This window comes from Chamaea fasciata, unplaced genomic scaffold, assembly GCF_029207755.1.
Source record: "Chamaea fasciata isolate MVZ Bird 193981 ecotype frontalis unplaced genomic scaffold, bChaFas1.0.hap1 SCAF_1, whole genome shotgun sequence".
Classification (NCBI taxonomy): Eukaryota; Metazoa; Chordata; class Aves; order Passeriformes; family Sylviidae; genus Chamaea; species Chamaea fasciata.
The window spans coordinates 12,328,109-12,472,287 of record NW_027094086.1 but is presented as its reverse complement, the minus strand read 5'-3'; the positions used below and the strand labels follow the sequence as shown (position 1 = coordinate 12,472,287).

General features: G+C 43.5%; 1 protein-coding gene across 6 annotated transcripts; it reads left to right on the top strand.

Moving 5' to 3' along the window:
* Positions 1 to 68,461: 68,461 nt before the first annotated feature.
* On the top strand, positions 68,462 to 142,715 carry ZHX2 (zinc fingers and homeoboxes 2). 6 transcript variants are annotated; one of them, XM_066176657.1, is made up of 5 exons: positions 68,462 to 68,595; positions 99,504 to 99,563; positions 100,000 to 100,057; positions 133,646 to 136,331; positions 141,335 to 142,715. In XM_066176657.1, the coding sequence occupies exon 4, from the start codon at positions 133,829 to 133,831 to the stop codon at positions 136,325 to 136,327; it is 2,499 nt and encodes an 832-aa protein (XP_066032754.1). In that variant the 5' UTR covers positions 68,462 to 68,595; positions 99,504 to 99,563; positions 100,000 to 100,057; positions 133,646 to 133,828; the 3' UTR covers positions 136,328 to 136,331; positions 141,335 to 142,715. The 6 variants fall into 6 exon arrangements, with proteins under 6 accessions (XP_066032754.1, XP_066032721.1, XP_066032764.1 ...); XM_066176624.1 differs by having other exon boundaries at positions 100,000 to 100,061; XM_066176641.1 differs by lacking the exon at positions 68,462 to 68,595 and adding an exon at positions 71,367 to 71,514 and having other exon boundaries at positions 100,000 to 100,061.
* Positions 142,716 to 144,179: the final 1,464 nt, after the last annotated feature.

Below are 144,179 nucleotides of genomic sequence, written 5' to 3'. Positions count from 1 at the left end.
TTAAAAAATACAGTCAAAATTCAGTCATTTACACATCTCAGTCAATAGCAAGATTATCATTTAGGGGCTTAGTTCATCCCAACTCAGATGTTAATGCCTAGCCAGAAGTATAGCAGTGGTCACAAGTAATTTTTATTTGGATTACTCAATCTTTAGCACCATACACGTAGTGAAGAAATTTTCTTTAAAAGACAAAATATTTAGAAAGTATAATTAGGTTTAGAAAATTGAGTTCCTTTGGTACTTTTAAGTACCGATTTTAGCAAAGGTACAATCCATTTTAATTAATCCAGGCTGGGAATATTCCAGTCTTTCCAGGTACATCACAGCAGAGGGAAAACAAAAACAAAACCCCAAGCAAACAAAATGAACCCAAAACACAACAAAACACCTCAGCCATTACATCAAATTGCTGACATTGAAAGGAAAAAGGGAAACATTGCAGAATCAGGAAGTTGAAAGCACAGTTTTAAGTTTGCCTCCCAGTGCTACATCTAATAAAATAGCTTTTGTTTTTAGACCATTCTAAAGTCAACATCAATTCAGGCAGGATAGAATTACTTTTAAAACTTTACATACTGTAAATTTAATTTTAAAAACACTAGCAAATAACAACAACTTCTAATTCAGCTTTTATGGTTAGACTAGGCTATTTTTAATTTTTTTTCAACCATGTCAATCAAAAATTTTTCCAGGATTTTGTATATTGCTCTGTTGAAATCAATGGACTTTTTCACCATAGGCAGAGGTTCCTGTGTGGCATTTTCATGGAACGGTTTTGTGAATTGCTCTGACATTTTTGTGGGGAACACACAAGAATATTCTTATTAGCATGTGGAAGGGACATTTCACAATTAGTTGAAGTAGTTCATTGAAGTGCTCCAAAAAACATCCCATTTGGCCAACCTTTGGTATGTATTCCCATTGCAACGCTGCTAGAAAGTCACAAGCTATTCAAGGTAGAATAAGCCCTTGCCAAGATCCCTGCAAGAGGATGAAATGGTATTTTACTTTCCTTGGTTGTCTTTCTAGGGACCTAAATCTGTGGTGGAGAAAGAGCAATGAGTTTGAGGCACAAGTATTAGCCATCTGTCTTCTTCCTCTTGGGACATCAAAGTTGCACAAATATCTCCGGGTCTAAATTCTCCTTTCAGGCAACTTTTTAAAATTAGTCTAATGTCTGTAAGAAAAAGTGGTTGTTCTGCATCATATGGGTTATACCCATCTGGGGTAAATGGGAGGGGCAATTCACTCCTCAGCCCTGCCTTCCCTCTCTTTACTCTCTTTTTCCCAGGTTCTGCCTGGAGCTCCCATTGAGCTCTCCTGACCCAGAGATGCCTCGTTTCTTCCATCTGTGATTTTGTGCAGCAGCTCTGGAGGCATGGAGGTTATCCAGAGGTTTTCTGTGGGTGCAGGTTATGTGATCACTTCTTTAGAATTGTAGGCCCTTTAGAACAGGGTGAATTATCTGAAAGCTGGGTCATTTACAATATCTGATCCACACCCTGGTGAAGTCAAGGACCTTTGGTTTCCCATCTGACAGCTGCAGCTCTCCAAAATACTTTTATCTTCCTCCTTGTTAGTTCAGTTTAGTTCATGCCAATGCTGCATCTTTGATACATGCCTAGTCACTGTCTCCAGGTCAGAAAACATGGGATTTGGGAACTAAAGCCATGACTGTACAAGGGATATGAGCATAGGAAAAAAAGTGGTCCCTGCTCCACTTGCTTCCTCGGCTCTTTTTCAGAGCCAATGAAGTACCCACTAGACAGGGCAGTGGCAGTGCACAAGGCAGCCCCTTGGTGCAGCCCTGCAGGCCAGGGTAAGCTGCCATTAAAATGAGTCTTAAAACCTATACGGAGCTCTTCGACATCTGCCAAGGACTAAGTGAGCAACCACGTCAGAATCTGAGAAGCAGAAACCTTCCTCTTCAAGGGGCTTAATTTAGCTTCTGGCTACTCTAAAAGTCACAGAAGGAGGAGTCTCCCTCTCAAATGGGAAGATATCATTACTAAACAGCCTCCAAAATAATGTTGTTTCTTCTTTCTTGTGATGGCCAACTCAGATGCCTGGTTGAGTTCTCTTCCCTTCAGCTTAGATTTCTAAAGAAAACAAGGCAACTCTCTTTGAACAAAGAAGGCCAGGATCGACACGGTTGTCATTTAATCATGACTGGAAAGAGGCATTCCAGCTGTAGTTTAGATGCATAAATAAATATAGAGAGAAAGCGAGAAAGAACAACCGTGTTTGTTGGTTCTGCCTGTACCTAGACTCATCCTTGACAACTGTCTCCACCAGTCTAGCGATGGATGGGGGTGCTTCATGCAGGACTGCTGTGGGGTCCCACCAAGAGCTTTCTCACACAGATTTGTATGGCACTTGTCAGCCATCTGACAATCCATTTGCAAAGGAGCGCTCTCCCTCCCTCCATCCCTCCCTCCCTCTGCCTTCTCACCCCAAGGACCTCCCATCACTGGTCACCTCTATGCATTGTCTGAAGGCCCCTCGCCATCTGGACCACCTAGGAGCAAATGTTTTCTTAAAGAGGGGAAGATTAAGGAACAGGGATTTACACCTCTGTCCCCAAGGTAATTACCAGATGGCAAAAGGCTTGTTTTCACTTGATGAATCAGAGCAACTGAACCAGGCCTACCGAAGTGGCTTGGATTTCATTTCCAACCAATCCTTTTGCTTTACAGGCTGAAGAGGTTTTTTCTCACCCTTTAGAAAATGATTTTAAGGTAAAGCTAACATTAAAGCAAAAGCCTGCCATTAGAGGGGTGGATTTCAGTGCGCTGGGACTTCAGCCATACCGTTTCTCACAACATTTTAACCCTTTGCTTACCACTGCTGGGTCTTGCCAAGAGCTTATGGCAAGGGTTTATTCACCTGAGTAAGCAAAACAAAATAAAGCCATGTCTCCCAGGGCTCCAGAAAGAGACTATAAACTTGAGGACTGTCAGCAGCCTTTTGCTTCAAGCATTCTACTCTGGTAAGAAAGATGAAATTAAAGCCATTGCCTTTTGAGGAATTAAATCTTTGCTTTTTATTTTCACCTTTTCAAAAACAGCTGTAGAAATAAGCAGTGTTTGAACTAAGTATTAACAATAAAAAAAAGTAACAGAAGAAACATACTCAATGGAAATTTATAGTCTGCCTTTTGCTTTGTTTTGTTTCCTTCAAAAAATAGAGAGCAGGAAATTTAAACAAACCTAAAATGAATGCTCTGTTTAAGGTCTTCTTGTAAATATATGCTCCCACTCCTGAATTGAAGTAATATGACATTTAAATGTTGTCTTCAAAACAGTAAAGACAACTAAACTACGAATCTAATGTCTTACTTGGCATTCATATTGTTCCTAAATCTTCTGCTGACTTTCTATATATTAGCTGGAATTAAAAGCAGTGTTTGCTTTGTTTGTTTGGATTTTTTTGATTTTTGTTCCAAGAGTTTTTTGAAGTTAACAACAAATGCAGGCAATCAGCAAACAGAAGGCCAAGTAGGGACCCTCTTCAGTTTCATGTTGCAGTTTCCTTATGAATTTGTTGTAGCAATTGTCCTAGCCATTTACTCAATTTTCCTATGGCCTTTTCTCATTCACTGTCCTGCCTCGTAACTATGGAAAAATTGGATTATATTATGTGGTTTTTTACTTTGCTCTGGTTTACAGCGCTCATTTTCTCTCTTTGATGGATTTTATTTCTATCAAGGATTTAGATGTTTCTGTTTTAATTTCAAGATTTCAGAGTGCCTTCTTCCATGTGCTGGAAAGTTCCTGTTATCCTATCTTCTCCATGGAAGCTTATGAATGAAAATACTGCCTTTTCTTTTATATCCATTTCTAAGCACAACTATGCTTATGGAATGATATTTTTAATCAACAGTAGTCTCTAAATCCGAGGACTAATAGAGAACAACCTTTCTAATTAGAAAGACCTTTTCAGTGTTGGCCCAAAAAGAAGTTTTTGTTTTCATTGTATGGTCTAACGCCCCACAGCTGTTTGCAGCAGAACAGAAGGCATGGAAAACCCTTTAACAAGAAAATTACTTAACAGTGGTATGTGATCCAGACAGAATCCACCAATCTGTACGCATTTCTTTTGCTTGCAAAAATTTAGAGTGAGGTAGACAAGCAAAAGGACCCAACCCACCTAACCCTAAACCAGGCAACACTAGGAGGACAAAATGATAATTCCTTGTAAAGGAGGGCTCCCTGCTGGGGGAGGCAGAGAGTAAGACAAAGACATGTAAGATAAGTAGAATCAAAGATGAAAAAGAAATATCTGGGCTTGTGACAGGGAAAAATATATATAAAGCACTGATAAAAGAGCAAGTAAATGATGAATAAATTATTCCTGGGTGACAGCAACCCAAAAAGCTGGTATCTGGGTTCAGCAGAGCACAATACGTCTGCCCTGCCTCTCTGAGCATGGCATGAATCAGCCTCTAGAGGTGATAACTGGACTGGAAAGTTGGAATGAGCACCTACTATTTAGGTGAGAAAATTTACATGAGATTCATCTTACCCCCTATGCAAATGTACTGGAAATTGTAGTTCTAGCTTGCATCGTTATTAAGCTATGACTTGTTACACTTGCCAGTCAGATGCTGGACTGATGCAAATCAGACAACTCTCCCATTCCATTTATCTCCTCAGGAGACCAATGTGAAAGAGTATGACAGTGATAGTTTAATCTTAACTATCACAAGACAAGTAGGCAGCACAATACTAATTATGCTGGTCTGTTAGTAAAACACAGATCATATGCTATTACTGATGGAGTTCTGCTTTAGGTACAAGTTTGATTATATCAGATTGCTCATTGCATGTGGGGTTCTGCTGGCAACAGAAATTATTCCAGGTTTGTTTGACAAAAAATGCGGTATTCCATTTAGTTTCATTTAGTACCACATAATACGGGATTGAAGAAATCAAAAAAGAGCCTGGCCCATGCTCCACAGATTGCAACTGTCTGCCTCTTAGGCATCAAAAGCTACATCTAAACAAATTTAAAAAATGCTCAAGGGCTGTTTTCTGGCATTGCATGCAGTAGTATAACACAGTTTGCATCCATATGGCTACAGTGTTCTCCCCCCTGCCCCCCACCCCTCCCAAAAAAAAAAAAAAAAAAAAAAAAGAAAGAAAAAAAAAAAAAAAGAAGAGAGATAGAGAGAAATTAATCCAAATTTCTTATTACAAACAGTGCCTGCCTGACCTGTTCCTGAACCACACCAGGGTTCTGTCTGGATGAATATTATCTTGCATGGGCCAACGCCATACCAACAAGCATGCCAACAAATACACAATATGGGCTATTGACAGACAGTCCTCATCCTATGCCCCAGCCTTGTTTAGTTTAGTTACTAGTATAGACACAGACAAAATAGCCAGAATATAAAGCAATGATTTTCCCTAAACTCAAAAGCTGAAAAATCCAACTCAGCCTTTGTTTGTAGACCACATTATTTACAGGATCTTTAACTACCCCTAGCAACAGACACTTGGAAGACTGGTTGAAACTTAGAAGTGACAGGAACAGCATGTACTGGGAGGGAGAAAGTCGGCAATGATAGAGTGTGTCTCTCTGTCCTGGTCCTACGTGTCAAGAGCTGCCCAGCCCTGAAGTTAATGCCCTCCATAGCATGAGCTCTAGGCAGGCATAGCAGACTTGTCAGCCTCTGAAGAGCACCCCTGGGGCTCCTCAGGGCCCACACAAAACTATGATTTTTTTTTTTTTTCACTCTGTCCTTGTCAAAAAACATGTCCCCACGTATGCTGTGTGGCCACGGCTACACAGGATGCTGCACAACTACATCTCATGATGTCTAATATGCCAAACACTGAATGATGTTAATGGGACACCCAAAATGAAAAAATTACCTCTGGGACAGAACCACTGACAGCAGAAAGCTCCTTGCTTAGGCAGAAAAGATATGGTGAGACCTGATATTTGGCAGAAGTCAGGACTAGAAAACATTATGACACTACAGACAATGATAATGTAAAGGACATGCAAGTCCTTCCTTTGTCTCCATACTTCAGGAAGAAGGGTGGGTTGATAATGTCTAATATAGGTTTAATTGTTCCTATGCCTTTTAGGAATACCTGTCATTATACGTACATTATTTATTTAGATATAAAAATTAACTCCCCCAATCCCACTAGACCAAGGGAGACAATTGTGGCAGAAACTGGAGCCCTGAAGGCTGGCTGTATCTCCATTTGGCAAAGGAAAACAGCAATATTAATTCTGGATTTGAAGAATGACCTCTAATGAATGTTATGTTTGCTAATGACAGACACTTTGGAGGCCTTCAAGTGTCAGGGATTACTCAGCTAGCCAAAACAAATAATCAAAAATCAGATTTCTTGAAAATAATGCTAATAATAAACAGAAAGGAGTAATTTCTCAAGTCCTGCATACGTGGATGGTTTCTTCCTCCAGTTCAGAGGAAAGCTGAAATTCAGAACATGAAGTTTACCTTCTTCTTCTTCTTACAAATCTGCTTACTTTTCTGTCACAGTTCTCATTGGAAATCAAACCTTCACAAATTGACTATTGCAACATTGTTCATTGTAGCTAATCTACTTTAGGCAATGGTTATTTTAAACTGATTTATACTATGATATTACCATCTATTCTCCTTAATAACTTATGAGTCTAAAAGCCAAATTGCACAGAAGGAAGGAAATCTCAAAACTGTTCCATTCCAACAATATTTGTGTGACTAGACAAGCCTGCCCCCACAGTGTTGTCACTTGACCCACTGCCACCAGATGACCACAGGGAGCAGCCTGTGCTTAATATTACTGTGTCAGGTGACACTAATAGGTATTTGACTATGGAGTTTAGAGCACAGGATGTTATCTTTATTACAGTCTGTTGTATAGCAGGCCACGTCCCCATCCTGTGAATTCCTTCTGACCACCTGCCATCTCCTTAAAAATTCCCATTGCTGTTTATTAGACCTCAGCCTTCTTCACAAGGTAGATGAGCAACTCTGTGAAAACACAAGAGGAGTTGAATGAGATCTGCTTGGTTCCCTGGCAGTCTAGAGCTCAGCTGAGATGCTTGCGTGATACCTTCACAGCTGGATTTGATTTCTTCCAAATCTCTAAGGACAGCTGGTCTTCACAGCTTATCTCTTTCATTTTGAAAAATAGCTTGGTCAAGTTTTGTCTCCTTATAAAGTACTAAATACAATTTTTTAAAGGTCCAGTCATATTCTAGCTTTTCATGTCTCAAATGGCATTTCTGTATTTATGGACCTTTGGACTAAAGTTCACCGCCATTAAACAGGAACAGGCTGCCTGGGACACTGAGGTGCTGCTGCTGCATCCTACAATCACTGGAGCATTTTCAGATTGTGGTTATTAGTTGCTTGAGACAGAAAAAATTGCCAAACACAGTGGTGAAAATAATTATATTTCCTATTGATCTTGATTCATATTCACTGTTCATCATGAATCTAAAATAATTTTGTATTTCTGGACCAATATGCCACTCACATCCCTACCAGTAGGGCTCAGTCAGGAGCAGCGCAGGCCTTGTTTCAGGCTAAATAACACCACTGCCTCCAGCAAAAAACACTTCATGACTGGGATGCAGAAGTCAAAGGCAAAGATGCATTTCAAGCTTTATTCCTGTAGTTATTACTTACAGAACCAGACCTCTGGACCAATAATATACCAAATATCTTTGGTAGACTTTGTCTTTATGCTTCATTAGAAAACTTAGAATAGCTGGAGAGAGACTTGAAATTCACAGAGGATTCAGTCCATGAACAATCTAACTATATATATTATGTTAAAAGCACTTTGTATACACAGAGAAAGCTGAATCCAGCCCCAGACTACTTTTGTTTAAAATACAGTGCAGCTTATATCCTAATAAACAATTTACAGTGCAGTTACTATGATTTGAGTTTTGGATATCTGAAACACCTTTTTTTCAGATGGAACTGGATCATGTTCAGGATTGCCTGTTAATTGCTTCAAAGTATCTCAGCCTTTTTAAAATACCTAATTGTCTGAATTTATATCAGCTTCTCTTAGAGATTTGGTTAATCTGATTTGCACCACATACTAGTTATTATCAGTGTGTATACTGAAAATGCAGAGCAAGATAATGATGATAATGAATCTCAGGCAAGTTTTGTGTTTGCCATTTCTTCTCCCCAGCTGGTTCACCCAGCTCAAAACCTTACAAATACATAACACCATTCCTTAGAGTAAACATACTGTAACTCAATTTTCTTCCCCCAAGCAAGCAACCAGATGAATGGCCTTGGTGGATTATTCTGTAACAGAAACACTCATAAGGGGTCTGTGATAAGCAAGTGAATGGAAATGGAGAAGTATCCTGTTTAAAATCATCTAAACATTTTCTCTTAACATGAAACATTTGAAAATGTGTAGCTCAGTGTTTGACGAAACACAGTACCCTGTTGTCTGTAGCTCAGTTCTAGTCCCTTCTTTAAATGTAATCTTTTATCCAAATCACATGTGTTTTCAATAACTTCACATGTGGATGTAGTTACACCAGAAAACTGATTCACAAGTACTTTAGAGGCTCCTCTATCTTTCAGACCCACCTAAAGTTTCTTTCCATTTTTCAAAGTATTTTTTTAGAAAGCATATGAAGGGGAATAATCAGTTTTGCTTGCTTACGACACAACTGCCCTGGTCTGAATCATAAATACAGCATTGTTCAAAGGAACAGCTGGTACCAACGCCAGAAGTTTAAGCACTCCCCTCCAAACAAAAAACTCTGTTGGGTCTGTTAGTCATCATCTCCCACAGGTATAGATTCAAGGCTACACTTCTTCCTACTCCTGCAATGGCTGAAAAGATTTGTTACAAGGTTTTCAGAAAGGAGCATTTTCATGTACAAGCAAACATACAACTATTTCTTTCTTGTCTGCTAATCTCCATGATTATTGTGCCTTCTTGAAACATTTTTAACCACATAAAGGGCAATCACATTTTAATGATAACAAGAGAGCACTAAAAAGTTGTTTCTGCAGAAAAGCACATACATACATTTTTGCCCTCAGACACTGCAACTATATAAACAGACAACTTTGCTATAAATCTGAATCAATTCTGCCAGCTTTTTCTATCAGGAAACACAATTTTAGGGATAGGATCTGTTTGAAATGTATTCTCAGGAACTGGACTCCTATTGCACCTTATTTTCAAAGCAAGCTTAACACAGGTCACCTCCTTATTTCCAGGAGTATAGTTTTACTGCTTCTTCTAAGCTATGCCCAGAGGTGGGAGCTCTGAAAAGCACTTTAACCACTTTGGGAACTGTACTTACATTGTGCTTTCAAGAAAATTCTGCTAACAAGCAAATGGTAAACTCTGAACTTCCTTGACAGTTTTCTAGAACATCTTGACAGTCAGTTTTCAAAGAGTTTGTGTTCAGTTATGGTACTTATTGCCTTCATTCATATCATAGCCCATTTTGTCCTGGAATACACAGGTATTCAAAAACAGAAGTTTGCATATAAATCCCTCCATAGCCTGTGGACTGGTGGTTTGAGCCTAGATACCAAAGTAATGTAACTCCTTCAGTTTCATGGGAACCTCTAACGCCATGGAGAAATCAAGCAGGACATGAGGATTTAGATGTCATGCTTACGTGGCCTGGGTTTGGTGTGACCAGAATATTTCATCTGCAATGAATCAAAAGCTGTGAGGGATGAGGAGCTTTAGGATTTTGAGTTCCAGCCACCTTACTACAATCAGGGACGTTACCTAGAGAAAGCAAAAGGAGTTATTGTTGGTACAGGAAAGTTGAGGTTGTCCAAATCTTTTCAGTCAGAGAGCTGTATTTGCAGATTTATTGGACTTTTTAAAAAGGTATTCTTAGATCTTTGTCTGGCCTTTCTACCATAAAATAACAGGCAAATATATACCAAGATGTTTCAAATACGCGTTTATCACATGTCAGTCTCAGGATCACCCAGACCTTTTTCCCCCAGTAAGAGCACTCCTTCATTCCCACAGGATCCAATGCCAAGTGAAGGGCTGTCTCACACACTGTGGATTGGGATTTACCTGGCTGTGCCTCTGGGGAGCTCTGGGAATGGCAGCAGTACACCACATCATTCAACACAACACCGGGGCAGAGATGGGTGAATTTCAACCCTAACCAATGCATTTTTCTGACTCTTCTGCTGCCTGTGTAAAACCTGTGTGTGGTCTCAAAAATTATCAGTATGGTACAGGCAGAGGAGTGAAGTGTCTGTCCTTTCAGGGGATTAAGTTTCCAAAGTCCACATTATTCTCTCTGACCTCTCCTCAGTGACTAATGCCAGAAGCTGAGGTTCATCACAGCTAAAGATAAATGGTGATTCATTCAACATTCATTCAACATTCAATAATATGTATGGTGATTCACTAATGATAAAATATGTTCAGACTTTCAAAGTCTGAGCATTGTGGGCAGGATCCACAAAAATGCTTAAATGCATGTTTACATGTTATTCGTGTAGAATCTATGGGACAAAAAATGTTGTGCAATTAAATGTTGTGCATGTACCTCATCAAGGGCAGGGTGTTTGTGCTTTGGAAGACCAGGCTTTACATAGCACAGCCTTGTTCCCAAAGCTACAGGCATATCTCACAGTAAAAAACAGAAAGTACAGCATGCTGGCAGTGTCAAGGTCAAAACCTGGGGACAAAGTCTTCAGAATAAGACCAAGGGACACAGAAACCATGCTCCTCACAGAGGGCTGGCATCAAAGAGGGCGGTCAGCCCATCATCTTTACCAGAAATCATTTGTGGTGTCTTAGACTGTTAATTAGACTTAGAGTGTTTATTCTGTCCTCCAAGGCTTTTTTCACATTTTTGAGAGAATTATAAAATTTTAAAGTATAGGTGTTACCTTAAAATATGCCTGCCTGAATTAGTCTAGCTTAGCCTTTTGCTAAGTGCATTTATCTGAAGAATTATTGGAGGAAAATTTTATAAAATTAAAAAGTTAATCAGAAGTCAACCGCAGTTTTCTCTCATACAGTTTTGTTGGACATTTCAGGCAGGTTTAAATATTTGATTGGATAATTTTATCTTTTGAGGACTGGCAGTGGTAGAAACTATCTGAATGCCCTTGCCTTTCATTGCATGTAACCTATGCTTCCTCTTAGCCAAAAGCCCCACTATGTTCAAATGTAAAGTTTATATACAGTTGCATTTATGACATAAAACTCAGAAGACACAAATTAAGTCTGCCTATTACAGTCAAGGAAAAATGAGCAAAATCTACATAACAGTAACCCTGAGGTCTATTAGAAAACAGCTTCCAGATCTTGTGCCTTAAAATATCAGCATCAGAATATAAATTCATTTAACCTGAGTTTTAAAAGATTTATAACCACTGTGGTTATTCACTGTGGTGAAATAAATCTACACAATAAATTTCTTTACAGTTATATTTAACTTATCCAGTGCAAATCCAAAATACTTCAAGTGAATCACAAATTTCATAGATGTGGGTGGAGATATAAAATATTAGGGTTTCAGAGCAAGTGCTGTGGTTTTAAACTGAAATAACAAAACGGGATCTGGTCTGGAGAACACAAGTCCCATGGAAATCTTTATGACAAATTCAGGAGGAGTATAGGTTACATGTCAAGTATAGGTTGATCAGAAATTGTATAAACGCTGAAGTAGTAGTGGTAAGCAAGATCTTGAGTTAATTTATCCCCCAGTGACTACAAAAAAAAAGCAGGTACTGTATGTGATGAGCAACACAAAGTAGAAACTAAAATGAGAAATTAAGATAAAGTAAGCCAGTCTGCTCTCTTGGTTGAAATTCCCCTTACTCTTCAGAGATGAGGAGATACTGACTTCATTACAGAGACTGAGCCTTTTCTCATTCCATGCTATTCAGTAGTCATGGTGGTATGAAAAGAGAAACTGCTGCCTTACACAGTAAAAACAACTTCATTGTCTCAGTGTCCTATTACTCTTCACACACTAGAAGCAATGAGATGGTAGAACTTTCTGGCAAGGGAGTTCAGCGGCAAGAACAACTCATCCTCTGGGGAGAAAAATGAAAGAATCTTATGTAAACCTTTATCAAGAGAAATACTTCCAAAAACAGGGGAGACTATCAAAATGTGAGCATGTCTATTTGTAAAGGGAGGTCAGAAGTACGTAAAATTAGAAAAATATCATGTGGTCTCACCAGTAATTTAGTTTCTATGGGGAAAGTTTGCTGAACTCTTCCTCTTCCCTTCTCAGCCTCAACCATGTCCGGTTCTCCGGTTTAAAATTCAGTTCAGTACCTCCCAGACAGGGAACATAATTTCCTCCCTTCTTTATAGATTTCTCTGGTTTACATTACCATTCAATAAATATATTACAAAATGTTATTTGCATCTGTCCACAGCTTCTGAGTAGTTGCAGTGATCTAAAAGATATCACAAATTAAATTGCTGTATCCCACTCCAAATTCATCAGAGCACATTGAGGAAGAGAAAAATCAAGCAACATTATTGCATCTGGAGCTCAGTGTTTATGCATTTCAGCAACATACATTCCATTGTGCTAATACCCTTCTTGAAAAGAATCAGTGAGAAAGAAACTGTCCAGTTAAGTGCATGGACTAGTGCCATTCTCCCAGCCAGCCTGGCAGTCAACACTGTGCTTGAGGGATTTTAATGTACATAAGCGTGGTTTTGATTTCATGACCTTCACTTTTAGCAGGAACTTCTGAAGTTGGTCCATGTAAATGACCAGAATCTGGAATGAAATCTAAGAACTGTATGCATGTGTCCAGGATCACTAGTGAATTCAAACAAGGGCTCTCCAGAGGCGTAACAAGCTCTTTAATTGGTCAACCGAGCTGTCAACATCTGCTATAACTTCCTTAGGAAATAAAACCTCACCTCCGTGCTAAACTACCACACTGCAGAAAAGGGATAGTCTTATATAGGAATGTATTTTTAAGGTTAAATATATTCTGCAGAAGCAAATAAAGAAAATCAGTTCTGTATTTATTGTCAGCAGATACTTTAGAGCAGCATTAACTGCACAAAGACAGTGCAACTGCTGAGTTAATTTTACTGAGACCCTTCAGGCATCAAATCACCCCCAAAATTACACCCTCGCAAAAAAAAATTTAAAAAAATAATTTTTTTAAAAAAAAGTGTCCACTGTAGCAACATTCCCTTACTGCATTTGCGTTTCTATCACAGGGCAGATACTCGAGGGCCGGGACCATGTGAGCCATTCCTGGAATGTTCCTGACTTGGATGATGTTGGGTCTGAAAGCAGCACAAGCACTTCAGAGGTGAAACTTCCCAAGCAATTGGTCAAAATTGCTAAAAATAAACAGATATTGAAGTAGGGTCAGAAGCAAATCCACTGTTACAACCACCTGGGTCTCTTCAAGGGAGTTTAGGCATCTATTTAGACCCAATCTTTTCACCCAGCTTTCCCATGATCCATCCCAAAGCTGGGGTGGGAACGTGAAATATGAAAACTGTTATTGGAAAGTAGTCTGAAATATTTCAAAACTAAAATTTTTTATTTGAATGGGATTTCTTGTGAGATCAGTGCTGGTACACTCACTGACTTTGCCAAAAAGTCACCCACAGCAGTAAAAATACAAGCTGCATAAGTTAAAAGGAGGCCAATAGTATTCTGTTACATTTGTTTAGTTCTGTGAGTCCCTTTAAAACAATAGGCATTTCTCTTGTTCATCCTATTGTTCTAGTACAAATCTTCATCTGTATTCCTTATTTCCTGATCAAGCACAAGCTTTGTCTCTTTGCTTTGAGAGTCCTCCAAAGCACTGTCCTGTCCTACAAGCCAAATCCATTACTGCAAGATCAGCTAAAATCCATGCTTTGCCAATTGCAACAGCCCCATCCCATTTTCTCCAGGAAGCCCTTTAGTGCACCAGTACATTGAGATGTTCAGAACCACTACCCCTAATGGTGCTATTTCTGTGCAGGGCATTAAAATAACTCTGTGGCCACTTGGACCATAGATTCCCTGTGTTGTATACTCTCCCACCCTGCCATTAACAAGCAATAAAAATGTGCAGTATAACCCCCAGCCATCCCTCCAACATGCACCCCGCAGCCTTTAACCAAGTAAGCAGGTGTGCAGAGCTGTGGAACAGAACTGCTATTAAAGCAGTGAGAGTTCTGTGCATCCTCTTCGGCTTACCTAATGATTTGTGTCCCAAACCCCAGGCCAGATAATCTGCTTGATCCAGCTGTTGCAACTAATCTTTTATCTGGGAAAACCTCTGTGGAGGGCATTTGAGAACACCAGCACAAATAAACTTGCTTAACTGAAATCTTAATACACCATCAAAGTACATTTGACTTAGACTTCTAGGAGAAGTCATGTTGGAAGGCACTTTCCTAGATTTCTAGCCCAAATTCCTGCTCAAAGCAGGGACACTCATAAGACCAGACCACATTGCTCAGTGTTTTATCCAGTTTGGAAATGGCACAACCTCTCTGGGAAACCTGCTCCCATGTCTGATTGTCTTCATGCTGAAAATATTTTTGTCTTATTCAAGTCAAAACCTCAGTGTTTCAACTTCAGAGTTTATTTAATAAAAATGTATATAATTACTATTTTTAAGTATTAATATTATATAATGATGCAGGGCTTTTCACTCAGCTTTGCCCTTAAAACTTAAAGGCTAGATAAATATGTTAGCCCATCTTAAAAGTACACCAGCTGTTGCTTGTTTAATGTCTTGGGGAACAACTAAGAGACATTCAGAGCCATTCTATAACCAGATAGGACATCTTGCATTTAAATGCTCCTTACAGGAGAATAGATCCCCCATGCACTTAAACATATATCAAATAACCCTGCCTTAACCAGTGGTTGTTTCTTTGGTAAAGCCTGGCAGCTGTTTAAGCACAAGCAGAAAATAAGGAAAAAGTAGTTCAGGATAAGACATGAGAAGTTCTGCAGGAATGTGGCTTGTCCTTATGCATTGATATTTCACTAGGAAGAGTCATCATCAGCGTTTCTGTCAGAAAAGGTTGCTTGGAAAGAAACTCCTAATTCATTCCAGTACACCTAAATGGCACAGCTCAGCAACTTCAAGTGATGTTACTAGAAACTCTTGGTTTCTCAATGTGATTGGGAAGCAGAAAAATTACTGTTAGTTAATGAAATCTGTATTTAGAGACTTCATAGAAAGTTCCTGTAATTCAAAATATTTTTTATTCTATTTAAAGTTCTGATCTATGACACATCACTTCACTAAACTAAACAGGGGCTACACGACAAATCAAACCACAATGAAGCACAGCCTGCTTCTTGAACTGGGGTCTGACATGATATCCCTTGCAATATGCCTCAGGATATCTTCATTGGCCAGGAGTGATGAAGAGAACAGCTCTGCACCACTTCAAAAGCAGTCACACTCCCTGAACATGGTCAGGGCTAAAATGTTTTAACCTGCTAACGACCCATCAGCAGCGAGGGTTGCTCTTTGCTCCAGAGGGTGTTCAAGTTCTTGTCTTGCAAACATGACTTTCCAGCACTTGCTAAGTTATCTCAGCCTCTGCTAAAGGAAAACACTAGGTACAGCAAACGGTAAACCAACCTCAAGCTCTGTTTTACCTTCATATTATCTGAATGAGTTACAACAACAAGAAGGTATTTTTTCCCCCCTAGGATTGTTTAAGTCCACAGATTATAACTATTATTTTCTGGCAAGGTATTCAGCTGCTATTAAGCACTTTGACAAGAAACACTGTTCTACAACTCATCTGTACCTTTACCATCCCTAGATAGTGTGTTGGGAGAGGAAATCGGTGTAACAGATTTGGATGTGTTTTTTGCTTTTATGGACAATTTATTACAATGAGGTAGAGCAAGAAATGGAAACAATGAACATCAACCTACATAAATAGCATAGAGAATCAGCCTGGTGACAGGATGAGCAGAGAGGCTTCAATGATTGTGCTTTGACATTTCAGGTTAATTTCTCTCCAAGGGTAGAAGAGACAATTTTGTCTTCAGAGCAATTTGCAGCACTCACTAAATAATGTCAGCACATCGCCAATATCTTTCAGGAGTGAACCCATTTTCCCCACCAAACTCACACCACATTGACTGTGAGACACAATCTCCATAATCCATGGCCAAAGGAATGCTCTGGCCAACCTTCAGAAGGCTGGGCCACTGATTAAAGCAACAGAGTGGCACAAAAGTCAGGCCCCTCAAAACTCCTGTGACTGGGAGATGAGACCTACCCACACTTATTCAAGATGCTTTGACCCTCCTGCCATGACTGAAGTGGTGTGAAATGTTCACAAAAATCTTTGCCAAAATTATTCACATTCGTCAAGAATAAAGATCCACGTGGTATCTGCCAGAAATTCCACCTTACCCTCATAAATAGCAGTCATTTGACAATTTTCCCTTCCTTGAACAAAGCAAAACTGCAAACATAGACTTTTGTGCCCAGACAAAAAGAGTAATTATAATAATAATAATAAATGGATACACTATATTGAACACAGAAGGAAAAGTGTTTCTTTCTTGTGTGACTAATACACCAATCCATCAGTGACCTCCAGACAATGATTTCAGGGAAGCTCCCTGCTGCACAGCATCCCAGACCTATGAAAAAAAAACCTGCAAAGAGATGAACTCAGTAGCAGGGAGACCATAAAATGTCAGCAGCCTTTATAGCGACATTTAGGGGTGATTCCAAACATTCATTGCAAAGCGTTCAAATAGCAGATTTACATCTTCAGTTTAAAAGCTTGCAATTCTTCCCTGTCTCCTGTAAGTGATTTTTTCTTCTTCTCTGCTTGATACAGATTAGTGTTTCACAAATAAAAGAGTTCCTTATAACCAAAGTTAAGTCATATAAAATCAGGGCCACAGAAAATATTTCAGTAAGCAAAAAACTAATTCTGCTAATGCCCCATGAATAAAATGTTATCTGTCAATTAAAGAAGAAATACTTCCTCTTCCTTTTAATGCCAGAGAGCAGAGTTAATACCACAGCCCAATTTCTATCATATAATGTAATAACACAATTATGAAGCTGAGAAAGTCCTGAAACTTATTTGGCTTGGCTTCTAGCCTGACAATTTTCAGAACTGTATGCAATGCACAGATTTGTTTCCCATTAAAAAATTATTTGTTAAGCCCCATTCATTCAAGATGCAGGAAGAGACAACTCAAAGCCTTATAAATTAAATCTGAATGTCACTTGACTTTTCTGCTTGGCCTGCACTCACATTACAGTTTCCCTAAGTAGTTTCAATGGCCCATACTGAAATAGAGTTTTGTGCCAGACAACAATAAATTACAGGCCCGCCAAGTCTCTGGTGCCAAGCACGGTACTCCCACACCCTCCCCTCCACAGCTGGGCTGTTCCCTTGGACATTTCCTGTGCAGCATCATACCAAGGTGATCCAGTCTGTGCCCTGAGAATCCATGTCATCTAGTGTAGGAGAAGGGAATACAGGTGACTTCACCCCTGATAAGTAACAGCTGTGTTTATTACCCAGTACAGCCTTGCCTCTGATGAGTAACAGCTATATCCAAGAAGGATGAATGATATTTAAGAGGGGGTTAGTAGATAAGGAGAGGATCATCATGAAGAAGAAACCTTAAGGAGCATGAAGGAGAGAATCATGAAGAAGGATTCTGAGGAGGGAGAATCACTGCTGTGAGGTCAGTCTGGGTCTGCAGTTAGAGCCTGTTGTTGGAACTTGCAGTCATAGTCTAGCCAGGTTAAAGCCTGCATTCAGAGTCTGCAAACTAATAGCTGCAGTCATAGTTAAGCAGGAAAGAACGAGCAGTCAGAAGCTGCAAGGGAAACCTACACTAGGAGCTTGCTGCAGCCAGAGTCAGTGAATAGTTGGAGTAAAGATGAAAAAGTTGTGAACAGGAATAAACCAGGACCCTTTTTATGCTGTATTTAACAAGAAGTCTTTGCCTTGGCTCATTTTTACCCTCTAATAAGAGGGCTGCTGCAACAATCTAGCGCAAAGGAGATTCAGCTCCAAACTGGCATACCTAAAGATAAGTGTCCCCATCTGGTTACGTGCACACTAGGCATCTTCAGTCAGGAATGATCTAGGGCTGACTTTGTTGCCACCAGAAATGCCCTAGGAGATCCCACTTGACCTTCAGACACCACTGCACAACAGCCTGAGTCTCTCCTAAGACCATATTTTGCAGATCTATCCAAAAACCTTGAGTATTTAAAAGTATCTCACATGTTATGAACCCAAGCCTTGCCCTTCACCTTGACTTAATCCCATGCAGAAGTATGGAGGATCAGAGGTTTTCAGCTAGAGAAGGAATCCAAACTGCACCTGGCAATGCCCATTTTCCTTGCAGCAAAGTGTTAGATTTATTACACCTCATAGGACTGTGATCATACACACACACATGAGAGAGAAAAGGAAGGACTTATGCTGTAAGTTAGTCACATTCAGAGCTGCCTCAACATTTGGAACTCTTCAAGACTGAAGTCTGGCTCTGGAATGCTGCCTCACTCCCATGGAAAGGTGGGGTCTTTTGGAAAACCAGAAATTAGATGTAGATTCATAATATTGCTTAAATTGTGGGAATGTTGGAATATAAGGATTGGACGAGGCTTGTTTCCCAGTATTATAAAAATATTAAAGACAGAATTCATAAACAGAAAAATCTGTTCAATGAAGTGCATAGAAAATGAGTAATAATAAATCAGCTGCTGTATTTGAGATGGCTAAAATTTTTTTCCAAAGTTGCTCAGTTTATCTCCGTTTTGGCTGCTGTGTTGCCCCACTGAGTGTCATTTGTGATTAAAGCTGCTTGTGGTACTTGTCTTCAGGCCAATGCTTTTGGTGTGGCCATTTATAGGATAGCTTATTTTCATTGACAAATGGACCCCAACACTGGCTTAAACCAAACAGCAAAGACTTGAACTGGGGGAGCAGAGTGGGTCCAGGCCACACTGGGATCTCAGGGCAAGTCTGGGATGAGGACAGAAGCAGGACCAGCAAGGCAAACCAGGTTTGGCACGGCTCTAGAATGGCTGGACAGGGTCATAGGTATGGGGTCCGTGGTTGGGCAGGGGAGGGCAGGGCTGCTGCAGAGGTGGAGAGTAGCATCCTCCAGCACTGATGTAGGATCAGTCCCTATCTGGACCTCAGTTCAGCTGCATGTACACAGGGATCTTGGATAAGGGAGTTGCCATGGAACACGTGAGATATCTGCAAACTGCTAGCAGGTGTGATAGAGGACCAACAGTGAAAAGGCAGATGAAGACCAGGAGCAATTCTCTGAAGTATCAGGTGCCTCTCAGGAGCTGTGTATGGGCTCCTGAAGGGAGATCCTGACAACATACTCAGTTGAGTGACTCAGTTCAACAGATAGAGGATGCCTAATTTAAAGAATACAGAATCATTAGTTCTTGGAGAAGGAATGACCCCGGGAGCCACAATGTGGTGACACCTGAGCACAGCTGAACAAGCAGGGTCAGAGGAAGAAGTGCTCAGCAAAAGAAAATGCATGGCCATTCTGTTTAAGGGGGCCTGATGTATAACAGACATGGGTGGAGGTCAGAAGAGAGGCAGCATGAAGGCAGGAGTAGGACATGGTGAAACCAATAGGTGCAACACCCATAATGCTGAGATGATCAGGAAGAAACATCAGGAGATATCCAAATAATTTTACCAGTGGCGGCAAAAAATCTCCTGGAGCTGATATAAAGGCATAGAAGCTCTAGCAGCAGAAGTCTAAGTTGCTCTTTCTTTTTTCCTTTCTCCATGACTCTTATGGATTTTCCTCAGTAAATCAGAGTGAGGGCTTGCTGACTGCTCAGTATACATCCACAGTCATGAATGGTGTCTTGGTGTCTTTCATTAACTCTTTTGAGACAGAAATGCACTCCAAATGTCATATCCAACCACTGCCTGGTGGATGATCCTTACTAGCAGTTCTTTTTTTGTTTCCCTTCTGGTTTGCATTTATTTGGCCTAATTAATATTCAATCTGAGGAGTTCACTTTCCACTTACTCAGAAAAAATGAAGCAGAAATCAGAGAAAATAAGGCTTTTCTTACATATTCAATGATGGATCTTCAAATGTGCAAGTCCTGCTATCCCAGGTGAGAGATGGCTCGCCTATCAATAGTTAAAAGAGGAGGTAAAGTACCAGCACTTCTGGGCCCATTGCATGGTGTTGCATGGACACGGACCACAAATCTTTTTTTTAATTAAGGATTCACTGTCCAAGCATAGGCATAGGAGAATCTGGCTTCTATTCCCAGCTCTGATGCACCATGGTGGGATTGAGTTTCTCTTCTAAAGTTTTCCAGCATTATCTTCACCTGCACATGTTCATAGGCTAAAGCGCCTAGCAAAAATGTGGCCAGGTTTGGGCATCACAACATTGCTATTTAAACACTCCTCTGGATGTTTTAGTCTTTACCTGATGCAGGGCCAGCAGCATAGATGCTCTCTGGATCCACAGCACTGACCCAAACAGACTCTTCCCTTACACTTTGAACAACACCAGAAAGTGGTCCCAGTGCTCCCTTGTTCCCTCCTGCATGCCATCATCCTGGATCAGAGAAACAGAGTTTTCAGTTTTCTAAAGCAGAAGGAAGACCTGATCACCAGGATCCCTGCCCCTGGCAAACCATCAGCCATCTCTGGCAGCAGCAGCAGGGCCACCTCCCTCCACTGCAGAAAGCGCAGCTCGGTGCTACATATGCCTGGATGCTGGGAAAGGGTCCAAATCTTCAGGATGGTATTTGTGTGCATTGAACACTTTCTGTCTCTGAAATCCCTTCGTTTTCTCTCTCCATACCTTCCAAATTTTGCAGCTAATGAGGCTGGGGACCCTATACACAATAACCTTAGTCCCACACTATCTCAATATTTTTCAACATACATACTGCATAGACCAAGGACTCTATGAAAGAAAATTAATATACAACAGGGTATAATATTTTTCTGCTAACTATCCCTATTCAAAGATGGATTAGTTCTCCTTTGTTATTGGTCCTTTGTCAGCTAGCCCAGCGAACGATAGCTGTATTACTGTGAGTTCAAATAATTATGTATGTCTATCCTAATAAGAGAAAACATGATTTGTATTTTGTAATAGATGACCTTGTGGACTTCAAGCCTGCTATGTCACTGCAGTTGGCCATAATTCTCAAACTGACTAGTTTTATTATAAATTTAAATTACTAGAATGTCATTAAGTTCTGAGCTTTCACTGTGCCACATGCATTTTACAGATCTTATTTGTTAGTCACATTTCTGTGGCCTAATCATGAGAATATCCTCCTGATCAAAGTACATGTTGTTATTCCAGGTAACAAAGCATTGCAATGCCCAGTGCCAAACAAAACTTTATCAGTCCAAACCTATTTCGGAGAAGAATGCCTCCTGCATTGTCCAAAGGCTGGCAATATTAGCACTGAGCTGGTACTTCCTACAAATTTAAGAGGTTGGCTCTCTCAAAGAGGAGATTAGACTGTTCTTATGATACCAAAATATGGAAAATGCCTCTGGCAATATGAAGTGGTTTGAAAGCAAAACCAGTGAGAGACTCCAAGTCAGAAATACAATTTAATAGGAATAAAACAAAAGTAAAATAAAATAAATGAAATAATACAGAAGATGACTGAAAGAGTCAGAATACAACCTGAGCAGAGTGGTGGAAGCAGTCCAGATGGGGTGGTCTTCCTGAAGCAGTGATCCCATAGGAAGATCTGGTAGCCCTTGTCCTCTGGGAATCCAGTAGATAGGGGCTGCTTGTGCAGTCCCAAATCCCAGTTTATATCCAGGTGGGAATTCTTGGCTCCTCCCCCTGGGCGGAGCATCTCACAATGGGATGATATCTTTCTATGAGTCATGCAGGGGGTCCTTGATGGCCCATTAAACCGAGGTAGCTCCTGGGGGGAGTTACCAATGAGTCATGTGGCAAGGCATTGATGGGCCATTAACAGAAGATGGCCCAGAGGGAGGGGGCCTGGGAAAACACTGTCCCACCTGGTTTCAACAGCTCATGAAGATGGTGATAGAATAAATACTTTGTGCACATCCTACACTGAAACCCAGGACACAATGTCTGAGTTGGAAGGCTAGTACTTTTAAAGTTATTTAATGACTACGGTTTAATCTATGGAAATTTCTGGACAAATAAGCAATGTATGTATAATGCTTAATTGATCTAAGCACACAGACTTAAGCATTTGGGTTAAGCCAACTGTTTTTAGCCTCACCATTTTCAGGGGAAAAGTAATAGATGTGTGGATGTGAAAACTGTGATACTTTCAGAACTTTGGAGGTACTTATGAACTAAGTCCTGGACTATTGTTGAATCTCATTTCTCTTTGGTACCTTGTAATTGAGTGATTGAAAAGGTTTACAGTAACCAACATATTCTAGCACAATACAAGACTATAAAATTGCTTTATTTTCCTGCCAATTATGTGGTGAGAAATATATGGCTGACATGTCTTGCCACATAGGGGGAAAAATCATTTCCCAATTATCTTTGTATATTTTTGGCTAAGAAGTCTTCTCATGAGTCACAAATCATTTTCTCATGGCACCAGTAGCCTTATTACATATGATAGTAATTTCATTCTGTAATCTAAAGCAGCAACAAAATGAAAATTCCTGATATCTCTCCTGGCATTCAGTTATGAGGAGCTGCAATGATTTTCTTTGTCTATGAATAGCAATAGGTAAAAAGGATCTCAAAATCAGGAATACCATTGTGCTTTTGGTTGACAATAAGGAATATAACGAACAGCATATACAGTGGTCCTGGCCTCAGCACATCAGTCACCATTGACTGTTTTCTGTCAGAGCTTCAAAACAATGCCAGCTCAAAAACCATTTTCAAAGAACTCTTCCTCTACTTATTTATCACATGGAATTAATATTGGCCTCACCCTATTCTCAGTAAGATCAAGAGAAAGTTCTAAATTGATTTCAGCAAAGGAGAAATTAAAGATTCCTTTTTCATTTGCTGACCCTTGAAAAAGAGACAATCCTAGTAACCACATTAAATAAAAGCCAACATAACTACTTGGCAATCAACAACATGATAAATATGTTTCATTTTGACAAACATTAGAAAATCAAAACAGAACAATTCTTGCTTGCTTCCTTTGAGTTTGTCTATCTCCCCCAAGAAGTGATCTCGCTGTTCTCTGTGAGAGATCATCCATTGTGAAAAGAGTGATGTTCATCATTGGATAAACAGTTTTAGAAATAAAACCACTTGACAACAGGGCTTATGTTATTAACTGGCTGTTTTAATGTTGAAGTTTTTGTCATGAATCTTGAGTTCCTGCTCATTCCATGGTCTGATTGTTTTGAATCTTTCCTGCCATAAGGAAAGTATTAGCCATGGCAAAAGTACTTCATAGTGACAAACCAGTCACAGGTATGTTTCAGTTACTGTACTAAACCTTCAAAGATCTTGAGTTTTGAGACAAAGGCAAATTACCCTAAAGTCTTGGAAAACCTCTCACTGCAGCCTGCAAATGAAAAAGCAGCACGACTATTTCACCATGCAAATTGCTCCAAAGATTTAACTTGTGGCATGAACCTACTTAGGAATAACTCATCTCAAGCCTTTCAAGTGTTTAAACATCTCAATACACTCTTCTTTCAGCAGAAGCCTTGGAATGGATCAGTGATAAATATTTACAGCTCCCCTTCTGAGATGCTACAGAAGGCTAGAAACTTAGTGCCTCAGATGTTATGTCTAAGGTGGAGGGTAGGCCCCGGGAAAGTGAGAGAGCCCTGCCTTGCCAAATTACAGTACATTGCATAGAAGACCACAACCTCAGCTTTCACCCTGTACACCCAGTGCCTCAGCCTAAAACTACGCTTTCATGTATAAGAACTGACCCACAGGGCACACCAAACGAGTTATTCATATTGTCTTTCTTGCATGTCTGTCAGCTGTTTTAGCATGGATCAGTGATGGCTGATACATTAATTAGGTGCAGACTCTTTCCACAATCCTCCTTGAGTTTCTGCCAACCCAGCAAGGGAAGAGGTGCACATAGATGTAGATGAACATGTGTTCATCTATCTGAAACCAAGGCTTCAGGATGGCCATGGCTCTTGAGAAGGCCCTGATTTTAACAATTTTTCTTCTTCTAAAATGGATATTTTTTTAACCCTTCCATTTTGGAGACTGCAAGTCACAGCATCTAAAAAGACTCCGCAGACAGAGACAGTCACCAGGACCATCAGTTCTTTCACCCTCTCCTGCCCGGGTCAGCAAAGCCAGTAGCAGGGACCTACCAGTGAGGACAGAAGTGAGACAGCCCAACTGCAAGAGAAGTGTTTTGCTGTAAAATCAGGCAAGACCAGTCCTAGCACACTAGCTAGGACTGTGCCAGTACCAACGCCAAAAGGCTCTGCAGATCTGGGGGGTTGCTAGGATTACAAGCCCCATCCCAAAACCACTAATGACTTGCTTGTTTTTACTGGTGAAGAATCAGTCCATCTGTATATCTGTGACTGCTAAGTCCAAATTCTTCTGCAAACCAGCACACTTCCAGAAAAAAAAAGAAAAAAAAAAAAAAAAAAAAAAAGAAAAAAAAAGGGAAAAAGGAAAACTGAACAGAGACAGGAACCAGTTTTAAGGCAAGCATGCCTCAAAAGGAGAGTTCACTCTTGTTTCTTGAAAGTATTTTAGCTCTGACAGTTTTTTGCAAAGTCCTGGCTGCTAAAGATTCTCCAAGCTCACCTGGCTTCCAGACACTGGTGAATTTCAAGCAAGAATATGTTGCAATTCAGGGGGTTTTCTTATCGAGCATCCACCCAAATCCACATCATAGCACTTACAGTCACTAATGGCTCAGTCCCAAGCAGTGACAGAGCTGAGGGCCTGTTTCATCTTAACCAACTCACACTGACTAGATTTAACTACCTCTTATGGATTGACCTCACAGCTCTCCAACTGCACTTCTTCTGCCAAGTTCGTTCGTTTCAATGTTTTTCTTTCAAGTGTCTCAAGAGCACAGTTCATAAAACTCCATATAAATCTCAAAATTTATAGCATGTCTAAGTTATACACAAGATGGTCAGGAAATTTTGTCTAATAGAAAACTGTCAGCAGCAGATTATGAGAGAAGTGTGTGGGACAGGTAATGATAAGGCAGAAGAGAAATACAAAGACCTGCAGGAAAACAAAAGAAGAAGCAGTGAGTCTGGGTACTGAGGCCTGGCATTTTTGCCAGATTAATCACATAATTGGATATCACACTTTTACAGCACTTTTCTTTTGGCAAAAGCAATCTTACTGGCATCAAAAAATATATTTCTTTTCCCCAGAAACTTAGAAAAACTGCACAAACCCTAAATTCCTATTTTGTTGATTAAATCTGCCTCTAAATCCAGAGTACACTAAATAAGCTGCCCCACCAGTCCTTTCCTGATGCAGTGATGGGGTCAGAATGTCAGCAGGGAGAAGACCAGAAACTGTGTGAAGTCACTGCCCAAAATTCTTCCCTCGGAATGCTCCAGCATTTTCAGTCTGGGTTTGTCTGTGGGTGAGGACATGGCAGGTGAAAATGGGTGTGGTGGATCTATGCCTGACCATAGAGTAGATGTGCTTGAGCCTCCCTCTCTCACTTTACAGCCTCTGTGCCACTGACCAGAGCACCGTCCTCTTTTTCAGTTGTAGTTCCCAGCTGAGATAATTTCTCTGACTTGCCAAGATGGACAGAAAGGAGGTTTGGTTTCAGTAACATGGCAGACAGGAAGGACATTGCCCAGAGGATGTATTTCTAGCAACCTTTAACACCCTCCCCTTTTAACCTGGATAAGAGGGAGAAGAGGAGTAAGTGGCTGGGTAGAGAAGCCTTTGCTAGAGGAGTGCAGGAGGAAACCTGCTAGTGACAGAGGAGTGAGAAAGGGACAGATACGATCCTGGCAATTCAGAAAAGCACATCAAGAGGGACACAACAAAACACCAGTGCAAACAGCTGCTGCTTCAAAGTCCAGCTGCCTGATCCCCTCCCATCCTGCTTGCTCAGGTGGCTGGTCATTAAACCCAGAGTGTTTTGTTCCTAGACTCCTCCAGTGAAATTGTTTCCAAGCATTATCATGTGCTAAGGGAAAACCCTGAGCAGTCCTGCAGGACCAGGACAAATGGTCACAGCTTTCTGCAGCCAAACTGGTTGTGCAGCCCACAGTGATAAAACTTTGTTCCTCTACTAAACATATGTGTAGTTAGAAGTTCAGGGCTGGGTTTTAGTAGAGCCAGTGGGTGCGTAAAGTAAAACCACACAAATGTGTTTAGCTTTTTTTTTTTTTTTTCCAAGTGAGGAGAAAAAAAAAAAAAAGAGAGAGAAATGCAGCTTTTCAGTATAGGTTTTGTCTCATCCTTCCTTAGTACGTAGTTCTCCAGGAAGAAAATCTATTCAGCAGACTCGAAGCTAATCAGCAGTGTTTTGAAGTTAAAGCAGCCTTTGTTAATCAATCTTGTTGGGGGGGGGGGGGGGGGGAAGGAAGAGTTAATTTTCCACTATGAGACCAGAAAACATCAGATACTGCCTTTTTCCCTTCAGCATTTTTTTCCCATTGCTTTTTTTTTTCCAAAGGGCTGGGATAGAATATCCATATCCCCATCCCTCTGAGCTTTTTTCTAATATGTTGCAAACACTCAGTGAAGAGCAGTGATTTTTTTATTCCTGTCCCCTCAGTCAGCTGAATCAGAAACCCTGTTCTGCCGTCATCTGGCAGAAAGGAGCACTGTCAGGGAGCCACAGCAGAGAGGTCACTGATAAAACAAACCTGTAAAATGAAATATGCACTGCCCAGAAAAGGACACACTCTGAGTAATGGCCAAGACCTTTTTTTGGCTTGCAGCTACTTTAGCTATTCATTTTCAGATATTCAAGCCTTAAAAACCAGTTCTGGAATGGGATCCCAGGTGTTAGCTGGAATTCTCTGAGCATTTCCAGCTCTGACACAATGAATGGTGACTCAAGTCCTTAATACAAATACTAGCAAGGAGAAAATACCGCTTTTCATTCAATGCTGGTATACTTGACCCCAGACACTTTTCTCCAGCTGATAAATTAGAGCTTTTATTTGCATTTGGGTCCCTCTAGTGGAAAAAAGAAGAAGCCCGAGGACGGCTGCAAAACTTAGACAGGACGTGCTGCATTACAGAACCTCAAGATCTGCAACCAGCAGCGTTTCTGCACCTTTGCTACACCCTTTTAATACAAGGTCACACCGAGCCTTCGTGCAGATTGTGGTGATAGAAGCCAAATATCAGCCCTCTGTGCTCTGGGGGTGTTACTGCTCTCAGCCTCCAGAACATACAGGATATTTATTCCACTTCTCTTACTTACTCCATCCAGGTGTCCTGGGATGGAGCAGCTCCACACAGCTGTACAGACTGGGGATCAACTGGTTTGGGAGCAGCTCTGGAGAAAAGGATCCTGGTGAGCACCAAGAGAACCTGAATCAGCAGTGCACCCTTCCCAACTTCATTCAGAGCTGCTGCAAGGCTGAAGCCTGCAGGTTAAGGGAGAGATCCTTCCCCTCTCTTCAGCACTGATATAGTCACAGCTAGAAAGCAGTGGCCAGCTCTGGGCTTCCAAACACAATGCAGATGTTAACAGACCAGACAGAGTTTCATAGTGGGTCACCAAGATGGCTGGGAACTACAGCACACCACCCTTCCTCACAGGAGGAGAAACTGAGTGACACAGCCTTGCTCAGCCAGAAGCAGCTCAGGGAAAATGTTACTGCTGTCCACAACTATCTAATGAACAGAAGGTGAAGTCCATCTCTCCACAGAGGTGGACAGTGAAGAGACATGAGGCAACAAGGGACACAAGACTCGAGCCAAAACAAGGGGAATTCTAAAGCGACACAAGGAAAAAATTATTTCACTGTGAGCACAGTTCAACAGTGGAGAAAGTATCCAGAGGGAGTGGGGAATCTCCAGCACTGAAGATATTCAAGACTTGGTTGGACAAGGCTCTGAGCAACATGCTCTGATTTCAAATTCAACTCTGCTTGGAAGAAGAGTTTCAGCCAGGTGAAGTCTAGAGGTTTCTCCTAAACCAAATTACTCTGATTTGTATTTCTCACCCACTGAATAACTCATCTGGACCCTGGCTTTGGTGAAGATGATTTTGAAAAGGAGTGGTGACTATAAGAGAAAAAAAACAGAGTAACCCAACATATGAGATTGTGGAACAGAACTGGTATCTGAAAGACAAGTATCACTCTGCATTTGTCCTACCTAGCTTCAGATACTTGCATCAGGAGTATGGTCATCCAGTCTCAACCCATTCTGCATCAACCTTCTGTCTCTCCATCACTGAAGAAAGAAGCTGAAGTACAGAAGAATTCAGTGACACATTTTCATCAGCAATTCAGTAGCTCTGGAGAACAATTCTTGTGTGCCTCAAATCAAAGCACATCACTCTTCAGATACATAGAATGGATCAGGTAGGAAGAAACCTTAAAGATAAACTAATTTGTATTTTAAGCTAATTCTGCTCACTGAAAACTTATCATATGGCTCTGATTCCTTCAGCTTTGTGGTAAGGAGTGGAAGGCAGCTTACAGACCTTGCTGCTAACGACACATGTTATTGACTTCAAAGATTGTTGTGAGCCTCAGTTAAAGAGAGAAGCACAATTACATGATGCCCATCCCTGATTTCTGTTTTTTACTTCTCTGTTTGCCCTTGTGAGAGTTCCTCACAGCTGGATCCCAGCACACCTATTCCACAGTGGCTGTCTTCTTCCTTACCTCCTGCCCACAACTGGCATACATCAGGTTCCCAGTGGTTGGGACAACTTTACATTCTCATCCTGGGTATCTTCCTTGGCAGAACTTCCCCAGCCCAAGGTTTTGCTGTCTGGCAGAAACTGGCCCATCCCTCAACCTCTGCCACTGCCCATCTCTGTAGGATCTCCATGGTGGCACTCCTTTATCCTATGATGGTGAGTGATCCAGAAAAGCTCAGCAGCCTCTGCTCCTTCGAGGGGATTATTTACCCACTCTTCCCTCTGTACAAGAGTCTGGCTGGGAGTGCCCCGGCAGAAAACTCCTGGGCAAAGGAGACAACTGGCATGCTGGAGCTGTGCAATGAGTCCTTATGGCCCGGGGATGGTATCTGATATGACAAAGTATGAAGGATATTCATGTTTAACAGTGCCAAATTCTGCCAAAGGAACTCTCAGGCCAGGGTGCTGATGCTGTGCTAAACACTTTGAACTGCTCTCAGCTACCCCTTACTGACCAGAACCTCTCAGCCAGCAAAAACAAAAATGCCACACTGGGGAGCTGTAGAAATGTCTTAGCTTGGCTAGGACTTCAACCACATTAGCAGGAAATTCTTCCGTGCAGAACTGTCTACTACAGTGAGTTTTGGAAATAATTACCAACAATAGGGGTTTCAAGACTATTTTACACCAGGTTCTACAAGGGGTGTCCACAAGGTTATAAAATATATATCTCTAATTACTCCAGGTCTGATATTAGTAAAAGCTGAAAGGCTAGGCTACATAACAACCTCAGAGGGCTAGTAAAGCAGCAAGTAATTAAAATAAGAAAAAAAAATAGTTCCACCAAATTTGGCTATTATTTCTGAGAACAAATTAGGCAAATCATGATCCTAAAATTACTTCACTGTGCTTTTGGGTGCTTGTTCCCAATGTTAGAAGTAGCCAAGTTTCAGGAAAACAATTTTATAAAAACTTTGACATGAATAAAGCAATATTTAAACACCACCCCCCCCCCCCAAATTTAGACTGCAACTGAATGAAATTTCCTTCCAAAAATCACAGTCCACAGAAACAAGAGAACTGATGAATTTCAGCCAAATAGTTTTAAGTTTCAAGGAGTTTCAAGTAAGAAAAGCAGGCTCTAGGGTGGAACACTGGCAGTACAGGCATACAACTACTTATAACATGTTCAAATTAGTGTGTAGTGCAGAGTCCCTAGTAAAAGGTAGATTAGTTAGCCCAAGAGTTTCCACTATTATTTGCATTGATACTTATCATGAGAATAGCAATGTTTCATCTGTGAATAAAAACATAAAGTCTAAGCCCTTCTGGCACTACATACAATACTTGCATTTTCTCCCACATGTTAACATGGAGATTCACAGGCAACATGCCGGGAAGACAGAAGAAGCTAAATTCATTGTATAAATAATTCAGGATTAAAACCACTGGTGGTAAATCTGGAAAGTCACCATCTGACCTACCATATGTGGTTACTATGGAAATTGCTTTCTCCTTTAACTGAATGTACTGAGCAGTGGGAACCATTTCCTCATGAATCACATGAATCTCGGGCATGTGCTCCACTGCTGAGCACCAGTGAGAAGCTGTTTGTTGCAGTGATGTTATAATACCTTGACAGGACTACAGGACTGCAAACTGCCACAAACTGGGCCTGAGCTAACCAGAGTGAAGCTGAATATGTGCTGCAAAGGCAAATCAGAAGAGGGCCTGGCATCCAGTATTGCTATCTGGTCATGTCAAATGCCAGTAATATCAGTCCCAAGTCAATAATAAAACTGTAGTTCACAATGAATAGGCACGGTGAATAGGCACAGTTTGTTTCCAACACAGAGATGAGGTTCATGGCCACCTGTTTATAAAATTTGTTCTTGTTTGGATTAAAAAGGATGGGTTTGTCACAAGAAAGATTAAGCACAGTGTAAAAATTCAAGAACTCAGGACTTCTTACTTGCCCCTATTAGTTCTATGTTGTCTGCAGAACAAAGGATTTCACTCGTCTGTGCCTGGAAAATTTAAATACCTAATTCAGTCCCCTTGCATCCATCAAGGTGTTTTAACAGATGGGATATCCTGGTCATTACAGCATCAGTCAGGAAGAAAAGCAGTTCCCAGGCTCCAGAAGAGAGGCCTTACCTGGCCCAGATGTGGGGTGCGCATTTCTGGTTCTTCCAGCAGCTGGCTGTAGAAATCTGTATCTTGCACATTGTAATGGGCTAGGAGGATTCACTGTGATATGAGCTGTGAATCTCCAGATGAGGTGGTGTTGGGGGGCTGTAACTTTCAAGAATCAAATAGCTTTTGAATGACAGCAGCTGTGATTCTTAATACTTTTAATAACTGCTGTTCATTATTATTTTATTTATTCAGATCCCTCAGTTGTAGCCAACACGGGGAGAAGTAGTGCCTTTTACAGTTACTGGGAGATTTCAGCACTGTTCAAGATCCTTCATGTCTAGATGTTAGGAAGTGTAACACACTTTTTTCTAGAATTCAAAATCATTTCCCCCCAACAGCCAGCCAATTGTGATAGAGATTAAAAAGCTATAAAATGGGTCACTAGTTCTTTCCAGAGCCTGACCCAGCTCTGTAATACAGAGACCATCACCATCTAAGATTTACATCCCATTACCTGCAGTGCCAATGTGCACTGTTCAAATCCACCCAAATGGAGGTGGATCACACCTGTTAAAACATTGTCAGCAACATGCATCAAGAAGTAACAAAAACCTCTTCACTGTGGATAACAATGACTAAAACGGTTCTGATTTGGTTTCTTCTTAGCATTGCCCTTTCCCAAAGTGTGACACTCAGCACATGGTATTTTGGAGTCAGTGTGCAGATTCCCTGCATCTATCCTCAAAACAGCATTTATTAAGTGATAGAAGGGACACTGATTGCCACCAAAAATCAATGGGTACGAGCCTGATTGTAAGGGGCAATGTAGACCTCACACTGTCAAGCAGGAGAGCTCAAAACAGAGGACCCTGGAAAGGCACTTTGACCACAACCTCCACTCCTGGAGAAGGTTGGTTGCTCTGCACACCCAGAGTACACAGGTGAAGTCTGGTCCCAAAGTGCTGGAAGTCTCCTAAGAGGAAATGTGGCCCTTGCACCTTCAAACATAGGACAGCTGCACTGGGGACACAGCTAAGAACTGCACCTCAGCAACTGTCTCAGTCTGGCCAGATGTGTTAAATGGCTCTTTTGCTTAATCAGTCATTACAAGGCTGTATAATTAATTAAGTGAAAAACTAACATCTGAAACAGAAGCTTCAACCTTTCAGCTATATGTGTGTTGAGATATTTATTCTTCCAGGGCAGCTAAGTCACAGGCACTGCCTCAAGGGTGTGGAGGTGATCTCAACCTTGGACCTCCCCCTCAGCCTGAGCAGAGACTTACACAGCACCTGATAAGTGAGGTGTATCTCTCCAAGCTGAGATAACCTGGCTGTCCCTGCACCTCAGGCCTACAAGCTCTGCCTTCCTACTTCATATGGTGCTGGTGAGCCTGCACCTGGTCCTGCCTCACCCTCTGGATGCACTGGAATGCACGCAGGGAGAGCTGCAGCAGCACTTCCAGGGCTCATGAGCTCCATCTGTGCCAGGGGCATGCACAGCTAACCCACTGCCCAGACTGATTCAAACCTGCAAACCCCATCTCCAGGCACACACAGCCCTCCTCTTTGCATTAGTAATCTCCATCATTCCCGTGGGAATGGCACTGAACTCCCAGCAGACTGCTGGGCCATCTGCCTCAGCACTTTAGATGGCAGATATCTCCTTACCCGGCAGGCAGATAAACCTCTGGTAATTAAGTAGTGAGCCCCAGCACCTTTCATTATCCTGCAATCACATACTATTAAGCTGAGTCTCCTTCCCTTCCTTAACTTTCGTGTGAGAACTGCTCAGATGCTTAATTCTGAAAAAATGATAGATGATCTCTAAATGGGCAAAGAATCTCAATTTCCTCCCATACAATTAATATTGCCTGCTTAGGCAGACCAGAGATACCTAAGAGCTCTGCACATAAAGGTCTCCTTTACTTCAGCCCACTGAAATTCAAAAGCCATCTCAACATGTCCAAAATGAGAAAGAAACAGCTGAGAGGTTTTGCACCATGTTTTATGGTCTTAAGTCAACTCTTTCAATAAAGTTAAGGAATTTATACGATTAGCAATTACTATTTATGTCAGGCAATCTCTGAACTCACAGTTGTTGCTACATTATCTGTTTGCATGACCATGTGTCCTGGGTTGAAGTATATTCTATCACCATCTTCATGAACTGTTGAAACCAGGTGAGGCAGTGCTCCCTGCCTCCTCCACTCTGTCTTATCTTCTGTTAATGGGCCCATCAGCACCTTTGCTACACAGCTCACAGGTAACCCCCTCCTGGACTATCTCCTGTTAATGGGCCCATCAGGCCTTATCACATGACTCACAATCCCATTGTGAGATGCTCCGCCCAGAGGGAGGAACCAAGCATTCCAACCTGGATATAAGCTGAGACTCTGAACACCAGAGGGGCGCGTACCCACTGGATTCCCAGAGGACGCGAGCTACCAGACCTTTCTACAGGATCACTGCTTCAGGAAGACCACCTCATCTGGACTGCTTCCACCACTCTGCTCAGGTTGTATTCTGACTCTGTCAGTGGTCTTCTGTATTATTGCATCTATTTTCTTTTCTTTTCTTTTCTTTTCTTTTCTTTTCTTTTCTTTTCTTTTCTTTTCTTTTCTTTTCTTTTCTTTTCTTTTCTTTTCTTTTCTTTTCTTTTCTTTTCTTTTCTATTAAATTGTATCTCTGACTTGGAGCCTCTCATTTGTTTTGCTTTCAAACCACTACACCATGTCCACCCATTTCTGTAAAGAATGCATAAGAATTTGCATTAGGAAATCCAAATATTTGTACCATCAAAAACAGTCCAGAGAAAGATTTTTTTCTTGTTGTTTTACACAAAAAGATCCAGGTTTCATCCACTGAAGCAAGAGAAATCTTTGGCTCTCAACCCAATACACAGACAAAAGCATTCGGGCCTACAGTTATCATGAACCAAAGAGAAATAATTATTTGTCCTCTACGTGTTTGGGTTTTTTTATTTGTTTGGTTGTTTGTTTCAATAAAACCAGGAATTTTTCTCCTCAGTTTTTATTTTAAAAATGAAGTGATTTCTTTTTAGCAGTATTTCCAAAGGAATATTCTAACTGGCTTCAGCAACTCATATATTTGTCCAATAAAGAAAAGGAGAAATGTCACTGCAAGATACAAAAGCTCCAGAGTCAAAGATGACCGATTATAAGGAGTGTGTTTTGCTTCATTTTTTCCAAAAATCTTTCCCAGAAAACTCAGAAAGAATTCTGAGTTCTTGTTCATCTGCAGATCTCAAATACCATTTCTGAGAGAAGACTTTCCACTTAAAATAAAAATTCACTCTTTTCACATGCTTTTCAGAAAAGGGTTGTACATACACTTCACATGCAAAATTATTTCTAGCCACCCACACTAGTTTCAGTAACCACATATTCCAATTTCCATAACCCATTTTCTTCCCCACACTCTCTTCTCACTGAACTGTCAAATCCTTCATTGCTCTGTAATCTCCTTTTCCATACAATTTCTTTTCAAGAACCTAATTTATTTTCAGGTGCTAAAAAATAAATAATCATTTTCAAAACTGATTGCCAAAGCTAAAATCTGGGCTTGCTGCTGCTGATATTCTGCTTGTAGTTCACATACACGCACATGCACAAACATTAAGAAAATTAGGAAAAGTTTGACACTAGAATACAAAACTCATGGGATTCTACAGGATTTCAAAATTAAATACTCTTGAATTTTACGTACTCCTAAGGCTATGTTCATACTTGAAACAGTAGAAATTCACTCTGTTCACAAAAAGAAGCAGTCAAGTTCAACATTACCATCCCACAGCTTCAATGTACCCAAATCACCAGATATGACAGAGTCCCAACCATGTTTATCCAGCTGGCTTAAACCCCCGTTTCCTGTCTCTCAGACTCATACTGGCTTCTGACAGGCAGTCTGAGGTACCTGTACTAAAATCCCTGTAAGAAGTTAAACAGAAAGAACATCATGTATCACATCCAACACCAGAATAACAGACATAGCATACTCCACTAGAATTATTCATTCTCTTAAATTTTTCATCTCTGTTCTTCAATACAAATGAAATTGCAATAGAATCCCTGCTCTAATGCAGCTATGTCAGTTGGTTCAGGAAGTTGCAAGAGGGAACTGGAGAAGGACAGTCCCCAAAAGAATTTGAAAAGGAGGATCCAGCCTTCATAGCAGCTGAAAACAGCTTTAAACCCTTCGTTAAAACAGTAATTATTTTTTCCTAAAGTATACCAGTTTGATATAACTCTGCTACTGTTTTCTTGCTTTGACTTCAGGATTAGGCTCCACAGGTGCATTTGGCAAGTACATTTCACAAGGTCTGCCTGGATATTCAGCCCAAGGGTACACTTACAGTAGTAGCTGGTTAATAAGATCTCATTAAAGAATTTCAGGGAGCCAAAGAAAATCTGGGTTTGTCCTTATTTATGCATTTTCAAAAATCTATTTATTGTAGTAGCATTTTCCCTAGGAAGAAATTGAGCAATACATTGTAAAGTTCATGTATTCTATTTGGTCCTTTTGGAATGGCAGTTTTTATTTTCCTTCTCTTGAAATGGACTTTTGAACAAAATTCAGTTACAAAAGTTACGAAATACTTAAATTCAGACCAAACTTTTTTTCCTCATTTATCTGCTTTCCTGGAATTTCACTTGGAAAGGGTAGTTTTTCCCTTCTAGTTCAGAAAGGAAAATCAGAGTTTCCCTGCAACAGAAGACCTAATCTCCACCCATACTACTTGCCATTGAATGTGCTTATAAATGCTGGGAAAGGATTTTCAAATTATAAAAACAAACTATAAATGCTCAGAAGTTCACTTGTGCAGAGGAAACAGTGTTGTGGTCACTGTGCTCAGAGTTCCGCAGAGGAGCATGTGGATCCCAATGCCAGGTCTCTCCTGGTGCCTTGCTCCATTAGAAGACTCCAAGATTAACCAACATGTTAGAAAGTAACACCCAGCTTTCACAGAGTTAGGCATGAAAAGATTGATCACACCCAACACTGGCAGAAGAGGGTAGGAGCTTTTGCAAATAGTGAGCTTTTATGTGATGAAACTCTAACCTGTCTCAGGAGGACACACTTCTGAAAGTCACTTTTACCATAGTCCTGTAAGTATAATTACTAGTCATATCACTTTTAAAACTAAATAGGATAGAAGGTTGAATGTGTTGCACAAACAAGCCAATGAACTCACTTACACTGACAGCCTTCGGATGACACAGTGTTAAGCCCTGTGGTCTCAATCTTCCCTAATAGTTGTCCTACTAAATGACATAACTGGATTTTTTTTTTCCATTCCCAAATAATTACAAAGAAGATGGAAATTCTCCACTGGGAGAAGATTAATGAGAGTGTAGTACACTGAGAGGAGGGATGTTACCATATCAAAAACATCCAGAACAAATGAATCACAGAACACTACTTTGAAGAATGTCACATTTTATGACATGAGATTCCACATCATTCTGGAGGTTTTTAGGACAACAAAAAAGGTACCTGTGATGTCAGCAAACTTGTTGGATATTTCCAATCTTGTGCTGTACTGCCAAGTATTGCTGGAGTGGTGATTTAATTTTGGCTGTGTCACTACTGCTATGTCAGCTGTAGTGCTGCAAATGCAGCTCTCATGTGTTCCCAGCTGGGCTGTTGCTGTCCTTCAAAATCCTTGTCATGTGTGACACTACAGATGGACAAGTCAGCAAGGTAAAAGTTGCAATAATAAATTCTAACTGCACATATGGGGAGGATCGATAATGCATTACTGCAGATAGCCAAGTCTGGGAGTAAGGAAACTAAAAAGTAACCTGAATAAAAGGAGCTTTTTGCAGACTTATGCTAACCAGGTGTGGAAATGTTTGCCTGCTCCTGACCCTGGTAGAAGGCTCAGAGAGGAAAGGCCATTGGTGTGTTCTTTGCCTAGGAGAGTAGTGCTTCTATCCAGCTGGGGATCCTCCTAAATTAGAGGGAAGCTTATTTCTACTCCAGCAATTAAAAATACAGACCAAACAGGACCACTTGTGATTTGATGTACATAGAAATACTCAAGTGTGCCAGCTTTTCACTGAAGCAGGAGCACAGTAATTCTCCCCTGGTAGTTTCAGTGAGATGGAGCAGTTTCTATTCCCACAAGGACTTGTGGGCTCTCTGTGGCAACCATTTCCTTGGCTAGGGACTGTTTCTCCTCCAGAGCTTTCCAAGCACACTGTGACTGTCCCTCAGGCCTCCAACCACATTTTGAAAGAAAAATGAGGAACAAAAAGATAGCATTCATTCTGAAAGACCAATAGATATTGAGTCAAGCAAAAAATTATAAATAGCGAAGTAGAACTAGCACAGGAGAGAAAGCAGTTTGCCAACAAAACCAGAGAGAAGCAATGTGGATGGGTACACAGACATTCCATTAAATAGTCCCCTTTCATCTAATTAATAACTTTTCCCCTGCAGGGACATGTGAAAACTTAACCACTGGCCATGCAGTAAGCTGACATCCATTTTTTAGCTCACACAAATCATCTGACACCATTCAGCTCCCTGGTGGGTGAAATGGAGCTGGGTTGTGAATCCCTCAGAGACAAGACCTCAAGACCCCATCCCAGCAGCTCACATTGCAGCCTGTCATTGATAGAGGGCTCTAGGCCACCCAGACCATCCAGAGCTGGACTAAGCCAGGACCCGCTGTCCCACCACCATGCCACAATGCACACACAACCTCCTGAGGTCCCCTGGGGACAGATCTTCACCTTCCCGAGGCTCCAGAATATGTCCCATCTGATGGCAGATTGTGTGTTGCCATGCCCAGCGGAGCTGTTCTGTTTCCACGTGCACAGCCCACAGGTAGTGCTGCACACAGTTCAAATCAATCTTTTCCAGCAGCAGACAAACTGCCAAGCAGCAGAAAACTGCCATATGAAAGGTCTCTTCCAGTTTCTCATTGTACTGGGGAAAATGGTGTCCAGAAAGAAGGAACCAGAAGCAGCAGCCTCCAGCTCTCTCCTTTTCTGCAATTCATGGGAACAGGAGGCAACACAAGACAGAAACCACCACATGATAAGAGCAAGAAAATCAGTCATGCTATCCTGATGAGGAAAAGGTGGAAGATGACACTAAGAACAAAAATATCAAAGCCTGCTGAGGGTCAGCCCTCTGCTTATACACTGACCTTACTAAAGTCAATCAGAATTTCTCCATTGACTAAAATGTCAGTATAAACTCTTTACAGCCTGAAGTGACTCATTTGCATTGCAATAGTAGAGACAAATCTAAAACAGTGAAGTTGTGCCTTAATGAAATGCAAAGTCAGGAAAGCTATGTTCTAGCTGTCAGCTGATGACTGCAGGGCCCACATGGCAGCAGGACATATATGTTCTATTTTGGGTGACATACACATTACTGAGCAAGATCTGAACAGCACGCAACTAAGCAGCTAAACCAGTTAAAGAAGTTGATTTATGCCCACAATAAAATAAAGGTCATCAACAAGGCAACAGTGAAAACATGACCACACAAGGTACAAGAGGCAAACCAGAATGAGTGCCTGCTATACAGCGTGTTTTATTGACAGGATGGCTTGTTACTCACAGTGTTTCCTAAATAAATGAACTAGAAGGTCAAAAACATTCTTGAACAGAGGCTGGTATGGATCAAAGATGAAAAAGTGAGGTGGGGTGTCCTGGTTGAAGTTGATTATCAAAAAATCAATATTAAGAGCAGAAGAACCAGTCCTGACATAGTCAAAAGCTTATTGCTATCACTGACTGTTGGATCCTCCCTCTGCAGTTTGTGATTTCTTTTATTAGACTGGAGGGACGGTGACTTTCTCTCTGGATAATTTCAAGAATAATTTCCTTATCCCAGAATTTTAATATATTAAAATTAATGTACTTTGGGAGACCTCCAAAAAGTCTCTGGAGCTACATGATGACAAATCCCCTCACTACTGCAGTCTGCTTTTGAACTAATCCTGGATGGTGGGACTTTCCTCTTGCTCATTGCAAGGTCACAAGTAAGCTCTTTCACAAGTGTAAATCAGGACAACTCACTGATTTCAGTTCCTGAGGAGAATTAGCTAGATCACCATTTTTAATCTGCCTAAGATTTCAGGGCAAAGAAAATTGTTTCAAATGAGTCAGAACAAAATCCACCATCCCTTCAGCACCATGCATATTTCTCTCTACTCTGTAATTTGAACTTTGGAAATTCCAGCAATATCAATCAGACCAAACTGAGAGTCCCAAGGAGCAATGAAATAAAACAAAATAATAAATCTTACATCCAGTACAAATTAGGAATTATGTAAAAAATGAAGTGGAACCTCTAAAAAACCCTGAAAAACTTTTGCATTTTGTAGTATCAACAAAGCAGGAATAACCATTCTTCCCTCCACAGGAATTCACAAAGAGCTATAAACACCTACAATAAATCTAAGAATTGTGACCACTTCTTAAACTGAATGTGTTGAAGGGGTTTTGTTACAAATTCCAAGATATTGCTAGTACTATTATATTTTATTTTACTACTTAAATAAGCTTTAGAATTTATATACTGTAATAGGCCTATTAGGTATATCAACTTCCATAAGAGCTGTAATCCAGTAAAGAACTTACAAAAGAAAAAAAGTTAATGAAATTTTATATTGTTCTATATTTCAGTAAAACAGCCAATATTGATTATTGTAACCTTGGTGTTATGTGTTCGATTAAAATTCTGTGGAAAAAATTTCATGATCTTCTAGTTGTAGGAAAAAAAGCTAGACTCCTCTATATGATGTGATACCTGAGATAATAGCCACTGTCAGCTGAATAATAGCAGATGCCATCACCCAAAGGAGAAGCACACAAAAAAGGCAAGAGTTTTACTTGCTATTCTTCTGTAAACATGCATATTTAAGTAACAAAAAGAGAGATCAAAGGAAACAGAAATGCAATGGATGCAACTTGAAAAAACATCACCAGCATGACAAGGTAAAAGAGAAAGCAGAAGTGCTAGGGAAAGGGTACACAGTTTGCAGAAAAAGTCACAGTCTCTTGTCATCAAATCACAGGATCATAAAATGCATCTCAATGAATCATAGAATGGCTTGGAAGGAACCTTAAAGACCATTTAGTTGCAACCCCCTTGCCATAAGCACGCCAAGCTCAGACACAATGGATTTTGCATGTTACTTTAAAGCACCCCGGTCTGAGAAGAGGATTATTCTTCTTCCTCAGTTTCTCCTCTTCACGAGAGCCCACGGCCACTGTCCAGCACTTGCCTGGAGATCCCCATGTCCAGGCAGGTCCCCCAAATCCAGTGTGACCCCTGAGGCTGTAGAATCCTCAGGTAAAGCTCAGACCATGGGGTCAAAGTGTTTTCAGGCTCAGCATTAGATTCCCGACAGCTTCCAGGGTGCTTAATGTGAAAGAGCCCTGCTGAATTCAATTGTACTACTCACATTTGTACTCTTGCTCATAGCTCCCCTGGATGTTGCATGCTCATATCCTAACTTGAATAATCAAAACCAATATCATCAGTGTGGTATGATTACAGAAGTATAACATGAAGGAGAAAATGGTGTAAGAAAGGAGAACTGGAAAAGTATACTGAAGTATACAAGCAACTACTGGAAAAAATGATGAAAACACCATGCTACTGTAAATCTTCAAGTCTAATGGCAGTAAAATTTTAAAAATTTAATGTTTAACTCAATTATTATTCATTAAATATCAAGACTGTGACAGGACTTAGAAACCAACTGTGTTTGCCTTCACTGGGTCATCAGTCTGGGGGCTCCACCACCACTGAATACCTCAATTCAAAGGAATACCACTGTCCAAAAACTCTTGCAGACTGCAGAGAGTGACTTTCCCAGAGAGGCTTCAGGAACCCAGGAGACTCAATATTGAAGTAGAAGCAATCCTGCATAAGAAGCCTCCCAGCTCATCTTTCTCTGACCTATTTGTGAAATTCCCCAATGAAGGAAGCTCCCCAGGCAGACAGTTTCACTGTTCACACTGGGGTGTTTCATCCAAACCAACTGATACTGCAGGTTTGCAGCATCCCATATCCGTTGCAGTGTGTCATGACTTGGTTAAACATGAATTTTGGCTAGAGATTTTATTAATAATACCATAAAATTTAACATGAAAAACTTACCAGGTGAAACTGTAAATATTCCAATTGCATTAGTTTTGTTTTCCACACCCTTTTATTAAAGAAGTCATTGTTTATTTGTGTATTAATACTGGTACCTGCTAATTCGGAAGGTTTGTCTGCTGAGAATTAATCAATTTATCAGAATTAATTTATCTACTTGCTTTGTTACTTCTATATCTGCAGTGTCTGTTTCATTGGAGACTCTCCACTAAACCAGACCTTACTTCCATAGTTCCAGACCAGTGTTAGACCCCACCCAATCTGCTGTGAATCAAATGCAGATATTGGTCTTTTCCATCTGCTGTATGCAAGCCAAAGAGACAAACAGATTACAGACTACAGGCACATATAAATCACATTTTTATATGAAGCTATAATTGTGACATACAAAGGATCTCAGTGGGCTGGTCAAAATTTTTTCTAGGGCTGCTATCCAGGCTCAGAGCAGTGGTCCATTAGCTCACTGTGACATCCCACTTTTAAGGGGAAGGGAGCATGCAAGATTCATAGATGCTCATGATCAAAAGGAACAACAAAACTCAGAGGATCCATGTAAGCTTACAAAGTTCCATTAGTAAATTACACACTTGGCATGGATTTGTTAGTCTGTCATCTCCTATCTAAGCACACAGCAGTAGGTTTTGGATAATGGGGTAGGGTGAAGGGGAAGAAAGAGAGAGAGACAAAAAAAAGGGGGGGGATTAAAAAGTGGGGAAAGACAAAGAAAAGAAAGAGAGAAAAAGAGATCACCAGTCGTGCCTTCAGCTCTATCCAGCTGGGGTGTCCAGGGTTGTGGAGCACATACATGGAGCAAATGCACTGGGCTTTCTGGGAGTACTCTTGTAGAGACAAGTTTTCTCCACTCTGGAAATAAGTTTTTTGTTTTCTATGCAAAATAATTACCATGTGCAGTCTGTTCTTCCAGACCTTTCTGGCTTTGGGATCTTTGGTGGTCTCCATCCCCCACTACAGTCCTTGCCCACTTCTCGATCTCGTTCCTGCACTTGTGCTGTACTGTGTTGTGATTATCTCCAGGAGCCAGATCAAGAATTTTTGTCCCAGAAAAGTGCTGCCCTAATTCTAGCCACATCCTGTTCTTTCTCGCAGTGTGGTATTACCTACACCCCCTGTTTGTTAAAACCAACAACCCTTGGTTGGGCCCACAGCCATTCAGCTATCAGTGTATGAGACATACACATTAGCTCCCTTATCTTCTAGGCTTCTGCACTCACTGTCCTGGCTTTTTTAGCACAGCAAGTCCCATGCACTTCAGAAGAAGCCTTTTTAAATATCACACAATAGTCAGACATGGATTGCACTAAGCTCTGTGTTAAATCTCAATTTAAAACCTAATTTTAATGACAGGATTATGCCAAAAGAGCAAGATTTAGTAATAAACAGCTAAAATCTGAGAGAGAAAAGAATGTAAAACAGTTTTAATGTAGAAACTAATTTAGTAGTGATGGATAAAAACAGTATTAGCAAGACATAGGTAGGCTCCAGCTGTCATCTTTTCTTATCTCAGATCCAGATCCAAAGAAGCATTTGCATTACTAACTGCTCTGTAGATATCGAAGTCTCAGTGAAATCAGCAGGATCTCGGTACCCAAGTGGAAGCCAGCACAGTCTTGCTCCTTCTATACCAGTTCATAGAAGCCCAATGTTCCACTTGGACTTTCATGATTCAGAAACTATTCATGTAGGTACCCAACTTTAAACTTCAGCTGTACTGACCCCACTGCAGGCTGGCAGAGTCCAGTTCTGTATAACAACTGGATCCCACAATCACAGGAAGGCTGAGGTTGGAAGGGACCTCTGAGGGTCATCTGTCCAACACTCCTGCTCAACCAGGGCTACAAAGAGTCCCTCTGTCTTCACTGAGCCCTTCCCAGGTATGAAGCTAACTAGTCATACATACCTTTCCATGTAAGAGCCTCCAGCAGATCCTAAGGGAGGATTTCTGTTCTTACTGTAAGATGTTTAATTTAGAACGGACAAATAGTCTCGACTGTGGGAGTTTTTCAGTGAGTCACCACCCAAGAATGATTGCAGGCATCTCTCCAGTGGAATGGATATGTCAGCACTGCTACATTGCACTGAGCTCTGCTAGCAAGCAGACACCTTCTGAAGCAAGATCAGTGTGAGGATGTCAGTTGTACCTGACCCTAAATAATACCCATCTGTGACAAAGACTGGTAATTAGAGGTACCTAACTTTTGGAGTAGAATTCACCTCCAGATTCACTGGCAGAAGTTTAGCTCCCCACATGTGCACTAGTACTGCACTCACCTAGCCATCTGCTTGAGGACTTGATTTTGTTGAACAAATGTAACTGTGCCATATTTGATGTGTTCCAGGACACCCAGGAGAGCTACACAGGGCTGGATGACATGACACTGCACCCATGAGATGTCCAGTTCCTTTGGGAGCAGTGTCAGAGGTCAAGCATGATATCCCAGAGCACCGTGGACCACACTGATGTCAGCTGTCCTGACCCAGTCTCCTAGCACAGGCACCTAGTCCCACCTAAGGTGCCTGTCTCCAGCTACAGTTCCAAAAGGTTGCAGGTTTCCTTTTGGTCTTACACCAGATCTGCCAACCCCCTACAGGTGTTGCCAAATGCAGCACAGCATCTCAAATGGCACTTGGTGCTTGCATGTGGACAAATGACACCCCTTAATGTCACTGGAGAGAAGATAACAGCTCACATCAGCTACTTTAGACAGGTTCTTTGTGATGACAAGAATTGCATCAGGGACATGTCTGTTGCTATTTGTTGGGTATGAAGAGGGTCTGATGAGCTCAGATATGCAATGTACATCTTCACCTGATCAGATGAGAAACACTCCAAAGAGCACAGTTCCTCATATTGCAGGGGTTTCCTGGGAGATTTTATTCTTACTGTATAAAACAAAAAATGGCTATTTTTGCATGGCTGGTTTAAACTTTAATATTCTTAATCATAAAAAAGTTGTGAATACCTTTCAATCTGCAGAATGTTTTCTTAACAGTAAAAAATAGAGCAGCTCATTTCAGGAGTGAAAGTCTTCAATTTTTTCACAAAATACAGCATAAGAATTTACTAAATTAAGCTAGAATCATGGGTGAAAGAGATCTGGAATTATTAGATCCCTTAAGTGGCAGAAATAATTTAAGGGATGAACATAAATAGAATTATGGGCCTCCTCATAGCCTCTGCCAATGAACATTCTATCCAATCAAAGTGAATCCATGCTTGATAGGATCAAGGAAAAATGTTGTGAGTGGGGTGGCTAATTATTGAATGGAAGGTTGGCAGTGGAACAGCTAATGACATCTCATTACTAAGTCATTAAAATGGGCATCTCAATGTTAAACTGAAATCTGTATAGGAAAAAATTTAAGACACTTTAACAAATTCTACATTCCAGGAAATTGATTCAACATAAATGCCTAACACCTATTGCAAGACCCATTTGTAATGTTTTTACAAGTGGGAGGTGTTTTAAGAGGAAAAGTCTTTTGGTCATTGAGGGTATCACAAAAGCAGTTCATACTTTGCTTCTCTTACTTGCTTATGCAAATTTGGCATGGGCCTTCATATTCTGCAAATATGTATTTTTATGTACTACTAGGGGTCATGACATAATTACCGAAATTACCGAGAATGACAAGTTAACCATTTTTTAAATCTAATTAATAACATTAGCATTAATGAGCAGAAGAGCAACAAAATAGAGAGAGAGGGATTCTTTTTAAACTTATAAACCAGAAAGATGAAGACTTATCAGGGTAAAGAAAAATCCAGGAGGAGATGAGCTTGTTCCGTTTGATCAAAAGGGGTCTAAGGGACAATCTAGCAGAGGTCAGCAGCTACCTCACTGTGTAGTTACAAGGGGGACAGGTATGGGAGGCTCAGGCTCGACTGTGTAGGCAGAGTGGTGAATACTGCCCAGAAAGGTTTTGTACTTGGATGTTTTCAATACTCAGACAGGCAAAACCACAGCAGACCTGGATCAAAGTTGTCCTGCTTTGAGCAGGAGCTTGGGCTACAGACTTTCAGAACTTCATGCCATCAAATTTTCTGGGATCTCCTTCTGCATTGTCTGCACAGCCAGACCATTTTTCCAGTCTGATCCTCTGCCCAGCTCACAGGTTGACCGAGGCCCACAGGGATGGGAGCAGGGCTAGCAGGGTATCTGAAAGAAAAACCTCCATGGATAGATCCAGTTTTCCCTCATTACTGGAAAAGATGGTAGCAACTCTATTTGTATCAACAGCCTCCCTAAAGTAGCATACGTAGAGGTAAAAGCAATACCACCCCTCTTAAGACATTTGTCTCAACAGTTGCAAGTAATATGAGCTTGTAATATTTGTGTTTGTGTTTCTCTGGAAGAAAAGGCAGGGAAAGGACTGGCAATCAGAGGAATAGCTGCTCTGGCATCGGTGGGAAGGCACCACATAGCTTCAGTCTTTTCACCAAATTGACCTTTCTAGGAAAGTGTACCTCGTGACAGCTTGAAAATATGTCTTTGAAAGGGTACAGTAACTGCAAGTATGTGGCATGACAACAATTAAACACTGTTCTTGCCTCATTCACACCTGCAAAGTGCTCAGTGAACTACACTTCACTCTTCCCCTTTCTTCATGTGAAACGTCTCCAGATGCACATTAAAGCACAACACTCCCATGTGCCTGCTGCAAGATGTGGAGCAGAGAGCAAAGACAGTTTCCATTTTTCAGAAAATCTTACATTTTGGTATTTGGCCCTTTTGAGTCAGTGCTCTCTTCATTGATGCTCACAAGTCATTAGAAAGGGAGACACACTGTATATGCACAGCACCATTCAAAACTGTTCACAGTCTGCCCTGGTTATTTTGCAGATGCACAGATTTGAGACTTCAAATGATGATAAAAATAATCTGATCTCTCTTGCAGCACTGCAGAAAACCAGGAATCTCCCTGCCATTCTTGTAGCCTGTTGTCTAATCCACAGTGGAGCTGTGAGGTAGCCCCTGCTTTTGTTGTAGTGTGGAAAGGGAAGGCATCAGCCATGCACAAATGCTGGAGAGTAGTAAGCGCTCTGTTCTTAATCTCCCCCACACGTACAAGAAAGTAAACGAAAGCCAAGTAAAGAAAATGGGACACAGAGGACCATATTTTCATAGCGCAGCTCTTAAGCTGTCACCCATTACAAGCCCCATGCTCATTAGACCCATTTATGTCACATTTGCACTTGCAGATTGAAGGCCTCTGGTGCAATAACCATTCATTTTATACCAGCAGAGCCTTGACACCTCAGGCCAACATAGCCCTGCAAGGAGCAGCGACAGCTCTGTGAAAGCTGGGTTTGCTCTCACAAAAATTAAGCCAGAGCCCTCTGTTTATCAGACAGGATCCCCTTGTTGTATATGAGATGCTTGCTCACTAATCAGGAAAATGATTCCTGCAGTTCTGGTGGGTCAGGGCTCTGCTGTGTCAGTCAGGTTTTATCCCTCCTGAAGCCGTGACATGTGCAGGCAGCTGCACTGGGGAGGTGGAGAAGAAGCAGGACCACCTCTCCTGCTGGCAAACCACAGCCCAAATATCAAACTCCAGCAGCTGCTTCACAAGCTGTTGAGCATGAATTACCATCATTTGCAACACAGGGTACTGGAGTAAAATGGCTTCAGTTTCAGGAATCTTTAGTATATCAGGCTATAATTCATGGCAGTTCAGCTGCTGCTACATGGATGGCTGAGCCATCCCTAAAAAAGTGTTGGGAGACTTTCCAACTGTTTGAAAATAAGCTGGACACCAGAAGGGTCAATATTGCCCTATTCCAAAAAGGCAAGATGATACATCTTCCTGAACAAATTCAAATTTCAGACACAGAAAGTGACTGAGGGAAAAAAAATCAGGGATTTATATTGGAAAACAAAGGAAAATATGTTACAGCCATGATCAGAGTTACCAGGTCTGTACATGTCCCAGACAGCAGAAGCCAAAGCCTATCTGCGTTAAAGGAAAATGCGCTTGGATTACAGATATTTTTAGTTGAAAACTTAGACTATGGAAAGAATAATCTCAGCCATATTTTTCCCATTAAGCTCAGTGAAGTTCTCTGGGATAAGGAAATGCATGAGAGAATCCCTGGCCAGATTCCACCTTGGCTTCTATTTACTGCAACCAACTTTGCAGCTAATTCTTGTGCACCTCTCGCTCCATCAGAGCATTTACTAAATAACTTTAAGCACATCCCACTCCCATTTAGACATTAAACTAGCACTCAAGTTTTGCTGGCTCAGAGCCCATAGTGAGTAAGAATACTCATGGATGTAGCAGTAATCGAAAGAATCAACACCTAACTCTTTGCAGCAGGACCTTGAGCACAAAGGGCTCTTCTTCAGACTGAGATGAGGCACAGAGTTTGCTCAGACCTCACCAAGCTCTCAGGCACAATGGTGGGATTCAGTTCACCTAATGGCAGATTCCAACACAGGTGTTGACATCTGCTCATCACCTCCTACTCCTTTTACAGGAAGTGGAGAGAAATACTGTGTTCTTGTTCTTCATCTGATCACTGTAGGATCTCTCCAGGGGATCCATCACACACCTGTTGAGTAGCATTCAGTTTACCATAAAAGGGCCAGCTCCAGACAGGTAAGTTTTCTTTAGAGAATGAATCCGTCCACCTATTTGCCAGAAGGCAGGGACTGTCCATCCCCCCGGGCGCTTTAGAGGAGCTGACACTCAACCCAGTTGTGAGGGTCAATAAGGAAACCTGGCCTGACCCACTAAAACTGGAGCTGCCACACCTCTTTCTGGGAAGCAACCTAAACGAAAATCTCTGTCTCTTAACAAAAGCCACTCTGAAACTCTAAAGAAGCCAGTGAGCCCTGTACCAAACAGGACCTAATCCTGCGCTTGGATGAGCAAGGCAACTGGTCCACAAGAGGGCCCCCAGGCAACAGCAGAGCCTGGGACTCACCTCTGCCCCTGTACTGCCCACCCAGGGCGAGGCTGGGGAATCCCCTCCTGCTTCCTTTCCCCAGCCCTGGGCGCCGTGGCAGCCCCAGAAACTGTCTCCGCTAGCCCCATCTGACAGAGACGCATTAAATTATGTTACCATGTGGCACAGAGCCGCATTTTGAGGGCCACATCATGAGGAGGTGCTCAGCTGGCTGTGTATGACCAGCTTCTCATCCAGGAGACAGAGAACAGACATCACATGAGCACTGAGCACAGTTTTAATGGTGAAATTAGTGAGTTACTCCCACACCTAAAATCAATCCCTAAAAGAGGCCAATGAACCCCCCACCAGCTCCATTCATTAGTGGAATGCAGTGCTGAATGCAATGACAAAGCCCTGAGAGAGGATGAAAAAACAGCCAGGAAATGAAGAGTTTAGCCATGGTGTTCCTACATCACAAGGATTGCTTCTGTGATTGCCAGGGCTCCAGGCTGGAGCGAGATGTGCATGTTCACAGCTTGGGTGGCAGCTTGACCAACAGAGATGCCCCGCTGGAAATTGTCTGACAGGAATTGTGTGACTGGAATTGTCTGACAGCCCTAAACAGACATATCTTTAATGCTGGCAATGCTGTGGGTTTAGTCCGTCCAACCTCTTGCTAAGTTCCTGCTTTCAGGTGAACTTATTCTATTCTAACTCTTGTATTTTACCTTTCTGTATTGAAGTTGGGTTTTTTCTAAGATGATTTAACTTGCTTGCAGCTTCAGTTCCCAGAGTAAGGCTTGAATCTCCTCAGGTATGGTAACATGTCCATTGCAAAAGTCAAAGTGCAAACAGGCTAAGGCAGAGGGCACTATTCCTCTCTCCTCTTACAGCTAGAGACCCAAGGTCCAAAGAGACCAGTTAGCCAGCGTCACGTGTGAAGTCTGTAACAGCAGGCATAACATATTCCCCCGACCTGTATCCTCTAGTAGCCTAACCAGAGCAGGGACTGCCACCCACTTGGTTTCTACTTGGCATGCAAGGTTTTGTGCTTCCTGGGAGAAAGAACAGAATCTCCTGGTTGGAGCTGTGTTGCCTGCTTGGACTATGTTGGAGTCATTATGGTGTTTTAACCAGATGTGTATGTGCCTTTGCTGTGTCCACTAGAACCTGGTTTCCAGAGGGTCTGTGCCTGGTTATAAGGTCCTTTGTTAAGTCATGCTGAACACCCTCATTGCAGATTATTTAATAGCTGCTGGGGTCAGATGTAATCTAGCTCAGAGGCCATGGAGATGTCAGAGAAATTCATGAAGCTTGTGAAGGGAAGCAGATACAGTGCCTTACTCAGGTCAGCACAGAATTCACTCCTCATCCAAAGCAGCTGCAAACAGAGTTGGTGAAAGGCTTCTGGAGAACAAGTGCTCCACTGACAACTTCCAGATATCCCCCCAGTGAGCAGGGAGGCCCCTATCAAGCATCAGTGGCACATGTGAATAGCTGTAATGGGAGGAAAACGCTCAAGTTATGACGTTTGTTTTCAATTCTTTCCTCAAACTCAGCTCCATATGTTGTTACATTTTTCCAGCCTCTGCAAAGTGATTCATGTGGCTTGTTGCCTAACACCGCACTGTCTGCCCGTATGAGGTCTCACAAGAGCACAGGGAAAGCTCTGCACTAAGGCAGGTCTCACCTCACCGAGGATCAGGCCACTTGTACACCACTGCCTGTAGTGCTCCTGCCCTTCTTCAGCTAGACACTGGATATGAGTTCCTGCATTTCCCAGCCCACAGTGCCTCAGGCAAACTGTGTTTGAGGTTCCTGTCCCTCCCATAGCTACAGTCCTGCTGTTGCATCCAGTTGAGAGAAGATGATGTAACTGGCAGCAAACTGTCCTCTTGGCCATAGAAGTCCTGCAAATAATGCTCTGGTGTCTCTGACCCAAAACCATGCCTGATGCTCCCACACAGATCTCTTTGTCCAATATTTACACAGCAACATGTAAACAGCATCTTCTCTCTGTAAACGTAATTGGAAACTCTCAATTGATTTTGTGCCAAAAAGATATACCATAAAACTCAAAACAGCTATTAATGAGAAGGATATTAGCAATAAAAACCCATATAAGTCTCATATAAACATGAGTGAGCATTATGAGAGTGGGAGACTCTCAAACCCTGCATGCTGTTTTCCTGAGGTGATTTTGCTAACATTTGGAGCTCTGGTGTAATAACCTTTCACATAAATATTGCAAGACTCCACTACGTAATTATTCCATCTTGAATGTCATCATCAGTATTTCTCCCAGAATAAAAGTGGTTTGGATAATTGCAGGGAATGTTTTGGAGTCAGTTGCTCAGTACCAGGTTCAATTGCTTTTACAGCAGCATGAGGTGATGTTGGAGGCATGTCAGATCCAGGGGAGGCAAGAAGATGGAACCATATCCTGGAAGGTGGAGGGAGTGCGGTGCAAAGCTGACTAAATTCAGGTACAAGCCAAACCATGCCTAAGCTAGTATAGATCTGCTTTCTGTGATGAGGCAACCAGCAGTCTGGAGAAGGAGAAGGAGAGGGTGGTGTTGTTGCACCCCTTAACTTTTGACAGTCTCTCATTGTGTCTTCATCATCAGAGTGGTGGGGTGTGGGTTGGATACAAGAACAATAAAGTGGGTGGAAAATGGGCCGTGCCACCAGGCTGAGGGAGGTGTAACCACCACTACAACGTCCAGCTGTTAGCCAGGAACTGGACACATCCCTCAGACCAGTGTTGGGACAAGTATTGCTTCTTGTCTTCCCTAATGGGTTGCCTTGTGGGACTGGGGGCAGTCGGTTTTAACTGAACCAAAGGAGGTGTGAGTGTTAGACCTGGGACAGCCCTCTCTGGGGAAGTTGGAAGGATTTGGCCCTGATTGAATAGTGACAGAAAGAAAGGAGAGAAAAAAACTACTGTGAAGAAGGAAATTGAGAGGCTCTTCTGCACCTCCAAGAAACTGAGCCTGACTGGTTTTTTCCTCACCTTGGAAAGTCATTTTAGATTTGCAGAAAATGAGAGTTTCTAACCTACTTTTTCAAACAGCAGCATCTAACATTTAGGTATTTCTGACATTCATATTTCTCCTCAATTGTAGCACTCAGCCCTTTCATAGTCCCAAAATGGGGATGTAGCTCCATAGGGGACTTTCAGACCAGAAGTTGTCACCACTTTTTGTGTTTTCAAGGTGTGTTTCAACAAGAGACAAAATACCATGTGCAAGCAGATGGAGAGCTTGGGGATATCCAGCTTCAGCAGGGAAACCAAGGCTGCCCTGAAGACCCACTGATCAGTGCCTGCCTTGGAGATAGGTTGAGCAGACAAGTATAAACAGGGACCAGAGTCTTCATGCCTTCAAAGAGCACCTTATGCATGTCAGAGGAAAGAGCTGAGCCTTTCCCCACTCACAGCTAGGAGCTACTAGAAGAAAGAGGCTTAACACGAGAACACGACTTGACACCTGGGCATTTCCTTCTGCCTGGGCAAATTCCACTCCCACTGTGAATTCCCAGGTGGGAGGTCTGAGTTCACAGGACAGCAGGTCACCTAAACACAAGGCTCACAGGTACACAGTGATGTAGCATTTGAATCACAGCATTGAAGCTTTAGACTTCTGTCTTGATGCATCCATCTGCAAAGCAATGCTAAGGTATTCACACTCCACCATAAAGCTTCTGAGAGAACATGGGCCTTGAGACCAGGGAAAGCTGCCCACATCATCCCCACATATGAGACAGCAGGTCCTGCTAGTGAGAGTTTTAGGTGCTGAATCAAGATTAGGAGGAAGAAATTTGCCCCCTTTGTCCTCTCCCTTTTGCCCCCTCCATATCACACCTTTTGGGGGTTTTTTAAAATTTTTTCAGTGATGAATTCTCAAAGAAACTACTTGTATAAGGCAAGAAGCTGAGGCATTTAATTACAGTGATGCCATTCATAACATGACAGTTAAGCATCTGTTGTATTTTTTATAGTATAATCTTTATTCTACACCAAAAAAAAATAAAATAATAACCTCTCTGGGCTAATCTGGATAAAAAAGCCCTGACCCCAGGCCCTATCCTTGTGATGGCCTAATCCAAAGTTTCCAAACTTTCTGTACTACTGGACAACCTGTGCGGATTAGCTTGATCCCTTACAATGGTCATACAGAGGGATCCAGGCACAGTTTGGGAACATTAAATGGATGCCAAGATCAAATCCTACGGACAGCCACAGTTCTCAAACGTCACCGCGTTTCACCATGTTCTTCTGCCCTTGTTGAATGCTTTCAGAAAGAAGTTCTGAGAGAATAATCATTGTAAAATTCATCCAACATACCGCACTTTGGCACTGCACTGTTAGTGTTTTAATGAAGCATCAAAACCTGCTAAAAAGCAGCTGCTTCACTGTGCAGGTGAGAGAAATTGCAAAACAAGCCAGTTAGCAGAAACCTTGCCAGATATACAAGAAAGCCCTGCCCACCAGATAACAAGCTCTGCCTTAGAAACTGCCTGACAGATGTTCACAACCTCTCCCTCCTCCTGACAGGAAGCACCCAGGGCAGGGTGGCACAGCAGTTCCAGAAGTAGCAGTGGCAGTCAGGATGGCACAGACCTCTCCCACTCCGGTCTGCAGTCCTTACTTTACAGAAAAGATTTTCATGTAGCAAGAGATTATGAGTGACTTACCAAAACAAATATGGGGCAGGATTATTATTTTCAGAGTCCAATTCTCTGAGGTCCTGTCCCAACTTATCTTAAGTGTTAGACTGCAAATTAAGCTAAAAAGCCACTAACCTTCACCAGGTCCATCCCTACACCCCCACCACTGTGATACACCTGTAAAAAGAATATTGTCCTTTAATAAGCAGTTTTTCCTTGACCAACTAAAATATCTATCTATAAAATGCATCTTCATTTATTTGAAATATTTTTACATGCTTTTTGAAGTGCTCAAGCTATAGTGTGATCTGGAAGTTTATAACAAATCTGCTCCTCAAAATCAAGCCGCAAAAGACAGCTTGATTTGGTTGCTGTTGCCTGGGACTGTGCAAGGCTCACAGGGGCCAGATTTTCACTCTCAGCAGCAGAACAGCTTAGTGAACACAAATGCTGGGAAACATGGACTGAAAAGTCCAAGTCAAAGTTCAGTTATTTTGGAATTGTTAATGTGAAAAATAATACTTTATTACAGGAAAAATCCTCTGAGACTTCCTCACACACATTCATCACTCAGAGCAGCTACAAGGAGGTTATTCAAACTTTCCATCTTCACATTAATCGCAGCAGCACCTTGGAGTGAGTTCCTGCAAGAAGGAAAACTGCAGTGGGCACTTTGCATGTATACAATGAAGGAGACAGTCTGTTCTCTTGGAGTTTACAATAAAATAGATAACAAATAAACAGATGAGCATTTAAAGAGCAAGCAGCATAGAAAGCATAGGGTGAAATAACACTTTGAGCAAGCTGTGACTGCATGGAAATTATTTTCTAATTGACATTTTTCTGAAATCAACCATACTGCTTGCCTTCAAGTGGACAGAGCAGTGTTGCAAAAACCTTCTGTACATACAGCTCAAGCCTGACAGCTACCAATTAATCCATCCATTAACTGAACAGCTGAGGAACGAATAAAAGGGTCAGAGCATCATGATCTTCAGTGTTATTGTGCTGATTAAAATGTCTGCAAATTACAGCTCTGTCACTTATAATAGTCTTTTTACCTACTGTTTAAAGTTTCTTTGCTGTTTTTAGGTTCTAAGAGAATAATCTTCTAATATTAGAGTTCTAAGAAAAAAAAAACAACCCTTCTCCAGGAGGCACAGGAGGCTTTTCAGCTCATGCATAACAGCAAAACAAATCAGCTTTTTGGGGAACAGGTACCTGCTTTAATGTAATTTTCTCTACTGTGATGAGGCTGAAGTTTGCATTTGACATCTGAGGCCACTGAGAGTTCTCTAGTGGGTCTCACTGCACAGAGCTGTATAAAGTAATGGTGTCTTCAGCCTTAGTCATGAAAAATCAGTGTGTGCTGAGTCCTGGATTCACTTGGACACACTGATTTCTAGATCCACATGCACTGGATTCATGCAAAACCTTGCATGCAAGATCTCCAGCTCATGAAGAGCAGTTATAAAGACTGTGCTTGCCCTTTGAGTGGGAGAACCTATCATAAGAAAGAAGGTAGAAAAGATGGAGGAATTTACATTCCTCAATTTTATTCTGTAGAACTACTGAAAACAAAGGGAGAGAAGAAACTTGAAAGGATAAGGATTAGCTTTAGAAGGAAAGGATATTTCTCAGAGAAAGAGTAGAGGTATTCAGAATGGCAGAAGGGAGTGGGAAACAATCATGCAGCACAGAGGACCAGGGTAAATCTCCTTGGACAAATAACCATCTCAATACAGGTCTGCAAGATGGCCCAAAATGCACTGTAGATCATGTCCTGGGTGTTCCCCATGGATACCAGCTGCATCTCCCAAGAACCAGTGCCAAGAACATCCCAGCAGAAGGAAGTCCAGAATCACTTATCAACACTCACTCTTCTCTACCTTGTGAGTATATGCAGACATGCCAGAGAAGAGGTCAGAGCTTCTCACTACTCCCAAGCCCCACAGGATAAGTACAACATATGCCAGGACTACTCATGAAGGTGGTGGGTGCAACAATACCAGCCTGGCTCACTGGGAGAAGTCCATAAAACACAGGAAAGGAAAGTTTTGTTGGAAGCTCAGGCATCCATGACATCCATGACATTAGTTCTAGAAGTGCTACACATTTACCCAGAGTTCAACTGACAGCTCTAAGGGTTTTCTAAAAAACATAGCATAGAATTTAATTTTGCTTTTCCTGAATCAGAGCATGTGAGAATCTCTCATCATTTCATGCATGGGGAAGAGAGTGCAACTTTTCAATGTTTTGACAAAAAAAACCCAGAAAAATAGGTTAAAAATATATGAATTAAGATTTTATTAGAAAATCTTCAGTACAAAAACCCCCAGAATGGCATGATTTTAGAGATGTTGATCACAAGGAAAGGGCATTGTTTTCTTTCTTTCTTTTTTTAAGCCCATTAAAAATGGATGAAAATAAGCACACAGCCCTCCAGCAGCTCCCAGCCTGCCCACCCTCTGGGGTTCAGTTGGAAAATTGTGCTTGGAAAACATCTACAAAAATGTTGGCAAATGTATATCAGCTTTTTTCCGAAAAGACCTAACAGGCTTCTATTATCCAAACATATCAGATGGCTTGGAAAATCCACATCTGTACTGAGCTGCCAAATGGGAAATGAGATCAAAATGTGAAACTAAGAACTTCCGATACTTTCTTCATAAATGACATTAAAATCAGAGGAGAAGGAGGTTTAGCTTCTCCATTCTCCTTCATTCCATCAGTTCCTGAAGCCCGAGCAGAAGGAGGCTGTCAGTGAGGAGCTCTCTGCAAGGCCAAGGAGCCCCTTTCCAGCTAAATACAGAGGAAAGAAATGAAGAGCTGTTATTTCAAGGGGCCAGCACTGCTGATGGTCTCAGTACCAGCATTTTACTCGAACAGATAAATCAATCTTTGCAACCCAGAGACAAAGAAAAATGTGAACTAGGAACTTTCTGCTGGTGTTTCTCAAACCAGAGAAAATACTTTCAGTAAAATTTTAGTACTTTTAATATAGGGCCTGTTTTCATCAATTAAGATTAATCTTAACATTCATTCTAGTAAGCACTGATGTTGTATTTAAAAAGTTAAACTCAGCACACAAATTTGTGCTCATACTTTTTCCCTCTCTGGACATTACAAAAAAAAAAAAAGTTGCACATTTCCCTTTTTGCTCTGGCAGTGACTGCTGTAGTTATTATTTTCCTCCCTCTCTGCTGCTGATGCCAGTTGAGCATGGAAAGACACACAAATGGAGAAAAGTCACAGGAGAAAATTGAGAGGAGAAAAGGCTTTTGGAGTGAAAGTCACCTTACATCATTTAAAGTTGCTGGGATTAGCTCATTTGAACTCCTATGGAGTTCAGATATGTGGGGTTTGGAGATAAATCTAGCTTTTCTTCAGTGATATAGTTCATCCACTATAATTAAAGTTTCCACCAGGATGAATTTGAGTTTAGCTTTAGTCTTCTTAGTTCTTGTTGTTGGATGCCAGGAGAGTGCTGCTCTGTGCAAGCCTCTGTGTTTCCTGAGCACTCAAGAAGGCAGGTCAGCACTCAAACTGAATCCTCCCAAAATACTGGAGAGACCGTTTCTGGGGTACAGAAAAAATTAGACAAATGCAGCCTAGGGCAATAAAAAATTATATGAAGTAGGTTTTTCTGTGCAAACAACTGACTATTGAGATGGGAAAGCCTCATTAAAGGAATGTAAAACTTACAACCAGTTGGATCCACACGATTTTTCAGATCTGAAAAAGTCAAGACAGTCCTGAGATAAGTTTTCAGTATATTTCCCTTCTGATGTGGAGCTGTGATAAAGCACTTAGAGTGAATCATCACCTCATTCCCAGAGCCAGATAACGGGGCAGACACAAGTATCTATCTTCACCCAGTTATCAACTGCAAAGCCAATCAATGCTTGATACATTCCTCATCCCCTCTCCTGGAGTCTGAATCTTTTAGAGATTGGGCAGGCTTGTAGGCTATAGAAACAGCACAAATGTCACACTTTTACCTCACTCCAGCACTGGCAGGTGGGGGGGGTGGCAAAGTGAAAACATCTTGTAGGTGTAAAACTTGTCTACTAAAACCCATGCAGACACAGCTGATCTATGTTGTAGAGACAGAGGACAGCATTTAACCAGGCTGGACTTGAACTTGTAGCTGGGCTGAGCTACACAAGGCTCCCAAGCCTTGCTCTTCCTGACAGTGATCTAAAGACAAGCTGTGTCAGCCTATAGACTGTTCTTTATATCAAAAATGTGGATTTCCCGCGACCTCGGTGTTGTCTTCATGTGACTTCTGGATGTGTAGGTTCAGAGTTTAGCCAGTGCAGAGGGCTTGTGTGTCACTGTAGCTGAGAAATAGCACCTGTCCCACTGGAGCCAAAGAGGTATTTACCATTTTGCTTCACTGGGACCAGGATTTCAGGCAAAGTGCTTGAGAAAGCAGGCAGTGAGTTGGAAGAGGGAAAAGTGTGATCTGGACAGCCCAGGCTTTACCTTTCTATTGGCAAAAAAGGAAAGCTGCAGCTCCTGTGTTACAACCGTAGCTAAAACTGCTAAGCTCTGAGGGCAGAAACTGCACTGTCCTTCATCTTGTGAAACCTCAAGGTCTTCCCCTTTCTCCCAACACCTGTGCAGATCCCACAGTTTTCATATGGTGAAAAAAGTCCATGCTACACTTTGATGCTTTAGTCACCAGATGTACCACATTTCCAGTGGTCCTCAGATGAAGATATCATTACAGGTTCTGATAAGACTCAGGTCAGCTGTCATTGAAGTGGTGACACTCTACACCCATCCATGTGTGTTTCCAGCATCCAGCACACTCAGATCCACTTTCCCCAAATCCCAAGGTGAAAACCTACTAGCACTAAGCAAGACAGAACCAGAAAGTAGTACTGCCAGGGGCCCTTCTCAAACATCTCACACACATCCACATCCAGAAAACATTTCTTCTAACCATGGCACACATCACTAGCTAAGCCAACAGGGAATTCCCTCCTGACCATCCTATTGTTTCTTACTTTCAGCATCTACTCCATCATCTACTCCCATTAACTTCTTTCCAGCAATTAATTCAGAAAAATACATTTTGGCACCGGCTTTGATGTTTTAGTTGTCCAAAGTTCAGATGAAATTCAGGAGCACCTTTGCAGCCTGCAAGATCCACTGCTGTGCTCCTGGCATTTTCCTTCTCCATATTGTGTCGGATGAAAGAAACCAAGAGTCTCACCACTGCCTGCATTTCTTATCAGCTGGTTCATTTTTTTTTCCTGTAGGCTGAGCTTCTCATCATGGTTTGCCACCTCAAGTGCAGTTTTACACTCACATGGCCACACAGTTTTCAAATGATGGTGAACCCAAGCATGGCCAGCTTTGTGCCCAGGCATTGAAATCCTGTATCCATCCACACCCTGCTGAGTCAGCATTGCTGCATCCCAAAGAAGCCCTTCACCAAACTCAACTCTGATGTCTGGGGCCTCTGGGCCTTCTCATAAGACAAATATTTCCCCATGTAAGATCTGCTGGGACCACAAATGAAGGTGGACTGCATTAGGCATCTGTTTTCCATTGCAACCAAGCTGTTTTGAAATCACTTACATTTTTTGCAGAAGCATTAGTGTGTTACCATCAGCTTCAATGGGAATTTTTATGCCAGAGTAGCAGATGAGGCAGTCCACCACTCTGCCCCTCCCTTTTTTTATTTTTTTTTAATTTCACAGTACCACACAAATATTAACATATCATCCTGATAAAGCTTTATTTACTGGCGTGGTGCCAGCCCCTCTGCAGTACCTCCTGCTTGGCAGCCTAATCTCCTGAAGTTTGAGGGATGCAGTCCAAATCTCTTAGCAACACTACATCTCATTCAATTAACTTTGCTGGGGGACAAAATCATTTTGTTACCGCTGCTTGCCAGTCTGCCATATGCAATATGCCATCCAGCAGTTAGGCCATGCAGCCTTTAGACACAGCAAGGAGGCAGAGCACACTCGAGTACAGCAGCTCTGGCTACATTGGCCATCCTGAGCTGCAAAGTAACCCTCTAGCCAAAAACTCCAAGTCCTCAGAAAGGTCCACAGTGGCAACAGATCCAAGCCACAGCTTGAGTTTTAATGGCTTCTATTGATGCCACTTATGGTCTGCATCCAGCAGAGACTCCTGCTCCAAGCACCACTGCTCCCTCCTGGGACTCAGACGCCATCCCTGGCAGGAGAGACGCTAGGGCAGCAGCCATCAAAGAGGTGTCCCAACCCAGCATGGCCCTGCACTGGAGCTGGCAAGTGCCATACACCTAGGGTATGAATGTACATCTCCTTCTGGCACTGCTCTAGGAATAAAAGCCCAAGACATGGCCTCCAAAGGATGTTCTTTTGTACCTCTAAAAAAGCAGGGAAATGTATGGGGATGTCTTGCAAGTCCCAAGAGAAGAAGAAAATGAAACTACTACTAATCTCAACTAGAAGATGTCTGGGTGCTGTATCCTCTGGGGAAAGGTGGGTTAACATCATAGGCCTCTCCTATGTGTGATTTTACACAGTATTTATGCTTAACTGCAACACGTGAATCTTTAATTACAAATCTAAGACATTAAAGGGAAATTAGCTTAGTTCAAATTAATTTTCTTTCCAGAACTAGTCAAAAACAACCAAAAAAGCCGTAATTTGATTCCACCACACAGCAGGTGGCATTATATCCTTCATTAAATCATACAGATATGACTAATATTAATCTTCATTTGTACCACTATGCATCAAATTTGGTATCCATCACACCGTCCTTAGCATACTAATTATTTTTAAATGTATTTCATTAATGTGTTAAGACATAAGTAAAAGAAGTGAATAGGACCTGGACAGGAATTAACCCCTCTCCTACCTCCCCTCTATCCCCAGGCAATAGATCCCAGCATTTCTCTGAAGGGTCTGCACTAATATTAGCGCATGAATGAAAACATATAGAAAATCTACATTTATTTTTCCCTCTATTACTGACTTCCAAAAACTCTTGCAAATAAATTCACTGTATTGGGGCAGAGAGTTCCCTTATCTCCATCTCTTTCAATATTGGAAAAAGTCTTTCTGAAACCAGATGGTAATTCACAGTTCACAGGCAGCAAAATGCATGTCCATGCCTTTATAAAGGTATACACCTTTATCTCTTACTCTCTTAGTGTGTCCCCCTTCACCTTTTCCAAGCTTCCCCCTAAAATGCCACCCATTTATCGAAAAGCTAAATCCTATCCTGTCTGCTCAGTCCTGGATAAAACACAGTTGTTGACAGCATGATGCTAAATTAATTTGTGTCTTGTAATGTAAAGGCACCCAGAGATTGAACCAATAGGCACAATGTTTTTATAAATTAAGTTTTACATACAGTATCTTATTCCCACCAGACACTCTCAAAGTGCTGGAAAATCAGTATTTTACAGGGAGCACATGAGTTAACCATCTCTGTTGAAAAATATCACCATAAATTTGTCACTGGTCTAGGCTGACATTTAAGGTTACTACTGTGACAAACTATTTTTCACTGAGAAAGCTTCCTTTTTGGGATTTTCAAGATCAGAAAAAAACATTTCCCTTTCATTGCAGTAAATACACATAGCCTAACCTGTAATTTACCACATTATCCAGGAGCTAGCTTTGCAAATCCAGATTTACAAAACTTAGAGAAGCTATTACTAGCATGGCCTTGCAGCAAAACAAAATCCTGGAGCTAACCCAGCATGCAGGGAAAAATCTATGCGCTACGGACCTAAGGGCAGGTGTCTTACCAAGAAAATGATACAAACTCTTGGCTGAGCCCCAGTAGGATAAAGACTCCAAATTGTTTCTGTAGCACTGTGATACTGCTTTTATATTTCTGAGAGTAGTATAGATGCACTTTTCTGTGAAAGCAGAAAATTCCTACTGCCACTGCTGAGATCCAGGTCTATCTCATAAATATTTACCTCAGCCCGCAGCAAGCCCAGCTAAGCCTTCCTCCTGGTGTCAGCGACAGGGTGAACAATGTGCAGCACAGCCAAGCCAGTGGGTTTAGACTCCAGGGATCTGGCTGTGCCATGAGTCCCTTCCATGAGTTTGCCAAAAGTCCCAGGAGCCCCAATGTTGGCACTGATCTTTATGACTGCTTGGCCACAGCCGAAGTCGCTGAAGACTTTGCTTCCAGTTTTCTCAAGCTCTGGTTTCCCACCAATAAATTGGGATAACCATAGGGGCAGATACTATGACTGTACTGTGAAGCTTATGAAGTTAATATTATAAGTACCTTAAGACCCTGGTTTACAGAGAGTTACAGAAGGATTGTTATTTTTGAGCCTGCACAGCCAAAGACCAGTAAACTGATAACATTCACCTTCAGAAAACAGATTTTTGTCTTCTCACATTAAACCTGACCAGGGTAAAACTTGCTTCTGTCCTCCTGCTGTTGAAATATGTTGCCATAAGTGTTTAGTGTAACATCTGACCTGTTTCTCTTGAATCTTCCTAGATTACGGTCAAGTCATTTGCACTTCAATAGTTCAGGGCCTGTACCACAATTTCTGGGGCTGGAAAGTAGCTCAGCTGTAAAAACTTGCTGGAGGCTGTAAAATGGCATAAAGAGGTTAAACCAGGGAGTATTTTTAAAGACAGTTTCAGAGGGAGAAAATTATTATACTTGAGTCCTTCCCTCTCTGCTCCCCTTTTGGTTGGGAGCCTAAAAATTATGAAGATCTTCAAGGCTGTCTTTCTAAAACAGCCTAAAGACAAAACTGCAGTGACCATATGCCAGGTCTCTGACTCAACAGGTAAAGCAGAGTCATCAGTGCAAAGTTAAATGGCCTGATCAATAATGCTATATTGATTGCATCTGTTCAGAAAGGGACAGGGGAGGAATAGATGTGTGAGGATTGTAAGCCCTGCGTACCAGCTCTTTAGGTTTGGGAACCTAAGCAACCAAGGGCTGTGTGCTCTTCCATCACCACACAGACCTTGGCACAGCAGACCCACTGTGGTCCCCTGGATAATACCATCATACAGAACTGCCCACAAAGTCTTAACATTTGAATTGTGCCACTTGGAACTACATCATTTCCCCCAGACTCCCTCCTCCCCTTCCCAAAACACCTCTCAGCTAATACATGTAATATAATAGCCATGTATTGTTTAAATCCTCATAAACAGCATGAAATAAAATAGAGAAACTAGGCTGCCTGCAAACTTTCCAGGTCTCCAGAGAGGTGGCAAATTGTATCACCAGTCCCTCTAGAATTGCCAAATATCCCCATCAATTCTGTTTGCACCATCAATCTAAAGATGCTGAATCCTACTCTAAGGGACAGATAAAGACACATTCTGAAACACATTCTACAGTAGAGATAAATATACAAGCTGTCTCGGTGAATTAGTTACATGTGCAAATAGCTTCCTGAAGAGCAGGCTCAGTTTGACGGTTAAAATCTGATCCAAAATCAGCAGGAGTCACATAAAAAAAAAAAAAAAATTAAAAATTCCCCTACTTTGAACCAGGGGCTCTGAACCAGGTCTTTGGTTAATTGGAAATGGATAACATTGAGTATGACACCTGCTGGGCAGCCTTTGGTCACTAATCCACTCCAGTTGTCCACAAAGGCTGGCGACTGGTTGTCACCCTTCACGCCAGGCTCAGCGGGGAGGTGAGAGATGAATGCCTCAGAAAGCCAAACCACTCGCCTCAGCCGGCCCCAGCCTTGTTATCTTCTGGATGGGGTCAGGGCAAAGCCACAGGGGAGCACAGGTGAAATATGCATTGCCACTGGCCATGCAGCACCTGCCTCCAAATAGGAAAAAGAGAGTTTGGTCTCCAGCACTATGGATAAACAGGGAGAAAAAAAAAATAGGACAAAAAAGTCTTAAAAATTCAAAGAATTTCTACTGAAACAGTGCCATAAACTGGTGGGAAAGACTTCTCAAAGAAAGTAACTTTCTCTATGGAAACAAATAGATGATTTCTCAAGTGGATGCCCCCACCAAGCCCCAGCACTGAAGTCCTGTAAAAAGCTCCAGAAAGGGATTTAGCCTGGCTTTTAGGCCAGGACAAATCCCACTGGCTTGTAGCCAAGATACCATTTTTGTTAATGCAGAAGCTGGTTTTTATTCCTTCTGCCAAAGCAACCTGGCCTGCCTGGTCCCGCAGTGAGGTCATAACTCAGAGCTGATCACATCACAGCACGTTGCCATGGCAATGCTTGAACTGTCACAAAGGATGTGCGCTGTGATTTCACAGCAGATGGGCTGTGAGGGAGGAAGCCCTCATTTAAAATTTAAAAATTGCTTTAGTAATTAGCAAGAGCAATAGAAAAAAATAAAAAAAAAATTGAAAAGAGAAGAAAAATCCCCAAACTGTCACTCAGCAAAGGTTATAGCATTCACGTGGGATCTGCAGGCCATCCACAAGAAAGGCCAAGCTGCTGCTCCAAGTTCACTGAGCTTGTCAGCTCACTGATAGGTCCAAAAAAGTCTGGAGCCTGCTTGGCTACAGGAGGCCCAGGGTAGCAGTGGATGAGCAGAGCCCCCCCTGGCCCATCAGTGCATTTCAAAGCCAGCCGCCCTTCACAGGGGCCTGATAGAAATGGCAGAGGGCAGGCAGAGGCTGCCAAAGGCTTTATTAAAACACTAACTGCCTGACACAAGGGGAGGTACAGTGGCCTGACTTCAGAAGTTTTTAGCAAGGAGCTAGCTCAGTTATTTCTACAGTCCTTCTTAATGAAGCAGAAAAAGCACACAGTCACACAGATGTCCCTGCATTTCTTCAGGGACAAGGTGGAGTTTTACTTCTCAGTGGTAAGAGTGAAATACCTTGGCTCCCTAAGTTTCACAGTCCAGCACCACTGACCCACAGCAGCCTACGCTGGCCTTGTCCTGCATCCTCAGTGGCTTTCACAGACTGATAACCCATTCCCACTTGGGGAACTGAGATCAACAGTGAACACTGGAGGCAGAGCAGATGGTGTCAAGCTCTCCAGATAGCCATGGTGCAGCCCTGCTTCCTTCCCGAGTTTCTCCATCCCTGGCAGAGGTGACCTTGAGGAAGCAAAGCCTCAGGTCCCCATGGCCACCACAGCTCACTGCAGAGACGCTGATGTCCCCTGGCTCACCACAGAAGCTCTCTTCCACATGACAGCAGCTCAGCAACCTCAAGGCAGAATTAAATCTCTCTCCCGTCTGCCTGCAGCAGGCAAAGCACGTGGTGTTTCAGAGACCTTGGGCTGAGTCCTCATATTTAATGGGGAGAGCAGACTTCAATGCAGCTTGTTCCTTGTTCATTCAGTGACTAACTGTTGATCTCTCTAAGAATAAGCCAGATGGTTCCCGTGATAAGTGATCAGCTCTCCTGGAGTTTTTGAAACAGAAAAAGACAGATGCCTGTGTGCCTCTTGCCAGGACCCATCTTAAGCTCAGGCGATGAGTGCAAATGCTTAGGGAGGTTGTGTTCGGGGGATTCTCTCTGTCCGGGCTTAGCAACTAATCTTCCCCATCAGCCCTTCTTCCAGGAGGGGAGGCATCTTGCCTTCTGACAGCTTCCCCCAGCTTAAGGGCACTACATATCAAAAGATCGGCCCTTATAATTGGATCAGACTTTGCTATTGTTTTCCCTTTCTGTGCATTCATACTAACATCTCGTTTTGCAGACAGCACATCTGATCGGTGCTTACTACTTCAGCTTGTATTTGCACTCGCTGGTGATTGAGAACACTGGTAAGAGCGACAAAGCATTTTAGCAAAGGAGAAAGCTTGTTTTGGGAAGCTGTTTTGCTGGGGTGGGAAAAAAACCCCCACCAGGCTAAAGAGCTTTGTTTCTCAGCCATTGATGTGCACACCACCAGTCAAGCACGTTTCCTGCCCTCAGCACAGAGATCAAGGTCTCCACAAGAGAGGGGAAAAAGGTAGCAGTGTGTCTGCTGACTTCTTTTTTATTTGTTTTTACCTTAATTTCTCAGAGAGCCAGTAAATCGCTATGCCCATGCAGGGTTAGAAGAATGGGGTGGAAGAGGAGATGGGAGCAAGGTGTAAAATTAGCAACAGAAGCTGAGTTTGGTTCTTCCCAAAACCAGCTCCAAGGCAGTAGTTTGGCCCACCAGCCAAGGGCTGGTTCACCTGCCCCGCGAGTAGCAAACACATCCATTCTAAAGCTCACACCCTACCCATTTGCTGCTATGTCTTGCAGGCAAAACTCCACTTGATCTCACAGAGTTAGGCCAGCATAAAAATGAGAAACATGCAGCCATGCACTCAACAGAAAACACTTGTTTCATTTGCATGCCTCTGTTGTGGCTCTTAGAGGATGTACATTCCCTTTTAGGATATTTATGCGGTATCTTCGGACCAAAAGTCAGAGCTGCACCTCCAAGACATGAATTAGATCTATAATGCTGACCCAGCCTGCAATTTCACACGATTAAGCAGTCAGAAAGAAACCATTAAGCTGAAAAAGACTGAAATTAGGATAACAATACATATGTCAGACACTCACATCCACACCGTAAGAAAACTACATATCAGTACACAGTTCATTATGTCTGACCAAGGCATTATTTCACAGACGAGACTGTAACTTCATCGGAGGGCTTTGTGGAGCAGATGTTACTTTAAACCCAGCGACAGTGCACAGAAGGAACACAGAGGGCACTAAATTTAAAGCAAGCAAATACTCTGCCCTCACTTTCCTGGGAAATTGTGCATGCATGTTCACCGTGCTTTGTAATCAGTGTGGCTTTCATTGTGTTATTAATTATAAAGAGAGGCCTCATGCAAAAGAATTTTAAAATTGCAAATTTCCTTTTGCATATTCTGCAAAAGCAATTTCCATTTTGCTATGTTACCCTGCGTCATGTTAATGTTAGGGTTTTAAAAATGAATACAGAGACTCAGTAAGAGTATTCAAATTGCATTCATCACTGATACTTTTTTTATTGCATGATTTCCCAAAGAATCAAGGCTTTTGTCATTATAAACTCTAAACACCGTTCTCCCATCCCTCATGAAACCTTTGATCGTTTCACTTAACTTCAATTAATTTTGACAGAATCAGAGCTAACTGATCAACTACAAGTTTCCTAAAAGACAGCATCCGGGTAGAGATGCCACATAGCCTGTTTGTCCCTCTGCTCAAGATTCAGAAGACGAATTTGATGACCAAGTCAAAAAACATGCACAAACCCAATCTCTGTGCACTATATTTTGTACCTCCGTGTGGGAAAATGCCAAGTCAGACACGAGCAGGTATTCTTAGAGTTAGATGACACAGTGTGAGCAGCTTCTCTAGCAGTAACATTGAATACGCAGCTACTCAGAAAGTTCTCCTTAGTTTATTCATTTAGGATAGTAATAACAATTGCTCCAATTTTAAACCCACATCCTCTTCATCTTAAATACAGTGGTTTATGTCTCATTTTTCATGATGTTCCAGTTCCTAATTTGTGTGGCACCATCCACGATTTTGGGGAAGGCAGCTAAGCCTCACTGCGGGCCTTACTTGGCGCAGGGATCTCTTTGGCCTCAGGTTAGAATTGCCTTTGATACAACCCGGGTTTAAGGTCTGAAATCCCGCACCTGGCTCCCACTGACAGCCCTTTTTTGCACTTGAAAGGCAGCATTAGCTTCCATATCACCTAATCAGTCAAAGAGCCTTCTGCATTTGGAAATGCAAAAAAAGCTAAACAGGCCTTAAACTACATGTCAATTAGGACAACAGCAAACAGATGATTTTTCATCTGCTTTTCCATTGATCTGCCCTTTCAAGAATATTTTATACTCAAAAGTACAGTAGTCTTATTAAAACACTTAGGCTTGTCTCTTTTTCTAGATCGTAGAAAAGGAATTTAAGACTTTAAGACAGAAAAAAAAAAGTGTATCCTGAGGGAAAATCTTTGCACCCTAAAATAACTTTTTTTGCAACCAAGTATTCAAAAATCATAAACATTTTCAGGGCTGGACAGCTACTGAAGAGTTAAACAAAACACATTCAGTAATATTTAAAAGAGAAAGAAATTTCCATTAAAAATATCAAAACCACCAACAGCTTTCAGGATGAACACCAGAGTTTGATGACCATCAGCAAGCTTTAAGGGGCATCTTCCGTGTCCCCAACAAGTGCAGAGAGGGTGGCCAAGCTTGTCCCTGCCTAACAGCTTCCATCTGGAAAGCAAAGTTAGCAGGAATCTCAGGGTTGGTGGCAGCAAGGAAGGAACCCATCCTGTTATCAAATACTTACAGAGAGAGACTGTACTCAGTCAGGCAGTCAAAAACACGCCTACTCAGATAAGGGTATCCCTGCAAAGAAATCTCTTGACACTGCTTTGACATATTTACGTTCTTCTGCGATTATTCAGTTGCAATAACTCAGAGCTCCTCGTCTGACACTCAAACACGAGCCGGTCCTCAGCCCTACACGGGGAAGGGAAACAAAATGCCAAGCAAAATGCCAAACGAGATGCCCAGCGAAGTTACTCAGCTGGGTTAAGGGCTGCAGCCTGGCCGCCCCGCTGGTGACACAAGGTAGGGTGAGAGCCGAAGCAAGCCGAGATTTAAAGCCCGTAGAGCACTAAGTATACAATTAAAAGATTAATCTAATGCGATCTAATCAAAGATACCACATCTAGATAGCACATCCGTGAAGTTACAGTGAGATTATGCTACTCTTTAAGTCTTATTAGCCTGGACTTGTTGGAAGATCTGCTATCTAGTAGCAAGATACAATCGGTAAATTTTTTCTTTTAATTAATTCATTGAAGTAAACAGAAAATAGCCTGAGTCCTATCTGTCTACATCTCTTTGGAAGAAAGGCAAAGAGTTCAATGGCAGTTTTAAATTGGGGAAACAATTCCTGCGTTGCAGCAGAGGAGCATAGATTGCCGTAGCATCCCTTGGAAATATACACCACCTTCTTCAAAGCAACAAAAAAAACCACCGCCTGAAGCCCACCCAAAAGACTGTGGCTTGGAAAACGTCTATCACAAGCCGAAGATGAAGAAGTGCCTCCCATCTCCCCAGGTAATGTGCCCCGCTTCCGAGGGGCAGCCTCACGGCAACGGCACAGCCTCATCCAGACCCTCAGGATCCCGTCGCCGTGCCTAAAGCGGGGGTCAGCCCCCGCCGTGTCTACAGCAGGGATGCGATGTAGAGATGCTGGTCCCGTCCCCACGTCCTAGAACGAGGGTCCAGCCGCTGCCATCCCCACACGGGGAGGTCCAGCCCACGCGATACTGCTCCGAGGGTCCTCACTCCCAGCCCCTCTACCAAGGATCCACATCCCCCTCGGCGTCGCCACCGCTCGCACCGACCGGGGCCGGGGCGGGGACGGGGGTCCCCCGCTGCGAGCCCCGGCTCCACCTGGACGATCGGGAGGGTCCGCGTGGTTTCCGCCCGTGGAGCGGGACGGGGAGCGCGTTGGGGACCGGAGATGCCACCGACCGGGCCGGGCACGGGCCGGCCGTGCCACCAGAGGGGCAGCGGAGCGCCCGGCGGAGCCCACGCTCGGGGCAGGGGGCGGGGGGTGCGTGGGGAATCGGTGGGGCTGAGCCGCGGGAGGCGCGGCCGGGCCGGGCGGGGGATGGGGGGGGGCGCGGCCCCGCGCGCAACTTTCCGCCGCGCCGAGGGACCCCGGTGGCCGCGCCGGCGGTGGTATCGTATGCAAATACGCAGGCTGACGTCAGAGATCATGTGGGGTTTGGCGTAGATCCCCGCCGATCGAGGGCTCTTTTTTTTTTTCTCCTTTTTTTTTTTCTTTTTTTTTTTTTTTCTCCCCTTTTTTTTTTCTTTTTTTTTTTTTTTTCCGCGGCGGGGCCGGGCCGGTGCGTGCGCGCGTGGCGGGGCGCGCGTGTTCCCCGCGGGCCGGCGCGGCGGGGGCGGGGGGCGCGGGGTCCCGCGGCCGCGGGCGGCGCACGGAGCGGAGCGGCGCGGAGCGGAGCCCCGGTGCCGCTCCGCCCGGGACAGTCGGTGCCGCCGCCCTGGGCGCAGGTAGGAAACTTCCCAGGCGGGGCCCCCTCCCCCGGTGCGCGGCGCTCCCCAGACGCCCCCTCCCTGCGCACGGACGCTCGCCGGCGCTCCCGCCCCGACCGCTCGCACCCAACTTTTCCTCCTGCAAGAAACTGTCCGGTTCCCTGGACTTCGGCGGGGGCCGGGAGGTGGGGGGCAGGGCGGGGGAGACCGCCGGCGGTGGGAGCCGGGAGGGTTGTTCGGGGTGGGCTCTTAATTATTTTGGCTACATTTTCATTTTTGGCCATGCAGCCTCTCTCCCCTCGCCCCTTTCCCGCTCCCCGCCGCCTCCCGATCGCAAGTTTGGGTGAAGGGGGGAAAAGCAGGAGGGGGGGGGGAAACATGTCTACGTTTGTCTATGTCGACATCAGCAACACAAAATATGGCGTCCGCTTTCGACAGGGCGTTACGTAGAGGCGAGCAGGGGATTTTGTCAGCGCGGTCCCTGACGAGGAGCCGCGGGCTCCCTGGCCGGGGGGGCAGAGCCGCCCCGGGGCGCGGGAGGGGCCCGGCGCCGCCGCCGCGCGTGGCTCCGCGCCCGCGGCCGCACTTGGCAGTGGTTTCTTCTGGTTTAATTTTTGATTTTTTTTCTTCCTCCTGCCCGCCCTCCCCTCTTCGGCAGCCCCCCTCCCACCCGTGACGCCGTGGTCGTGGCGCGGGGCTCGCCGCCGGTGACTGCGGGGAGCGACGAGGCGGAGCGGCTGCACCGAGCCGAGACCGCGGCGGGGCAGAGCTGGGCGCCCCGCTCCATCTCTCCCTCCTCCACCCTCGGTGAAAGGCTCTGCCTTCCCGTGGCATTTTATTTTCCCCGGAATGGGCAGATTTGGGGAAATTCGGGCTATGGCACGTTGCATCCACTTTTTTTTTTTTTTTTTTTTTTGAATGAGGGGTGACTTTCCCGTTTGTTTTAGCCAGTTTCCGAAGGCATCACAGGACCGTCTTTTTTTTTTTTTTTTTTTTTTTTTTTTTTTTTTTTTTTTTTTTTTTTTGTCCTTCTCTCTCTCCCTCTGGGATGAGGGCGACAGAGAAATATACTGATTCCCCCCACCTTTGTCAGGAATGTAACTTGGAAATGATACAGGGATGTACCTGTTTTGACTTCGGGGTATTCGTATACCCAGCTCTTTCCTGAGCACTTTTGTTCCTTCAGAGCCTGGGAATCCCTCCTGAGGGACACGGCCGAGGAGGCGGGGCATGGCTCTGATTTCCTCCCCCCTTGGCTGCCCAAGCGCCTCTCCGATGGCGGCTCCCCATCCTTTCTTTGGGCAGGTGCTTCTTGGAAACCCTGTGAACTTGCGAGGGTTCTGCCGTGCAGGGGAACAAAGCAAAAGTTTTGGATTGGAAGGTGGAGAGCAAAAGGGGAGAAAACATCCAAAGAAGTAGGAATTGGAGGGAAGAGGAGGACTCTTGGCTGGGTGGGAAGGGGAGCTGGTGGTCAGGGTTGCTGGGCATCAGCAGCTCCTGCCCGCCCGGTCCCGCAGCAGCAGCAGCAGCGCGGAGAGCAGCGGGTGAGAGTGGCAGAGTGTACAGTGCCTTGGGGAGCTGCACGTGTGACAGCACAGGGCATCTTCCGCAGCAATAGCAGGGTCACAGCACAAGGCTGTCAGTGAGGTGCCTTTTCTTTTTAAACTACAGATTAAACTTTTTGCGGAGTTTTTCCCTCCTGGCTGGGGTTGGGTCGTGGAGGCACAGATGTAACTAGAGGAGGTCTGATGTCTCTAGCAGAAACCTCATGCGTGCAGCCTTACTGGGAAATGGCATGTGAATGGAGAGTGGTGTGTGCTGCCGTGGTTTTATTAGACCAGTAGATGAGCAATATTATTGTTTAAGAGGTATCTGTGACCAGAGTGCTTTGCCAGGGTAACATATTTCTGTAGCAGTGAAGCCTTTCTAATGTAGATGTGGCTTCAGTGTGTTGTATGAACTCAGGAGCTCTTTGAAACAGAATTGCAAATTGATTTCTGGATGAGGGAGAGCAAGGTACTGGCCAGCAATTGGGAAGAATATAAATGCCAAGATTTGGCTGGTCCTTATTTTACTTTGCCCCCATATGCGTGTTTATCCCCTCAGACTTCTACAGAATGCAATGGCCAAGAGCTCTCCCATGTTTGTCCTCTCTTCTTGTAAACTCAGTGCCAGAAAGCAAGGATAGGTGTTTATAGCTCAGTCATCAGCCCAAAGACCTTGTGATTACTCACCCGTCTAAAATGACATTTTTCCTGCCTGTCCACCCCAAGAGTTCAGCTGTCAGAGTTTTGTCACACAGGACATTTCCTACTGCCAGTGTTTGAAAGTAGCACACTGCTTCCAGTCGCTTTCTTTCAAATTTCCACTTGTTTTTTGCCATTTTACTCTAGTTACAATCAGCAATTTCTAGTCAGTATCTGTAAAATGAATAATCCATCATATGAAACAGCCCAAATTTGTAGTGTCACATTTGTGTTTTTTCTTTTGGGGAGGGGAAAGTTTAATTGTGTTTTTATTAAAAGTCAAGAAAAGCCAACATTAAATATAGTAAAGTTACTGGCATCTTTTTGCATTTTCAAACCAGTTTCAAACTGCTCCAGGCTGGAATGAGAACACAGCAGGTTTTGCTCATCCTCGTAAAAGACAAAGATTTTAATGCCAGACATGACATCACTGTATTTGCATGCGTGACATCTTCAGGTTTCCATCCTTTTTGTTTTGCCCTAACTTGGATGATCCTCCAAAACAGAAATACTATTTGGAGTCTTTTCTGGTTGGGATGTTTTGATCCATGTCTAAATTATTTTTCTTTGTGTCCACTTAAGGATTGTAAACATCCACTGAAAATAAATCGAAAGAGTATTTTGATTAGAATTTGTTCAGAAGCATGCAGTGTCACAACTGAATTCCCTGAGATTTCAGCATGGCTGTCAGGTAAAAACTACATTTACATTTTGCATTGAGTGTAATTGTAGTTTGGCTTTCTTTCAAGTGTGAGAGTAATTCAGCAAGTGTGTTCTTCCCCTAAAAGTTACTGCACATCTACATGATGGTATTTGTCCATACTGTAGGTAAGTAGTAAACAATAGTTGGTACTAAAATAATCTATAAAGGCTTTAACTTAAAGTCATTAAGATAATTGCTGGTCTTCTGTCAAGGTGTGTTTACATGTGTCACATCAGCTGGAACTAATACTTGTGGTTAGTTTATTTTATCAACCCTTCAAAAAATAGATCTGAAGTTTACGGGATATGATGATACTGTTCAGTCCCACGGTAGCAGTGAGTTGAGTTTTTTACTGAAAAGCTGAAAGAGCTGTTGATTTCCAGAATTATTCAAAAACTTTTCATATGGGGTAATATTTGAGAGTTTGGTTTGTGAATGTATAGCGAAATGGAAATAAAATAAGTTGGGTGCTTGGAAGATAAAGGGAAGAGTGTTCAATTCCAGACATGCCTTTCAGAAACAGTTGAGAAATCACCAAGCCAGCCTTCTGCCCAAAACTGCCATGCCTTTGTAAGGCAGAAGGGTTGTTTGGTTGGTTGTTTTATTTTAAAAATTAGTACTTGTAGTTGTTGTAAAAATGTTGTGAGTTTGAAAATAAGACAATGCATTTGGCAAGCTTCTTTCAGAACCGTGGGACCCCAAACCAGTTTCTAAAGGGAAAACTGAATTTTCCATAAGCTGAGTTTATGTAGAATGACCAGTATTGTGAGCCTGCTGGTGAAACTGAGGGAGAGCTGTGAAATGATTTTGTGTATTTAGTGCTGCAGAAGGCTTAGGTGGCTTGGTTTTGTTAGTGAGCTGAGAGAGAACAAGACAGGCAAGGAGAGAAGGTTTAGGTATTGGCAGCTAGGAGTGGACTTTAAAAAAGTCATCCTGGGAGATTCTGATAGCTGAGAAGGTGGATTATGGTGCAACATCTTGAATTCATGGATGAGACTGCATGTGCCTGGCCTGCCGTGGGCAGTGCCCAGAGGGGCTGGCAGTGGGCAGGCTCATGTCAGCGTTTGACAGGGGGGAGTGTTTGCCGTCTGCAGGGGTGACAGGGGAGGAAAGATTGGGAACCAAAGGTGGAAGAAGGGGATCTGGAACACCTGCATGGTTAGAAATGGCACATCCGGCGTGGAGGGGGTGAGTTTGCAGTGGGTTTTGACAACCTTTTGCAAATTGGCTGGGGACACAGGCACGTGCTGGGTGCTGAAAGCAGGGCAGGGGCAGAGAATTCAGCTTTGCTCTGAGAACAAACCTCCCCAACAACATCTGCAGTTTGTATCTTCTCCAGGTTGTTGTCGAGTGGGGACCTGATCTAGCAAACTGGAGCCTGCTCACCACTTGCTTGCCTCTGAAACTATTAGAGGCTTATTGGGAGGAATTTGCAGGTCTCCACAACTCCCACCCACACAGACTATAGGTTAAACAGTACCATGGTCCAGGCTCAGTCTTGGATTCAGTTTCTGTCTGCTTGGTTCAAAAACTCTGAAATCCTGTAGGCCTCTGTCTCGTGCTGCCTTTGTCTGGGATTGCCCAGCCTGATAGTTGAAAGGGATCTTTAAATTTTTTCCTAATGTTTGATGTAAACCTACACTCTTTCAGTTTAAAACCATTGCCTCTTGTCCCATGCCTACAGGCTTTGGTAAAAAGTAAGACTGTGTGTGTTTAATACCTCATTAGGCAGCGTACCAAGTGCTTTGGTCTGGTCAGCATCCCACAAGCACATCAAGAACTTTCTCCTTGAGTGAATGTGCTGATAGTGGGTTTATTGTCCCAGCCGGGCTGATGCGGTAAGCATTGGTGGTACAGACCTGATGTGAGATGTGCCCATGCAGACATGCCTGCTGTTTAGGTGCTTTTTCAGCCCCTGGTGTCTGCACGTCAACCCTCTGCTCTGGGAAACCATTGTTACTGCTGGAGTTAGGCCCCTGATAAGTGCTGCCCCTCCTGCAGGTACAGGCAGTGGAGGCTCTGGATCATAGGAATGAGCACATCCTGGCAAATGCAAATAGCTCTGTGCAAATCACAGTTTCTTCCAGACTGGTATTACCTGCCCACAGTGTGTTTCAGTCCACTTGATAAACTCATCCACAGCCTGAAATTCATCTTCTTTCCTGGAAAAATGTTGCATGATGAAAAGCAAAGATACTTGCCTTGTGTTAACTCCACTTGCAAACCCTTAGCTTTGGCTTTGCAGAGAAACAGTCCTCTGCTCTCTCCTTCCTTTCTTAAGTGACATGTAGAGATATAAATCTTTAGTGTTAGCTTTTAACCTGTAGCATTTTGATGCTGTGATTTGCAGTGTGGTCCCAATTGGGACTGGTGGAGAGGACAATTAATTTCATCTGAGCAGTGGGTTGGATGGGGTGGGAATATCTTGCAGTGCTTTTCATTTATTGATTGAGCCTATTAGAGGCCCAAAATCTAGGGGTTTCCTTCTCTTTTTTCCCCCTATTCTTCCTGTCCTGGCCTTTTTTCCTCTCTTAAATACTAAGTATTTTTTTAAACTTGCAACCTCAAATTGCCTGTTTATTTGGCTTCTCTCTTGTAGTTGACTGTGTGTTGTTCCCACAATTTTTAAAGTGTAAAAAATGCATATTTCATTCACTGGAGCTTAAAATAAACCAAAAAAAAAAAACCCCAACCAACAAAAAAAAATGGAGAGATTTTCTTGCTTCTTTTGAGTCAGTGACCATAACTAAGGAAGCCTCAGATTCAGTGTTACTTAACCTCTTGTCCAGTTTGATGAGTGGAGGAAGAAGTCCTATGAGCAAAACTGTGTAGGGAAGAATGTGTTTCCTTTCTTTTTAAGCAGAATCTTGTTATTTGTGGTTTGTTTGGTTTTTTTTAAATACCACCCAAAAAAAGCAGGTTCTGAGCTGCTGCTGAAGGCAGTCTCAGAGGGATTTTATTAAATACCATTATGTCTCAAGGACTCTGTGCCCCTTCTGTTGCCTCTGGTGTGTGTGTTCCCTTTTCTCACTCTTAAGTTTTGGACATTCATTTTTTACATTTCTCAACCTAATTTCATGCTTATTAGTTTCAGATACTTTATGTTGCACTTCACTTAGATAGCAGAAGTAGGAAAATACTTGTTCTTTTTCTTAAATTCCGCTAGCAAGACAAAAATCCAAGAGGATACCAGTTGGAAGCAGTTAAGTTTTGTAGGGTTTCAGTGTGTGCTGTGGTGGTGGCCTGGGAGGTGGTGCAGGGAGGTTTTTGCCTCCTCTCCTGCCAGTGAAAGCCAGTACAAAGCTGACAGCAGCAGCATCCCCAAGCTTTGCTACCGGGCTGGCAGGGCACTGCTGATTCACTTTCACACAAAATGAAGGACAGTCCTGATGGTTCTGGCCTCAAGTGTTTCTGGGGATATTCCTTCCCCGCCCCTCTTCCTACCGCCCACCTCAAAAGCAAATATGTCGTCTTGTGGGTTTTTTTTCAGCATCCTCTTGAGCACAAACTGTCAGGCACCACAGGGAGTTTCTCCTTGTCTTTTGTCTCTCCTGAAACTGATTTATTTAAATGATATGCTGGGAGCACACTGCTGTTAAAAGCTTTGGTGCTTGTTGTTTTCCGGGCTTTGGTACAGCTTTCTTGAAAATTGTGGAAGATGGGGTTATCCCAAAGAATCCTAGTTTCCCCTGAAGCTGTTTTTTTCTGCATTTTTCCAAAGAGATTCCCCTTCCTGGTCTTCTGTGAAGAGTGTTATTTCCATGTGATTGAAAGGCGAGGAAGTTGTTTGAGTGCTCAGCTCCCTTCCAGGGAGAGCACTTGGCTGCCTGGCTGGAAGTCCACATGACTGTCACTGCTCCAACCCAAGGGTCCAGTAGAGCAGTGTCCTTCTTTTGCTCAGCCAGAGGTAGTTGCTGAGTCCTTTATCACTCCTGTGTTTACTATCTGGCATCCCCATGCCATCTCTTGCAGCCTGTCACCATTATGATGCTGCTTTTCATTACCAATAAGTGATACTCAGTACCAGGAGTCATGATCTTACAGTTGCAGATTTTTGGGATCTGTTCTCATATCTCAGGGCTAGGTTTAGTTTTCTTTGAGAAGCCAGCTGAAAAAGCTGGCTGATGATACTGACAAAACTTTGCATGGGGTTTTCAAACCAGGGAAAGTGCCAGGGGTTGCTGCATGGAGGAGTTGGCAAATGCATCTGTCCCCAGTGCGCCCATGCCAGACTGTCAAGGACGGACTGGTGGCCACTGAGGACCTGCAGGATTTTGCCCACCTACAGCGGGTAGGGAGTTTCCAGGCTGCCTAAAGAAGCCTCTACTTCCCTCTGCCTGTCTGGGATTCTTCAGCAGAACAGAGGAGTCGGCTCTACATGTGTTTTAAAACAATTGGAGTGACAAGAAAGAATGATGTGTTTGGAGGGGACTGTTTTCTTAACTACTTTTAAATTGGCATCTCTTTAGAGCATCCTCACGATTTCACTATTGCTAAAATAGTTTTCACAGGATGCCCCTCCTCTGTGTATCTGTTGGCATCTTGTCTGTGTGCCTTGGTGATGTCAGGGGGGTGAGGTGGTTTGAGAAATACTGCTCAAGGCAAACACAAGTTTCAAGACCCACACTTAATCAGATAAAGGAAACAAATCTTACCTCTCTGAAGGGTTTTGCTCTCAACCCTAAATATACTTGAAGTGCCTTAGATTCTGTTTGTTTGTCCTGTTATCCTGGATCTTAGCCTTATCGACCTTGTTTTTATGTGTTTACCCCTGTGTGATGGTCCAGGAGAGCATGCAAACACTCAGTGTGCGTCCAAGTCTGGAGAGGAGTGTCACAATATATTATTTATGCTGAAAAGAGTTTGTACATAGGAATGATCTTAGCTCCAGCCCTATCTCTTCTCCAGCAGTGAATCAGAGCACTGAGTTGGTGAATTTAAATCTCCTGAAATCTGAACTCCTTTTTCCTTGCTCTGTTCTTGCCTCTTGGTGAGCAGTGAATGGTCTTGTTCTCATCACAGAGTCCTCAAGGGGAGTGCCTTGAGCTCAGGGTCTGCCACCCTAGGGTGCAAGGGATGAGCAGGCCCCAGACACCCTTTGCCAGCTGGCTCCAATTCCATGCTGAGCCCTCTGCAACTCTCCCACAAAAATTCTGGGGGACTTAAATATAAGCTTCTTTTAAATTAAAAGTATGCACATCCCTATCTGCACCCTGTGCCCGGTTTAGGAGGAGGATCATTGTTGAGGACAGGGTTTGCATTTTTAATTTCTTTGTGGTTCCTTGTTCCTTCACCTCTTCCCTACCAGTCTGTTCCCACCCTGACTTTTTTTTTGGAGGGCTCCATCCACATCCCAGCAAGGAGCTTGCTGTGGCAAGGTGCTCACAGGGCAAGCAGAGCACCTTTCCATCTGCTGGCAAAACGTTGTTGTGGTGCTTGAAGGAGAGAGGGATCTGCTTTGAAATGTGCTGTTGAATGGGAGGCACTCTAGGGAAAAGTGTGCAAGGTACTTTGCAAGGATATACTGGGTATTTAACACAAGCTGCATCCCGAAATTGGTGGTGATGTAAATGGTATGCAGTGCTGCACGGCAAAGGATTTGTGGCTGTTCACAGGCTGCTTTACTTACAGATGGTAGCAGACAGCAAGAGGGGTGGGAAATATCACCTGGGCTCTGCCACGGTTTTAGCTTTTAGATATGTTGTGTGGAGTGGTGTGAGATGTAGTTTGACGCATTCTGTGTAGTGTATTTGCACAGGAAACCTGAATTCATACCTGAGTTTCCTCTCTGGATTGATTTCTGCAGCCAAGGTTGGAATTTGATCATATTTTTCAGTTATCTGCCTTGCACTGGAGGCATCCTTTCCTATTTGCCTCTCACTGGCACAAGCAGTAGGGCCACTTACACTGATTCATGTTTTCATCTTACATGCTTTAGTTATTTTATTTTTTAATCTGCCTGTATTTTGTTCATTCCTGTGTAGATAAGGGTTTTATTTGTTCCTTGTCTCTTGTCCTGATCCTTTTACTGAGTCTCAGGATGGAGGCTGCTACTGTGTGTTGCAAGGTCAGTGTTTGGCTTGTGTATCTAGGCTCTGCTGTAGCATTTTCCAGATGAGTTCCATGCTGAGCTTCTGGCACAGATTGGCTGAGAGACCCTTCTCCTGCTCAAATTTGTCATTACTGGTCTGCACAGCAGTGGAAAAGGACTGTGATTTGCAACCCTTTATTATTGGTCTTTGCAGCCTACAGATAATCATTTTGGAACACTCTTCAGCTTCTGCTATGGACATTTGGTTTTTTTGGGGTTGCAGCTTGATAAATTTTTGGCTAGTGCATGAATGGCGCACATCCCTCTTCTGTCTTGTAAAATCAGTAAAAAATAAGTTCGCAAAGGCTTGGAAACAGAAAATGTAACACACACTTAGCATTAAAAGTTTTGCAGTGTAGCTGGAGGAGAAGGTAAAATGTCAAGTTCTTTTCCCTTCTTTTTTAAATGAAAAGGCAGCGAATAAGAAGTTGATTAAGAAACATTTGAGGTTGAGTAGGTATTTTTGGTCATTAAAGATTTTTTTTTACTTGTCTGCTGTTTTAAAATATTTGTTCCTAAATTATGTAAAATACATGGTGTGAGAGTGAGGAACAGCCCAATGCACATCTGGATTTCGTAGGGTTCTTCCTATGTGACGTTTCATCCTTAATGTGATTTAAATTAGTTCAAGGTATTAAAGCCTTTAAATCAAGGGTTTTGATGACTTTAGGACACTCCCCACTCAAAGCATGAAGGAGCATTACATGCTATGGATTTTAAAAAGAGGCACTATACATTCATTGCTAATTATGTACTTTATTATTAAGTCTAAGTAGTAATTTTTTTCCAGAGCATGTTTGGCAAATGATCGTTTTTAGTAACATTACAGAATAACATAATTACTTGAAATTTAATACATTTATTTTATGTCTTAGCTCAGTAAGGATCTACTAGGGTCGCCCTTGATCTGCATTGAGAGCAGCAGGCAGAATCATGTTTGAAGGTGAGAAAAGTCAAGGACCAGTTTTGTTAAAAACTAGAGGATTAGCCCAGGAGGTGCTGTAGGAAGCTCATTGCTTAGGTGAGAGTTGGGTGTTGATGGGGATACTTTTTGTCTCTTCAGTGAGAACCTGCAGATAGATTAGGCAAATCATAGTTAATTATTTAACAAAGGGTGCAGTGCTGCAGTTGCCTTTGACTCCTGCACTAGGAAAACATCTCTGGTTTGGAGGGTGGAATTAAGACTAACTTTGAGATTAAGCTTTTATTTTTCTCTTCCCTTTGAATGCAATGCTCTTGACTGCCAGTCCTGAACGGCTGAAACACATGAACTTTTGCACTCTGTGCTAAGCACACTTATATAAAAGGGAGATACTCAGATTGCATCCAAACCCTGCTCAGTTTGCTGTTGAAGAAGGTGGGTCTGTGCTGTCCCTGTCCACCTGGGACTCTTCAGGGAGCCTGTCTGCTACAAATCCTTGTTTTTTGTGAGGACCCCTAATAGAAAACTACAGGAAAGGCTTAATCTGTGACAAGCCAGATGTGATGTGAGCTGGAATCCAGGAGACTGATTATTCCTGGGGCCAGCAGCACTGACGCAAACCGCTTTTAGTGTGTTTGATTTGTGGTGGCGAATTCCTGCATGCACTGGGTCACACTAACCCCTCCAGAGCACAGGTGGTGGGGGTCTCTCCCTCCACAACTTACCTGTTTTCATTAGACCAGTAGGAAGTTACTGTGCTGGGACTGATAGACCCACATACACATGAATGTGGAGGAATACAGAAACAAACTTCACAAATCATTCAAAAATCAATGATACTGGCAGGGATTAAAAAAAGGAAATTGAGTTTGGCAGTGTCCAAACTTTCACCCAGTTCTTCTTGCCTTGCCGTTTTGTTGTGCCCCTGCATGAGCTGCAGCACTGCAGTTGCATCCAGCAGCATCCAGCAGCCTGGTCACTAGTGCCCTTCCTTGGCAAAGCTCCTGGCAGGTAGAGTTGCCTAAAGGTGACTTTTTGTCTGCAAGGTGCTTTCCTGTCTGCAAACATCCAACCAAGGGATGTCAGTTCAGATATATGAAAGAGTGAGTACAGCAAAAATACCTTTTCACCGAAGTCCTCTGCTGCATCCGAGGCTGAAATCACAGAAACTGTTCTTTGAAGTTGGCTGCCCAATTGTATTGTGAATTTGGCTTTCAAAGTGCAGCTTTGAACAAACAGTTGAGACCTTTAAAAGACCTCAACCCTCACTCCTTTTATTGGCATTTTTACATATGTGTGATTGTGGGGTACATGCACACACTTGCACATAGGCTTTGCATGGTCCTATCTGGTTGTTTGGAACATTGATCTTGTATTTGAGACAGAGAACTGAGGCCTTTGCAGTCCCACAGATGTGCCCAGAGCATCTGGATGGTTGGTTCAGACCACTTCCAGCAGCTGTCATCCCTACTGGGTGACAGCAGTGGGGCAAGGGGTTGTGTGTGGTTCTGCTGGAAGTCCTGTGATCTGCTTCTGAGTCTTGCTGTGAGGGGGAGAATTTGATAGAAGGATCAAGCCATTCCTTCACATTATCGCATTGTAGTGAATGGGCAAACACTGCTGTTCTCGTCTTGCCTTTACCTCTGAGATCACCAGCAGCTGCTTCATTAACTATTAATGGCCTGCTCATTAATGCTGTAAAAGGCTAGGACCAGTCTTGCAAATTTTCTGGACTCTTCCCCTGAAATATTTATGACTTGCTCGCTGTGCAAAAGGGCAAGAGCAACAGCAGAGAACATGCCTCCAAGTTTTGTTGAGCTTTATTAAAAAGCTCATGACTATGAAGAACCTGGTAGCTTCTTCCTGTTTTTTTGGCTTTCTGAGCTAGTGCTGCTTATCTGGCTCTAGGGGTCAAGTGGGCTGTTGGATTGCTGAAGCATCGGTGGCAGAGTCTTGAATGCTTTATTGATGATCTCTGGGTCCTGTACTGCTTTCCTTTGCATCCTCCTGTGCAAGCACCAAGGTGTAATTGATACCTCCAGAAGAGGTTTTATTACTCTTGTTTAAGTGGCTCGGAAACTGAGGCACAAAAGTTGAACATTTTGCCTGGGGCCAAGCAATAGAAAGCCAGTAGAGGATGGAAAAGTTTTGCCCAAAACTGTAATGATACTTTTGTTTGAACTCCTGTTAGTGTGAAAGAGGGGGACACTCGCTAAGCCATTACTAAGTCATTCCTGTTCCATTCCAAACAGAGCTCCTACGTAATTGCAGAGATGAGCAGTGTGTAGAGCTTTCCCTGGGATGGAGCCAGTTGTTTTAGTTCTCTCTGGTACCAAGAAACAGCAGGGAAGCTATTTTACCCCTCAGTCCAGATTTTGGAGATAAAACTGTGTTCATCTCATCGCTTAAGTCTACCGGCAGTAAAGAGTGTGTCCACTGAATCCCTACTGCAGCTCAGCTGGTGGTGCACCAGACAGATTAAAATTTCTGTTTCTTTCCCACAGCCATCTGCAGAGCGAACACTGGTGTAAACACATGTGGGAGGCATTCTTTGGTAAAGTAGGGAGACATGCTTTAAAGAGAACAGGTGTGACTCCAGGAATGAGGACCAGTCTGCACAGTGTTTACCATCTTTGCAACTGGCCTTCAGAGTAAAAAAGGCCCTCTGTGTCTGGAAGATGCAGGGTGTATCAGGAATGACCAGCCTCTAATACTCGTAGAGCTTCTGTGGTTGCAGGTAGTGCTGAAGTGGAGCCACGTGGCAAAATAAATCCAGATCAGAAGCATTCTCTGGTACAACTTTATTTCTTACTGAGTGTGAATATTTCATCCCACATTATATCAAATTGCAATGGATACTTGGTTTCTCTCCTGGAGCCATTCCTTTCAATTGCTGGAGCAAAGTTAGGGCAGGCCCAGGGCAGAAATTCAAAGCCCTTCACTGAAACAAAGTTTAAGTTAATGTTTATTTCACACCACTCTGGCAAGGTGAATGTGGTAAACGCAACTTAGTGGTCCTGCTGTGCAGTGTATGACTTCAGTAGGTGCTGAAGGGACTCCCTTGTCACACTGATCTCCAGGAATATTCCAGCAGCACACTGAATGCCATCTGGTTTTGCCCTCAAAACTAGCATAAGTGTCTCTGGGGAAGACTTCTGGGATTCTACTGCTACAAGAATAACATCCAGATCTTAAGCTGCTTTTGTGACTCTTTATTGAGGCAATTCCTCCAAAAGCCAGAAAATGGGTAGACACAAGAATTGAGTCCCTGACTGGTGGCTGGTGCAGCTCTTCTAGAGATAGCTGCAGTGGAGGCTGCAGAGTAGGTCATTGGTGTTTTTTAGTTACTAGTGGGTGCCTTTACCTCTCCTTTTGTAGAGCTGCTCCCTTCCTTGACAAAGGTATGCCTCTCAGCATGGGCACAAAGCTCTGCCTGAGTTTTGGGAGCCTTTTCCTTGCATTTTCCTTGGTACTTAGGAGGAGTCTGCCATCCAAAACAGACACCATTCCTCCAACTGAGTTTGAGGCTGAATCACAGGTGAGAGATGTTGTAAAATCTCTTTTCCTGAGGAGAGGGAAGATCAGTGTAATTCAAAATGTTGGCAGCCGTGTCTTAACAATGCCAAAGGCATTGATTATTAAGTATCAATTATGTGAGGAAATAGTGATAACTAACACTTCCAGTAAGTAGAAACTTACTGTGCCCTATGAAATAACTGGAAGAAGGAGGGTTTCTCGGTAGAAGCAGCAACTCTCAGTTCTTGGTGTCATACCACAAACTAAAACAGTGGCTGGCAGCAGAGAAATTCCAAATGTGTCTTCTGCCTGCTCCTCCGCTGCGCACTATGTTTCCAAGGAGAAAGCATGTATTTGCAGTCTTGGGCAAATTCCTGATTTCAACACTTTCGGACTGAGAACTGGACCATGCTTTAGACGATGCTACAAATCATAATTCATTTTCTGGCAATGTAGTCATGTCAAAATAAAAATTATTGTTCAGATTTATGAAAAGTGGTTTCTAAGTCTAGCCTTCAAAGTGATGTCTTGGCATCTAAGTAATCCATGGGGTACAGGGAATTCACTAGGACTTGCAGGTCTCTAGCATTTTTGAAAGAAAACAGCTGTTGATCAGCTATATCTGTGTTTGCCTGTGTCCTCAGGGGTGATACACAGGCTTGGAAGTGTTAAAGTTTTCATGTGTGTTTAGATTGGTGGGTACTCCAGACAGCAGCCACTTTGGGTCACAGTAAATTCTGTCACAAGAAAATGTTATCCAGGCCTAAAATTAAGAGACAAAAAGGCAAAAACAGTTCAAGGGCAGAAACCGGGGAACAGGTCAGCCAGCCAAATAAAATGGCTCCGGGTTGAGTCTGTGATAGGGCTGTCCTGGTCCTGCTAGACCTGGCCTTCTCAGAAGAGTTCAGTCTCCTTTGAGATGTATTAGTTCCACATTTTTTCCAGTGATGCTGTTGATGCGTTGTGCTTGCCTTGGCTTAAGGACTGCAAATTGGCCTTTGGACTGCCCTGCTTGTATAGGTGGGTCTTTCTGCACTAACCAGATGCGATGGGGCCCAAAACAGCGCTCATCTAGCGTCTGTGTATCAATGAAAACTGTCCCGTCGGAGGGTTTATAAAACCATTCATTTCATGGCATCACCATGTTGGCTCTTCCTTGACAGCATCCACCTCCAGTGGACTGAGCAGCTCTGTGTGGCAGGGCACAAAGGCTGGATTTTCTCTGACGACACAGGCTGTACTGTATGCTGGCAAGTTAGCTCGCATCCCGCCTTCTGCTGAAAATAGCTCGGGGTTAAGCCGTGCCTACACCGCAGGCTCCTGCCAGCAGAGCTGTCCTGGCCAAGCGCACGGAGAGGTGCGATTCCCGAGTGAGGCGGTGCTGGCACAGCCCGAGGCACAGCGTGCCTGTGCTGGGGAAGCCGAGGGGCTCTGCTGGGCTCCTGTGCACCCGGGCTCTGCCGCAATAGCCCTGCCCATTGCGCAGCGTTTTGATGAGGTTACACAGGTGCTCCTCTGCTGCCGGAGTACTTCTGGGAAATGAATTCCTGTAAATTTTTAAAGGTGTGTTTTCAAATCCTCCTAAGCAAAACAGAGGTGAGAGATGCATTTTAATGTTCCATGTTCTCTCTTACCCTCCTTCTTTGCAGGGAGGTTCCAGTGTTCCTGCTGCACTCCAGAGCAGGGCACGGTGGCTGTTATTCTAGCCATCTAGTGCTGGATAATGTTGCGAGATCCAAAAATAAAAGGTGGAAAAATATGCAGACAGAGGAAACAAGGCACAACTTTACCTCTTGGGCAGAGCAACTCCCTTCCCGCTTCCTAGCACCCTCTTTCAAGACCCCTTGAGTTTTAAAAGATGGATACTGTTGTATTTCTTCTACCTACTGTGTCTTTCCACACCAACTTTTAATCTTTGGCTCCCTTCAAGAGGTTATATTGTTAGACTGCTTGTACAGGTCCTTTGATGAAATACTCCTCTTCCTCCCCAGCATTTTAGAGTTACACATTTCTTTTCTCAAGAAGAACACTTTAGGGTTATTCCAAGCCTCACTGGAGAAACAAAGGAGAGAGTGGTTTATTGTTGCTTATCTGATCTCATATTTCTTAAAATACAAGCACCTTGTATCCTCTTGTGTATTTACCATACCAGTATTTGTGATATGGAAAAGTTTTGTACAAGAATTAAGTAAAGAAGCTCTGGGGAGTAAAAATGGTTTACACATGGTCAGAGAGGAATTAAAACCTCTCCCAGAGCCTGGCTGGAACCATACCCTCCTGCTCTCTCCTTTTCCTCTGATGCACCCATGTCCCTGGGTAATGAGTTGCTGCCTTGAGTGGCTCAGCTTCTCAGTACAGTATAGGACCACTGATTTCCAAACAATTCCCCAAGGGTGTGCCAGCTGAGGCCACATCAGACCTGCAAGTCTTTTATGTATCTGTTTGATTGTGTGTTGCAAGTCACTTACTGCTTTGGGCAAAACTAGTGCAATCATTCAATTTGTTGAAATTGCCTGAATAAGTCATCAGATAAGAAAAAAGTCTACTGAGATATGATTATCAACAGGATATTGTCAAGATGGCCAACTTGGCCTCTTTTAGGAATGTGGGCTCTGACTTGCAACCAATACATGGTAACGCTGGGATTTCTTCTTGATTTTCTCCCAAAATAGGTATGAGAGGTGTCTCATCCTTTGTAACAGTCTTGACTCCTCCCCTCCCTCCAATGAAACTTGGCACTTTTTCTTCTTGCAAAGGGGACCCAGAAAATTATTTTGCTGGAGCAGGTACTCCATTAAAAATGCAGACATGCTGTGGAGAAGCAGAGCTTGAAATGTTAACTGCTCTCCAGCAAGTGTCATATACATATATACATACAGATGTAGATATATATATAGAGAGAGAGATAGATAGATATAGATATAGATATAGATGTAGATATAAATATAGATATAGATATGCGCCAGTTCTCTTAATAGCCACGGAAAACAGGGATGTCCAGTTTCCAGGAGCTAAAAGCTCTTGCATTTAGCCTGTTCCAACAGATAATGGGATGTGCAACCTCAGTATCATTTCTTTAATTACATCATCATTTCTTCCCCTCTTCCACACACTCCCTGCAGCTACAAAATCACAGTTACTATAGGAATTCACACTTGTGTCCCAATGTTCAAAACCAGCACTTGCTATTTCTTTTTGTTTCTTGGAGGTTTTTTGGGGTTTTTGGAAGCAAGATGCAAAAGACAAATAACATGTCAATAAGCAAAGCATTTGAATGACTGTGCAGTCATTATAACTGATATCAGGGCAAAGGAATGCAAACTGGCCAGTCTGTGGCTTCATGCCTTTAGCTCCCGTCCCTCTGTTTTGTTTTTCATTTTGAGCACAGGAAGGGGCCAGTATATGACCATATGCTTACAAAATGCCAGTTACACATACTCCAGACACTGTTGTCATAGTAATGATACGACATGTATATGTCACATTTTGTCACGCTGTGAATGTACCCGTGTAACTCCAAACCTTACTATGTTTCCTTCTCTTTTTCTTCATCACCAATATTAATTGTTTCCAAAGAACTTAATGCATCTGTTCTGAATAAATTGGAAATGTAATTTCACTTGTGCCAGTGGGAATTCCATACCCTGGGAAGTGTGCAAGGGTATTGCAGGGAAAAGGTTAAGCATGCATTTAAGCATCATTGATGTTGATCAAGTTAAGTTTGCTTTAAAACCTTAGGAGCTATTGCCTCTTTCGAAGCATTGGTCTTAGTGGGTGATTCTGAGTGAAGGAGAATTGCTCTCCCCTTCCAGGGCTGTAAAGATGGAATGAACCTGGAGGGAAGAAACAGCAGAAGCTGATGCTGATACTGCTGTGAAGATTACCTTGGTCATACCTTTTTGTTTTCCAAAGATAAGATTCTTTCAGCATGATATAAAGATTCCTTCAGTTTTCAAATGTTAGGGACTTTTTTCTCTTGTGATTTGTTTTCCTTTATTTTTCTTGTCCTGTATTAGTCTTTGCAAGTTAAACAAGGTTTTGAAGTTAACACTACTTTGAGGCAGTGATATGTAGGCCAAAGACGTTCACACCTCTTTGGCGTGAGTGAGTTCCTGTGATTTTTGTGGAGGGGAAGTCTTGTGATTTTTGTGGAGGGGCAGGGCCAAGGTCCAGATTTGATTGCTGTGGCTTTTTCCTTGTGAGCCTTTGGCAAATGAGAGATGAATGCAGGCTCCATATAACCTTCTTTAAAATAGATATCCCTTGGGGAGAGTATGGATTAATTAACATTTCAGAGATGCTTTGAGTTTCTTTGGTAGATGTTGCAGTAATGCAAAAAGGGATTTTTCCTTTCTGGACACAGGCTGTCTAAAGGATGAATTTTAAGGATGCTGGTTTACCTCCTCAGTGCTCTTTTTTTCAAATGGAAAACTATTTAACTTCTTTTGTATGTATCAGTATGGTGTTTTACTGCCAATTTAAGCCAAATAAAATATACAGTGTCTGGACCAAGACTGGATTTCATACCTTCACATTGTGAGAGCTCATGCTGATAATTTGCCAGTAGCCTTAGGTCTTTGATAGTAATTTGCCAGATGCTATACTGAACCTAATTTGCATCTGTATTTACATAAATGCTTTAATTAAAATTATGTGCATGTGAGATAGATGTACAGCACTGCCTGTTATTTGTTTACATTCCCTGACAATAAAACCATGCCTTGGCTGCTTCTTGCTCACTGTATGACTTGACAAGGCCATTTGAGGTGCGGGCTAGAAACTTGACAGGTCTCTAGTTAAACTCTGCTGCAAACTGGGGAGCAACAGGAAGCTTTCAGGACAAAATTCTGCCTTTATTTTAGCAGCAGAGAAGATCTGAGCAATTTGATTCAAGGGGTCAAATTCAGTTGGTATCCAGTCCTGAAGTTCTGGCTTTAGGGTAGTTTTGTGCAGTCAGAATTTATATTTCCTTACACACGATGTCTGCTTTCTCACACATCCAAAATATGAAACTCCAGCGAGGACAGTAGAAAATCTTTTTAAATACAGCCTCCATGAAGAATAAAATTTTTGAGCACTGTTCATCTTTCAACAGAGCACTACAGCACTTCCTGAAGGGCGGAGTGCTCTAAGGGGGTTTGGGGCACAGGTGGAGCCCTGGTTGTTTCAGTGGGACATATGAGAGCATATGGCTGAGTTTGGATGAAGGCAGTGAAGACTCTGGATGTGTTTTTTTGCTTAGACCACACATTTCATCTGGAAAACACAGCCATATAAATACAAATTAAATCCAAACCCTGCAGTTTGCATTTGGACAGTGGATGTTCCAGTTGATGCTGCTGTGCTGCTTCCCAATTATTCAGAAGTTGTCATAATGTTGCAACGGACGAATGGGAAAGTTATGACTGATTCCACAGACTGCTGTGAAGATCCGTGAAGGACAGGCTAAAGAGAGCTGTAACTTCCCTGCCTGGATTTGGAGGTTTGCTGGGCTTTGTTTAAAGGTGTTTTTACTTAATTTGCTTTATAGGAGATTCTTTAGAGCTAATGTCTCCTTCACTGAGAGGTTGTATATATGCAGAGGACTGGAATAAGATCCATTTTAATTGTAGTAATATATAATTAAAGGTCCTTTTCAACCCAAACTATTCTATGATTTTGTATAAATTTGAGCATTACCAGTAGGTTTCTCTGGTGATCTCTGTCTATATTTCCTGTAGTTATTTCTGAATCTCATCTGAGAGAGTCATTTATGTTCAGTATATTTGTACATTAACATTCGTCCATTAACCTGTTTTCCTTATAGCTCTGTTCAAGATGCTAAAGTGTTCCCTGTATTATGACCTGTGGGAGGATGGCCAAAAACTGTTTATTGAAGTCCACGTGAAAGAGGAGAGGAACAAAACCACCTACGTTTGTGGCAAAGTGGCCTAAATATATCAATTAGGAGGTGTTAGTAAGCTGGCTGGATTGCATGCTCGAGGTTGTGGGGTGAATGTCAGTGCAGGGTGATAGAGAAGCTGGAGCCCACTCTCCTCCCACAGGCATTGGAGTGCCACAGCCCTGAGCCTGGCACAGAAATGGCAGCCAACAGTGATGGCCAGGGTGATACCCTGCCAGGAAGATACCCTGCCAGGGCACCATCTGCCACAGCTGGAGTCTGCCAGGGGTCGTAACCAGGCAGTGTTTTGCACTGCTGAGATGTGGTGGGCTCAGTCGAGTACTGGGCGCGACAAAGCAAGATTTGCAACCTTGCCTTAATTTAAACTGACATAAGTAAATCCAAACTATTAGTCTTGCTTTGCTTCATCCATAATAAGAGGATGAAAACACCATATTAAATTCGTTTTGGCATGGGAGTGCTTTGATACTTGAGAGGAAGGTGGGGAAGGCAGTGGAAGCAGCCCTTGTTCCTCATTTGTGAGAGAGAGGAGGGGAAGGTACTTGGTTACTCAGTCTGGCTTCTATCAGTCACTGAGTGGAGTGTAGGGCCCGGCAGCACTTGGCTCCTCTCCACTAATAAAGCTTTTTCCATGTGACGCAAGCACATGAATGAGAGGGCCTGGGATGTGGCACACAGGGGAAAACCCTTCCCTCACGGAAAGCGTCCTGTTGGGAAGGGATATGTGTTTTAAAGTCTGCTCTACAGCTGTCTTCTCTGAGATTTTGGGGATCCATTGGCCAGCTGTCCCGGCTCAGCCCTCTGTTTCCCCCTCAGACATCTGTGCCACATCTCTCAGCAAGGGATGAAGCGGGATGATGGCTGGTTGTCAGGACCCCTGGAAAAGTGTAGATTACATCCCCACTTTAACACTGGAACAGCTGCTGGTTTGAATTTGGACTGACATCCAAGATGTGGGTACCTCTGCTTGTGCCCACTTTGGTAACTCAGGCTTTCCCAAGGGGAGCTTTAGGTGTGTTGTGAGGTGGGAGAGCAAGGAAGGAGGTTCAGCAAACAGCCCTGCATTTGGAGGTTTCTTTCATAAATCACGATGTCTGTTTGATTTTAGAAGTCTGCACTAATGCTGCAAGTCTTGTGAGTGCTGTAAGCCAACCTTTAATCAGCCTGTGCGTATTTTAAGAATTGTGCCGACTGTTACTGCCTCAGAGATACCTGGAGATTTGGTCGAGAGAAGCCTGTCCTAGTTTCTCAGGGTAGCCAGCAAGGCGTGCTTATTTCCCAATTTAACATGAGCCTCCTCAGTCTTATTTTTCAAAGCATTTTCTTTGAAGGATTGCAAAGCTCCAAGCAACCAGTTAATGCATGGGGGAAGAGAGAAGACATAGTGTAACAGAGCAATAATTCCTGCAGTTAGAAGTATATTAATAACTGTACTTGGGAGCTCTATTTGATGGAGTACAGTGGGGTGGGGTTCTGGAAGGAGGGCCATCCTTGGGCAAAGGGACCTCCAGCCCTGCTGCAGTGAAGGCAACAGCTCACTTGTCTGCAGCTCTTTGATTACAGATGTGCAATGCTGGAGGCAGCATCCAGCAGCAACCCAGGACTGGCAAGGTTCCTAATGAAGACAAGGCTTAATGGGGTAAAATCATGGCAAGAAAGTGTTGGGGTTTAATCATTTGCATATCAGAAATCAGTTAGGCTGGGGGTTTTGTTTGTGTCAGACAGTGGGTGTGATAGAAATGATTACTCATATTTCCATCCGAGCTATCTAGACTGGGAAAAGTGAGTATAAAAAGGTTGATGGATCTGTCCAGACAATCCTCTGGATCTTGAGCATGCCAGACAAGTGTCCCAGAGCCAGGGAATAAATGCTCAGTCAGACCCCTCTTAGCTCTGCCTTGGAAGTGCACAGGCTCTCTTCCCATGTGCCCAGATCCCTGTGAAACAAGGTTTTGTCAAAGCAGGCACCCAGCTTTCAGCAGAAACACATTTGATAATCAGGCTGTTGGACAATGTGGTGGTGTTCCCACCACAGCATCACACGACTATCAAAATATGCAAAAAGTATCTCTCAGAAGTAAAAGCATTTCATTCTGGAAAAGCACTTGAGAGACAGTTCATTAGCTCTTTATTTTCACCAACCTAATTGGAATTCCCAACTACTTTATTTTTTTTTTTTCCTGCTGTCATCTGAAGTTGTAAGCAAATTTTCTGAGTTGTCCATACTACAAACTGTCACCTAATGGTAGGAGTCCTTCAAACAGGGTCCTTTCTCCATCTGCCACGTGGGTGTACAGATGAAGTTGATACAGGATCTTCAGGATGTCTGCCATAAGTCATCTCCTAATACAGGATGTCACCTGAGGCCAGTTCTTACTTATTATTTCTATTTCAGTGCACCTCAAGACACACATTGGTTGATGAAACAACATAAAGCAAAGCTGGAGGCTGTGCCAAATAGTTCATAACCATGGAGAAAAACTTGGCAGAGGAGCAGAGAAAGGAAGGGAGGAATTAATGCTAAAACATGTGTCTGAGTGGTTTTGATGTGTTTGTTTCTTGTTAGCTTTTTTAGATGTTGTCAGCTGTTGTTAAATTTTGTACACCTAACAGCAAAGATGGTGTTAATGGTATTAATGAAAATACACGCAGTATGGGAAGAGGGCATTTACTGAGTTTAGAAGTCGATCCAGATGCCCCTTCACTGTTAGATGAATTTTATTATAAAAAAACCTGCCTTTCTGATTTGGAGTCACCCAACAAAACCAGTCCTTGACTCAGATGGATGTTTGACTTAAGTTCTGATGTTCTCTTTTTTTTTCTTTTTAAACTAAAAAAACCCTTAACTTTAAAAAAATGATACAGTATTTGCAGAATCAATAGAAAAGCTGACCCAGATAAAAGTGTGCAAAAATTGGTTTCATGCCCTAGAACTTTTCCTGCATGCTTTTTGATGCAATGTATCTGATCCTTCAAAAAGGAGGTAACATACAGTGATCTCAGTAGCTTTGAAGAATTGTTCTGGAAGAATAACAAGGAGTACTGGAGAAAGGGGTGTGCACTTGTCTGGTTTTCTCCCCCTCATTAAATATATCATGGGATAGAAGAAATTTAATGTCATGTTACTGGTTATGTGGAAGGATAAATTAAGTTTTGTATGAAATCTGATTTTGTCTGATTTTTAAAAGGTGAAAGTGCATTTCTCCTGAACAGTCTTCACAGTAGGATGTGAATTGCACTTTATCTCCTTGGTTCAAACCTGCTTCTGCTGGAGTGAGTGCCAAAGGTGTATCCAAGTAGTAGCAGGGTTCTCTCTCAGATACATAATTATATCCTGGATCCTGAATTGGGTAGAAAGCTATAAAAAGTATCTGGTGCTCCAGATGTATTCCAGTAGAATCACAGAATGTTTTGGATTGGAAGGGACCTTAAAGATCATCTCGTTCCACCTCCGCTGCTGTGGGCAGGGACAGCTCCCACTAGATCAGGCTACTCAGAGCCCTTTAAATACTTCCCAGGATGGGACATCAACAGCTTCCCTGAACAACCTGTGACAGTGTCTCACCACCCTCACAGTAAAGAATTGTCTTATAGTATCTAACGTAAACCTATACTCCTTCAATTTGAACCCATTCTCCCTTGTCCTGGCACTGCATGCCCTTGTAAATATTCTTGACCCATCTTTCCTGTAAGTTCTCTTCAAGTACTGGAAGGCTGCAATTAGGTCACCTTGAAGCCTTCTCTTCACCAGGCTACACAATCCAAATTCTCTCATCCTTTCCTCGTAGGGGAGGTGCTCTATCCTTCAACAGGTTGATGTCCTTCCTGTGTTGAGGGCCCCAGAGCTGGACACAGAACTGCAGGTGGGGTCTCACCAGGGCAGAGTAGAATGGTAGAATCACTCCTATCACCCTGCTGCCCACGGGCTTTTGATGCAACTGAGGATGTTTGTCTTTCTGGGCTGCAAACACACATTGCTGGAACATGTCCAGTATCTCATCCAGCAGCACCTCCATGTCTCAGCAGGGCTGCTCTTGTTCTGTTCATCCCCCAGCCTGGATTGACACCAGGATTGATACCCTGACCCAGATGCAGCGCCTTGCACTTGGTCTTGTTAAACCTCATGAGATTCCTCATGGACTCACTTCTTGAAGTAAGGCAGATCCAAACTTCAATTTTATTCCAAAACAGTACTTAGATCTGGAGGAATCATGCATTCAGTGAACCTCTGTTGCCTTGGTTTCCAAAAACATCCCAGGCTGTTCAGGGCTGTGTATCCAGACACATAACAAATCAGTGTTCAATACAGACATCAGTGCAGTTAAAGTGATAAATTGATAGGATAAGTTTGTGGGACAGCAAGACTGACAGGCTGTAGGAGAGTTTCACTCCATCCCTTTGTATTCTTGGCCTTAAAAGTTAAAGTCTAGCTGGAGGGGAAGGATGGGCCCAAAGTTACTGATTCTTAACAGAATAAGCAGACACATTGCCCGGGCTGTGTTGTCTATCCCCAGGATAGAGAGAAAAGGCCACAAAAGCAGCTGCTTTGTGGGGATTTCCACAACCCTCCCCAGTCCTTGGGGTCAGTCACTTTTTTTAAGGTCTCAGTGTATGCAGACTTTCCCCTTTTGGCCCTATTTACTGGAGCATGGGGAAACTGAAGAGACAGGGCTGGAGCTGTGCGGTTGGGAGAAGTGCAGCCGGCAGGAACATGCCCTGGGCGATGCTTCCATCAAATAGGAGCTCCAGAAGCTTGCAGTGAGAAGAGCAGCTGAAACTCAGGGCCAAACAGGAATGTATAACAACATGTAAGGGACTCTGGGCAGCCTTTCCCACAGTCTGTGATTACTGGTAGCTGACCCAGGTACCTCTCACTGAACTTTCCATGTATGGGGACATGGATGCTCTTACTGAAAACGAGACTCAATAACAGCCAACAGTGCTGGTCTTCATGGGCAAATGAAGCACAAAGACAATTATTTGAGAAGAGCAAATTGATCTTTTGCTTTATGTTTATATCCTGTGCTCATTTCATTTCTTGCACCACTTTTGCACTGATGGCTGCTGTGTTCAGCAGGAATTTGCAAACACATTTGCTTACAGCCAAAAGTAGGAATGGTCTAAACAGCCAGAAAAGGGAAACCCCTTCCTCTTGTATTAATTTTTATGGCAGCAAAATGTAGTCACTGTCTGGTCTTGATCAGTCTTGGTTTTTTCCCTTTGTTTGTTTGTTTTTTTTTTCTTTTCAGCTTGAGGGTTGAGGGAAACAAAAGAGGAATGAATAAATAGCAAGGGAAAAGAGTGATTGCTGCCGGGCTCTGTCATGTGGTGAGGAAATCAGGCTGAAACTGGAGAGACCAGGCCAGACCTAGCAGTCATACTGGGAGGCCTTGAATTGTGTGACTCTGACAGTGGATCTGAACAGTGACAATAGCTGGTGATGCTTCTGGCTGCAGTCTAGCATCATCCAGATGGGAAGCTGTGCTGATGTGTTGCTGCTCACAACACTTTCCCCACCTGCCTGCTCTGACAGGCAGCCTTGAATGATGATCCCTGTCCTTCCCAAATTGGCACATCCATTTAGACCATGGGGACTGATATGGGCTATCATGTTTTTCTGTTGTGTTTGCTTCAGTTTACCCTTTGGTTTTTCCTATTCTTTAACATTTAACAAGCTGTTGTTATGAGCTTGGGTATTCGGTGGGTAGTGGAAGGAGTGTATGATTTTTGGCTCTGTCCCCAGTGTACAACTTCCACCAAGCATCTCCATCAAATTTGTATGACACCTGGATGGATCTGAACACAGGGACTACAGGCGTGGGTAAGAGTGGAAGGTTGCCCAGAGGAAAAGGACCTGGGGATGCTGGTTGACAGTGGCTGAACATGAGTCAGTTTGTGCCCAGGTGGCCAGAAAGTCTGGTGGCATCCTGGCCTGGATCACAAACAGCGCGACCAGCGGGACCAGGACAGGGATTGCCCCCTGTACCCAGCACTGTTGAGGCCACACCTTGAATCCTGTCTGGTTCTGGGACCCTCAACTTGAAGAAAGACATTGAGGTGCTGGAGGTTGTCTAGAGGAGGGCAGTGGAGCTGGGGAAGGGTCTGGAGCACAGGTCAGATGAGGAGCAGCTGAGGGAACTATGGGTGTTTAGCCTGGAGAAAAGGAGGCTCAGGGGAGACCTTACCCTTCTCTAGAGCTCCATGAAAGGAGCATGTAGCAGGGTGGGGTTGGTCTGTTCTCCCAGGTAGCAAGTGACAGGATGAGAGGAAGTGGCCTCAGATTGCACCGGGGGAGATTTACATTGGATATTAGCAAACAGTTTTTCACAGGAAGGGTGGTCAGGCACTGAAAAAGTGTCCAGTGAAGACACCATCCCTGGAGGTATTTAAAAAACATGTAGATGTGGTGCTTAGGGAAGTGGTTTAGTGGTCAACTTGGCATAAAGGTTCTTTCCAACATAAATGATTATGTGACTATATAAGGGGACATCCCATGGTGTTGAAAATTAATTAGCAGGTTAACAGTTCTCAACTTGGTTGCTTAAAAATAAAAAGTTATTTCTGTACATATGTTGGGCAGAAAAAGTGTCCAACAATGCAGCAGCCACTGTGCTAGAAAACAATTCTCAATCGTGGCCCTGGCAGAGAAGAAGTCTGACAGCTGTTTTCCAACACCTTTACTACTATGGCCATGTAGATAACTAACCAGAGGGTGACAGTCTGAAGTGCAAGGGTTAAGAGGAATAATGTGAAATAGTTTAACCTTACTAAAAGCCAAATAAATTAATAATGAACTTTTTCTTAGCCAGAACCCTACAGGACATCACTCTCTCTGTCTCTCTCTGGCTGAATTTTCTTATGCGATCAAACATTCTTCTCCTTGCTCTAAACCCGTTGCTGCCAATTTAAAATAGTACAAGACTGAGATTTCTCACCCTTCAAGAAAACACTTTGATTTGTTGAAGGAAATTAGGAACAGTTAAGGAGGTAGGAAAGAAAGTAATATACCTTTCTCTGTGCTGACATCTGCAACTGGGGGATGTGTTGAAAAGTAAATATAATCCACTTTGAGCAATGCTTTCCCATTCTCTTTCATTCTGGTTCACCGCTCTGGTTCCAAATGAACTAGACTTAGCATTGGAAAGTGAGGTGCAGAAAGGCTGTAGGACCTCAGTGAAGAACTGGGTGGTCATCTCCCCATGCTGGGCCTGTGGGGTTAATGCTGTTGTTCATTTGCAAATTTTTCAAGAGAGCACTGCAATGAGAAGTGGCAGGATCACTGTCTGTCTGTCTGTCCAGTGCCAGGGAAGCCAGGCCAGGACCCGGGCCAGCCCCTCTCTCACCTTGTAGCCAAGGCAGACTGCAGCCAGCAGCCACGCTGCTTCTTACCAGCTTCAAGTAAAACCATGAATGGGCACAACTGGGCCCTGGGCAGCCCTGAGTGCCCCGGGAGCTGGAGCAGTCCTCTGGGGGTGACAGTCAGGTGAAGGTGGCCTCGATGGCTGCCCAGGCTGCCTGGTTCAGCCGTCTGCGTCCCTGGAGGATCACGCTCCTGCTTCTCCCTAGAGGGATACGAGAAAAGTTTCAACCTGGCACAGAACACATTTTCTGAAATCTTCTAAATCTCAGAGAGAGGAGGAATTGTTTCTGGGACAGTGTTGCACAGTGAAAATGTGCCTAGAATGATGAATTTTTTCCTTTTTTTTTTTTTTAAAGACGGCTAATTTTGTTTTTATCTTATTTACTCTCTATTTTGCTGTTATTTTCTCTTTGCTTATCTTTATGCTTCTCTAATATTTTCAAAAGCAGCTGGTAATATCAAGAAGGCATTGCAAAGAGGGGTTTGGTCTATTCCTGTAGTTTATAGAAACGTTCCTGGAGGAAGCTAAGGCTGGAGAGCTGCAGCATGTGCAGCCTTGGATTGACTGTCTGGGACAGCTTCTGCTCACAGATCCCTGAAAATTGTGCAGCATGGATAAGGAACTTGTGCGACTGGTTGTCACACTAACAAAGTGGAGATGATGCCTCTTAGCAGGGGCCTCCTGCTCTGTGTTTTGCAGGTCAGCACCGGTGGTTTTCTGGGGGAGCTCAGGGGCTGCCAGCAGCAGCCACTCTGGGATGGAAATAGCCCTCTACTTTTAAGCTTTCTTCAAAAGGCTGGAGAAGGACTTCTGAGGGCTGAGTGGGACAGGGATAAGACCTCTGGGGATGGAGTGCTGTGGGAGATACCCCGTGGTCTGTCCAAGCATCACCATCTGCACAGCGTGTATGCACTTACTCAGAGAATTCAGAGGACTGTGGGATTTTTAGTGGCTTTTTCACTGCATACTTAGGGTTTAGATGTAAACTTTAAGTTGTATTTTGTCTGTTGTAGGGATGGGGGCATGGATGGGTTAATTTTAATAGCTTTATCAGAAGGTATTAAAGGCAAGGATGCCCATGAGCATGTTAGTCCATGGTGCTGTGGTCTGCCAGGCTTGGTGAATGTTTAACGAGCACTGGACCAGCAGGAGCTGTTGAGGCTCTTGGGAGCTGTTGGGATAACTGCGACTTTCAGTGTGTGGAGACAGACTACTTTCAAGAACATTTGTATCTGCTAATCATGCTGTAATAACAGTCTGCAGTGGAGAAGCTGCAAACCCCCCATTTCCAGCACAGCTGTGCATATTTAATTCAATAGAAGGCATTGCTACTCTGCTGTTAGAAGTAATTCAGATCGCTAAGGTGGTAATTTTGATCAGGGTGTTTTCTAGGGAAATAAAGGTGTAAGCTACACTGAAAAGTTAATAAATGCCTAGTATGATACAAACACCAGGGAGTGAGGAGCAGAGACATGGTGGGTGGCTGCCAGTGCCCCACCTTGTATCCTGGACTTGCTGTGTTCCTGCCTGGCTGAGCCAGCGGCAAAGGAAAGCAACATCCTGGGCATGTTAGCTTAGTGATGGAAGCTTTTCCCAACCTATTGCCTGTACCACCAGTTTGGGGAGTTGAGGCAGTCAGGCCTTTTGATGGATCAGCAGTGCTGCGGGGGAGCACCAAAGCTGGTTGAGCTGTGGGGAGTTGGCATGACCTGCCCCATGGGGATGCTTTCAGCTGACCCCAGGATTTAAACCACCGAACTGGCATCTTCAGGAAAAGAAGTCAAGAGGTGTATGGGGTTTATTTTCCTTGATCTCAAGCACAGCTTGGGAAAGCTAGTGCTTTGAGGGCTTTCAATTCAGTTTCTCTCTGTAAAATATGCTTTTGCAAAATTTATAATTTCTGTAGGTTGAGAGAATCTCAAAGGAACTTTTCTGTCAAGCATCTAAAAAGTACCATTATTTCTCTTTACTGTTGTAACAGCAGCTCGAGATTTACCTTTTAGCTCTCGGAAGATATCTCGACAATCTGTCTTTTTTGTAAAAAAATCCATGGTGAATAAAGCAAAATAGTCCCATTTTCAGGTGGTTTGTGCTGTAGTGTTTGGGTTGCAGAAACCATGTGGAGTGCTGCTGTTTATAAAGTATGTAAAAGCCTTTTTGTTTATTTTGTTTTGTTTTGCCATGAGATGTTGTTTTGGAAAGAATCTAGAATGATGAAGCAGCTGGTGGCTGAGTCTCCTCAGTGTGCAGAGAATGAAGATTGGATGGGATAGCTGGAGTTATTCACTGCATGCTGTGGGCCACATAAACACACAGACAGGCAATTCCTGTCAACCAGGAGGTGTGTGGTAACTCAGGAAGCATCATTAACTGTTCTGTAGGTGTACTCAGCATGACACCACATGGGAGTCAGCAGATACAGACCTCCCCAGCTCTTGTCCATTACTCTGTGGGTGTTGGTGTGGCACAGCTCATGTGGGTGAAATGATGATGGCTGTATGAATGCCTGCTATGCAGAGGGGAGGTCTGGCCTGAATTTTCCTGATCCCAGCGTTGTGATGCATTTCAGGGAAGCTGTGTTTTCATGGCAAGGAAAGCTGCTTCTCCTGCCTTGTGCTGCCTTGGAATAAGCATGTCCCCATGGGAGGCTGCTCAAGAGCTGCCTACGCAGGGATGCTCAAGACAAACAAACTCAGGCAAGAGTTTTCAATAGTAATTACCCACCTGTTGAAAAAAGCTGATGTTTCTATACGAAACATGTTTGTGACTCCTTCATTTCACTGTTTCCTAACTCCAAGCATTCAAAGGCAGTAGCGGATCTCCCAGAACTGTGAAATAGTTTGAAAGATCTGAAATATGTATGTGTATATATATATATATATATATATATATGCACACATATATTACCAACTTGTTTCTGAGCTGTTCTGTTAAACCCAGTCATATTCTCATAGTCGCAAGGGGCAGAAACTTTCTGCATACTTTCTGAAGAGGATCGTGCAGTGTGATTACAACAGCAGGGGATTGGATGTAATAACCCTGAAGATTTCTTTCTGCTCTATGTTTCCAAAAGTGAAGAAGATCCTTGCAAAAGCTTCACCAGCTGGGTCTTTAGGAGAAGTACCAAAAATTGTGAGGGTCGTTATACAGTCCCAAGAAACAACAGCACCAGACACATATATATTTATTTTACTTAACATTCTAAGCAGAGGTTTGAGATTGGGGAAGGACAGGCCTGTGTTGCACTTTAGGTGCTTTTGTTGTTCTTTAGAAGTGTGTTGTTCATAGGTTTGGATTTAGTTTTGTTGGCAAGCTGTAGGGTCACTTTTGCGTGTTGGACACAGCACTGAAAAAGCAGGATTTCAGATAGCAGTTTTAGTAAAATGTAACTGGACTAAACTCATTAAATACAGAAACAGCTTCATCTTAAGCTTACCATGTGAGAATGGAGAATTTGACCCAAAAGAGGGAGGAAGAGCAGCAGAAGGTGGCCTGCTGGGTCCCAAAGTGTTGGAGGTATAAATAGCACAAAATCTGCAGCTATCCCATGTGTTTTATTTCTCTTTAACAATTCAGTGCAGCTAGCATTTTTTTGCCTTACTCTTAGATGGAGCAAAGCGGGAAGCAGTTTCTCTTTTATCTGTGAATAAACATGCAGCTTTTTCTAGCCTAAGCTCTTAAAATATGGTTGTGGTTGTGTAATAGCTTCTGGCTTCCCAGCTCCTCCAGTAGCCAGTGTGCTCTTTCAGGAAATCAAGTCATATCTTCCTTTGAAAAGATCCAAAAAAATATCAACCTAACCTGCTGGGAAGCAGCAAAAGACTCCAAGTGATTTCAGTTGAGTTTGTCAGCGGACCTTCCTTGGGTCAGATAACAGGAGTCTGGAGTTTCAAACCCAAATACTTCAGCTTGAGCTGAAAGTGCAGGTTGTGCTCACAGTCCTGCTGAAGCAATCAATAAGCTTCTGCCTCTTTTCCTGGGGGGCTTGTGGGGTGGTCTTCTGTTTGTATTTCTTTTACTCAGAGCATTCCCTTGGCTGTTTATTATCTCTTTAGCCACTCTTGCAGACCTGCAGGCACAGTGGTTTTTAGGTGTGTATACAGCCACTGCCATAGGGGAATATTTTTCTGTTCAGTTCGGCTCTTGCAGCTGCTGAAGCTAAACCTTTCTCTCCTGTTTTTTTAGGGAAAAAAAAAAAAAAAGGCAAAAATGAGGAACGCCAACTTTAGCTTTGGGAGACAGCAGGTGAGTCCCTTTAAAGAGAAGGACAATTTTGATGGCATTTTGTAGAGGTTCCCAGTAGCCAAAGAGTTTGTTCTGGAACATGGCAGCTGCAGCAGATGTTTTGTGGGTATTTCCAGTGCAAACCCCAGTGGAGGTATCTTAGGACATCAGTGTGAGCGCTCTCCACTGTCTACTTGGCCTAAGAAATGTGGATTTTTTTTTCCCCCAAGAGGCTCCCATAGTTCATCGTGTTACTGTAAAAGGGCTGGAGGACCAAATCTTCCAAATTGCTTGTTAGTGGTGGTAAGTGGAAAAAGAAATTGCTGGAATTACTGTTGGCATTCCTGGTGCTGGTAAAAAAAACCAAAATTATCTCTCATAAAAGGGAAGGGATGGCTGCTATTTTCTTCTCTTTTATTTTTCTCCCTGACTTACATGTTTCTTTTCACTTTTGTAGGTATCAGAAGTACTGCTTGCCTTCCAAGAGATTCCCAGGATGTAAGAAATCAAGTGCTGTGAGTGAGTAGCTTTTTCTTTCCATTTTCCTTTACATGAGAAATCCAAGCTTGCCCAAACAGAAGGGGAATCTTCTATTTATTTTTTTTAAGACATTTCAAGAAATGTTTACAGCAAATCCAGTCTTTTGGAACAAGTTGAGTGCCTTTGGCACCTCTTTGCAACCCATAAAATAAAGTCAGCATTGTATTACCACATAGGCTGAATGATTATCTCACTACAGATATAAACCACATGAATGCATTTAACTGAGAATATGGTCAGCAGAATGTACCATTAGCACCATCTGAAGCTTGTTTGCTGTTTCTAAGCTTTACCACCTATGGAAAGACAGAATCTTGCTGAAGAGCTAAGGCATTCCTTGGCAAGTGAGCTTGCATCTTTTGCAAGGGAAAAAGATTGGCTGTGAGGTTGTTTTTGTGTGAATGGACAACAACCCAGCCTTGTCATCACAATAGAAGCTATGCAATATTTGGGTCTTCCCTAATGTGATAAAATAGCTTTGAAGGACGTTTTATATCTCTGGAGACACCAGCACACTTGTTTCAAAGCAGCTTTGCCAGGAGCTTCTATATATAACAGAAAACAAAAAAAAAAAACCCTGAAAATCTATATTTGAAGAGCAGCTGCCCTACCACCTTTTCCTGTGCATTGCTAAAGGGTGTGGGCTGGGATTTCCCAGCAGCTGTGTCTAGTCTGTAGCTCTCCAGGTGGGCCCGCCAGTTCTAAAGGAGCCTCAGGAAGTCTTGGCTGGGGCCTTTGCCTCTGTGCCTTGCACAGTGTGGGCTCCTGAGGCAGCTTCTCTGCTCTGAAGCTGGATAGCAGGGCTAAAATTTGGGTGCTGTTGCTATGGACTTTGTTGCTTTCTGTAAGTAAATTTTATTAGCAGAGGGGTTGAATAAGGGTTCTTTTTGAGGATTTTATCATCGGCTCAACTCCTGTCCTGTTTTTACCCTGTTCTGTGGTGATGGCAATCTGTGGTTACTTGGACATCAGCAGAGTTTTGTTTCTATTTTCATTTCAGTGGCTTAAGCCTGTTTTCTGTTACAACAACAAAAATGTATTTAGGCTAGAGTGGAATAAAACCCCAAATCAAAATCAGCCTGAAAAAGAAATGTCTAGTCCATCCATGTTTGGTGGAGGTGTGGTTAAAATTCCCTAATAAACACCTATCAAACATTCAGAAACTGGTAAGTGAAAAAATTGAATCCTTTCACCCTTTTGTAAAGGATTCTGGCAATGAATGAAGTTACTGGAGAAAAAAGGGATGTGAAATGATGACAGAGCTTTGTATTGATCTCCTTCAGCTAGGTCCATGGTTCATATTCTTCCTTTGAATCACAAATGTTTTCTTCTAACTCTTTGGCGTTTAGACTGTCACACAAGACCTGCTAATTGAGCTGTAGGGCTTATTTGTTGTGAGTCACTTATAAAGCATTGTACAGGGTGGGCTCTGGCCTCTGTTTTTAACAGCTGTGTTGGCTTCAGAGTGATGAATAGATACCCATTTTAGTGAAGAAAATTCAGCAGAAGTATGCCATGTGTTTATATTGTGTCTCTCAAAGTATATCCACATCCTAGAAAAGCTCTTTGCTCATTTCAAAACCAAAATTGATTGTTTTTCTGTTAGGTAGGCAGTTGAAATCTGGGAAGCATTTTCTCAGGACCTAATGAATCTACATCCTAATGCACCCCTGTGGTGGTTGATTCCACAAAGGGGTTGAACATGGGGAACTTCTCCTGCTCTTCAAAGGAGGACTTGCTGGTCCTACATAGGTGTTGTCTGTGTCATTAAATCGAAGTAAAACAGCAGTGCTGATACAGGCATGTAATCCACAAGTGCCCCTGATATATTATAGCTGTGTTATGAGGGATAGAGCCAAGAGTAGCCTCCTTGGAAGCTCCCCAGGCAACTGCTGTGTGTTCTCAGATGGCTCTGAAATTGCTGCAGCAAGATACAATCACAGCTCAGCAATGAAAGGAGACTGGAAGTTCCCATTTACCTGTCTTCTCACACTCTGGCTGCATGATAGGCACTGGGAGGATGAGATGGCTGCAGTGGGACAGTGCTGACTGAGAAACTTACCTCCTGCACAGAATTCAGCTCTTCTAAGCCTGCACTCTCTGTCCTCTGGCAGTATTGCCCTACAAAATGTTTCAGTTGTTTTATGGGAGAACTGATGAAGAGAAGGAAAAAGAGGCTTTTTTGTAATTTCCCTTTCTCTGTTTGACCACCAGCAGCTGCAGGTGAAACTTGCCAGTGGCTGCTCCCAGATGAGCCTGTCCCCCATGAGGGGTGGCAGTGTGGGTGTCAACAGTGGCTCGGTGTGGCTTTGACTGACACCCTTGCAGAGGGGCCTAGACCAAGAGCTGACACACTCTGTTAGGAGCCGTCAGGGAAGGTGTTGGTTTGGGAAGTTCCTGCCACTTCCAGTGTGCCTGGGGACATTTATGAGCAAGCTGCAAGTGGTGGTTGCTTCACCTGTTAGGCTTTAATTCCCCATCCCTTTGTAAGGCAGCCATCTCTGTCCTGCTGTTTAAAAGCAATGCCCACTTTATTATGGGCAGAATTCACCTGATGGAGTTTTGTTCGCTGCAAGGCAGAGCCATCCCTTGGTGGGGAACCAAGCCCTGGGAGGATGCAGGGGAGGGGTTCCTTCAGGTTGTATGTGCTTGGGGAGAAGCATCCTCAGCTGGCACGTGGTTGTGTGGCTGCTTTCCCACCCCAGGACGCTCTGTGTAAGGACAGGTTGGTGAGGTGGCTGCAGATGACAGGATGCCCAGGGCAGGCTGCAGTGTTGGACTGCAAAGGTACAGCAGGTCTGGTGAGAGGGGGGCAGGATGGACAGAGAAGCTGTCCTTTGGGCAAAAGTAGCTTGGAGAAATTAACTCACTTATGTCAAGGCTTCTGGATGTATAACTTTAAAAAAAAATACTTGTTGCAGTAAGCTGTTCTCTTATCAGATGAGATTTAGATGGATTTGGGGTTATTTTTGTTTCTTGGAGCTTGAGCAGTGAATTTGCAAACGTTTTCTGCAGAGAAAATGACAACAGTGTGTCTTAGGGATGCCAGAACTACGTACAGAAACGGCTTTGCCAAATGCAACAGTGGTGCTGCCTCCTTGCTCTTATGCGGGTAAAGAGATTGGGCTCTAGCTGTGGCAGACCTGAAACTGTCACTTGTACTTGTCACCAGCAAAGCCACCCCTCCAAACAGTGCACTCCTCACAAAATCAGCGCTCATTCTCCCAGTGCTCCATCAGGTGACTATCTGGAAATTTTGGATGGACTGTTTTATTTTAAAAAGGGGAGAAATACTATTAAAACTGAAGGATAAAGATGTGGAGGAGAATTTGGTTGGAGAGCAGGAGAAATTTAGTCAGGAGAGATGAGACTTAGCCAAAAGCCTCCATTACAGTTCCCAGATGAGAAGGGGTGAGAGGATAGCATTCCTGTAACTGCTAATCTGCAGTTCCATATCAGAGCCCAGGGCAGGTTTTCCCAAGAGTTTAGTGCTGCCTGGGCTTTCGTAAGGGTGGGATTGCTCCTACCTGCCTCTCCAGCAGCCCCAGTGTGGTGGTTCTTTGGGATCTTGCTCCACTCTTATTTTTTATACGGTCTCTTCTTCCTTTTCTTTTCCATTAAGTATGATGTCACAAATGACATCAGTCCAATAACTGCTTGTGGTTGTCATAGCCACAGTCTGTGACACCCAAACAAAGCAGCAGGAAACCGAAGCTGGCATACAGATGCTGTAATATTCATCACATTCCTTTCGGTTAATAACTGCGTGGTTAGGTATTTATTTTCGTTGGAAAAAAAGGAGGAAGGGGGCTTAAAAGCAAAAACTTGAGTCACTGAGGAGGAGGAAGGTGGTTTCCAACTCCATCTGACCAATGTAGCTTCTCCCTCCCAGTACACTTCCCCTGAAGTAATACTGCTCTGGCCTCGACTGCTCAACTCCCTTCTGCAATTGTTCCCATCCCTTTGGACTATATGGTGATACTCCTCGTGGACAAGGCAATGGGAGACATTCCACTACTTCTGACAGTGTCCCCAGGGCAAAGCCTCCCAAAGGCTGGTGGTGAGGACCAGCAGCAGCCACATGACAGGCAGCTTTAACTGCTGGATGGCTGAGTCTGCCATTGTTGTGGTGCGTGGATAGAGTATAGAAGGGTTTTTTCATCTTTTGGGGGCATTTGATGTGATGGGGGAGTGGTTGTCTGCTGTTCTTTGTTTATTGAATCTGTTAAATAAGCTTTTCTGGTTGAGCAGCAGAGCTTGTTTGTTCCTGCAAGGTTTAATCACTCCTTCAGTTTTGCGCAGTTGGCCTAGTAGTAGGAAGGTGCTTGCTACAAAAAATAATTCCAATAATGCAAAAAAAATTTAAATAAATTACAGAAATAGATGTGGAATGAGCACTGCGTTTGCAAGGCGAGCACTGGAGGCAGGTGGTTGGGGCTTGGTGGGAAGGAGCCACCTCAGCCCCCACTGCTGCAGGCATGTGGGGAGCTGCTGGATTGTGGCCCTCACCAGAACTTCCCCTTGCCCAGTGCCACCCCCCCGTGTGCCCCCACAGGGATGTACTGACCCTGGGGGCCTCCAGCATGGCTTCCCCAAAATATCTGGGCATGTGATCCCTGGGCTGAGCCCAGGTAACTTCCCGGGCCTGCCTGTGCTGTGAGCAGGCAGCCAGCACACAGAGAGCAGAGTCCAGCTCTGGATTCAGGCATTCAGTGGCTCCTGCTGGTGCTTGCAGGGAGGTGCTCATTATATAATAGCTGGTGGTTGATTAATATGCTGTGAGTCAGAAGCGCCAGGGTATTTTAGCTTTCTCTAGTTGCCATGGAAACGTTATTTTAACAAATAGCTTTTTAATATTTAATTAAAACTCAGCTTTTGGCAAGCTGGAGTAAGAACTATTACAATTACTACTACAAAGGGTTAGTAGCAGTGAAGTGTATTCCAGAGCCACATTTTTTTTTTTGGTTGAGCCTGTGTCATGTGTCCCCCACTCTGATCTGTCAGCTTCAAAAAATTAAAAAAAAAAGTAAAAAATCACTAATTTTTCGTTGTGAGAAATGTATTCTTGTTCCTAAGACACAAAGCAAATGTAATGCAAATCTGCAGTTACTCTTCACAATTGAAGGTTGTCACTTCTTTCAATGTACAGTGCCAAGGCAGCCCTGTAAGGATGAAGCAGCGTGATAGCATTTATTAATCGCTGCTGTGTCACTGGTGTTCCTTCTTCTACCTCTGCCTCCTGAATGAGATCATTCCTGTTTTGTTTGCTTCGTGTTCCCTCTGTGTCAGGTTGCATGCTTTTCCTTGCCAGCTTGTGGAGGAGGCTGGTGCTGTGTCCGGATCAGGCTCTGGACAAATTCCTAGTCTTTTTTTAGGTGAGCTCCTCTGCTCCCTGGTACCAAATGATTCTGCAACAGAGATAAATGAACAGAGAACTCAGTCTCCAGAGAAAAATAAATATTTAACAGCTCTTTGTAAATAACCTTTATTTATAGAACAGTTTCAGGTTCTATCATGCTTGGTAAATGGGAATGCTTTTTATGCAAGACTTCTGCCTTGAGGGACTCAGTGAATGCTTAATGTCGTCTGTGATATAATAATGAAATAAATGTGTTGCTCTCATGGGATTCCCTTCCAGCCTCTATTTCCTGTGATTAACTTCAGTATTGCACACTTCATCTCTGTTCACATCACATCACATTCCTTAATATTGTACTGAAACCTTATTTGGAAGGTAACATCTTTATTTCCTGAGGGGAGGGGAAGGGTGTTGAGGGTTTTGACTGAGGCAGATGGGTCTGAGGCTATGTGTACCTCGATCATGTGTCAGTGTGGTGGCTGGCCAAGACCCGGGCATTCATGAGCTCAGCCTCTCACTCTCAGAGAGTCTGGAATGGTGCTGTTATCCCATTTTATAAATGAGTGAAAGTAAACCTGGAGAGGTGGCTTAGGTTGTATTTCACCCCAGCTGCCCATAAGTTAAGCAGTTATTCTATAGTAGCTGTCTAAGTACTTCCAGCATCAGTTGAAAGACTGCACCATTTCCAGAGATGTTTCACCCTGCATTAGGACAGATGTTTGAGCCAGGTCACAGGCATAGCCCTCAGAATTGTATATCTCTCCCCTTTTAACTCTGAGCCCTAAACTAGATGGGGAAAAAGTAGACAAGAGGAATGCCACCCTGACCAAAGATGACTTATACCGTTTCTGTAGGTGGTCTTTAACAGTGTTCCAGGCTGCAGGATGTCCTTGCTCATCACACTGCTCTGGTCACGTAGTGTCAGGTGCCCCTTCCAAAGCAGCACACTTAATCTCTGCTACACATTGCTCATAGCTGGGCATCTGGGATTTGACAGCTTGGAAAGATCTGCAAAACCAGTCCCCAGGCATGTAAACTAAGGTGCTAAAGATTTGTCTAAACTGTTCCCGCAAGCCAGGAAGAGAATTAAGGCTTTCCTTCCTATTTACACTGAAGGTGTGTTGTCATCATCAAAATTAGAGCAATAATTTTATTGCTGCAGTAATACAGCAAGTAGTTATGGATGTGTTAGGCAGTTGTTTAAAAAATCCTTCTAAGTTGCATCCCATACTTCTTGCTAAGTTCTTTGATGCCTTTTTAAACCCCTTTGCTAGCTGATGGCAACCTGATCAAATCCAAAGGTGACCCTAGGATGTGGCAGGAGCTGTGATGGAAGCAGGGTCTCTGGGTGGATAGTGACAGCCACAGAGCAGCACATGCTTGCAGCCACCTGTTTCAGCTGCTGCTCCATGAGAGGTCTGGGAAGGAATCCTTCTTATTTTCTACCACCAAGGACCTGCTACACTGCAAAAAACGAATGTTAGTGTTTTCATAGCAAACATGGGTCTCCATGGGGCTTGCAAGGCAGCAGGCAGGACAGGCTTTGCAGTGGGATGGTGGGAGGTCCTGCCATGCCGCAGGGGCAGCATGGGGTGGGGACAGGCAGTGGCTGTTGTGGGGGAAGCTGACAAGCAGTTGGATGAAGCTGGCATTACCAGTGGAGGGGAAGAGGTGAGTATTGCTATATTAGCAGATGTGATCAGGCCACCTCAGAGGGACAAGAGAGGCTGAGAGGTTTGACCCAAATGCCCTCAAAGGGAACTTGTGGAACTGTTCTTTGGGAAGGAGGTGGGAAGGGTTTGGTTGATGGTGACTGGCAAGGGTAGAGGTCTGAGCAGTGATGCATTTGAATATCAAAAGGCAGTGGGTTAAGTAGCTGAAATGGGGATTGTTGTGAGAAGGTACAGAAATAACATTTCTACCTGAAAATTTCATCATATGGCCCAGTTTTGCAAAGTATAAAGAGAAAAGTGCTGCAGAATAACAATAACCCTGCTTGGGCTACATGCTAAGAGAAATTCCCCTAGGTTATGGGTGAGAGAGATGTGGCTGATAGTGAAAATACTGACAGTACAGCTGATGGGGGAGTGGAGAAGGTCAGGACAGCTCTGCTGTCCCTGAGCAGAGGTGGTGCAGAGGTGAGCAGTGGGCTATTGGGGCGGGTTGGCTGTGGCAGGAGTGTGTGTGGGGGAGCAGACCTGGTGCTGAGTGATTTGGGGGAGTCCCTGATGCATAATGCTCCTGAGTGCTGTGATGGGTGGCAGGTCTGGAAAGCTGTTCCCAAGGAGGGAAATCAGGATCATCAGGAGAGGGAGAAGGTAGAAGATGTGAGCCTGCATTTCAGTTTGGGTAGATGTGAACGGGAGTTGTATTGGAAAAGTTGAAATGTGATTTATAAGGGGAAATAAAAGCTCCACAGTGAATACAGACTGCTGTGAGAGTTTACCTGTCAGGTCCTCAGCTCAGCATCAACTACTCAGCCTCCCTGTATGGGTGTAATGTGCTATACAGATTTTCAATTTACAGTAATTTGGGACTTGCATGTAGTCTGGAGAGGTATGGCATGCACTCAGGCAGGTCTGAGTTTCCTTCCCCTGAGGATAAGGGTGGATCCAAGCTGCAGAAAGCCCTGTGTGGGAGCGAAGGGCACATCTTGCCCAAGCAAGTGCTCAGTGATACTGCAGTAACAAGGACTCCCCAGAAATGAAGCCCAAGGCTCAAGGGGTTTTGTTTTGGTTTTTTTTTATGTGGTTTGGGATCCATGTACACATCTTGCATTGCAAGTTTGTGATCTGTCACAAATTCCCATGTAACCTAAACGTGGGGTCTTCTCCCCTCACTTCAACCTTCCACTTAAAGCTAAACCAGGCTTTGCTAGCTTTCCTCTTCACTGGTGCCAGTGGATTTAAAAGATACACTGCTACTTCCATGTCTGCCTGATAGGCAAGAACATTGAGGGATAGAATAGAGTTCAGTGAATTGAAGGGAGAGAGATTGCAATGAACTTTCCTGGAACTTTCCATCTCCACCTGTTCCAGACCTTTCCTTTTTTTTTTTTTTTTTTTTTTTTTCTGCATCAGTAGTTTTTGCTAGTGTTGTTTTCTCAGTGGCTGCTTGCTCATGAAGATGTCTGTTGGAAGTCGGGAGCCTGGTGTCTTGAAAGCAGGAGCACTTGGACCTGTGAGTGTGCTTGTGTATTGGAGAATATGCTCCTGTCTCCTAACACAGCAAATGCAGCAGGGCTGTCGCGTACTTTGCATCACCGAAAGTTTCACTCAAAACAACTGTGATACTTGTATGGCTAATTTGTGCATAGTCCAAATTTCCCTATTATAGTGGCACTAGGGTAGAGCATCCCATAGGCACTGAGCACAGTGGTGGTCTCTGAGTTGACTCAGTTTTCATTGTCAACATTACTTATGACTCAGGTATAAACAAACTGGCACGTTTCCTGTCTGCAGTTCTCCAAGTACACTCTTCTGCTTGCATGCCTCAAACCAGACTATCGCTGTGTTTGGCAAGCTCTGAAATCCAGCCAGGCTTGCAACAGATGAATCAAACCCCGCAGTGCTTGGGGCAGCTGCATTTCAGATGCTGCTGTGAGTGTGTGTAGGGAAGGGCGAGGAGGGGGTGCAGTGCTCAGGAAGGGCACCTACGACAGGAGGGGACTTGAGCTCTAGTAGGGAATGGCCTTGCATTTATTGTCTTTGTTTTTACTACTGGATTAAAATGTGTTTTACATTACTTATATATGTAATTGTATCTAGTGAGTATGTATTAGCTGTTATGTACTATGTGAATGCGAAGAGGAACCGGGGGGGGGGGGCAGGGGCGGGTTAGCTCTTCTATAAGGTATTCAGTGGATTCCCATCTTGATGTGACCTTGCTCTCCTGTTCAAGAAATTTTCCTGTCTGGCCATCCAGGATTCACTTTGGCAGTTGCACCTGTGGCACCTGAGCTGGGACCAAAACTCTTTCACCATGGGTGGCTCCAGTGGGCCGAGGGGTGCCCCACTTGCCTCCCTCCACTCAGACAGTCTGTCAGACCAGGCTTCCTTACCAGCTCAACCCAGGCTTTCCCATAGCAGAATCTCAGATGTCTGGATTCTTAAAATGATCGTGGTGCAATAATAGAATAACAGCTTGAACTGGTGCTTCCAGAGGTGGGATCTCAAACAAAGGAATCCTTGGGCTTTTACGTCCCCAGAGTCCATGCACATGAAAGTCTGGGCTCTTCCTGCTGAGTTTTTGGCTCCTGCTGTGTCTCTGAGTATGGGATGAGTATGATGGCTGAACACAGGTCCTCTGTGCCCTTTGTTGTGCAAAGGGGTCGGTGCCAGCTCCTGCCTCCGGCTCCCTCAAACCGGAGCTCAAATCTGCAACTCCACTGAAAGTATTCCTCAACGTCTCCAATGGTTTGACCTTCAGTAAAAGAACCCTCTGAGTGGCCATGGACAGGCCATCCCTCTGATACTGGAGGAGTGCAGAGAAGAAGCAGTTTTCTTCTTTGATCTTGCTACTGCTGGAGGCAGTAGCAAAATTTCAGAGGACTTCAATAAGCCAGGATCAGCCCTCTAAAAATACTCTCAAGGCACTAGGGGAAAGCACTTGTGAGAAGCAGCCCTTGTGTGCCTATGGGGTGGAAGGGAGCACACCCTTATTAATAAGTGTTGCTTCTTTATGAATACGTTTCTTTTGTTGCATGTTATCAAAAGGAAAGAAATTTCTGCAGCGGTGGCATAGCATGTAGGGCTGTCTGTGGCAGCAGCAAGTTTTGATCTGTTACTGTAGAAACTCTGCCACTTTTTTGTAGAGAAGATCCAAAAGCACCTTCCTTTGCTGCCTGAAAATCTGAAGGGCACATTTTGTGCATGCCATGAGGATCTCTGAGCATCTCTTTCCAGCTGAGTCTGGATGAGTAATTGTGTCATTTGGACAAACTCCCGATGCATACATTCAGCCTTGTGCTAGCCCTGGCTGCCAGAGGTGGCAGTCAAATCAGAGGTACACCCTGGATGTTAAAAGCAGTGTAAAGCTTCCAGAGCCTGCCATAACTTAAATCACCTTTGGGGATTCTTAAGAGTGGTTTTGAGCATAGCAAGGAGACAGGGTAGGCTGGGGGTCAGGTTTGCATCCCCTGGCATGTGATGTCATATGATATGCTACCCTGGTGGTGGCATTGACAAGCATGAAGGGATCGTTGTACTCATCTCCTTTCCCAGCAGAGAACAGCTTCAGTGTGGCCTTTAAACCTGAAGCTAACCAGGAAAAACCCCTGTGCTCAACCTCTGAGATGGCCGCAGCAGTGCTCTGCAGTTGTGATATACACATAAAGTTGTGGTACACACAAAGCTGTGCACTCAGGGACAGAATAAATGGAGAGAAGGGAGATGGTGACCTCCAAAAAACTGCAGTGGTGACAGAGGGGAAGGAGACAGTGATTTAGCTGCTCTTGGTAGAGGGGTAAGTGACTCCAGAAAGCATTTAAATGGCAAAACAAATAGAAGGTATCTTGAGGGTTTCATAAGCTATTTGCAAAAGTAATAAGCATGAAAAAAAGTCTCATTTATAAGGGTGGAGAGTATCTAGGCTGCATCTCTAAGTAGCATCCCAGGGTTAGGAGAGCCATGTGGCCATTCCAGTATTTTAGTTTGCTTCAGGCTCATGGAGGCTTGGTTTCATTCCTGTCTAGCACCTCCCTCTTGTGCATCCATGCTCTCTTTGCCCAAAGGTGCTGGGTCTGTGAGAGGAGCCCTATTGTGTCACTGCCGGTGACTGGGCCTTCCCACTTAGCAAATATTAAAAAAAAAAAAAAAAAAAAAAGCAGCAATAAACGACCTGCTACAAAGCAAGTGTTAGGTATAGCTGGTGAATTACCCCTGCAAACCACAGTCCCTGCTTCTGACACCTGGCTTCTGCAACACATCACTTGCCTGCCAGCAAACACATAGCTATGCCCATCAGGTGTCTGAGGCTAGTCATAGGTAGATATCTGTTACCTGTGGCTTCTCCTCCTCAATCTGTGTACTGTGCTCTGGGATATGTCAGGGGAATGGAGCACTGGGCTCAGATGTTGTGTCTTCCTCCCTGGCTGCTGAAACACATCAGTAAATTTAGTGGTCATAACATCATCATAATGAGCTCTGAGCAATGTGCAGCATCAACAGCCCAACTCTGCAATTTTCCAGAAGTTGTTCCTTACAAGACGCCTCCTCGACACCCTGAGCACCAAGGTGATGTTATACAAACTGGCTGCTGCCTGAATGTCTCCTTTAACATATGCTGCTTTTGTATTGCTTTCAAATGCCAGAATTTTGCAAGAAATGAGATTTCAAATGCATCTACTCTTGCCTCATGCAGTGCATGTTTGTGGCCTCAGCTGGTCCTGGTGTAGTGTCCTTCTCAGGTAGAGGCTCCTGGGCTGTGTACTGAGTGTGCTCACATTTTGTGTCATCTCCACAACTGTGGAGCACCGGGTCTCTTTCCAGGAGAAACCACCCTCTTCTGTGCAGCCTCCTTGGTTTGCTTTCCAGAGGACTCTAGCAGCATTAAGCTTGACAGCACTTTGTGCCTCTGCTCTTCCTCAAACACTCAGCCTTGAGAACTCTGAAAGGCAAGGACAACTCTGGGTCACTTCACAGGAAGCAGAGATGTTCAAAGAGTTCATGTAATTAGCAGCAATTTCCATTTTAGACACTCCCAAATCTGCTTGAGCCAAGGAGCCAGCTGTCCTCTTTGCTGGCCAGGGCATTCTGTAAAGATCTCACTGTGTGCCCTGGGGCTTTCCCTGGTTCTTCCTGCTGGTGGGAGCCTCAGCTGGGATGGCAGCACAGACCCAGATAACATTGGGGATTTGAGTATTAGGTTGTGTCTGCTTTACACGGGCTTGGTTTTATTCCAGGCAATTGGAAGCTGAGGGTGGGAGGGTTTTGTGTTCCTGTGAGTGAATTGGGTGAGTTGGTTTTTTGTTGGTTTTTTTACTTGATCAAAAAGGCAGCTGACAACATGGCTAGATCCATGCATGCTGCCATGTGTGGGTTACTGGAGGTGCCTCGTGTTCCTCTGCTGCTCCTTATCCCCTTCTCCAAGACCCTCCTCATCAGAGGCTGGGTGCCACATTGCTCTGTGCACCTTCAGCACAGCTCCGATTCACCCAAAGCTAGCCATGTTTCATTGGAAGTCCTGGAGGGTGGTCTTCCCTTTGCAAGGGTTGGTGTAATTCTGGTGGATACCACTTGCTCTTTGCCCTCTGCAGGGTACAAGCACTCTCAGCTCATTGACTGAAGGGTTTGAACAAAATCTGTCTGGCTGCATGAGCTGAAATTTGTTCAGTTGAACCCTAAAACAAATTTGCCTGCATGGGGTTATTATCAGAGACAGTAATGCTTGGTGTTGTTTGTTGCTCCTGAGCCACCAATTGTAGAACATCTAGCTTGCTGCTCAAAATTGTTATTTTTACCATAGTGTTAGCAAAGAGTTTGGAAGTATATTGACTGGTGAAGACAGCAATATCTTGACACCTTTTTTTTTTACCTTCAAAGCAATTTACATCTAATAGTCCTCCTAAGTCCCATGTTAGCAGGGTCATAGTGTGTAAACTCTTTGAGACAAAGAGTGGGGCTTGTTCGGGTTTGTAGCAGCGGCACTGTGATTGGAGAAAAGCTGTTGATCTGGGTAAACCTTCTTGCCATAGAAATCCTGCGTAGGAATCATACAGAGAAATGACTTTGCATGAATAACTCAAAAATGCTGGAGAAGGTATTAGGATTGGGATGATTTAGTGCAGTCCAACTGTATCTTCTCTTTCTCTAATTTATGTAAAGCAGTTTTATTTGTCTTGGGGGGACAGTGTGTTCTTTTCTTGTTTAAAGCTCCAGAAATCTACATGGGAGTTCTTAAAATTGGATGAGTACTGTGTGAAGGCATTCTGAGTTAAATTGTAACCTGAAGCATAAGAAAAAGGGTTTTTTAACTTGTTGTATTAGTAAATTATATTTGAACCAGTGTTGCATGTCATTAAATATATGGTGAATCACATCTGACAGATGTGCCAAAAAGAGTCTGAGATAATGTGACCAAAATGTCACGCAGTAACGGTATTCACATAAGAGAGTAATTTCCTGGAATATAATCCTCAGGGACTGTTAAATTAAATTTGAAAATGTATCCCCATGTCTATCTTGCCCCTTGTAAAAGTAAAACCACTGGAAATTGTTTACTCCTTGGTGGTTCTTACAGTAGCTTTTGAAGCTTCTCATTGGGTCTCTTTCCTACCCCATCTTCACATGCCAAGGACAAAGTGAATCCCTCCCTGCACCATCCATTGTAGCACACTCTTGTACTTGCATGTGATGTAGGTTCCCCATAGAGATGGATGTTTTCTGCTTTGTTCTTCAGGTCTGCCAGATGCTTTTCACATCTTCAGGTTTCCTGAAGCAGTGACCATTTTGGGTAATACCACTGCTTCATATCAATGGGCAGAAAAAGAGTCTGGGCTTGTTCAGTTAGGATATGGGCAACTAGAAGGCATTGAATGTAGTTAAGTGTGTAGGGAATTGGTGCTGGCACTAATGGTGGTGTTCTCCAGGGATCTTTTACACCTTTAGAGAATTTATAATCTAATTATGGCAACCTATCCTAAAACTGTGGTAATTAAACTTAAGAGATTACTGAGGTTGTAGGGTATGGCTTTCTGGGCTAACTTCCAAATCTATCTGTCTCTAATCTGTATTTTAAACATTGGCTTCAGCTTCTAACTAATCTTCTTTGATTTCCACTAGTCAAACAGCTAACTGGGAAGTCTTGCAGGCTCCAGTTGGTTTGCATGGTCCTTATTGAATTAGATAGGAAAAGCACTGTGGAATTTGAAAGAAAAGCAGAATGTGGAATCATGATCATTCCTTTTTATGTAGACTTTTTGAAGGGGGAAGACTCTGATGTCTCTATCTATGTGAATCATCAAATGACTTATAAAAAACAGGAAAAAAGTGTTTAATCGTTGCTGCCTTGACCAGGATTCTGAGTTGAGGTGGGCAGGCCTGGAGAAAACTGGGCAAAAGTGAGGGTCATTGCAGTTCCTGTGCATTTGGCACAGGAGAAGAAGGCCTGGAGTCCCTGACCAGGGCTCTGCTGGTAAAGGCGAGCTGCCCCTGCCCTGTGGGATTCAACAGCAAGCAAGGCTGCCCTTTTGAGCTAAACTCAGGAGGACTTCAGGAGGCTGAGGACAATGTTGTTTCTTCTTCATGGTCTTCTTCCCTTCCTCTCCAAGTCCTTGTAGCCCTTTGTTCCTGATGATTTCCCTCTGTCTTCTAAGCAGCCCCAAAATCAGTAGAGATGCAACCCAACACCTGCTGTTTTCATCATCTGCCTACAAACTGCCCTTCCCCTCGGGAAAACCCATCAAAATATCCATGTATATACACACACAAAACAACTTAGAGTCCCACCAGGATAAATGCTGCATTAAAATCACACATGTAGCATCATCAGAGCTCTGGTTTAAGCAGGGCAGATGGAAAATGCCCTGCTGACCTAATGCCCATTAAAAAAAAAATCTGTACCTAGTGTCAATGGGCTGCTTTCTTCTTTCCCTTTTTTTCCTTTTCTTATCATTTCTGTGCTTTCTCTTCAGAAGAAGTTCAGTGCTGCATTAAAGAGATTACAGGTTCTTTTCATCTTACCTTTTTCCCCCCAATTTTGCTTCTTCTCAGCAAGACTCAGGGTTTTTTTGGTTTGGGGTTTTTTTGCCTTTTTTTTTTTTCTCTCTCTCTTTTAAAGCAATTGATTTATAGCTCTCCCACCTGCTGGGAAAGATTGACCTGCTACTGAGCATCTTCAGACAGCCCCTCTTATGTGTCACTTGGGACTGAAAGCAAGCAGAGGGCCAGGTTGAAAGGAGTTTCTTTCCTGATGCTATTTACCCTCCAAGGAAATGGCAATGGCATGTGCTGGTTCTGTATAGCTTGATACACATTATGTGCATATGTACCTGCATCTTGAAATGGGGCTGTCCAAGGAGAAAATACTTTTTTTTTTTTCCCCTCCACCAGCACCCTCTTGATTTCTCCAAATCTAAGTGAAATCTTAGTGCATTTTTTTTTCTTCACTCTTTCTCTCATACTGTGCTTTTGGTGAATTCTTGCTGTGCAGTTTTGTTTTCACAAGTTTTAGGCTGTGCTTTGTTTCCTCTGAAACATGAGGTGTGGATTCCATCTGGAAACATTTCAGTGGGTCATATAATTTGTGGTTCTCTTCCTTTGCTGCCCTGGTCTCTGTGTGCATGTCTGTGGCAGGGGACATGAGGAGAGCAGCAGTGCTCAGCCACCATGTAAGGAGTGAACGAGGAAGGATGTATTTCACCTCACTTCTGTTCAGTGCAAACTTGATGGACCATGGAGGCTCTTTTATTGTTCAGCATCTAAAGCCTGAAAAGATATTTCAGGGCAGTCTGGATAGGGTTACCTTTGTTTTTTTCCCCTCCAGTTCCTGCCATCTTGATACCAACACTATTGTTTCGCCTTCAAAGGAACAAACCTGACCTGCCAGGATGGTTATTCTTCATCCTTTCTAAAGGATGAATCAGCCAGCACTGAATTTCCTCAGACACATCTTCTGCTTTCATGTGTTGGTCTGAAAACACTGACCTCAGCAGCTGGGCTGATTTATTCCACAAAAGGAGGAAAATCTGTCTATTCTTGTTTGAATTCAGTTTTAAAAGAATAAGATCTAGAATTAAAAGCAAATGATGGGAAAAAAAACCAGGCCCTTTTTAAATTTGCTTTCATACACATCATTAAGGCTATTTTCCCATTTGCTCATGCAACAGCTAAGGCCAAGTTCCATGGACATTGCCCTTGAAGTCTTTTAGTTAGTGTCACCTTTCATCATTAGGGAACAGCCAGAGATGCCGTGTTTGAACCTTGGTGAGTGACAAAAGAGACCAATAAAGATTTACACACTGGCCCTGAAGATGAATCAAATGTGGGGTGACCCATCCTGTCTCATTTCTCCTGTCCCTTCTTGTCTGGGGGTGGTTTGCATGCAATTAACTGATGAGAGCTGCCAGTATTTGGAGAGGAGGGGTCTGAGAGCCGATTTCAGCAGCCGGATCCAATTTCTCAGCAGTTTTGTGTACAATTAGGCTGGGTTTCATCATATTCACTTTGTTAATATAAGTGTTACAAGAGGACTGCTCAGTGACCAAGTGAGATTTTCCATTGCAGGCTCTGCAGTCTTTTCCTCCTTCCTGGCTCTTTTCCTCATCTTGCAGTACCGCCTGTGGGATAACTTGGCTTTAGAAAGGATCTTTTTTTTCAAATAGGCAGCAGAGGCCCATGGCCTGCATGAGCAGGATGGGATTTTAAGAATTTCTTGTGTGTTCCCTCTCTCTCCCCTCTGATTTTTACCCTTTAATTTACTGTTGTGAGTCCACAGGACATACCACGGAAACAGAATGAATTGGGTCATGTACAGCCCAATGGCCCTCCAAGCCCAAAGCAGCCCTTCTCTGCAGGGGCTGCCTCTCTGGAGCATTTCTAGAGACCACACAAGCCAGGAACTGTGTGAACAGTTTGGTTTCTTCTGCCTAAGCTTCCTTTACTCTGTGAACGTTTTGGTGAGGGTAGAGAAGACAAAAGGTGTTGGAGAAGAAGCAGATCACTTCCACAAGGCAAAGAAATCATGAAGAGAAGAGGAACTTTGGGGAGAAAAGACAAAAGTAATTCAATAGTAACTTTTTTTTCTTGGGCTCCTCTTTCAGATGAGAAGCATGCAGTAAGTCTTGACCTAGTTCCCTGAATATCACAGAAGTCTTGAGGTAGGAATTGCTTCAGGAAATATTCATGGGCAAGTGTTTCCCTGCCAGAAGGCAGCTGATCTGCTGGAAATGAAGCTCTTCACATAAGTGTCTGTTTTGTCAATGCTTTTGTTGGGAAAGAGGTCTGAAACCCAGGCTAGATATGAGAGGTCATGGCTGATGAATGCTCCTCTGAGATCTGGTTTCAAATCTTTTCCATCTCCAACCTTACTGATGGCGCTATTGTTTGTCTCCTTCCTGCTTCTTGTTTGGATTTTGGGGTCAGATGACTTCAAATAATGGCATCAGCTCTTGCTGTGGAAAATGATTTTTCCTAAACTTCAGAAACTGCTGTGTAATTAAATTTTCACATAAAGCTTCAGGAGAAATAACCCAGGACCACTCCAGTGTGGGTTGTCACAGTGTTTAAGGCATCTTTGCAGGTGATAAAAACAGGGAGTGCTTCTGAGATGAGGTGGAGGGGAGGAAGTCCTGGGGAGCTGGCTTGTGGGTCAGTTTTGGACTGCCTGTAGTTACACAAGAGGTTTGGCTTTATGGCTAGCTTGAGGACTAGCCAAAGATAAAATCTTAGCTTCCAAGTGTGTGGGAATGCTGAATTGCTAAAGTATTCATCAAAGAGCATGGGCAGGAGGCGTGTTTAGAAGGAAAATGTGTGGTTGTAGGGACAAGCCTGAGAGCCTCACTGGTGTCTAGCTGGTCCTAGCAGAACATCAGGGAGCTCATGGGTGCCCTGCCTGCCTGCCCTCCACACTGGCCAGGCTGCCCACAGCAGTGGCAGGTCTGTCTCACCTCCAGAAGGAGATGCCCTCAGTGAGCATCCTGCTGTTGCATGTGGAGACCATCTGAGAGAATGGCCTAGTTGCCTTAATTCCACTCCCTTCTGGCATGGAGAATGATTTGGGGACTACAAAGGTAATATTTTGTGCTGTTTAGGAGACAAAATACATTGATTGGGCTTTACAAAGCAAGCAAACAAAGCAACCTGCAAATGACAGAGCAGGTGGTTAACAGGTGGAGCTAGGGCACATTTCAGCAGTGAGGCTGTGGAAGTGCTGCCATTCCCCAGGTTTGGTTCCCAGGCGTGTCGGGATTGCCAGGATGGCAGCGACAGCCGGAGCTTTGCAGCAGGCTCTTTCCCTGCCCTCCTTTTCTGTGCAAAGAAGTCTGTGGAGAAAAGCACGCCTGGTGCTGGTGGGTTGCCATGGAAAGAGCTGCCACGTCGCACAGAGTTCACAGCGGAGTGTTTGGTGGCTGTTTCTTTTCGAGAGAAGAATTCTCACAAACGTTTTAAAACCAAGTGACCATCTAAATTAACACAAGCTGGTCACAGAATCAATCTTTTGAAATTACATTATTACGGATTTTTTTTTGTTGTTGTTCTTCCCTTGGAAGGAGCGCACATGTGTTTTGGCAAACAAATACTGAATATTAGTGTCACACTGGATTTTGATGACGGTATGGTTGGAGCCTGTTTTGCAGCTCTGAGGAGAGAGCGGGAAGGAGGAGGGTTTGCTAGAGATGGTGGGGGTGAGCATAAGCCCTGGGCACGCTGCTGCAGGTCTGGTCCTGGCATCCCAGAAACAGGAAGAGAAGAAACCAAGTTTTAAAAAATTCATTAAAAAAAGATTTAAACAAATACCCTTCAGTGAGAAACTGTTCTATTGAGCAGTTCCACTCCTTTTCTGCATTTCTCAAGTATTGCTCAAGCATCATTGTTACAGTTTCTTCATCTGGAGGAGCTATGAAGTAGCCCTAGGGGAAACCCAGGCACCAGGGAGACAGAGAGGCTGATGCCTGTGCTGACTCCGGCTCTGAGCCAGAGCTGGGAATATGCGTGAGTATGCTGAGATTAAAGCATGTGGGAAGAGATGGGAGGAGGCAACTGCCAAGTACTTTGTCACACTTAGGTGTTCTGATGGCAAACCCCTTCCACTGGTTAGAAATAAATGAATGGGAGGTTTAGCCAGTTCTTCTTGTTGTCTTCCTTAGCATTTTATTCCTCAATGTAGTAAAAATTTCTCCATGGTTCCTTTTGTGGCTTGGGATTGTAAGGGGTGTTCCAGGGGTGTCTTGTGCCAAAACATCCAGGCTATGGAGGGTCCAGATCAAACTCAGTTATGAAAGCAGGAACTGGTTTGATCAGTATCCCTCAATGCTTAAAATGAGAAGTAGAAGAAACAAAACATGTCCTTCTTTGTATCATGTGCTGTGGAAAAACTCTCCAAAGGCATGGATTGTGCTAATCTCATTGTATTTACAACTGTGTCAATTCCTACTATTTTTAATACATATCAGGTCTTACTTTCAGTGATCCTTTTCACTCTTTCACTGTATGTTTCCAGAAGAATCCCTGGTTCTTTTTAATTGGGATATTAAATAGTGTGTGAATGATTCAATAATCATTTCCTCTTTGTATTTCTGGAGTGAAATGAAAATGCAGAGACATTTGCATCCTACTAAATCACACTTTTTCCCAGCAGCATAATGTTAGGGCATGCTCATTCTCCATCCCCTACATCCTGTGCTGGCATCCTTTCCCAGAGCTCCAAGGTGCTGGCAGCTCCTGTCCTGGCCTAGGGACCCTTATTTCAAGGGCCAGTTGAGGGAAAGGTGCGACAGGCCGGATTCAGAGCTGCTGCATTGAAAAAAAAGTTATATATACATGCACACAGAGGCTGGCAGATCAAGCACAAACGGAAATGTTGCACAAAGGAATCACATGTTATTAGATGACACCAGATCAGTCTGCCAAGTTTCTGACTTCTTGAAGATAAGAATATACCTGGAAATTGGAGACCCTTATATTCAGGTGGTCTTGTAGTATCTAGGTGGAAAAAGTTGTGCAGAGACTAAGGGCAGAGCTCTGGCACTCACTCAGACTCATCCTTGCAGCAAGTCTGGGTAGAGGTCACCAGAATTAAAGGCTCCCAAAAGCTGTGACTGCTCCCCTGTCTCCACTGACCTGCAGCACTTGATAGGGGAAGAATGATCTCATATTGGGGAGGGGGACAGTGTTGGGGTTTGTGGGTCGCAGTCCTTGGGGCAGTGTCTCTAACCCAGCTACAGAAACCCAACTCTGTGTGACAAGGGGGAAGGATTGCATTGTGTGCTCAACTTCTGGCACAGACAAAGGTCCTTTGTGGCTGTGCCAAATTCTCCCGGCAGCAAAACTGTTACTGTGCACAGAGGGCAGTGGCTCTGCCCTGTGACAAATTGCAGCAGCCACGGGTGCTGCAGGGAGGAAGAGGAAGCTCGTTTGGTCCCGTGATCTCCAGGGGGAAAATGGCGTTTGTGTGCCTGCATGATAGGTGCCTGTAGGGACACTTAAACTGTTCATACCCACCTGAAACCTCAGCATCCTGTGTGGCAAGACAAGCCTTTTCCCTATAAGTAAGCATAGTTTTGAAAGGCTTTCTGACTCTGGGAGTTTTGTTTGGCTTTTGGGGGTTTTAATTAAAAATTATATTTGTAATCGGTGATTTTCCTAAGGAAAATAAATATTTGATTGGGAGCATATTTGCTGGATGACTGAGGAAATCAGATTAGTGTCACTTGGTGAATAACTTCAAGCAGCTTTTGATTTCACACTTCGTAGGGTGTAGACATCTGGAACATCAGTGATGCTTCAGCTGGTTTCTCTTTTCTGATGCAGACAGGAGTTGGTGTCTTGGTCTCGTATTAGATGCCTTAAATGCCCAGTAAGCTGAGGAAAGTATTATACAATCTGCAGTGAAGGGAAAGCATGCAAATGTTTCAAAAGGATCTTGCTGGACTTGATATTTATTGTCTCTAAGCCTCTTCTGTGGAACATGTGGTAGGTTCTCTGTCGCACAGTTTATAGAGTTACACTAAAACAAAGTGTTTTGTATGTCTATGAGGACTGGGTGCTTACTGAGAGAAGGAGAGATAATTACAAACACTTTGAAAACAAAGTGCTGAGATAAAACTTGAAGGTAATAAGGGGGAAATTATGTGTAGGGGTGATCTGAGTGGGAATTGCAAGAGATGAAGTACAGCAGATATAGTAAAAACTTCAACAAGTACAGGCATAGCGTGTGATTAAAATGAAAGAAAGCAGTGTAACTAAGCATCTTTTAGATGGTCACTTTTTCAGCATTTGACCTCAGAGCTGACTGAGGAACTGACCAAGGAATAATGTGATGCATGCTAGGAATGCTCAGCTTGTCTCACCAACAAGCAGAAAAAAATGTCTGCTTTTGACTGTGTGGGTAAACTCGTTCAGGGCCTCCAGAGAGAAAGAAGGGAACAAGTGTATTGATGGTGCCCGCAGACTTTGTGTGAGATGGGATTGTCACGAGAAGATCTCCATCACATGGGAGCCCTTCATAAAATACTTGCTTTTTCCAGAATTTTGGCGGAAAGGGGAAAGAGTTCTTCAACTGTAGGATTCAAGCAAAGGAAGACCAGGAGGAATTGGTGTGGTTTGCTAATGACATGCTTTGCAGCAGCTGCAGAGGAAGGTAGCTTTTATTTTGTGTAAGGACAAGTGGAGGTTTAGCAACCTTGGTAGAGAAGCTTCTCTCTTGTATGTGTGGCACCTGGCCCAATGAGTGATTTCTGAGAGAAGGCAGGAGAGTTCAGACCTTTTATCTTTAGACTTTTGCTTCCTGCCATGAACCTCTTGGTGAAAGTTGTGGTGGTTTTGTGACTTTAGTGCTTTTTTGCTGGGGCCTAATCTAGGAGTACCAACTGCTTTCACAGGGGCTGTTAAATGTTTTCCACTTGTGAGCTGGGAGGGTAACCTGAATTCACTGGAGACTGGAGCAGCAACCAAAAACCTTGATGCAGTTTCCAGCCCTGCTGAAGATCTTAGGTAAGGCATGATTTTTGCACTCTGATACCCAGTTTTGGTGGCAGCAAGCTGTAAATTGACTTGGCCATTTAGCAAAGCCATGTTCTCTTCATGCCTTAATTGGCCATTTGAGCAATGAGAATAATAGCAGTGCCTTAACTCACAAGCCTGCTGTTAGGACAGGTATCTTAACAGCTGTAAAGCCTCCACATATTGAACCAGTGGGATCCTCTGATCACCACAGGTCATTAACCATCTGAGGTAGACTCCTACATGAGGGGAAATGACCTAAAACAGATACTTGTTTTAGGTGGTGGGTGGAAGTCATGTCTCTGCTTTTAGAGAAGAAAAGCCTCTAAATGTAGAACTTACATTTTTCATGGTCTGATATCAGGCCACTTTTAAAACAGCCTTCTCTTTAAGCAAGTAGAGCACAACAAAAGGTAATGTAAAATGTGACAAGATAAGAGTGAGTGAAAGTTATTTACGGCAAGATATTTGCGGTGCCGCTCAGTTGAACCAAATCTGCTCATCACCAGGAAGCCAAGGAGATCAGACTGGTGCAAAGCACTGCCTATGCAATTCTCCCAAGCATCTCACTCCTCTTAACCAGCAGCAGCCAACTTTCCCACGTTCTGCTTTTTGTCTCTGTCTTGGCTAGGAGATTGGGGTCTGGCTATAGCCATGAAAAAATTGAGTCAGGTTCAAGAAAGGAGATCTTTTCCTAGCAATACTGGGGTTCATCTGTATCACAGGCGTCTCCTAATAGAGAAGGTCACTAAACTGCATGAGTTTGGCCAACAGCTGACTCTTCGTGTTCTTAAAATTGGAGCTGCCCTGAAGTGCCTTGGACATCAGATTTGTTTGGTATCCCCTGGCTGAGTTTGGAGGTCACTGGGTGTTCAGATCCTGTGAAAAGTCATGCAGCAGTTTCCAGGAATGGTCTTGTTTTGGAAGAGGTGTGTCTAAATTCCTGCTTTTGGAAGTGTTGAGATGAAACATTTCCACTTCATTGCTGTGCAAGTATTCAGTGTGGTGGGCTTCAAGACACATCTTTGCACCCCAAACCCAGCTTTTGGGCTTCTTCCTTCAACAACATCTGGTACTGTAGCTTAAGAGTTTCCATTCAGGAAATGAGTATTTTTGGTTGTTACGGTTTAAAAGCCAGACCTGATGTTTTAAAAGGCAAAATTACTGAGTACTGAAGCTTTTCTCAGTAGTGCAGAGGTTCAGACTTTGTAAGCAGTGTCAGTCAAGACAACTTGAAGCGATAGCTGTTGAGTTCACCAACGTGTAGGCGAGTGGTTTGGGAAATGGGGACAGGAGAGAACAGCAATGCTTGTGGGCCACAGGTAAAACCATCCTGTGGGGTGAGACATTATGCTGCTCTGCCTGTAGCGTGTTATCCTCCAATCTGTACGTCTCATTGGGGAATGTGAAGATACACAGAGAAGCCGTTGGGGAGGGAGGAAAGAGGTACGGTGATTCATCAGCTGTACAAATCACAAACCATCTGCGTTTTTCTAATACATTGTGAATGAGTCAAACATGGAGCTGTGCAGCTATAGACACCCAGGTTACTAATGTTTTCTGTTAATTATTGAGCTCTTTCCTCTCTCTGGGGAGTTCCACAGACTCTTTCAGCGCTGCAGTTGTGAATGAGGCTGATGGAAAGGCTGCTTCCCATATTGGACAAATAGAGCTGGCCCAAACCTCCCATAGGTGTGTGTACTGCTTGTCTCCTTCAGACATGACATGCTGATGACAGAAGTTTCTTCTCTCTTCTTTCACACTCAAAGCTAAACACTTCTTAGAAGGGGTCACCAAAACAGTCTCTCCATCCCCTCCACCAGGTCTTCTGGGCGCCTTTTCCCGTTTCCTGCTGTGGTGTGTGGTATGTACGTGTCAGAGCCAAGACATGCAGGGCTCTAGGGCGGCTTCTTGGGAAGTGAAAGCTCTTGGGGTTTATTTGTTGGTTTTTTTCTTTTGAGAAATTTAGACCTCATTTCTACCTTGCAGCCTTGTGAGAGGGACACTTAGAATGTACATGTGATTTTTATTTTATTTTCCCCTTTGCAATTCACCACCAGAAGTGTTGGGTGCCTTGATAATTTTATTTGGAAAAAGTTGATACTCAACTGACTAAAGGCAGAGTGCTGTGGTTCTCAAAGCAGGAGTTTGAGAAGGGAGACAGGTAGTGTAAGAAGTACTAAAGCAGGAAAACATTTGTAGTATCACTTAAGTTTTGTAAGCAAAGTGTAAAAATCAAATGTCTTGATTCTGTTACAGCTCATGTTCTTTCTGCTTTGGAAGAATTTAACTGAGAGTGTCTCTATAGTAACAATAAATCTGAAGAGAAAAAAAATACATGATAATATATAAGATATATAGTTACATTGCAAATATGTACAGCTGTTCCTTGTCTAGGTGGCAGTGTTATGGAATGACAGATGAGATAAAGGAGAAAGTGGACCAGATGTTGCTGTTAAGATACTTAATCTAAATCAGTAAGAGATTATTACTAAACTGTTCTAAGCAAAGAATACTTGTTTTAATATACCCACCCTTTTCTAGAAAAAATACTCCTCTTTAAAGTGTATCTGAAGAGGAGTTAAGCTGAACATTCTAACAGGATAAACTGGGGGTTTTTCTGCATAAAATAAAAGATGGATACATCCAGGGCTTAACCCACTAAGCTGAAGGTAGTGTCTACAGAAAATTTTTACTTTGTGTCTATGAGTCTCTTGTTTCCTGCCACATATGATGCTGGATGAAAACTCAATATGAAAAATTATTTATATCCAGTGACTTTAATTTAGTCCAATGATGAGAACTCAATGAGTTGCACAGACAAGTAATTAAACTTATTAAAATGAACGTTTTTATGGCTTTCCTATTTCTCTCGTTTTATAGCTTTTCTCTTTCTCTTGTCTTTATTTCTCTCTTCTGAACACGCAAGTACCCACCCTAGGAGTAAACACTAAACACACCACTGATTAAAGGAGATAATTTTGACAGGGTACATAACTATTAGTTTGGAGCTTGCTGCCCCTGGAAGCCACCAGTGGAGGGTGTTGGACAGAGGATCAGCCCCTCTGTGGGTGTTGAGAACATTTGCTGACGTATCTGACTGTATCTTGCATGGGTTGTTCGTGCATCATTGTGCTTGAAGAGCTCGGTTTGTGTCCCTCCTTCCCAAAGGAGAGAGCAAGGCCTCAGGAGGGCATCCACTATAACCTTCTGGGTTTTGAGAGCACTGTCAGGTGCCACTGGGATTTGGGGTCCCTTTGTGTCTCTGTCTTGGCTAGGACTATACTACTACACTACTACTACAGACCACACCAACTTCACAAACCAGTGGGAGCTGCAGCAATCGCAGTTACCCACATGTCCCATTTCATGTGCAAGCTGTGGGTTGCCAGCCCTTTTTGTGGAGGAGGAAGCAGTGGCTGGGAAGCAAGGAAACCTGGATTTTGTCCCCACCTTGGCCCTCCAGTGCTCTCCTTCCTGCTCTGGTGTGTGCCCTCCTGGAGCACCATCTCCTGCCTTCAGCAAGATTAAGGCCACTGTCTTAGGTGGAATAAGTGACTGTTGCTACAATATAAGTATTTTTTTAGGGCCTGAACCAGTTTGTAAAATGCAGTTCCTAATCACAAATAGATTTTTTGCAGAAAGCAAAAAAACTAGTCGGGCCTAATCCACTTTTTAGCAACTGAATTAAGACTGCATTTTAAAAAAGGGGAAAAAAAGTACAAGCCAGTGATTGCAGATTGGTACTTATAATAGAAAATTCACAGCACGCAATGTTCATCTTTCCCTTTTCTGGGAAGGGGTTGGCCTCTTGTGTTCATACCACCATTTTCCCCACATCTTTGGCTTAGCAGCAGCTTGAATGAGAACATTTTAGTTCAAAGGAACAGCCTGTTAGCAGTGTACTCTGAAATAAGCCTATTGCATGGTGCTGCTACACAGCCTATTCTGGGGAAGCTTACAAAGGTTTTTTTTTCTCCCCCCCAAAATACCTGTGTTTTTCAGAGTAACTTTTTCTATCTCTACACAGTGGTCATATCATAGCTGAGCTGTTAATGTTAAGAGACAGCTTTCATGTAATTAGTTTCATCATGCAGTTCTCTAGGATTTTCTGCAGCTGTTGATGACTTTTAAAAACCCTTTCATTCTACCCTCAACTCACCAAAACTTCTGATTCTTCTTTTATCTTTGTGTTTTTACAGAGTCTCTCAGTGACTGCTGTAGGGGGGTGCAGGGCAGGGGTAGGATGTTTACTGGGTTTGCTTCTGCCCCCATTCATGTGTTGACATCCAGTTTCACAGGATGTGTTGCTCGGGAAGTCAGGAGTCCCAGAGGCAGTTTGGTTTGCTGATCACCTTTGAAAGGTGTGAGTCTCTGATCCTTAAAAGAAAGAAAAATTATCAATTGCTGCTTTCCTGTAGAAAAATATTCATGGTCACAGCATCCTGTTAAAGACCTCTCTGTGGGAATTTTTTTATAATTAGAAATGTTTGCACCAACATATGCAAACTTTCAATTTTATTTTTTCATGTCTGCAAAAATTATTGCTATAACAATCTGTATACCTCCCCTTTGATTTGGATTTATTCAGCTTACAAAAACTGTAGAAGTGTTGTAGCTCTGTGCTGGTCTGGCTTAAATGCTGTTTTAAAAGCTCTGCCCTAAATCACAAAATCTGCCTTTCTTTCTGTGTGGTTTTGGGGGGTTTTTTAATCATTACAGTCCCAGTCTATCATGCAGGAAATATTTGCCCTGGTTTGCTTCCATTTGTTCGCTGTATGTAATTAAGCAATGTTTTTAAGTGTTTTATCACAGAGGAGAGCAACAACATGTTTTTTGCTGTGCTGGCTGATGTGCTTTTTGATATTACTGTAGCAGCTGCATGCTGAAAACAGTTGTAAGGAAGGAAGAACATCACCCTAGGCATGTTCCTTTTTTTGCACCATGAAATGTGTATCTATCTCCTCTCTCATCCTTGTACTTGTAGGAGAAAAATGTTACTGCAACTTTAATGAGTGTGAGTTCAGCGTCTCTGATGGGGGAGCAGGATGGCAGCTCTGCCCTGTGCTGCTTGTGTTTGCATTGCTGCAGCCTTCATGGACAAAGAGTAGATGGTCAAGGGGGACTTGTGATGCTGTCGAGTAGTATCAGTTAGTTTCTGCTCTGCTGTGAACCTGAGCATGACTTCTGGGCAGCCACGCAGGTTGGAGTCGAGCGTTAAAATCTGACACTCAGAGAGACACAGCGTTTGTATCCTGGGGAAGTCAGGGACCCACAGGCTTGGAAGGTTGTAAGAGGAGGTGGCTGAAGATAACCAGGAATGAACTGAGGTCCATCATGGTGTGTGGTTGGTCACATGTCCTGGAAGGGGTGCCAATTTCTTCAGCTCAGAAAAAAGGGTGGTGCAGGTGGTGTCTCTGCTTTAAACCAACCTGCAGTGTTTGCAAGGTTTGCAAAGTGATCAGCAGGGCCTGGCTGGTGTCCCAGGGCAGAGCATGGCATCTGTGTTGAGGGCTGCTGAGATCCACTTACTGTGAGATAAAGTGGAATAGTATTCCAAAAGAACCCAGTCACTGAACAATTTGTGCCCAACAAGTCCTTGCCAGTGAGCTCTGTATGTGTACCTCCTGTTACTTCTGCTGTGTCCTTAGGCTGGGGAAGGGGCGTGGGAAAGCTCTAAGGAGGAGTTTTTACCTTTGTGATATTAAATGTCACGTTCAGACAAGGGGGGTGTGGGTGTTAAATTACAAAGGTGTAATTTGTTGTTGCTTGTCCTGTGTAGGAGAGAGGATGCTGTTTGTGGAGACTGAGCTCCTGAGCAGTAAAGCAATAAAATGTTTCCACCCTCTTCAAACATCAGCCAGCCCTTGCAGATGAACACTGCTATATATTTGCGTGCTTATTTGCAGTTATCCTTATGCTAGTGGTTTTCCCACAGTTCATTTTCAAATGAGGCCAGGTGCTGGGAACTCTCTGCCAGCGCAGGGCAGAGCAAACAATGCAGCAAGATGAAAAAATAAAGAAAGATTTTATTGGCAAATTACACAAGTGCCCCTAAAGTGTTTGGGGTTTTTCTGTTTGTTTGTTTTGAAAAGTAAGGTTTATCTGTGAAAAGTAAAGATCCATTTGTACTGCCTGGGAGGTTCAATCTCTTTCAACCTCTGTTTACTTTACTCCAGCCCTTGGCTTGAAAGCAAGATGCAGCACAAAGCATGATATTTCTGAGGGCTTTTTCCTTTCTGCTAAAATTAAAGTTTTCTGTGCTTTTTAATTAGACATGCCTTTAAATGTGGTTGTTGTTAGACAGCCTTTTCCAGACTCAGTCATGCTTTGGCATATGAGGGAAAACAAGCAGCATCTCACCCTGTCTCCCCTGTGCCCTACCACTTCCCCAGCCACAGCTCAGAGGGTTTAGAATGATGCTTTGTGCAACTGAACTGTGTCCGGGTGCCATGGAAAATTTCTGCTCTGCCACCACCTTGGAGAAGCCTGTGGGAACAGCAGTGCAGAAAAGGAGTTCAGTTTCTACCCAAATATTTACCTTTTGTCGTGATGGAAGTAGGGTGGAAGTAAAATTTTGCTATGTGCACACGGCAAACATGGGAGAAAGTGAAAAGATTTCAGTATTCAGCAAGAGAAACCTTTTGGATTTGTTTTTATTGCCCCTTAGCTTGAACTGCACAGTTACCTTAATGCTGATGGAAGGTGGCATTGCTACACCGGGAAGCATTTTCCACTGCCAGCCAGGCTTAAAAACATGGTTCATTTTTCCTCTGTGATTCTCTGCAGTTTCTCCAATCTGGGGCCAGGTGACCAGATAGGAAATCTGGCATTTCCTCAGTCGTGCACAGAGTTGCCATTAACATCCCTCTTCATTCTCTTGTCAGATGCTCTGTAGCCATTTTAACAGGAGTTCAGTTGATCAGAGGACTGCGGCTGGATTATATAATTATTTAAACAAATTTCAGAAATTAAGACACGTTAGGGCCTTGCTCATAAGTGCTGTGACACTCTTTTGGAGAAATAAATTTAAGGCATTGCTTCTGACTTGTGTGCTCCTGTCCTGGATGGCTTTGCTGAAGCAAAGCAAATGGAAAGTTTTTGTTCCTGCACACAAGTTCTCTGTGGTTTGGTTTAAACCTCATTCACAATGACAGGTTCTGCTTGGAGCCAAGCGCTTTTGTTTTTCACCTGGTTGCCTTTCGCTGCTTTGTGCTTTTGCTTATTCTAAAAGAAAATTCAAAAGATGAGATTTTTTTTTTCTTTTAACCCCATGCAGTATGGGGAGACAAGAGATGTGGCAGGTGAGCTGGAGGGATGAGGACTGTCTTCCCTTCCCAAGCATAGTGAGCTCACAAGGCAGCTGCTGACTACACCCCTGCACCCCACTCCTGTGGGCACTCCACAGTGGCAGCAGCCCAGAAAAAGAGGTTATTTGTCCATGGTCCTGTCTGTAACAAAATATAAGCAGAACAGGGCCAGCTTTAGCGATAGAGGTTGACCTGACCATGGTGCAGCCTGCACTGAATATCAGATGTGAATTTTGCCCCTTGAGGGAATGCATGTCCCGTGGACTGGGCTCAGGTGATATAGTGCAGCTCAGGTTCCCATCGGGATGTGCCTGTTGCTAAGCCATTGCATTGGAGGAGTTGAAGTAGGATCATTTATCAGTTTTGTCAGGAGCAACACTGCATATTTAAAGCTGTCTGCTGGGGCTTTGATTTTCTGGCAAGTGGCTCATGTTTGAAAGCCGTGAGATGCTCTTGATGTTTTCTCTAATGTTCTGGGATGAGCTGTGGCAGTGCCTGCAAATGTACATGATGCACCTGCCAAGGATGTATTGGGGGGGGAATGAGGTCCAGTCCTCTTTTGGAACTTTCTATTGCTTTATCCCAAATAACGTCCTTACTGAGGTCCTGGAGAAGCTACTGCTTGGAGATGCCGATAAACTCCCCTTGCTCAGGTAAGTGTTGAGCTTCTTCTCCCCATCATTCAGGGGACAAAGACAGTCTGTAGCTAGTTATGAGTGCCCAAGACAACACAACTTAGGCTAAAAGTCATTTGTTTCTTTTATTGACATCTAAAAAAGAAGCATTTGACTTGTGCTTGATTTCTCTGGTGCATCATGATTCTCATGTGGCAGAAAAAAAATTGGTCAAAAATTGGTTAGAAAGCCAGCAATTAGACATGCATAAAACCACTCTGTGGAAGGGAAGAAAGAAGAGAAGCAACAATCTGTACAATTTTCTAGAAAAACTGTAGCAGACAGAATTTTTCATTTTTCCACACCCTTAGATATGTTTTGAAGGGACCTTGGCCCTTCCTCTGTATCAGAGCATCCTTGTTTGAGGCCAGTCCTCCTGTCCTTGTAAGAGCTGGGAGCTCAGTGCAACAGAGAGCTTGCTGAGCTTCCAGAGACTGGGGAATTCAAAACATTTAGTCTGACTTTTAAGAAACCTTTGATTCAAAGCTGTAACCTAGATGTTTCTCCTCTTTCTCTTCCATTGCCTTCCTTTATATTCTTAGCTTTTTCTTCCTGTAGAGGCGAGGAGAAGTTTAGTGAAATATAAATAAGCTTTGCTCTGTCTTTGATATCATTTGAATTTTCTTCCTTTTGCTGATATTACCACATGAATTTTGCACGAGGTCATATATTAAAACAGGAGCAGACCATTAGGTGCAGCTGTGGCCTGGGAGGGAGAACAAGACTCAGAGGGGCATCCCAGGAGCTGTGGTTCCATCTTTATCACCGTGGCCCAGGACACTGCCTTGCACCTCCCCTCCCTCATCTAAGGAAGTCAGTATCACAAATGTTGTGGGATCTGCAGGGAAGAGTGAGATGAACTGATCACCTTCACCCTGTTTCCAGCACCAGCTGGACTTACAGAGCCCATTCTGCCCCTGTCTCTCGTCTTCTGGCCTGTTTCAGCCAAATTTGTTATAAGCGAAGAAGCTTCAAAGCTAACTAATTTTCTGCAAGCACAGTTGAAAATGAGTGGTCAGGAAGATGGACATTGGGACAGTGTGTGTTTGTCTCTAGCTTCACATCCCACCTGGAGTGGGATGCAGCAAGTCAGAGATCGCAGCCAAAATATCTGTGAAAGGATGATTGTGAGGTGAAGTAGAAGGGCAAGTTTGAAGGGAATATGTGGAAATTATAGAGAACATTCAGTGTGATCCTGTTTAATGGTCAATCAGCACAAATGTACAGAAAACCAGGCATCATTGCTTTCACTGTTCTTCTGTTTATCATTAAAGGGCAAAAGGAAGAAAAAGGAAACAGGAGATGTTGGCTCAGGGGCAAGTGCTTTGGGGTATGGTGGTGACAGTGTTGGTGGCCCTAGCTTAGGGGGAAATAGCACTGGGTCATCCTGATCGAGGCAGAGCTGTAAGCCTGTCGGCAGCCCCATCCCTGTTTCACAGAGCTCAGCAAATATGCTGTATTTCCCAGGGAAGCACCTGGAGCTTAAATGCACTCTTGAAAGTCAGCCAGATGCTCTGATGCTTCTGTGCAGGAGTGTGCCTGGGCTGTGTCAGGGATGGGAGGTGCAGGGGTGGCAGTGGCTGTGAACACAAAGCACTGTGCAGTTATGCAGAGGCATCTGCACCATAGTAAATGGTGTCTGCATGGGATCTTCTCCATGGTGTGTTTGGTGTTTCACAGCTTGAGTTTCACAAGAGCCTTCTCTGCGAAGATGCTGCCTGGTAAATTCCCACATGGAGCGTTTCGTGTGTGGGGAATTGCTTCATGCTGGGTTTTGAGTGCGTAGAGCTGGAAGCTGCCATCCCTGCTCTTATCCCCAGCTGGAGCTGCTTCCTCTGGCAGTATATAATTTTGAGTTTCCATATGTACAGGAGTGGCATGGTCTGTGACGGGCAGAGCAGCAGCACTATGCTCTGGAGACCTGCAGAGTATTCCTCAGCTGCAAACACAGCCGAGAAGCTGGCGATTTGCTTTCACAGTTTCTCTCATGCCAGGGCTCAAGCAAGATGCAGGGACGGCACTCAGGTGGTTATAAAGTGTCTGCTGATGTTAGATGTGTCCAGATGTGACTGCAATGGTAGTTTATTTTGTTAAATCTTCGAATCTGCGGTTCTGGATGCAGCTTATCACTTACAATCTTCACAATAAGCGTATGTGCATTTGGTTAGACATGAGATCATGGTTTGGATTGGAAATGATCTTTAAAGATCACCCAGTCCATCCCCCCTGCAATGGGTAGGGGTATCTTCCACTGGCTGTCTAGTTCAAATTCTCCACTTAGACCACTTCTATAGAATTCAGTGCAGGCTTAACCCACTCTGCAAATCTCCACTTTCCGTCCTCCTCCAGTTTGTAAACCCCAGTGTGTCTCCCACTCAATTCCAAGAACTTCTTGATTGTTAAATGTGAGTTTTCCATCAAGACTGTGGAAATATTATGAAACCAGAGACCATCTGATCAGGAAGAATAGCAAATTGGAAGCAGTAATAAATTTTAAAAAGCATCATGTCAAATAGGGAAGTGACCTTTTTTTTAATCTTTTTTTTGATTAATGAAACTCTTCTGACAACCAAATTCCTCTTTTTCCCTCCATCCAGTCCTGATGAGTGCGGGTAGATCCTAAAACAGCTGGTGTAATTTTTCTTTGTGCTTGTTCTGACTGATGTTTGCCTCAGATCCTTCAAAAACTACATTTTACAGAATTCTTGCATTTGGGAACTTTTAAAAGTGCTTCAGCACAAAAATAAAGCTTAAAAGTGTTTTCGTTTGGCTTTTTTAATTCTGTAGGGAGTGACATGCACAAGTTGGGACTTTATCCGTGGGGTCACAGAAAGGGACCCTGTTTAAAAGGGATCTGAGAGCTTCCATGGCCTTTGGTAGCTATTTCTGTCAATATTAAGTGGAAAGTGGTGTTTTAAGGAAACTTCTCTTCTGGAAAAGATTTGATAGGCCTCCGCAAATCTGCTGTAGTTTCCTGCTGCAGTTTCTTTGAGCCCACCTTTTCTCAAAACGCAGACCTTTGGAAGTGTTGATTTGCATCAACTCTTCTTTCTGCCATTACTTTTACGACCAAGGCAGATCATATAGCTTTATTTAGAAATCACCCATCATTAGTAACCACAGTCATTTAGTAGACATATTTACAAGGTAAGTGACAGTGGGAAGTAATTAAGTTTAATATAAATCACACTCAATTTCAAATCTGCAGGCTTCAAAATAGTAATTAATAGAATTGCAGCTTCTATAAAAAGACGCAGTATTTATAGCAGTATCTTCTTTTCCTAACTAAACACATTGAGTCTAGTGGAAATTAAAAACCCCTCTCTGTTCATCTTATTTGTTCCAGTCATTTTCTTCCTGTGGTGCACATCACTGCAAATTACCCATTACTTGTATTCTTTGTGGGGAGATTTTTGTCTCTTAAAAGGATGACGGGGAGGAGGAAGAGTTCCACAATATTCAAAATATGCACATACCTTGCACATGCACACACCTTGAGCTGTGGCTTTCTGCTAAATCTGTGGTTTTTTGATCAGTGCCTAACATGTGCTTTGTTTCACAGGTGTCATGCAGCTGACAGGCCTACTGGTGGAGCTGATGGTCACAGCCAGGGCAGAAATTCTTTAAACAAACCAATCAAATAATCAGGGACGTTTGGAGCTGTTTGCAAGATCTACTGAGTTGGTTGCTGATCCTGTCAAAAGAAGCCACCCTCTGGGACAACAGCACAGTGCCAGCAGCTGCCATGGCCAGCAAAAGAAAATCCACAACTCCCTGTATGGTGCGAACTTCCGAAGTCATGGAGCAGGAAGGTGCCGAGGGCGTGGAGACTCCTAAAGACAAGGGCACTGGTGCATTGCAGCAGGAACCCAAAAAAAATTTGCCTTCAGAAAACCCAGTCAAAGACTGTGAAGTGGTTGAGGCAAAGCCCCCAGCTGAAAATCAGTCTAAGAAACCCCAGGGTGGTTATGAGTGTAAGTACTGTCCTTACTCAACACAAAACTTAAATGAATTTACAGAGCACGTTGACACTCAGCATCCAAATGTCATTCTCAACCCCCTGTATGTCTGTGCTGAATGCAACTTCACAACCAAAAAATACGATTCTTTATCTGACCACAACACTAAATACCACCCAGGAGAGACTAACTTTAAACTGAAATTAATTAAACGCAATAATCAGACTGTTTTAGAGCAGTCTATTGAGACCACTACTAACGATGTCACTGTCACGAGCAGTGGGCTAGAAAATGCAGAGTGTGACGATTCGCTTCATGGGGGAATCAGTGCAAATAAAGTGCCGGTGATGAAACTGGGAAAGCCTAAAGGGGAAACCAAGAAGGGATCTAAAAAGGCAGAAGAGGGAGTTACAGAGAACCACGTGGATGGCGCTCTCCCCCGTATCATAACTGAAGCCACGGAAGCCATTGCCTGTATAAATGGAGACCTTCTCCATGACGTGTTAGCCCACGTTATGCCCTCTGTACAGCTGCCACCAAATATCAACCTTGTCCCCAAGGTCCCAGTCCCTCTAAACAGTACCAAATACAACTCTGCGCTGGACACTAATGCAACCATGATCAACTCTTTTAATAAATTTCCTTACCCAACACAAGCAGAGCTGTCGTGGTTGACAGCAGCATCAAAACATCCGGAAGAGCAAATCCGAATCTGGTTTGCTACACAACGTTTGAAGCATGGTATAAGTTGGTCTCCTGAAGAAGTGGAGGAAGCAAGGAAGAAGATGTTCAATGGTACTATCCAGGCAGTTCCCCAGACCATCACCGTCCTGCCAGCTCCTTTGACAACTGCAAAAATGCCACAGCCCATCATCCAGACAGCTTTGCCTTGTCAGATACTGGGCCAGACTGGCCTGGTTTTGACTCCTGTGTCAAATGGTTCAACTGTTTCTTGTTCACCAATTACACTTGCTGTTGCCCCAAACCAGGGCCAAAAGAGGACAATACAGACCTTATCAAGTGCCCCAGAGGCCAAGCGTCCTCACATAGTTCAGGTGCCTGAGATTCCTGCCAAGCTGACTGCTGTTCCTGTGACACCAGCCAGTGAGCGGAAAAAGACCAAGGAGCAGATAGCTGAGCTGAAGGCCAGTTTCATGGCAAGCCAGTTTCCTGATGATGCTGAAGTCTACCGGCTTATAGAGGCAACAGGTCTTTCCAGGAGTGAGATCAAAAAGTGGTTCAGTGACCACAGGTACAGAAGTCAGAGGGGCATTGTGCAAATTCCTGGTGATGCTTTAGGGAAGGATCAAACAGCACCTTCAGCTGGTCGACATGGCCGGTCATTTCACCCATACACAGATTTTACTCCCCAGAGATTCAAAGAGAAAACTCAAGAGCAGCTTAGGGCCCTTGAGGAGAGTTTCTTAAAATGCTCTTTTCCTACCCAGGGAGAATTGGACAGGCTCCGAGTGGAGACTAAGCTGAGTAGGAGGGAGATAGATTCATGGTTCTCTGAGCGGAGAAAGATAAGGGACAGCATGGAGCAAGCTGTCTTGGACTCAATGGGATCATACAGAAAAATTAAGGATCAAGGAACTCCCAATGGTGCAATAAGCCAGGCAGAACTCCTGAGTAGCTCTCAACTCCCTGGTGCTTTTTCTGGGTCCTCCACCACATTGAAGAAAACGCAAGAGCAAATTCATCTATTGAAAAGCACATTTGCAAGGACCCAGTGGCCATCACCCCAGGAGTATGACCAGTTAGCATCTCAGACTGGGCTCACAAGAACTGAAATAGTTCGCTGGTTCAAGGAGAACCGGTCTTCCCTAAGAGCAGGGTCACTTAAATGGATTGACCAGTACCAGCAGCAGTATGCTGGTGATGGTCACAACAAGCAAAGCCAGAAAAAGAGCTCAAAACACGTTGAGAGTCCAAAGAATGGTAATGAGGTATCTCGGCAGCATTACCAGGAGCATAAAAAACTGAATGAAGAGAATGGGGGGAAGCCAGTGGTGAGAGCAAAAAGAGACTGCGAGCCACTGAAAGACTCTTTGTTGGGGAATCAAGCAGAGGGTGTGGAGAGGCTGGAGTGCAACAGCCACGATGGCCATGGCAGTGAGGAGAACGAGGAGCCAGCAGAGGTCAACTGGGTAGAGGTGACGGTGGGCGAGGATGACGCTGCCTCGGACTGTACAGACAGCTGGAGCCAAACAGCCCCCGAGGGCCACACAGAGCTGGCAGACTTGGACTCTGAAAGTATATCTGGAGACAATTCCCACGTATAGACAGGTAATGCTGTTTCTCTGAGCCTGCCTTTGTCAGGGTGTGCTTCCAGCATTCTGTAGCGCTGCTTCAGTGTAAATCCCTGGAGCTCATCCCTGCCAGATGCTCGTGTCTGCTGGATGCCTGAACAAAAGGGAGATCTATTCTGCTTATAAATTAAAACCAACTGCATGATAGAACAGGGGTTAGTGCCATTTGCCTGGTTTCTTGTCTCCTTGTGGGTCAAGTCCTGGATAAGGGAGGTTTTCGTATTTCTTTTTTTTTTTTTTGGCAATAAGTGATTGAACCTTAAAACTTTCTGTCTTTAAAACAACCCATGTAACCTCTGCAGCACTTTACATAAAACATGCTAGCTGAGCCACACGGAGAAATAGTAATACTAGTTGCTACTGTCTCCCTTTCTGAGAGATCACTTAGTAGAGACTGTACCTGCTTTTGCATCTCAGGTCCTTCCCTTGCAGCATCCTGCCGTGTTTAAAACAAAAGGTCACTGGGGTAGGGCCTAGGACACAGATGCCTCTTTATGCAAAAGCAAGCCAGAAAATAAAAAAAAAGCGGGGACTGAAGTGGCTCATGCAAATACGCTTTCTTCCTGTTGCAAGTGAGAACCCTATCCAGTCTCCCTTTGTTCTGCTTGCTCTCACTAGAGGCTTAGGAAATGCCCCAGACTGAGCTGTGTGGGTGTTTAGCAGCTCTTCTTCACAGGATCTTGAATTTAAAAGCAAGCTGTAGGGCCTGGCTTTAAGGGGGGTTATGTGATCTTTCCCACTGTGAAAGGACTTGTTATTTGGAGAGCTGAAACCTGTTTCTGATCACAGTTGCAGATCCAGGTGTAAATCTGGAGCAAGCACTGTCAGTATTTCTTGCATGTTGAATTGAGTTCACTGGAGCCTGTAACATTTTGTGCTCAATATAACTGAGTCTGTCTCTCCTGAACCAGAGTTTCCTTAAATCCCAACTTTAGAGCTTATCCTACAGAAAGCTCAGCATCCTGCATTAAAAACCATAGTGAGAGAACACCTGTTTGAGAAAACTGGTAATTTTCTGGCATCTAATAAGCAAAATATACTTTACCATTTCTTAAAAAAAAAAAAGAAAAAGAAAAAGAAATACAAATGCCAGGACTGGTAGAAGTGCCTCCACACTTGTATTTAAGACTTCTGCTGTTATTGCTACCAGTACTTGGATTGAACGACCTGTTGCAGAGGTGCAGTTTTTGGTAGCGAGCCCTGCTGACTAGCACTCCATTTTCTTCATGTGCAGTACTTGTCCAGAAGTCTCCTGGACATAACATTCTCTGAGATAACAAAAGAACCCTCAAGTGGTACTATTTTTGACTGTGAATTCTGTTAGGTAATCTTGAGAAATGTTATGACAGCATCTATATAACGAAATATTTTAAAGATTCAGACTGCATTGCAAGGCACTGTCCTGCATTATCCTTGGAAAAGTTGGTAATTAGGGATGTGAGGAATAAGTGTTACCTGTGTGTCAAAGGCAGGGATTAAAGGAAGAAGGATGTGGGAACATCAGCCAGAGGCACACTGGGGTGCCACTGTTGTGCAGCCACATAAGAAGGGAGAGCCAGGATCTGATCTGCCTTTTAAAGTCAAATGTGTGACAAATAAATGCATTGTGGGATTATTTTTCTCTGGGTGGTTGTTCCAGAACATTTCCCCCTTTCAGCTACAAATACTGATTTTGAGGAGCGGGAGTAGATAGGAGGCTCAGAGAGGCAGTGGGGAGGAAAGCAGGAGCAGGGGGAGTTGTGTGAAACCCCTGTTTCTTACCAACCTCTTGTGCTATGAAACCAAGATCTGCAACAGCTCCCATCCGCCAGTGTAGGTTTGGTGCCTGCGTTTTTGTGCTTGTGTCAGGTATGCTGGAGTGAACTTCCTACCTTTGTGCCCTGGTGCAGATGTGGACCATAAAGCTCCAGGGCTCTGGAGGTGTTCACGTGTTACCAGAGAAGAATTTTTATAAGAACTTTGATCTCAGTTAAACTGTTGCTGAGTGATCCTTTTGATGAGAAGCTTTCTGGTGGTTGTGTATAAAATCCACATACTGAGAAAAGGTGCACTGGAGCAGGACTTCTGCTGCAAAGAGCATGCAGCAATGGTCAGAGGGCCATTTTGTCCTCTGCTCCTTGCCTGTTTCTCAGTGTGCTGGTCTGGGGTCTTTAAAAAGTCTTTTTAGTTTTCCTATATTCTGCCTGTAAGTCTCAGCTGAGAAATGCAAGTAACTGCACTGTGGTGCACAAGCGGAGGCATTGCCACAGTCATTGTGCCACAAAATTTGGAATCTTTATACCCCACACTGATGGGACTCACAGAATAATCTCAGCTGTTTTTTCTAAGCTTTCATTGGACAGCCAATCTTGGAAATTTTCAGCTAAAACTTCAGTGTTAAATAAACGAGGTGTTATCCTAAGTGACATCCAGGGTATGACTCAAAAGCAAGAGACTTTTGTATGACCTCACAAAGAGCTTGTTTCTGTCAGTTGTCATAAAATCTTGATTTTTCCTAACGTGCTCCTCAGGTACCACATGTAAGAGGTGGACTGAAGAGCTGACAAGGGATTCCTCTTGTCTCTCACACAGCCACGCTTATTTTGTGAGCCTTTCACTGCTGAACCGTACATCAGACAGAAGCTGCTTTCATATTCATGGTGTTGCTGTTTTGCCAGCTTGATCTAAGTAATCTGAAATGAATGTTTGTTGGTGATTGACCTCCATACCCTTCTTCACTGAATTTGGGTGTGGCTTTTGTAAAACCGCAGTTCTTCCAGACCATCTCAGTCACTCTCTTCTCCAGATGTAGCTTTAGGAGATTTTGGAACTATTAGAGAGTGTTTGTGTTATAGCCTAGACAGACTTTGTGCCTTAAAAAACTGAGTTTTTCCAAAACTGATTCATGTTTGGCAGATTCATCTGCTGTTGCAGCTGGAGGGAATTTCACAAGGGACTGGGCCTCTGTGAGACCAGGATTCATGCCAGGCTCTGCAATGCCATCCTGGGACTAAGAAGAGGCTCTGTTACTAAGTCAGTATCTGAGGCTTTTGGTAAAACTGGATTCATTCCATAGAGCAGGTCAGCTTGAACAGTGAGGCTGGGACACGTGTCCCCACAGATACTGGGCCTTCCAGATGTTGAGTGGCTGCCGTAGGGTGCACTGAAGCCATCTGTGAAAGTGTTCCTGAGACTCTCTTGAAGCTTTGTGTCCCTCTTGTAGTGAGGCCCAGCTGCTCTGTCAAGAGAGTACTTTAGCTCCCTTTCCATCAGTAGAGGAGTTCCTGCCTTCCTACAGCACAGGGCAGAATTAGGTCCCTTATCCTCTGCACAAGCTCAACAAACAGAAACTGGTTCCGAATTAAATACAGCAAACTACAGCTCAGACAGGAGAGCAGGACCAGAGCGTGCCAGAGCATTTGGCAGCTTCTGCTGCTTTCTTCAGTGTTGTCTCCCTGTGGGGTTTTCCCAAGATCAGAGCTTTTTTTTTGGTTTTTTTTTTCTCAGAATGATTTGAGTTTTGCCCCATCGCCACCTTTCCACAGTAAACTGTCTTTTTTTGGAGTTATTTCATGACAACCTTTAAGCATGAACCCTGCAAGATGTAGGCACCAAAGCCTGTGGCTCATGGTGGGAACGAGGTAGCTGAACACTCTGGCAAATCTTCACAGAGCAGTGGTCACAGCCATCAAGACCCAAAGGCAAACCATGTGTGAGCGTTGCACAGGAGAAAAAAAAAAAAGCCTGAAGACAGTCATCCATTGCCTCTGCTGAATGCATGATACTGAGCAGCGGAGGTAACCTGGGTCCACTTCGCTTGAAATTTAGGGTTTCATTTAGAAAGCTCACAGTAGTATGTCTGCTACTGGTGCTGGGCTCCAAGTCAACATCCTGAAGTAACTCAGCATGGGATTGACAAGTGATTTTTGCAGAATTCAGGTCACCCTAAAACATTTGAGGGAATGAGGCTGAAGTAGGGAGGACATGCTTTTCCCTGTAAAATGAGTGAGGTGCATTAGAGACCCAAGCTCTAACATAATGAAGGATTTCAGAGGGAGAAGCAAAACCCAGTGCAGCAAATTAAAATTTTCCAGTGCGTCAGGACAAACAGGGCCTGTGTGGGAAGGTCTCAAGGGTGGGGGGAGGACTTTTCCACTTGATGTTGATGCAAGCCTATGGCCTTTTCCTGGGCTTGACTGCATTGCTTTCTGCATTGCAGATGCCAGATAGAGCTCACTGCTTTTGAGGGAAATAACAGACCAGATAGCAGCATCCATGAGAGGTGTGAAGTAACAAGTTAGCTCAGGTTTCAGTGAGCACTGCTGCAGGGTGGGTGAAGAGGATGTTTGCACTTCTTGCACATTCACACCTCAGTGTGGAAAAACTGAGCATAATCCCTGTCATAGAGCCCTTGCTTTTTCCTGGGAACTGTGGCTATGTGTAAATTGGTGGCTATTTGAAGGGTGGGCTTTGAAGGGTCACTTTTTAATCTCTGGTCCAATTGTGCAGCCTTTATGTCGGTGCAGAAGTCATAGCAGGAAGCTGCTCTGCAGAGCACAGGCACATCCAACTTTTTCCATTGTCTTTTAGTTTGTATAATTTTCTAAAATCATGTAGAACAAAAAGTATTATAAGGGGATTTACTGGGGGAGAAAGTCCTGAAGTCTTGGTTTTAGCACTGTGTGTCCTGTCCTTGCAAGGTAGTTGCCCCAAACACATTCGCGGATCATCTTTGAGTCAGTGTGAGAATCTGCCTGAGCCAAGGCTGGACCATCTATCCCTGTTAGAAGTTTATAGGGGATTATTAGCTGGGTGTTACATGCAGCAAAAATGCAACACCTTTCCACATGAGGCTGTGACAAGGATAGGCCTCAGAGTACAGTTAACACAAAACAGTGTTACCATAGGTGCAGGGATGTAAACCAGATCTCATTGTAGTTACCAGCTCAAACAGATCATAGTGCCTTAAAAAATAATATGCTGTTGTTACAATTTTTACAGGGGTACTCCTCAGCTGCACTGTCCTGATGTTGAAGGGGAATGCTGTCTGAAAATAGAAGAAAACTCTGTTTTCCTGCCTGGGTGAGAGAGTGTGTTGTGACTCCAAGTCTCAAACTGCGCTTGTGGAGGCACAGTGAGAAATACTCTCATGGAGCATCATCATGGAATTGTTGATAGTGCCAAAGTCCTACTACTGCATTACAAAAGAGAAGGAAGAAAGAGGAAGGGGTCCTTGTACATAGTTTTCTCTTAGTTTCTCTCCCACCCACTTTCCTGCCCTCTTCCTCTACTGGAACAGATTTGTACAACATAAAAATTTTGTTAATTTTTTTTAATAGGTGCAAGTTATTCTTGCATACAATGCAATTGAGAAATTTTGGGGTTGGTTGAGGGGAGGGAAGTGTCTTTTGTGGAGGAGGGAGGGTTTGGGGTTTTTTTCTGAAGTGTTGTAAGAAAGAGTTGCAATCTTTTGAAGTTGTCTTGGTGCAGATCAACACCTGAGCCCAGATCCCCACTCCAGTTTACATTTCAGACCAGTCAAACATGTTCTGGAGCAGTGGGGTTTGTTTTTTTGTTGTTGTTTTTTTTTTTTTTTCTCTTGTCCTTTTGACTTTTTTGTTTTGTTCTATGACCACCTGCTACTGATTGAAGTATTTAAATCTCTGCTTTTCCATGCTCCTACAAGGCAAGTCTTCTCCAGCTCCTGTATTTCACTTTTCATCAGCCAGCCCCAGCTGTGGGTCTCTGCAGATTTGGCTAGAATGCCTTTTTTTGATTATTGGTTTGGTTATGGGGTTTATTTTTAGCACTTTTTGTTTAAACATGCAGTACAACTCCCAGAGGGGTTGGAATGAGGAAATTAAGATGCTTCATAATTCAAAATTATTTGTCTTTCTTTGGCTGGTACAGTGATGGACACCATAACCAGCAGTCTGCCCTCCAGCTTTAGATGTTGTAGCGCACAACAGAAGTTTCTTATTAACCCTTGCCACTAAATTTTTAGATCACTCCTAGGTTCCTGAGTGCACTTTTTTTTTCAAATACTGCTAATTTGGATTTGTGTGGGGTTGTCTGTCTGTGTATGTGTGAGGAGGGAACAGAGGGGAGAGCAGGAGCCTGGATGCAAGAGCTGTCTGGTGCGTTTCCTCTGACGAGCTGGTGTTGGAAAACTTGCCCACCTTTCAGTACGCTGCACAAAATAGGATGCTAGGGAGTTTGAATAAATCCAACTTTTCTAACTTGTTGCTCATTTGTTGTAACTCAATAAAACAAAGGCTAAAAATTTTGGTAACTTTTTTCTCAACTCTTGTGTTTTATTCTAAAATAAATAAATAAAACCCAAAAAACCCAAAACCCCACCCAACCTCAGCCCAAACTTTGTGCACGGGAGCTTGATGTGTTTAGAGCTGCACTTGAGGGTTTTACTGGTTTTGCAGTATTTGGCTTGGCAAATACTAACTGTATTGAAGTGAACTCCATGAACACTAATGTTTATTCCCCCATCTTAGTCAGCTCTTTCCTGCAAGAAGGATGCAGACAGTGCCTGGGAATGAGCCTTTGGGGAGCCCTTTTTATTTTGATTGCAGATTCACAAATTGAATGAATGAAACCACTCCTGTGATTCACCCATATATAGTTATTTTTATTAATCATCAGCACAACATATAAGTGTAGATGGAGGTTTGCAGTGGGTGGCAACAAGTGAATTCCCTTGCAATAAAGTTGTCTGGTTCATTGCTGAAGAAGAGTGACTGGATGGGGCAGCACTTTGCTTGCTGCAGTTGTGTGTCACAAGTCAGCAGCAAAAGGTGGGGAAGCGACATCAGCTGCTCCCTGGGCAAAGGCTGCCAGACAGGGAGCATGCACATGTCCCATCTCACACAGCTCAGGTGTTCATCTGCAGGGTGGAGGCAGATGCCTGTGCAGGGATGCACAGATCAGGTGATCAAAAAGAAAATGCATCTGAGGATGCTTGTCCAGAACTCCAAAGCTGTAACTGAAACTAACTGCCACTTTGTTTCCACTGCTTGTACGAAAGGATGGTAATATTTTAATTGCCCTTATGAAGTTTTTAACAGCTGCTTGATGGCTTAATATTGCAGTAGGCATCTCTCCTGTCTGATGTGTGTTGTGTACATCTGTGTGCGTGGAGCACTGACCTACTTTGCTTAACTAGCAGCGCTCCTAGGGAGCTTAGGAAGAACAAGACCCACCTGGGTTTTTCTGGTTTTGTGCATCCCAGATACAGTGGATTAGGGCACAGGACTGGGGCTCTTTAAGATCTCTGCAATTCAAATAAAACAATGGCAGTGGCCCTGCAGCCTGTCATCACACAGATAATGAGGCTGAAGCTGTCCCCCAGCAAACAGGCGGGCCGGAGACTGGCACAGCCTTTGCCAGCGTGGGCAGCCTGGCGGCACTGAGGGGGTTTGTGCGGGCTGGCCGCGGTGTGCTACCAAACCTTCAGCCCCCGGAAAGCCGAGCCCACGACCCCTTTTGTCAGGGCTTAAAACAAGCCAGGTCCCCACAGACGCTGCTTCAGTGTGGCTGCCAGAATGGGTTCAGGAGCTGGGCATTGGAAGCAGGCTTTGTTTTTAATTAATACAGACACAGTGACTGCGTTTCCAGGAGAGGCCAAGCGGCGAGCGACAATCGGGACATTGTTTGTGCACGGCAGCCATTAGGGACGGCCGTGGCCTTGGGGTGTCGTTGCACACGATGAAAACAGGCTGCTGACACCGAGTTTCCTCCCACACAGCCCTGCATCCCCCGAGCCTGGTGCTGGCACCACGGCGAGCAGCGCCTGTCCTGGCACAGTCCTGCAGCGAGGAGGCGGCTGGGGACG

Bases quoted from the DNA above. Each gene is read 5' to 3' on its own strand.
- ZHX2 (XM_066176667.1), top strand. From the start codon at position 133,829: ATGGCCAGCAAAAGAAAATCCACAACTCCCTGTATGGTGCGAACTTCC.